The sequence below is a fragment of the Bos grunniens genome, chromosome 25 (assembly GCF_055505025.1).
Source record: "Bos grunniens cultivar Pamir isolate PY7600 chromosome 25, Bosgru_T2T1.0, whole genome shotgun sequence".
In the NCBI taxonomy this organism is placed as follows: Eukaryota; Metazoa; Chordata; class Mammalia; order Artiodactyla; family Bovidae; genus Bos; species Bos grunniens.
In genome coordinates, this window is record NC_141189.1 from 22815001 (window position 1) to 22920560 (window position 105560).

At 45.6% G+C, this 105560-nt stretch overlaps 2 protein-coding genes, 1 long non-coding RNA gene, 2 other non-coding genes and 1 pseudogene across 21 annotated transcripts in view; 2 read left to right on the forward strand and 4 right to left on the reverse strand.

The window, feature by feature from the left end:
* The window catches only part of POLR3E (RNA polymerase III subunit E), a 33634-nt gene extending 30651 nt beyond the window's left edge, over nt 1–2983 (reverse strand). For 5 of the 9 annotated variants that reach the window (XM_086375344.1, XM_086375342.1, XM_086375338.1 and 2 more), the window contains exon 1: nt 2857–2983. The gene's annotated coding sequence lies outside the window, so the exon portion shown is untranslated. Of the gene's footprint in view, nt 1–1975; nt 2087–2856 lie in introns of all 9 variants that reach the window. The other 4 variants (XM_086375345.1, XM_086375343.1, XM_086375339.1 and 1 more) reach the window with 1 other exon arrangement.
* A 189-nt stretch (nt 2984–3172) lies between these two features.
* TRNAL-AAG (transfer RNA leucine (anticodon AAG)) lies at nt 3173–3254 on the reverse strand. Its single transcript has one exon. It is a non-coding gene; the product is annotated as a tRNA-Leu (tRNA).
* Nucleotides 3255–15346: 12092 nt separating this feature from the next.
* EEF2K (eukaryotic elongation factor 2 kinase) lies at nt 15347–98932 on the reverse strand. Of its 9 annotated transcripts, XM_086375356.1 has the most exons (19): nt 75737–75824; nt 70617–70670; nt 68426–68741; nt 52354–52454; nt 49441–49501; nt 48503–48540; nt 48006–48177; nt 42009–42158; nt 41646–41778; nt 41296–41423; nt 40401–40602; nt 38349–38416; nt 33692–33769; nt 32811–32873; nt 31357–31491; nt 31056–31244; nt 24894–25018; nt 19945–20123; nt 15347–18670 (listed from the first exon to the last, which is right to left on the reverse strand). In XM_086375356.1, the coding sequence occupies exons 3-19, from the start codon at nt 68663–68665 to the stop codon at nt 18561–18563; spliced, it is 2172 nt and encodes a 723-aa protein (XP_086231482.1). In that variant the 5' UTR covers nt 68666–68741; nt 70617–70670; nt 75737–75824; the 3' UTR covers nt 15347–18560. The 9 variants fall into 9 exon arrangements, with proteins under 9 accessions (XP_086231482.1, XP_086231485.1, XP_086231487.1 ...); XM_086375359.1 differs by lacking the exons at nt 70617–70670; nt 75737–75824 and adding an exon at nt 98701–98932; XM_086375361.1 differs by lacking the exons at nt 70617–70670; nt 75737–75824 and adding an exon at nt 86860–87174 and having other exon boundaries at nt 40401–40599.
* A 1319-nt stretch (nt 98933–100251) lies between these two features.
* LOC147345284 (large ribosomal subunit protein eL22 pseudogene) lies at nt 100252–100739 on the reverse strand (annotated as a pseudogene).
* Nucleotides 100740–101050: 311 nt separating this feature from the next.
* Nucleotides 101051–102901, forward strand: LOC147345285 (uncharacterized). Its single transcript, XR_015154643.1, has 2 exons — nt 101051–101215; nt 102083–102901. It is a non-coding gene; the product is annotated as an uncharacterized LOC147345285 (long non-coding RNA).
* TRNAL-UAG (transfer RNA leucine (anticodon UAG)) lies at nt 101354–101435 on the forward strand. The gene has a single exon. It is a non-coding gene; the product is annotated as a tRNA-Leu (tRNA).
* Nucleotides 102902–105560: the final 2659 nt, after the last annotated feature.

The following is a 105560-nucleotide window of genomic DNA, read 5'->3' on the forward strand; positions in this document are numbered from 1 at the left end:
CCAATATCTAGAACAGTGAAGTAAACACTTGATATAGTACAAAGACTGAGTAAATGAGTGCTTGAGATCAGGCAGTGACAGACCCTTTACCCGGCGATCCTAACTCAGCCCCATCCAGAGACTGGTGGCCTCACGGTTTGGGCCTCCTGGACACTTGAGGACAGTGGTGTGGTCTGACCTTCCAGGCCACCACCACAAGGCAGCAGTGACCACCTTGACCTCAAAAGGGTTTCCTGTGACCACAAAGGTCTGTGGCAGTGGCTCTAAGGCACTGGGCACAGAAAACATCCCCACCAGGGGGCTGTTCAACAAATGGAAAGGGGAGAAGGTAAAATCTAAGGGAGGGTCCAGAGCAGAGGAGATGCCTGAAGGCCATAGCTGGGTCACACAGGAATCTAACCTGTAGGCCAATCAGAACTACCACACAATTGCACTCATCTCACACGCTAGAAATGCTTAAAATTCTCCAAGCCAGGATGTGACCTTTGTTGGCAAAATAATGTCTCTGCTTTTAAATATGCTATCTAGGTTGGTCATAACTTTCCTTCCAAGGAGTAAGCCATGGCTGCAGTCACCATCTGCAGTGATTTTGGAGCCCGGAAAAATAAAGTCTGACACTGTTTCCACTGTTTCCCCATCTATTTCCCATGAAGTGATGGGACCAGATGCCATGATCTTCGTTTTCTGAATGTTGAGCTTTAAGCCAACTTTTTCACTCTCCTCTTTCACCTTCATCAAGAGGCTTTTTACTTCCTCCTCACTTTCTGCCATAAGGGTGGTGTCATCTGCTTATCTGAGGTTATTGATATTTCTCGCGGCAATCTTGATTCCAGCCTGTGTTTCTTCCAAGGCTATGGTTTTTCCTGTGGTCATGTATGGATGTGAGAGTTGGACTGTGAGGAAGGCTGAGCGCCAAAAAATTGATGCTTTTGAACTGTGGTGTTGGAGAAGACTCTTGAGAGTCCCTTGGACTGCAAGGAGATCCAACCAGTCCATTCTGAAGGAGATCAGCCCTGGGATTTCTTTGGAAGGAATGATGCTAAAGCTGAAACTCCAGTACTTTGGCCACCTCATGCGAAGAGTTGACTCACTGGAAAAGACTCTGATGCTGGGAGGGATTGGGGGCAGGAGGAGAAGGGGACGACAGAGGATGAGATGGCTGGATGGCATCACTGACTCGATGGACGTGTGAGTCTGAGTGAACTCCGGGAGTTGGTGAGGGACAGGGAGGCCTGGCGTGCTGCGATTCATGGGGTCGCAAAGAGTCGGACGCGACTGAGCGACTGATCTGATCTGAGGCCAATCAGAAAAACAGTCTCCAGCTACTGGAAGGAGAGAGACAACACAAAACTGAATTAAGGGGTAAGGGGCCCAGGGTAAACAGTCTCAAAGTCTGGATTCTTATTGGCTGTGTGTCCCTTCAACAAGGCATCTCCCCTTTTTGAGTCACTTCAGTTTCCACCTCAATGAAAGGAGAGAGGCGGCCTAGAGGCAAAAAGAATTAATTCTTAACTCATAAGCCCCTCCCTTCTCTAAGGACTTAATACATTCATCCTCATGTAATCTGTAGCTGTATAAGTAAGGATGTATTGATACCATTCCCAATTAACAAAAGAGGAGACTCAAGTTCAGAGAGTAACTTACCCAAGGTCACAGTGCCAGAGAAAGGCAGAGCTAAGCCACAAACCTGGGTCTAGCTGATGTCAAATAGCCTTATTCTCATTCTTAACGACTATGCTGCCGGATTCTTTAGTGGAAGGCAAGATGGTGTAGTGGGTAAAAGCCTGGACTCTGGAGTGAAACTGCACAGGTTCAAATCCCAGGTCTGCCGTCTGGTACCCCCTAGCCCGTCTAGCATCGTTTGATCTTCACTATTTTCACCCCAAAAATGGGTATCAACCAAAGTACCGACCTAAGAAAACTGTGAATATTAAGTAAAGTAGAAACATAATCCCTGGGAAGGTTTGTTACTTACTCGGCACAACGTTTTCTTCCAATCTAAAAGGGCAGAAGACACAGCCACGAAACAAGCGCTGCAATCTGGAGCTTCTCCGGTTTTACCCTGAATTCAGCTCTCATCACCACCCTAGGAGGTGGGGGAATCCTCTTATCCCCAATTCACAGATGAAGAAAACTGTGACAACTGCTTTAAGATCTCCTTTTTCTGCCCCCCAAGGATTCTAAAGCTAACACAACAAAACGACCTTTTTTATTTACTGGTTTACTTGACGTGCTTACTGACAACTCGTCTGATCAAACCTTCAGGGCCAGCCCCATCGGCCGCACGTCGCTGGCTCCCAATTAGCACTGAAGGGTGGCTGGAATAAATGAATGGAGAATTCCAGGCCTAGCCGGACGCGATCTGATCCGGTTCGGCGGCGAGGAGGGGGCCCCGGACACCCTCCCCCTGCCCATCGGGGCGGGCCGCCTGCCCCGCGCCACACCGTCCAATGGGTTTCGCCTGCCTCGCGGGTGGTCAGGCCCCCTTCTCACGCCCACCACACAGCCACTGCCACGAGCCGCCACGCCGGCAGGACACCGGCTGCCTTCGGACAGGTGCTCCCGCAGGAGGCCCGCCTGAGCCGGGTGGGGCAAGACGGCGGGACCCTGAGTCACCGCCGGTAGCCTCGGCCTTGGCGTCACCGACTGCCGGGCCAAGGCGAGGTCCGAGCCTGCGGCCGGCCCGGGTCTCCTGGGGCAGGCTGCCCGTCCTTCCCGCCGGAGTCCCAAGAGGCCCCCAGCCCCTCGGCACCGCGCGGCGCGGGCCTCCCGGCCTACCCAGCAGCCCCGCCCAGGCCCACCTCGTGAGTACGGCCCGGCTCCAGCCCGGGTGGGTACTGCCAAGACGGCACTCACCTCTCCGCGGCGCCCGCGCGCGGGCGGCAGCAACGGCCCAGGTACCCGCGGGCTGCAGAGGAGGCAGTGGCCAGACTCTCCTCTCAGGCAGCGGCCATGTTGCCGGTGGAGAAACTCGGGCGGACACGTGGGGGGGAGCGAGAGGGGCGGGCCCTAGCGCTTCCTTTTACCCACAATGCCCCGCCCCGGCGCGCGCGGACCCGCCCCCTCCGCCGCTCCATTCATACGGGCGGCCAGCCCTGGCCTGGCAGCAGGGGGCGCTGATGCAGTAGCAAAACAGCTGGCGAAGAGGTAGCAAGGAGCAAAAAGCTCATTCTGGCAGCGGTGGGATTCGAACCCACGCCCCCGAAGAGACTGGAGCCTTAATCCAGCGCCTTAGACCGCTCGGCCACGCTACCCAGTTGTGATTGGGGTTTTCCAGGAAGCTATTTAAAACATTTACATGCACGTACATGTCTGTTTCTTTGATATATGTTTTACTTCATCCCTATAGAACTATTTTAGAACGTGTCGGCTACTAAAAAGAAAATATTTGCTCCAATAGCTAGACCCACACTTCTTCCGAACAGATCTTAGAACGAAACGCAGTTTAACAATCTGTTTTCTGAGTAGGACGTTTAACACGTTAAGCAGGTTAACCCACACTGGAATAAATGATGGGTTTCAGCAGTAGCCGGCACCAGGGGTTCTGAAAGCCAAACCCGTGGACTGGTGTAGGCAGTTTTCTCTAAAACTATGTGTTTTAATTTTTAGTTACACAGATAATATGTGAATTATTGCAAAATATGAAAACGTTGTAGATAAAGTACTAATGTTTTTTTACCTTTGGTATCTAAGTCCCTTCCGCAGAGGTAACCATTATACAGCTTAGTATACTGTACATCCTTCTGGATCTTCTATTGTGAATTTATGTGAATATATATGGATATATTCATATGACCATATATATGCTAGATATATCCATAGAAATAGGTGTTTTGTTTTTATTGTTATGGATTTTACATAAATATAAATATTAATCATACCAGTAGTATTTATTGCAACTTTTTTCACCTATGTTTTTTTAGTATCCATATTGATATATATGTAGATATTTTAAAATATAGAAAAAATACAAAAAAATCATCCATATTCCCACTACATAATATCGTGGCATTTTACTTCCAATTCTTTTCTTATGTATATGCTTTTCATTAAAAGTGTGAATGTGATCCTTTTAAAAATCCAGTAAAAATATATAGTGTGATCTTGCTTTTTATTTACATAATCCTTACTACATTGTACCAATATTATTCTGCAACTTGCTTTTCTACTCCAATATTACACTTTTTATTTATTGTGATACATATGGATCTAATTTATTCCATGCTATGAAGATGGACATTTAAGTGGTTTATATTAAGTTGTTATATTCAAGTTTCTGGTTAATATCCAGTTGGCACACACCCTGATATTTGGGCATTCCATATTCCTCTGTCTCTTCAATTCCTCCTTAATGCATATTTTTTTCTCCATCTACCTTTAAAATAAGTATTGACGTACAAAGATTTTCATTGTACTGGGAGAGTTCGTTACTTTTAAAGCAAGCTTTAATACATACAGAAGCAGCCATCTATCTTGGCCATCTATCTTGTGAGAGGATCAAAATCAAGTGAGGAATAGTCCTTGCAATCAATAGAAACCTTGACCTGCTCATGGTGTTTTAGTACCAGGAGGAACTGTATTTGTTTGTGAGTTATGTGCTGGATTTTCCAAAAGGAAATAGCCCTATGATGAAGAATAATTGCTGGAATCTCTGCCTAATTCTACTTTTCTAGTAATTGCCTGACCAGCCCAGAGAGTGGGTCTCTGGCGGTCACCTTCCCCCACACCGTGGCCAGTGGGCTCTATGGTAAACACAGGACAGAGGTCAGACCAATCATGAGACGTGGTGAGTTCCTGATTTGTTATTTTGACTGTACTAAGTGTTGGGGTCAGTCTCTGAGACCGACTGACTGAACTGGGATTTGGGGTGGCCAGATTCTGTGAGATGGACTGGAGAAGAAGAGAAAGCCAGTGAATGGAAAAATAATGATAAAATGAAAGGAAGAGTAGAGAGTCACAGAGAAATTCTGATGGTTTTGTGACTCCCAGCTTAAGACTTTTCCAGGGCCCAGTGGCATTCACTTTCTTGCAGACATCCCTTTATCATTGTAATAAATTCCTCTTTTCTGCTAAAGCTAGGGGTATCTGTTAACTTTAATAAATGAGCCCCGCCCTGCCTAGTGTGGAAAGTGCTCAAATAGAGGTAAAGATATTTCTGCCAGAACATTCTGCAGCAATTCACGTCTGTCCCTGCCAGTATTGACTAAACAAGATGCCTAACAGGAATGCCAGCTGATCCAGGAAGGCAGAGCCCAGGGTCTCCTTTGGGCGTTTCTTGCAGACCTGCGGTGCCATCACACAGCTGTCTTGTGACTGTCAGATGTGAAACTAATAAGCAGGAGAAGCAGAATGCTGCACCGGAACTAGGACCCACTGGGTGCCAGCAACTTTATGTAAGGGGAGAGAGGAAAGGGCTAAACCCCCACTGTCCTATGGCATGTCTGCTCTGTCCCTTGGCTAATGGGGCGGATGGCCGGGACAAAGGGCAAGCACCACAGATGAAACATTGCTTCTGGCCCCCACCCCCAGTCTAGAAACTGTCAAGTAAAGGGTGTCTGTCTCTAGATCATAGCCCCTTCGGCTGGGGACAGCGGGATTGGACAAGGTGGCTTAGTCCTGGATCCCCTGCAGTCTTCACTCCCTTGCCCCTGCAAAAGGAAATTCATCCCAAACCCGGTCTGAGACCAAACCGTACAGCCTGAACCTCCTTCTGGGAGTTAACATTCCCAGTAAAATATTTAACCATTTTTCTTATGAAATTTACTAGCATTAAAATTTGTACTGGGAAACTAGTTTTCTACCCATCCACCAGTTGTTTGCCAGTCAAGAGAGTAGTGAACTTTAATGAAACATCCCTGCCCCGTCTTCCCGAATCTGACAATGATTGTGTAACCATTCTCTTGTCCTATAAAATGTCTTTACCAGAATAAAAGTCAGAAGAATGGTCACCCTTGTGTGAGTTGGGGTGGGATGTAATGCCAGAGGTGGGGGGGTGGGGCATGTCTCTGAGGGACCTTTCTAGAGTGCTGCAAATGTTCTAAAATTCATCAAGCTCTACACTTAAGATTGTACACTTTACTCTATGTAGGCGGTACTGTAATAAAAGGTAATTTTTTTTTTAATGTCCCTACCAAATATGGATCTTTGAACTAGCCTCCCTGAAGATTTACACTTCCAGGAAGACTGTAATAAAATTTTAGCGTAGGCTTGCAACAAAACCATCGGAAAAGTTTTTTTTGACATTTTCCTCTACTCTTCAGGGCCCTTTTCTTCTTCCTCCCCAAAGGGAATACTCTCTCTGGGTGGGAATGTGTTGTTTGTGCCTTCCCAGAATCCTTCCCCCCACTCTTCTGTTTCCAATACTGATTTTCCTTTGAGGAAACACTCCTCCCTGTGGTCTTTTTTTCCAATTAATTTTTATTGGAGTATAGTTGATTTACAATGTTGTGCTACTTTCTGCTGTACAGCCAAGTGAATCAGTGATACATATATTCACTCCTTTTTAGATATTTTCCCCTTATAGGTCATTACAGAGTAGTGAGTAGAGTGCCCTGTGCCATACAGTAGGTTCTTATTAGTTACCTATTTAAATATGGTAGTGTGTATATGTCAAGCCTGAGCTCCCAATGTATCCCTCCCCAGCTCCTCCCTGTGGTCTTGAAGGAACTGTCAATCAAAGCACCAGGATCCAAATTAGGCCAATCAGATGCTTCATCCTGGAAATCTGAATCTGGATACTAGAGCCAATTTAGCTCACTAGTGGCCCAGGGAAGGAAACTTTTCGACTGTTACCTTCTGCTAGATCCCCACGCTTGCCCTAGGACCTCCTTTCTGAGGCCTGATTAATTCCCTTTTACCTTCCAAAGTGTAAGTTACCGCCTTCTCAAAAAAAAAAAAAGCTTTGCTAATATTGCTACTGCTAAGTCGCTTCAGTCGTGTCCGACTCTGTGAGACCCCATAGACGGCAGCCCATCAGGCTTCTCCGTCCCTGGGATCCTCCAGGCAAGAACTCTGGAGTGGGGTGCCAGTTCCTTCTCCAATGCATGAAAGTGAAACGTGAAAGTGAAGTCGCTCAGTCGTGTCCAACTGTAGCGACCCCATGGACTGCAGCCCACCAGGCTCCTCGGTCCATGGGATTTTCCAGGCAAGAGTACTGGAGTGGGGTGCCATTGCCTTCTCCGTTGCTAATGTTGGTTGGTGTTAATTTCTATCACCTGCAACTAAGGATCCCCCAATCACCTAGGCCTCCCCAAGAGGAACCCTGTTTTTGCAGAGGAGACCCTTTAGTTGCATGCAGGGTGATCAGAGCATTTCTGTCTAGAACAAATGCTTAATTAGAAGGAAAACTGGGACACAGGCATGAACTAGGACTCTCCTTGGCAGACTGGGACAGGCAGTCATCTTACACCTTGACCACTTAAAGGTCCACCCAAACTGAGAGACCTGGGAGAGGTTTCCTGTATTGAGTCAAGTTAAGCTGAAGACGCCACTATTCCTGGCACCCTCCCTCCAATACCTTTAAGTTTCAGCTTTACAAACGCACTCCTGTGTCCCGTGCTGGAGGTCATAGGAATAAGGCGGCGGCAGCAGCTGCAGGTGACATCATTTCTGCTGCAACTATGATGATATTTGAGCTTCAAACCTCCAACTTTCCTTCCTGATGGATGGAAATATTCTTATCAAATGTTTTTGCTGTGTCATACCTTTAAGCCTCATTTTTCTCATCTGTAAAACGTTCACAGTAATACTGAAGTTGGTTGCAGGGTTAGAGGTGACTGTGTTATGTCCAGCCTAATGCCTGACAGGCCATGTATCATTATTTCTAAGACACGTTTTTTTTTTTCCCCCCACATTTTAATATCTCTAAAATTGGCCTGCGTCTTATGATCCATGGCATACAGTTTATTTTCAGTGTTATTTTTTTCTCATTAATACAGAAAATAATGATGGGTCTTAAGATCAATGGTGTCTTAAGATTCAACAAAACATAGTAGTGGATATTCAATACATAAATTATCATGATGAATTTTTAACTTAGCAAATTTAATTTAGCATTTTTAGCTTAGTTAGTAAACATTTTAAATTGTTACTTTGAACTCTGCATGCCATCAGTCTCCAGAGAGGAAACAGGGCTAATGCCTCCTGCAAATTTCTCTTGTGGTTTCTCTTCACTAGACATGGTGGGAAGGGAATTTTGGAAAATGCAGTTTAGTTTAGCCCAGTTGACATCTAGTAACCACCATAGGCCATTAATGAAAGCCTACTGAATGCAGGCTCTGTGTGTCTGTGTGTTAATTGCTTAGTCGTGTCTGACTCTTTGCAACCCCATAGACTGTAGCCCACCAGGCCCCTCTGTCCATGGGATTCTCCAGCCAAGAACACTGGAGTGGGTTGCCATTTCCTTCTCCAAAAGGAACTTCAGAAAGAAAGAAAGTGAAGTCGCTCAGCTGTGTTGGACTCTTTGCGACCCCATGGACTGTAGCCTACCAGGCTCCTCCATCCATGGAATTTTCCAGGCAAGAGTACTGGAGTGGGTTGCCATTTCCTTCTCTATGGGGGCTCTAGCCTATGTGATCAGGCATTAGAGATGGAAGTCAACATAACTGATAGATTGTATCAATTTTCTAACAGCCTAAGAAGAAGAACAGACATAAAATGCAACAGGAAGCTGTGTTACTCCAAAAATATCACAGCATCAGAACACCTGAAAACCTTCATGGAACTTTAGACTATGACACCATTCACATCTGGACAAGAACAATGAAGCAAACATCAAATTTACTAAAGGGAAGATAGCTTGCTTGATGCTCTGTAAGACTCAAGGTAGTATAAAACATGGCCTTTCTCATGACTGATCTTACCATTTCATTGAGGAGCTAAGACACATGCTAGTGAAAAATTAAATGCTGGAAAATTAAATTTAAAGAAATTTTAAATTCTTCAGTTCAGTTCAGTCACTCAGTCGTGTCCGACTCTTTGTGACCCCATGAACCGCAGCACGCCAGGCCTCCCTGTCCATCACCAACTCCTGGAGTTCACCCAGACTCAGGTCCATTGAGTCAGTGATGCGATCCAGCCATCTCATCCTCTGTCGTCCCCTTCTCCTCCTGCCCTCAATCTTTCCCAGCATCAGGGTCTTTTCAAATGAGTCAGTTCTTTGCATCAGGTGGCCAAAGTATTAGAGTTTCAGCTTCAACATCAGTCCTTCCAATGAACACTCAGGACTGATATTCCTTAGGAAGGACTGGTTGGATCTCCTTGCAGTGCAAGGGACTCTCAAGAGTCCCTTGAGACTCTCCAACTGGTTGGATCCAACTGGTTGGATCTGCTTGCAGTGCAAGGGACTCTCAAGAGTTCCAACACCACAGTTCAAAAGCATCAATTCTTCGGCGCTCAGCTTTCTTTATAGTCCAACTCTCACATCCATACATGACCACTGGAAAAACCATAGCCTTGACTAGATGGACCTTTGTTGGCAAAGTGATATCTCTGCTTTTTAATATTCTGTCTAGGTTGGTCATAACTTTCCTTCCAAGGAGCAAGCGTCTTTTAATTTCATGGCATAAATTCTTACTTTGATAATTTTACCAAAGTTGTATATGGTATTAATTCTATAAGGCATGTTATCAAAATGAATAGTATGCCTACCCCTTCCACTCCAGGCAACCACTCTCAACTTTTAGCTGATTCTTGTGTTTATCTCCATATGTCTAAACAACGTACTTGTATCGCTGCTTTTTTTTTGTTGTTTTAGGCATTTCCTATTGACGACTGAACTGACTGACTGACTGATTGACTTCCTACTAAGGAAGATAAGAATTTAACTTTAATCACCCGACTTCTGCCATCACAAACACCTCAACCCTCCTGAAAGAATCATACTACAATTTCATTTGAACAATGATCAGTACATGCTACTCATTTAAGCTTAAGCTTAACTATGTTCTCAACTATGATTATTTTTCCTCTTCTGGAAAATATTGTTTATCTTATTCTTTATTTAATAACTGCCTTTAAAAAAATTTACCTTTCTATGAATTCATCCATAACTCAACTTCAAACTGTCCATCCTTGTCACACAGAATCAAGAGGTGCTCTATTGCTTCAAATTTTTGAAGACATTTCTCCCACAGCCTCCTGAGAGATGCCGTAAACTCTGGCTCTTCACTCTCATGTAGGGACTGACTTTGCCTCATTCTTGGTCTGGAACCCATGCCTTTCTTATTTCCCCCACAGTGGCTCTCTTTTGATAGAACAACTCTTCCAGTGTCTTCTGGAGAAAGAGTACTCAAGAGATTACTTTTTTGTGAATTTACACATCTGAAATATCTTTATTTGACCTTTATGCTTGCTTAATAGTCTGGGCATATGATTCTCCATTAAAGAATATTTTCCCCACAATTTAAAAAGCATCAACTTCCAACTTCCAGTGTTACTATTGAGTTATCTGATATTATTCTGATTCTCAGTCATTTGTATGAAACTTTCTCTTTCCCTCCTGAAATTTCCAGTATCTTTTCCTTGCCCTCAATGTTCTGAAATTTCAGGAAGACAAATCTTGGCATAGGTCTAATTTTATCCATTGTGCTAGATACTTAACGGGGCCTCTTGCTCTGGAGACACATCCTTCTGTCCCAAGGAATGTTCTCAACAGTTAAAAAAGATTCTCTCAGGCATTTAATTCCCTGTCAGTCCTGTGGTTAAGACTCTGCACTTCCACTGCAGGGGCAAGGGTTTGCTCTCCGGTCAGGGAACTAAGATCCCGCAAGCTGTGTGGCTGAAATTTGGTGTCGGATAAGACTCTTGAGAGTCTTTTGGACTGCAAGGAGATCAAACCAGTAAATCCTAAATGAAATCAGTCCTAAATATTCTTTGGAAGGACTGATGCTGAAGCTGAAGTCCAATACTTTGGCCACCTGATGTGAAGAACTGACTCATTAGAAAAGACCTTGATGCTGGGAAAGACTGAAGGCAGGAGGAGAAGGAGACGACAGAGGATGAAATGGTTGGATGGCATCACCAACTCAATGGATCTGAGTTTGAGCAAGCTCCAGGAGTTGGTGATGGACAGGGAGGCCTGGCGTGCTGCAGTGCAGAGGTCAGACACGACTGAGCCAGTGAATTGAACTGAACTGATGCTGCATGGTGTAGCCCCAAAAGATTCTGTCCTCTCTACTGTCTCTGCTCTAACTTGGGCTCCTAAAATATCTTTTTTTTTTTTTCTTTTTCTTTTTTTTTAAGCCAGGCCATGTGGGAGCTTAATTCCCTGACCAGGGATCAAACCTGTGTCCCCTGCATTAGAAGCTCAGGGTCTTAAACACTGGATTGCCAGGGAAATCCTATATTTTGTTTTATTTTAATTAAGACTACATTTATTTTTTCCAATAGATACTACTAGTATTACTTTTTGGAATTAATTTCATTTATAATTGAGAAAACTAAAATTGTGCATGAAGTCAGAAAGAAAGATATGTATGTAGGGAGAAAAACAGATAGATTCCTCAGATGACTCATAAAAGGAGAGGGGGAAACACACCCAGTCATAACCAGACTTTTGAGTTTCTTTCAGTGATACTTTCTTTTTTTGGTGATCTTAAATACTAGTAAGCATGTCCGTTACTGAGTCCAAGCTCACCAATGAGTTGGAGATGAGGTGCTGAGGCAAGGAACCCAACTTTATTCAGGAAGCCAGCAGACTGAGAAGATGGCAAACTATTGTCTCAAAATAACCATCTTGTTGCGGTCTGGATGCCAGGTTATTTTATAGAACAGAGAAGGGGGGGAGGTGAGGAAGAAAAGTAAAAGGCCATTAATCTTGCAAATATCTCCTGGAATGGCTAGCCTTGGGGAGGAAATGTGTTCATTTCTTCCTTCCGGTAGCCACCCACAGATGGGCCTTGTCCTGAACAAGAGGCACTCTGGTTCAGTATTCAGGCAGAGGAGCAGGGGTCCCAGAGGCAGGCCATTTCATATAAACAGTGTTGTTTTAGTGAACAAAAGCAATGGGAAGCAAAGGTTAAAGGAAAAGAAACAGATCCAACGTGGAGTCAGTTCTTTCCAGTAACGTGTCAAGATAGAAGAGAAACCAAATCTTTTTGGAAACTTCATGGTATTACAGAGAAAGCAATTTCTCACTTCTAAATGATTTGCATATTGGTAGGACCGAGTTAAACTTCTTTGCATTTTAATCTACATGCTGAACATAATTCAGTAAAAATGATATTTATATCTACATGTATGCTTAATTTCTATTAAAAGCCTATATGAAATTTTTAGCTATGAAACTAGGATCCTAGAATCCTGTCCCCAAATTTTAAAAAGCCAAGGAAAGATCCTCAAAAGGTTACACATACATAATCTGAGGCTGTTCTTAGCTGATTTATCCACAAAGCAAAAATGGTTAACAATTATAACTGTTTCACTGAGGAATAGTTTTGCAGCCCAGAATGCCTGTTCCTTTGGCTTCTAGAATTTCCTCTCCTATTCTTCAGCATTTTTATTCTTTTGTTTCACTCTCTGGGAAATTTCCTCTACTTCATTTTCCAGACCTTCTATTAAGTTACTCATTTCTCTAAGTTATATTCAGTTTACAAGAGCCCTTTTACTATGTGAATTCTTAGAATCATATCTTGTTCTTTTTGCATGGATACAATATTTTATCTAAGGATATTGATAGTTTTTTATTAAAGTTTTCTTCTCTAGCCATATTGTTTCCTCAAAGATGCTGTTTTCTGTTGGTTCTGTTTGTTGTATGAAATACCTTCCGTATGTATGGATCTTTGGGTGGCTGTTCAAGTTTAAGAATGGGGCTCTAATATGTTGTCTGGGAATTTGTCTGTGTGGTTGTGGGTGGGACTTGATGGGTGAGACTTTTTTTGTGAGGTGCTCTGGCCAGCCTGTTTTGTTAGGGGGAAGTACTTTAAATCTTTTATCTTAGGCTGCTAAGATTTACAAGAAATTTTTCCAGTTGTCTGCCCTCCACGAGGAGGGACAAAGTCAGCTGCCAGCGTACCTGGGAGCACAGGAGCAAAGAAGGCTGGTGGACACTCTACAACAATACAGAAACTTTCACAACCCTCCTTTCAGGACAGTAGCCTTGATAGGGCCAGAGTAAATGGACAAAGTAGGTAATTAAATAGTTAATCCCACTAGAGAATTGTAAGTAAAGAAAAAGTATGGGGAGACCCCTGTAAGTTAATGATCACTAAGAAAGTACTGGAGAAGGCGATGGCACCCCACTCCGGTACTCTTGCCTGGAAAATCCCATGGACGGAGGGGCCTGGTGGGCTGCAGTCCATGGGTCGCTAAGAGTTGGACACGACTGAGCGACTTCACTTTCACTTTTCACTTTCATGCATTGGAGAAGGAAATGGCAACCCACTCCAGTGTTCTTGCCTGGAGAATCCCAGGGACGGGGGAGCCTGGTGGGCTGCCGTCTATGGGGTCACACAGAGTCGGACACGACTGAAGCGACTTAGCAGCAGCAAGAAAGTAGGCGTGCTTACCCACAAAACTAAGCAGGCTTGCTTAGCAACAAAATCATGCAGGAGAAGTATGAGACATGCCCCAAAACAATGAAACAACAGGTGCATGAGACCAACATCCTGCCCGCTGGAGCTCAGTAAGTTAATGAACCCTAGGACATGCTCTCTACACACATAAAAAATGTTTGGGCCTTCCCTGGTGGTCTAGTGGTTGAGAGTGCCTGCCAGTGCAGGGGACACAGGTTTGACCCTGGTCAGGGAAGATACCACATGCCGTGGAGCAACTAAGCCCAAACACCGCAACTACTGGGCCAACAGTCTAGAGCCCATGAGCCACAACCACTGAGCCCACATGCCCCAACTACTGAAGCCTGCGTACCTATGCTCTGCAACAGAAGAAGTCAGGACAATGAGAAGCTGGTATACCACAAAGAAGAGTAGCCCCTGCTCATCACAACTAGAGAACGCCTGTGTGCAGCAACAAAAACCCAGCATAGTTAAAAATAAGTAAATCTTAAAAATAAAAAAGCCAATGATTTATGGAAATGTGACATTTCAAAGTAAAGACCCTCATTGTGCTGAGACCTGAAATAATTTTTCCATAATACTATGCTAGTCCCAGCTTGACCACGTAGGGATAAGAAAACTCCTCTGCCCAACCTGGAGGAGGGGCTGATGATGGAAGAATGAGGAAGAAGGTGGTCTTTTTCCCCTGCCCGCTTTTCCCTTTATGAAACTGTAGCCCACTAAGTTCTCAGGGTGGCGCTCTCTTGCCTGCCTGCTTAGCCTCACCAGGCATCCTATTTGAATGTCACTTTCTATCACTTTGCCTCTCACTGAATTCTTTCGGTGCTGAGACACAAAGGCCTGGAGCTCCTCGGAGCCCCCGCAAAGTGCCACCTACAGTTCAGCCTCACTCTCTACTCTGCCTGGTGTCCTAGGCTTCTGCAGTGTGATGAAGGAGCAGCTGACTGGCTACATGGGGGAGATGAATGGGTCTAGAGGTCTGATGCTTTGTCTTTCAACTGAACCTACATTTTTAGCACCATTTCACTCCCACCTTCCAGAGGCTCCTGGTACCTATGGCTTATCCTTTTGGGGGTGTCTTCAATGATGAAAACATGGTTCTCAGATTTCTCTGCAGCTGACCTAGGATCCAGCTTTCTTGGGGCTGCTCATTCAGTCCATCTCCTTTCCAGCATCCAGGATTTTGTTGTTGATGTCTACTCTTCATCCTCATGGGCTTATGCCATTAAGAAAATTTCTTTCCTGTCATTTTAGTTGGGACTTAAGAGCAAATGGACCAAAGAAATGTGTGCTCAATATACCATGTAGAGTTATGCCAATGTTCAAATTTCTTAATATTCTTAAAATTTTTAAAGAAATTCTCATTGAATTTCTTAAAAAGCAATTAGCTTGAAACCAAATGATCATGCAAATAAGCAACATTTTTTCAAGTTTTAGATCACAAAACATCTATTACATGCATTTTCTTTGAAACTGATGACAACTCTATTGGTAAAAATTATTCTTTGTTTTCTAGGTCAGAAAAACCAAAAAAAAAAAAAAAGAGAGAGGGGTACATCCTTTATATAAAGCAAATGGAAAACATTATGTGCCAAATTTGGAAGGTTTTTGTAAGAATTTATTAGAAATATTAAAAATTGAGAAAACTTGCATTAACAAATCAAATTTTCAGCAGTTTGAAAAACTAGAAAAGGGGGCAACATTGAGCCCACACTCCCCATGGGGACAACCATCTGGAGCTGAATCTGAGCTGCTTTTCAGGTGGGACTAAGGCCTCCAATCCACTCTGTCTCCACTCACCTCCTTCACTCATCTGTAACCAGAAGACACTTGAATTTGAGACCAGAAAGAAAGAAATCACTTTATTTGGAAAGGCAAAAGTGAACAATATATATGCAAAAATAAATCTATAATACAAGCCACTGTATTCTCTGGGTCCCACCCAGTGTCCACCTTGTCTAGGTTAAATGGTTACCTCAGAGATTAGAAAAAATGAGTAACAGGCACAATTGCAGAGAATATGCATATTTTGTCTCCTTCGCCCTGCCCTCCCCCCCCAAGCTGCACATACTTGTGTAAACATTTTGTTGATTTGTGACACATGTCTAGTACTGCAGACAAATGTGCTGGGATGAAAGGAAAGGAAGTCATTAAAATAGCAACAACAGTAGTTACCTGGCTTGACTCATCAATGTTGCATTTGATGATAAATTCCCACAGGGCCTCAGGTGAGCAGGGAATAAGGACATCCAGCTGCACTGGGGGCTAGGGATTTTTTTTTCCTACTTCCATCCATAAAGCCTGCTTTTTTTTTTTTTTTTCTTTTTAAACCTATAGCAAAACTGAGAGACATTACACTCCAGTTCACTGCAGTTTAATTTTAAATTTTATTCCCAGAATCCTCTAAGAGTAGCTGGCAGATTCTGGCTTCAGCTTAGCCTCTAACCAGCAGGATATTTGGAAAGAGTCTACCTTTCAGAACCTTGGATTTCCCATCTGTGACTGAAGATACTGATTATATCCTTGACTCCACTAATCTCCTGGACCTTCACCTGCTTCTTGTACTTGAAGATAGTCTCTGATGTCTTCCCAGTTGGGCTGGAATGTCCTGAGGTTTTTTGCTTTTTGGATGCTCAGCATTTGTGGAAAAAGAAGATGCCCTAGCCAATTTTAGAAGGCACAGAACTATCTTTTGAAGGTGGAGTAAGTTCTGTTAGCTCAGAAGGATTTGTGTCTTGCAGATCACTTTGCTCTCACTGATCCTTAAAGAAGCATTTGATTAGCTGTAGTATATCCAGGCCATTCCAGTCTCCTACAGGAGAAGGGGACCACCTGGTGACATTAAAGCCATATGGATGGGTGGAATTGCACAGATGACCAAGCCATTCCAGACAGGCTGGAGGAACTAGAGCCACAAACACTCCATTTTTTATGAATTTACTGAGTGCTTACTCAGTGCCAAGGCCCTGTGTTTTTAAGCACTAGAGATTGAAGAAAAATTGAGTTAACACGCAGCTTCAGGGTTTAATATAGTAACTCTTAGTCAGGATTAGAGCAGGGGCTGGCAAACTATAGCCCAGGCAGGCTGTTTTTGTCAATAAAGTTTTATTGGAACACCAGCTGCACTCATTCATTTAGGTATCATTCACCAGTGTTTCTGTACTATAATGGCAAGGCTGAGTAGTTGCAAGAGACCATAAGGCCCACAAAGCCTAAAATATTTACTATCTGGCCCTTTAGAAAAAGTTGCCAATCCCTGTGTTACAGAAAAGCACTGACATGTAACTAGGAAATGAGACAGGTGGTCAGGGAATATAAATGATTTGCATAATAAAATCTCAGAGAGCAAGGAGACTGGTTGAACTAACAACAGCAACAACAAAAGCATCAGTTAATGAGGTTTGAGAATTTTGAAAAGTCAAAATAAAGTTGCTTCTAGCTTACATTTAACAAATGCAAATTAACTATATGCACTGGTTTAAAACACACAAACAACTTAAGGCAAGCCAACTACTTGATTTGTGCAAACAGCAAAAGGGTAATTAGTTCCAGCTTTTGGAGGAAACTGGTTATGGTGAGTCCAAATACAAAAACAGGGGTACCCGTCATTTATAGGTGATCCAAAGCACTTTTCAAAGGTAATTTTACTCTGTTTGATTTTTCCTTTAGGGTACACTCTTAACTTTGGAACCGAATACATGCACAGGGTCATGACTCCACAGTACTTAACACTAACATGGCCGAAGGACCTGTCTTAATGAACTGGTTTGTATGTTACGCTCTGTTTTTTTTTAATGTTTTGATTTTTAAACAGAGATGTTGCTTTAGCACTTGGGGTTGATCAAAGCAGTCTGTTTTCTTTGCTATTTGAAACATCAGTTGAAATCACACTGATGTTAAATCTGAAATCCTTCGAAAAAGAACACTTATTAAATACAGATAGCCATAGCTTGGCCCTGGGGAAATCACTGGAATTAATGAGTGTTTATAGTTCTTGCCCTCTCATTCTCCAACGGCTTAAACAAATCTCAAGGGACTGCTGCTGAAAGCATCCTACTGCAAATGACAAGAAAATCAGCCAAGCTTCAAGCAGAAAATGCCGCGGATGGGGGTTGGGAGCAGATTCTTCGTAAGAACGTCAGATGCTAAGAAAATACAGAGGAATACTGTACAAGGGGTACTTCAGTCATATTGTGGATGCTGCTACTGAGATGCAGAGTACATGTCTGCTTGGAGGAAAGGCTTCAACCTTCCAAGCCACAGCCCTTACAAGTAAAAGCTTTGAGGTGCACCCACCTCCACACGAGCTGAGGCAGGAATTAGAGGTAGTAAAAGTGTGCATATAGAAATCAAACCTGTTTTGTAAAGCCCACTGTGGAAAACACACTTCAGAATGTAATTTGGCTGATTCCACAAAATCAGTTGCATTTCAGGAAGGAAATTAAAAGATAAGAAAAGTGTGTGGGCCCTCCCCCATGGCAGAAGGGGTCCTGGGAGATGTACAGTCTTACACACACCAAAAAATGCCACACACATTCTTCCAAATGCTCTGAGAAAGACGGCTTTGCTCTAAGACAGATGTGACAATACACACCTCATGGAAAGTTAACATGCAGCTCTGCTCTTTCCTACCTCATCCTGACTCAGGAAACACAGGCTCTGTGGGCCTGAGATTTCAGCCCAGCCTGAAAAGGCTTGATGAGCAAAGCTTTAATATTTTCCATCCAGGGCAGAAAAGATACATTTTCTTACATCTCATGACAAACAACAACAACAATAACCACAACAAAACACAGAAAAAGAACCTCAGAAAGATACATTGGTTCATTAGGCTGCTTTTTCAATCCCCAGAGCCCTAGGGGACAGCTGCAGTGTCTCCACTGGTAGCAAAGACATTTTCAAGAGTTAAAAAATAGCATACAAAAGTTGATTTACTAAAAACATCTGCCCGCTCCAGCCCCCAAACAACCCTCAATAAGAAGTCTTTTTCTTCCCCCTTCTCCTAGCCCTGTAACTTGGGGCTGGCTGGCAGTGGTTTTTTCCAGCAAGTTATTCCTCCATCTGGGCCCAGGCCTCCTCTGCTTTCTCGTAGTACTGGTTGGCCAGCCGGCCCTTCATGGCTTCCATCGCTGCCTCGGCTGCCTGGGTGTACAAATCGCCTGAAAGAAAGCAAAGCAAGGCACAGAGAGGTGAAGAGCCTGTTGTTTTTGCTGCCTGGTATCCCTGACCCCTCTCCAAGAAGATCACACTGAGATTACTCCTTCTGGCCTATCCCTGCACATAACCTGGGTGGGGCTCTGAGTGTGCACGTGATCCAAGCCGGGTCAATCAAAGCACCTTCCCTGTTCTTCACCAGGCCACAGGGATTAGTCGGGACTTAAGCGCAGCCACCCAGAGTGAGCTATCCCAGTAAGCACAGTGATTGGTTTAGGGGCTGTGGGTGAGTCACTGAGAATCAGGCTGAGGACTTCTATCGGACAAATTGGGGCTATATGAAAGTGGAAGGGATAAAGTGTCTAGATGGGTTTGGCCACCAAATGAATTTGTGGAGAACATATAAAAACACTTGGTTTTCAGTGCTTTTGGATTTAGAAGTTTCAAATAAAAGATTATAGAATTACAGTATTAGTTGCTTGATTTCGTTATACTACCTTAAAAAAAACTTTTAAACTTAGCCTCATCCTATACCTGTGAAACCAGGAGTTCAGTATGTTTATCATGTTATTTAATATATACAATGTGCATTAACTGATGAGTGAATAAACAAAATGTAGTATCTATAAAATGGAATATTATTCAGCAATAACATGGAATGAAGTACTGACACATGCTACAACATGAATGAACCCTGAAAGAAGGAAGACACAAAAGGTCACATACTGTGATCCCAGTTATATGAAAAGACCAGAACAGGTAAATCTATAAAGACAGAATGTAAGTTAGTGGTTGCCAGGAACAGCAGGAAGGGGAAATAGGGAGCCACTGCTAATAGGTACCAGGTTTCTTTCTGGCATGATGAAAATGTTCTGGAATTAGGTAGTGGTGATGATGGCATAACACCGTGGACATACTAAAAACCACAGAACTATACACTTTATTTTTATTTATTTATTTTTTGAACTATACACTTTAAAATGGTAAATTTTATGAAAATGTCAGCTCAATTTTTGAATTGCAAACAAACCTCCCAAATTTCTAACATGTGACTATTAAAAAGGTTCATTTGCATACCAACTTCATAAAGCCCCTTTCTAAGCATCATATGGGTATCCAGCCTTGCAAAATACAGGGCCAGTATGAATCTTTCTCCCAACCAGAATGGAAAGAAGAGACTCAGTCTTGCAACTTGTTGTGAGTCCCAGTGAGACAGGAATTATGTCTCTTTCACTATCCAGCCCTGTCCCACCCCAGGGGCAGGTCTGCCAGGCCCTACCTGATCTCTGTGGGTCCTTCTCCAGCCCGCAGCCGCCTGTGAACAGCATCTCCGCCTCCCTGGCCAGCAGCATGTACCGGGGTTCGTCTTGCATCCCATCATACTCCCCACCCTCATCACAGTCAGTTGTCTCCAGGGCAGTGTTGTACCAGTGGAGAGCCTCTGGCCAGCTCTGGGACCTTGCCAGGAGATACAGAGGAAAAGAGAAGTTACCATGGCAACAGGGAAGGAAGGAGGAGGCCCATCAGCAGGAGAGGCAAGTCAGGGATCGCAGTGCGGCCACTACCTATGCTTCGGGACCCAAAGTATCCAATGCCACCACATCTAAGGGCTGTCATTCACATTGTGCTGCTGCTGCTGCTGCTGCTGCTAAGTCGCTTCAGTCGTGTCTGACTCCGTGCGACCCCATAGACGGCAGCCCACCAGGCTCCCCCGTCCCTGGGATTCTCCAGGCAAGAACACTGGAGTGGGTTGCCATTGCCTTCTCCATTGTGTGAAAGTGAAAAGTGAAAGTGAAGTCGCTCAGTCGCGTCCGACTTGTAGTGACCCCATGGACTGCAGCCTACCAGGCTCCTCCATCCACGGGATTTTCTAGGCAAGAGTAGTGGAGTGGCTTGCCATTGCCTTCTCCGCATTCACATTGTAGATCTATATATTCATTACAATAGCGATCAAGTAGTTTTCCCTAACAAAACTGGTATAGCACAATAATTTTCCAACAGATGGAAGTCGAGCATCTTGAGGAAGGGGAGCATTTTTCTAGTATCCATAAAATCACCCTACAGGAATTCCCTGGCAGTCCCAGTTAGGACTTGGTGCTTTCACTGCCATGGCCTGGGTTCAATCCCTGGTTGGGGAACTAAGATCCCACAAGCTGCACAGGGTGGCCAAAAAAAAAACAAACAAAAAAACTCCCCAAACCAAAAAACCTACCCTATGGGTTTGCATTAGCAGTGGGTGGTATCCCAACCAATTTGCCCTGTAACTCATGCAGGAGAAGAGGTGGGTGGAGTACCCTTCACCAAAGCCCCCAGAACCTTCTGACAGCAATCATTCAGCCCTTTCTTTCTCTGCCTCTGCTGGCCAGCTCTGGCTTTCCTCCAGAAAATGGAGGGCTTACTCCAGAACAGCTGACTTCTCCCTTCTGACTCTGCCCTTCACTCTCAACTCTTTCTCCTACGGCCGCACAGTGGCCAAACCCGCAAGGGCAGACACAAATGCCAACCCAATCTGTGCAAAACAAAATAAAGAGTAAACAGGACAGGGGGCTCTTTTCCTTGGGGTGTAGTAATGCATATTACCAAACACGTGAGTAACTATAGGACATCAGGAAAGAGCAAAGAGAGACACAGATAAGAAGGTCTACGTGCCTCATGAAATGTTCCTGGAGCTGCAGCTGTATATATATAAACACATACACATGGACCCGGCTTCACCCTCCAGTCTTAGCTCGTCAGCCGCGCCAGACTCGCTGGGTCACTTTCTCTTCCTCGAACGTGCCAGCTCCTGTCCGCCCTTTGGCTTTTGCACCTGCTGCTCCCTTTGCTTAGAACATCCTTCCTTTAACTCTTCCCATACCTGGCTCCTCATCTCTCCAACCTCAGCTGAGCTTCTTCAGAGACACTGGCCCCCAATACTCTATTTCTTACCATTACCTCAAACTGTAATTCTCCTGTTTACTTATTCACTTGTTTATTGTTTTTCCTGGCTAGAATGTAAGCTCTAGGAAGGCAGGGACCATGTCTGTTTTATTCACTGCTGCATTCCCAGGGCCTGGCAGACAGCACAGACTCTATAAATGTCTGCTGAAGTGGCTGGCTGGGATGGTGTCAGGAGATAATCTTGACTCCATTTTATAAAGAATGGAAGTTATTTGAAAATTATTTGTGGCACATCCAGAAGACTGGGGTTTGAACAGTGGATTGGAAACCACTAAGCTAGTTGATCTCAATTCTTTCAGCTTTGGCCCTCTCTGGTCTTGAAAGGCAAGGCAGAACTGCTCTCAACACATTAAATGTAAAAGAAGGGAAAGGGCCTACTCTCTCCCCACCCACCCCACCCAACTCCACACCCAGTGGTTAGTTTGTCCACCCTGCCTTGAAATTTCCAACGACTTTTCCTTCTCCTATGAGATGGTAACTTCTGGGGGAGGGGGGGTCAAAACCCCCTAAATGAAAATAGCTGACTCTCATTAATGCTCCCTGAATGGAAGAGTCTGGGGCTGCTTGGAACGAAGAAGGAGAGTAAGAGAAAGACTTTGGAAGATGTTACAGAAGAAAATCTTGATTGATTTAACTACACAGATACTAAAAACCAGCAAGTCCCCAGACCCAGTAGTCAATGGGCACTGTGTGGCACCTGTTCTCCCTGCTGCCCCAAATCTATGGTAGCCATCTCTGAAAAAAGGTTTTAAGTCAACTCATATACCAAAGAGCTAATAGCCTTAAGAAAATAAAAATTTTTACAGGGAATTCCCTGAAGGTTCAATGGGTAGGACTCTATGCTTCCACTGCAAAGGGCATGAGTTTGATCCCTGATTGGGGGACTAAGATCCCACATTCCACAAGGCCAAAATATATATGTGTGCTGTGCTTAGTCCTCAGTTGTGTCCGACTCTTTGAGACCCCATGGACTGCAGCCCTTCAGGCTCCTCTTTTGTGGGGATTCTCCAGGCAAGAATACTAGAGTGGGTTTCCATGCCCTCCTCCAGGGGTTCTTCCCAATCCAGGTATCAAACCCACATCTCCTGCATTGCCAGGCAGATTCTTTACTGTGTGAGCCACCAGGGAAGCCCATGAATACTGGGAGTGGGTAGCCCATCCCTTCTCCAGGGGATCATCCCAACCCAGGAATTAAACAGGGGGCTCCTGCATTGCAGGCAGATTCTTTACCAGCTAAGATACAAGGGAAGCCCATATATAGATATATGGGCTTCCCTTGTATACATATATATACATACACATATCTCATTATTAACAAATCAACAAGAAACCAATCATCTCAAATGAAAAAGAGAAAGTACACAGAGAACATAAAGAGAACACAGATAGTAAAGATTTTTTAAGAGCCTCAGATACAGATATTCAATGCCGAGTACCAGCTCCTCACGCCCACGTGGTCGTTCCCCACTGCACTCAATGGGCATTGTGTGTGCGTGTTAGTCGCTCAGTTGTGTCTGACTCTTTGCAACCCCAAGGACTATAGCCTGCCAGGCTTCTCTGTCCATGGGATTCTCCAGGCAAGATTACTGGAGTGGGTTGCCCTTCCCTTCTCCAGAGGATATTCCAGACCTAGGGATTGAACCCTGGTCTTTTGCATTGCAGGCAGATTCCTTACCATTTGAGCTACAGGGAAGTCTCAATGGGCATCATAGATGTTGGCATTTGATTTTGGACAGTCATTTCATGTTTGTTTTGTTTACCTCCCCTCCATGCCAGTGATTCTGAGCCCCGCAAGAAGCAGGCTAATGTACAGTCCACTGGAGAACAGATGAGAAGACCTAAGTTTTGGCCCTGCTATTTACTGGCTACTTAACTGCAGACAAGCCCCTTCACTTCTTAGAACCACATATCCATAAAATAAGCCCCTAAATGCTGCTCGGTCTGTGTCAAAGAGATGTGTTGATTCTTTCATCCAAGCAACTACTGAGCCAGGCCCTGTGCTAAGCACTGGCACTGAAGAGATGCAGGAAACCCAATTCTAGTTCTCAGTGAAATAAAATCACAGCTATAAAAGCGAACCCAAATACAAGGAGCATTACAGTCACACAGCAGGTAGCTGACAAACATTTGCATGATATGTAACTCAGACATTTTAGACCCTGAGAGGTTGACATGACAGAGCCGCAGTCTTGATTTAGCTTCTAAACTCAGTGAGAGGGAGATGAAAACACGACCCACATAGGAGGGAAGTGCCACACTGCCCCAATCCTGGCGGTTTGGACACTGTCCCTTCCAGAAAGCCACAGGTGCCTGAGAACAAACGGGGAAGCTGAGATCCACTGGGAGCCAGTGAGCAATAGGTCCCACTAAGAGTTGAATCCCCTCAACCGTTCTCTGCTCCTGGACTTCTGGGAGCTCCCACCAGCCAAGCCAAAGACCCAAGATGAAGCTGCCATTCTCCTCTTGCCACCAGAGAATCCAATCCTGGCATCTCTGCCAGAGGCATAAGGGAAAAGCTGTTAACGCCTGTAGGGTTGTAGCTGTCAGAGATTTCAAAAAGGTGAAAAAAAAAAAGGGGGGTGAAAGTGTTGCCCAGTCTTGTCTGACTCTTTGCGACCCCATGGACTGCAGTCCGCCAGGCTTGTCTGTCCATGGAATTCTCCAGGCAAGGATACTGGAGTGGGTAGCCATTCCCTTCTCCAGGGGATTTTCCTGACCCAGGGACTGAACCTGGGTTTCCTGCATTGCAGGCAGATTCTTTACCATCTGAGCCACCAGGGAAGCCCAAATCACTCTGGAAAACTCACACCAGCACTGAATTCCCCTGGAGCTCATTTCCGTCCCTCCACTCCCTCTTAGAAGTGAAAACAGTAAAAACAAAAATAGGAAGAGTCAGTTAAAATCACCCCTAATCCCATCATCTAGAGACAACTGGCTCTGGACCTGATGCTACATATCCCTTCAGACTCTTTCTTGGACAAATCTTTACAGAAAATGGCTAAGATGCCATTTCTCTCTCTCTTTATGTACCAGTGAAATTACAGGCATCACCTCATTTAACCCTCACACAACCACACACTACCGCCCTAGCATGCAGGTTCTATGGGTATTCTGATTTGAGACGATGAAGAAACTGAGGTCAGGGAGGTAAACCTTCTTGCCCACGGTCACGGGGCTGGTACTCGGGGGAGGCACACCTGGAACCCAGGTCTGTTCTGATTCCAGAGGGGAGGCTCCCACCTGCACCCCAGGTTCCCACCAGCTCCACCTGAGCCACAGCCACAGTACCTGTCAGGGCTGAGGTTCTGGCCAGTGTCAAAGGCTCGTGCCACCAGAATCATGCACTGTCTGTCCCCAGCTTCGGCTGCCTTCAGTAAGTAATCAAATCCTTTGGTTTTGCTCTCTTCTGTCTCCTGTTAATACAAACCAAAGAGGGGGAGAGAAAAAAATGAGCTGTGAGGGGCTGCCAGAATCTCATACGTCAATCTTTTCCCTGTTTCTTGAATTGAGAGCTTCAGGTTAGGGCTGCTGTAGAACTGTACATTGTGAGAAAGAGAACAGAGCTTACCCTGCTGCAAAGAGATCCCTGGGTTCCCATCAGGCAGGGAGAAAAGGAAGCTTAGTCCACTCCCACCTCTATCTGATGTGATTCTGCCAGAGACCACATCATCTATCCACTTCCAACAGGGGCTCCCGGCTTCCAATTCTTTTAAATTTTTTAGCAACTTTATCGAGATATAATTCATATAACTCATTCACTTAAAGTGTACAACTCAGTAGTGTTTAGTATATTTACAGATTGTGCAACCATCACCATAATCAATTTCAGAATATTTTCATTAAGTCAAAAAGAAATCAAAACACCATACTCCCCCCCAAAAAAAAAAACAAAAAAAAACACCATACCCTTTAACTATTACCTCCCAATTGCTCCCCATCCACCCCCACCCAGCCAGCCCTGGACAACCACTAATCTACATTCTGTTTCTAGAGATTTCCCTATTCTGCACATTTTATATAAATGCAATCATATAAGTAGTCTTTTGTGCCTGGCTTTTTCCACTTGGCATAAGGTTTTCAAAGTTCATTTCATACAGCTTCTATCAGTGTTTCATTCTTACTTATGGCAAAAAACATTCCATTGTATGAAGATACCACAATTTATCTGTTCATAAGTCATCAGGTGATGGACATTTGGGTTGCTTTCATTTTATAGCTATTCTCTATGAATACCTGTGTACAAACTTTTGTGTGGGTGTATGCATCTATTCTGGGGGGTTATATACCCAGGAGTGGGCTTCCTGGTGGCTCAGTTGATAAAGAATCTGCCTGCAATGTGGGATATCTGGGTTCAATCCCTGGGTTGGGAAGATCCCCTGGAGGAGGGTACGGCAACCCATTCCAGTATTCTTGCCTGGAGAATCTCCGTGGACAGAGGAGTCTGGCAGGGTACAGTCCATGGGGTCGCAAAGAGTCGACATGACTGAGGGACTAAGCACACATACCAAGGAGTGGGGAAGCCCAGGTGGCACAGAAGTAAAGAATCTGCCTGCCAATGTAGGAGGCACAAGAGATGCAGGTTTGATTCCTAGATCGGGAAGATCCCCCAGGATAGGAAATGGCATCTGACTCCAGTATTCTTGCCTTGAAAATTCCATGAACAGAGAAGCCTGGCAGGCTCCAGACCAGAGGGTTGCAAAGAGTTGGACACAACTGAGCAAGTGAGCATGCACACACAAACCTAGAACTTCTGGGTCACATCCAACTCTATGTCTAGCCTTTTGAGGAGCTGACTGTTTCCCACAGTGGCTACACCAGTGTATATTCCCATCTGCTTTTATTATGCTTCTCCAAGATCTATCCAGAGAGAGATTTTAAGCTCAAGTCGGTCATATTACTCTATCAAAGCTGCTCTAGGACTTCTTATCTCACTTGGAGACAAATACAAAGCTCTCATATCAGTCTATGAGGCCCTTCTCAACCTTCAGGCTTCAAGAAGCATGCCAGGGACTACAGTTGTCCCCCATATCCATTCAGTTCAGTTCAGTTCAGTTCAGTTCAGTTGCTCAGTCGTGTCCGACTCTTTGCGACCCCATGAATCGCAGCACGCCAGGCCTCCCTGTCCATCACCATCTCCCGGAGTTCACTCAAACACACGTCCATCGAGTCCGTGATGCCATCCAGCCATCTCATCCTCTGTCGTCCCCTTTTCCTCCTGCCCCCAATCCATATCCATTATCCCCTGCCATATTTTTGCTGGCACATGGCTGACCAGCTAAAAACTACATTTCCCAGCCTCCCTTGCGCCTGGAATCAGTCTCTTAATAACAAGAGGCCTACCCATAGGGACTTCCCTGGCAGTCTGGTGGTTAAGACTCTGTGCTTTCACTGCAGGGGGGACAGGTTCAGTCAGAGAGTCAGTCAGTTCAGTTGCTCAATCGTGTCCCCACAGACTTCAGCATGTCAGGCTTTCCTGTCCATCACCAGCTCCTGGAGCTTGCTCAAACTCATGTCCATAGAGTCAGTGATGCCAGGATGTTCAGTTAGGGAACTAACATCCAAGAAAGGACGCCTATCCAGTTACTCATTCCCTGTCATATTATCCCATCTCTCACTTAAGAACAATGCTTGGCACAGGAAGTACTCAATAAAGGTCAGTTATTTTTACTTCTGTTGGAAATATTTTCATTTGTTAATTATTACCTGTATTTACATTCTTTTCCATCTGAAAGGTTTGCTGTTGTCAATAGTAACCTAGGACACTGCCCAGAGTGTAGGAGCACTCAAAAATATCTGCTGGATGGGTGGGCTGTGGGGAAAGTGGGAAATGGGCGAGCAGCTTTTCAGGGCACTTGCCCATGTTTTTTTGGCTGCCAGAGCTGGTCCTAGAGAGAAAGGCCTTTGAGATGCCTTCAGATAAGAAAACTAAAATAGCTTCTACATCCCTTTACAAAGGGGCTTGGGTGTGACTGGTGTAAATAGCCTGAGATCATAAGAAGAGTTACCAGGGAGTCTCAGAGAGAAGGTCTCCCCAGTCCTGGCCCCTCACCACTCATTCTGGGCCTCGGCATCCCTTTATTTAGGCCTCAGACACTTCTACGTGTCCTCTCTGCGCCAGATGCTGGGAGAACAGGCCGAATGTGGCAGGAATACTGGAGCTGGCTCTACAAGCTCGTGAAAAATGATGTGAAAGCAAACCAGTCATAAAACACAGCTGCTGCTGCTGCTGCTAAGTCACTTCAGTCGTGTCCGACTCTGTGCGACCCCAAAGATGGCAGCCCACCAGGCTCCACCGCCCCTGGGATTCTCCAGGCAAGAACACTGGAGTGGGTTGCCATTTTCTTCTCCAATGCATGAAACTGAAAAGTGAAAGTGAAGTCGCTCAGTCATGCCCAACTCTTAGCGACCCCATGGACTGCAGCTTACCAGGCTCCTCCCTCCATGGGATTTTCCAGGCAAGAGTACTGGAGTGGGTTCATAAAACATAGACTTTATTAAAAATTAAATTATGTTAACTTACAGTTAAATGAAAAGTAACAAACACCCAAAGCTCATCACTTCCTAATTATTTTACTCTGCTTTACTGTTATCTATGCTCTTGAGGTTATTAATATCCACTGCAGGGCTTCTCAAACTCAGCACTAATGACATTTTAGACAGGATAATTCCGTTGTGTGGGGACTGGCCTGTGTGCTATCGATATTTGGCAGCATCCCTGGTCTCTGTCCACTAGAAGCCAGCTGAACTCCCAGAGCTGTGACAACCAAAGGTATCTCCTGACACTGCTAAGCATTCCATGGAAAAGCAGGAAGCAAAGATGCCTGCTTGAGAGCCACTGGCCTATGGAATCTGCTTAGTGGAAATGCTATATAATGGGAATGCCATGCATTCCTTCCAACTCCGTGCTCAGTGATGTCATGTTACTACCTGGACATTGGCCACAGTGGGAGCATTTACACCAAGAGATGGCAAAAATATTAAGAGTGCAGATTCATTTAAAAGTATGCCGTGTCTGTAGCCATTACATTGTGATAAGCGCAAGAAACTGGAGTCTCTTCGGTATTTAAAACTATCATCTGATTCAGCAAAGGAGTCTTGCTCATGTCAGCAGCAAATAAATGAAGCTCCAACTCTGACAAAGAGCTTGCTTGTTGCACTTCCATTTTACTCACTAAAGTAAGTGAAATTATCAACCAGTATCCAGGTTACAACTTTACTCCTTCATCAACCACAACCCGAGGGAGGCTACAGATATAAGCACCACAAAAATTAGCGAAAGAATTCTATGAGGATAAATTGACCATATGGAATTCACAACAGAATATTTTTATTATTGTTTGTAAACTGTATGCTCCACTTTCTTTTATCACTAAACGTCTAATAAGCTTACATACATATATGAACAAACATTCCCTCCCTACCTGCAAGAACCAGTCATTAAGCATTTGCCAGCATACCACTGGCTAAATGAGATATATTCAATCCAGCCCTCAGGGAGCATGGAGACTAGAGAATGAGGGACAATTCATCTACCTGTCAAAACCCGCTCCCCCCAACCAAACTTGCTCTTTCACCATCTAAAACAGGAAATAAAAATGGGTGTAGGGGCTTCCTTGGTGATCCAGTAGTTAAGAATCTGCCTTGCAATGCAAGCGACACTCGTTCGATCTCTGGTCAAGGAAGACTCCATATGCTGCAGAGCAACTAAGGCTGAAGCCCACAACTACTGAGCCCACGTGCCGTAAGTATTGCAGCCCGCACGCCCTAGAGCCTGTGCTCCACAACGAGAGAAGCCACCACAACGAGAAGCCTGCACGCCCCAAAGAAGAGTAGCCCCCGCTCACCGCAGGTAGAGAAAGCCCGCGTGCAGCAATGAAGACCCCCCAGAGCCAAAAAATAAAACAAAGAAATAAATAAATGTATCTTTTAAAAAGGCTTTGGGTTATCCCTGTGCACGCATGCTCAGTTGCTCAGTCGTGGCCAACTCTTTGCAACTCTCTGGACTGTAGCATGCAGGGTCTTACCAAATAGACAGATTTAATTAGTTAAGATGACGTCATACTGGAGTAGGGTGGGCCCTAAACTCCACAGGACTATCATCTTCATAAGAGACACAGAGACAGACACACAGACAGAAGGCCATGTGAAGATGGAAACAGACTGGAGTGATGCGCCCACAGGCCAAGGAACACCCCAGATTGCCTCTACTCACCAGAAGCTAGAAACTCATGGGTGTGTCGACACCTGATTTTGGACTTTGGCATCTAGAACCGTGAGAGAATGAATTTCTGTTGTTTTAGGCCACCCAGTCGGTGGTAATCCCTCATGGCAGTTCTAGAAAATGAATACTCTCTTGGAATTACATGTGAGGATAAGAAGATGGAGGAAAAGGTAGGAGGGGCTTTTTTACTGCAAACTTTTCTATATTAAAAAAAAAAGCTTTTTAGCCACAGGGCTGTCGGGTGTCTTCCCATACCCTCTTCCAGTCTGAGACCCACAGAGAGGGCCTGGTACCCTGTGCCCATGACACGTCCAGCCTCATCCAGCCACAAGCCTGGCCTACATGACAGAGAGGATGGGGACAGACAGCTCGGAGCACACGTGCACCAAGGGCCTCTCACCTTCTCCAAGGACAGATCACACTCCCTAGGCCTGGTCAGTCCTGTCCACGGTGCCCACAGAGCAGGGGGGCGAAGAGGGAGAAGACACCCTCACGGATTCCTATCACACCTGTCCTGTCTGGGCCCCCTCTCCGGCCTCGTCTTCTCACCTCCTCCTCACACCCCATGCTCCAGCTACACTGATGGCCTCCTGTCCTTCAAACCCCACCTGGCTGTCTCCCCAGGCCCTAGACCCACGCTGTTCCCTCTGCGCACACTGCTCCTCCCACTCTGTGCCTGGCTGACTCCACCGGGTCTTCAGGTCTACCTTCGGGATCACTTCTTTCATTCGCTCCACAAATGAATGCTGAATATGGAGTCTGTGCCAGGTCTGTTCTAGCCACCAGGGAATGACAATCAGGAAACCCCAGCTAAGGCCCTTCCCTCATTTGTTTGCAGCAGCATCTTCTGCTTCTCCCATCGCTCCCTGTTGTAATTGCCTGGGAACATGACTGTCATCTTTACTCAGTCCCCAAGGCCAGAGACCAATTCTATTGGTGTCAGCTAACTTGGAAGTGCCCGGCCCCAAAGTGATGCTCAGGAAATTTCCTGGGCATAAACCCAGGGAGGGAAGGGTGATGGGTTGACTGAGCTCCTCTGTCCATGGGATTCTCCAGGGAAGAATACTGGAGTGGGTTGCCATTTCCTTCTCCAGTGGATCTTCCTGACCCGGGCATGGAACCTGGATCTCCTGCACTGCAGGCAGATTCTTTACCATCTGAGCCACTAGGGAAGCTCACAAACCCAGAGAAGGAAGGGTGATGGGTTGACTGAGCCCCCATCCACTCACCTTCAGAGAGACATCCGCCAGGATGTGGTGGGGCAGCTGCGAGTACATGAGTCCCAGGCCCACGATGGCCTCCAGCTCGCCCAGGTCAGCTGCGTGCTCCAGGTGGAAGACCGCCGACTCCTGGTCCCACTCCTCGTCCTTCTCGCAGAAGCGGCCAGCCTCGTGGTAGCGCACCATGGCCAGATGGACCTGCCACACAGATGGCGGGTGGGCCTGGCTGCCTGCAGGTCGCAGCCACAGCCCAGGGCCCCCCTGCCAGCTGGGGAAGCTCCGGGTTAGTGCAAAGAAGGCATCACCATACCTTCCCCAAAATGGACTTCCCGATTTTCTTCTCGAGGTCCAGAGCGTTGAGCCTCTGCACTTCCAGGGCCACGGCCGAAGGTCTCGGCAGGTGGAGGCGGGAGGAGTTGAAGAGATTCCACTTCTCCACACAGACCTGGGGAGGACCGGGCACTTACAGGCCAGAGAAGCGAGGGGCTGGGGATGGATGCACCCTCCCAGCTATGAAAGCTGGCCTGGCAAGTTAGGGGGCATGGACCCGTGTGGTGTCAAGTTTTCTTGGACAAACGAGGCCTACTTCCACTCTCCCGAATGATGCCGGTTTGTGGGCACTGAGGCAAAGCTGAAGCAATAGGACGCAGAGGCTAGCACCACACACTGAGCAGTTTGGAGAAGGGTCCCCTCACTTAACCATCTGAGTCGGTCGTGTAGGTTCGACCCTGCTCCCCACACAAGGTTCCAGAAGAGCCTGACTACAGAGCCGGCAGCAAATCCACTGTGGTTTCTCTGCACAAGCCCAGGATGCTCCTGCTGTTGGGCTGAGAAAACATGCCATGTCTCCCAGCTAAAGACACCCTTGTCCCAAGTTCTCACAGGACAGAGCCAGGCTGCCTGCTGTGTGCATACATGAGTGTGTGTGCATGCATGTGCTAAATATTATACAGTGCCCAGGGCAGCCCCCACAACAAACAATGACCTAGCCCAGAGTATCAGTGGTGCTGTGGCTGAACAACCACTGACTCCACACCATGCTGTGGCCTTGACCTGATTGACAGACACCTCGTGGTATTGCATGGTAAGTAAATGCCACGTGATAAATAATCTGTGTTCTGGAAGCAGCAAGAGTCAAGCCTGCCCTGGTTATCAGGGAAGGCCCCTGGGGGAGGTGCCATGGGGGTCCAGCTTGGGAGAGCAGACAGGCTTTGAGGAGATATAACCATGGAGGAGGAAGGACCTTGCAGCCTTAGTAAAGGCTGGAGGGCCAGAGGTTCAAAGTGTGGCTCAGAGTCAGCTAGAGAAGAGGGTTCCCAAAGCTGGTCTTTCCCACATTTGCCTGATGATAATCACCTGAGCTGCTGCTTAGAACTATTAGCCAGGTAACCTGGGGAGAGTTGCTTAAGACCCTCATTTTCTCATATGTCAAAAGGGGATGAATAGGGTTAGCCTGTCTCACTGGGTGGCTGCAAGAAATGTTCATAAATTAATGAACACTGGAAGGAGCTGAGGGGCGTGGCCTCCAGGACGGGCCATCCTAATCTCCTTTAATCCTCCCTGCTGATCCCTCAGCACCCCACCCAGGGCAGGAGCTTGAAAAGTATTTGCCGAAGGGATTGGCTCCTTTGCAAAATTTTCTTTTAGGAGATGTATGAATTGCCCGGGCAGGCAGAAATGATGTGACATGAAGGGGGAGAAACAGAAAGAGAGCCTGGAAAAGATAAGCAGCAGCCATGACGAGGATTCCTGGGTGTGCATTACCCGTCCGGAGCTGCCCAGGCTGTCTTCATCCGACTCGTACCTCCGGTTACCGTTTGAGTGGCCCTGATGGAGGCAGAGATTAGAGTGATCCAAAGAGCGGCCCTTCCTTCCCACAGCCGCCTCCTGGGGAACTGGCCCAGCCTTCCCAGGGGCCCTCCTCAAGGAACTGGCTCGGCTCCCCCTCAAGGAAGCTGGCACATTTGCCAAGCAGAGAGGATGCTGGGAGACAGGCGGGACTAATGTGCTGGTCTCACATGTGCACAGATAGAATGGATTCAAAGGCATAGGATCCTGGTAGGTAGGCACTGAGAAAACTGAGCCAAGTGCTTCTTCCCTTAGCCAAAGCTCCCATCACTGGTCTATATTCACAGCATCAAAGCTGAGACCAGAGGCTCCCAGAAGGCTGCCTTGAAGGCATGCTCCATTCTGGCACTGGGGAAAACTTAAGCAGCTGATACCACCTAAAATTGCCCTCACCTGAATGCTGCTGGGAAGACAACTTAGGGCATTCTCCAGCCTCCAGAGCCCTCCCGAGGGACTGCGGGAATCCTGTGCCTTTGAGCTGGGCCCGCCCACCTATACCAGCACCATTCTGGCCCACTGCCCAGCATCCTCTCTGCTTAGCAACCAGAGGTCCCAGCTTCACTGTGCGATGTGTCCGCCATTTTCAACCTTGTGTCTAATCCCCGATGCTTGTCCCCTTACTAAACTTACTAGTCCCCATTACCTGTTTTATCTTCCACCCTGCATTTATCTGAAATGATTTATATATTAATTTACCTTATGCTCTTAAGATGCACTCACATTCCCCACTAGTTCTCTATCCTTCTGGACAACTAGGCAACAGGGGACTCTGTTCTCATTTCCTGGGGGTTCCTTACATGTTCTCTGGGCTCTGGGTCATCCAGGTCACCCCGCTTCTCACTGGGGTATCCACTGTCCCCACCGTTCTCAGAGTCCTGTGGAGAGAAGACGGTCCTATGGTCTCAGAGGTCCTCTGAATATCTGGTGTTGATACCTGGAATCTCATCCATTTGCTCTCTCTCCTTTGCCCCATCTCCTCACTTAACACTCTCTTCCTCCTACTCGTGTTGGCTGGGTAAAAGGGAGCAGTAAGAAATAGTGGTGAAGAACGTGGGCTTTAGACGCAGACTGCCTAGGCTCAAATCCAGGCTTTGTAACCTGCCAGTTGTGACCCTGGACAGTTGTTCAGCCTCTCTTGAGCTTGGTTTCCTGAGCTGTGGGGATTCATTATAGCACCTATATCAAGGGGCTCTGAGGATGAAATGAGGTGTCACACTCAGAGTGTGGATCACAGTAAGTGCTATTATTAAGTGACTCACCCATTTCACAGGCAGAAAAACAAAGGCTGGTTTAAAGGATAAGATCCAAGGATAAATCCAAAGAATGCTCAAACTACCGCACCACTGTTCTCATCTCACACGCTAATAAAGTAATGCTTAAAATTCTCCAAGACAGGCTTCAGCAATATGTGAACCGTGAACTTCCAGATGTTCAAGCTGGTTTTAGAAAAGGCAGAGGAACCAGAGATCAAATTGCCAACATCCGCTGGATCATGGAAAAAGCAAGAGAGTTCCAGAAAAACATCTATTTCTGCTTTATTGACTATGCCAAAGCCTTTGACTGTGTGGATCACAATAAACTGTGGAAAATTCTGAAAGAAATGGGAATACCAGACCACCTGACCTCTTGAGAAACCTGTATGCAGGTCAGGAAGCAACAGTTAGAACTGGACATGGAACAACAGACTGGATCCAAATAGGAAAAGGAGTACGTCAAGGCTGTATACTGTCACCCTGCTTATTTAACTTATATGCAGAGTACATCATGAGAAACGCTGGGCTTGAGGAAGCACAAGCTGAAATCAAAATTGCTGGGAGAAATATCAATAACCTCAGATATGCAGATGACACCACCCTTATGGCAGAAAGTAAAGAAGAACTAAAGAGCTTCTTGATAAAAGTGAAAGAGCAGAGTGAAAAAGTTGGCTAAAAGCTCAACATTCAGAAAATGAAGATCATGGCATCTGGTTCCATCACTTCATGGCAAATAGATGGGGAAACAGTGGCTGACTTTATTTTGGGGGGCTCCAAAATCACTACAGATGGTGATTGCAGCCATGAACTTAAAAGACGCTTACTCCTTGGAAGGAAAGTTATGACCAACCTAGATAGCATATTCAAAAGCAGAGACATTACTTTGCCAACAAAGGTCCGTCTAGTCAAGGCTATGTTTTTCCCAGTGGTCATGTATGGATGTGAGAGTTGGGCTATAAAGAAAGCTGAGCGCCGAAGAATTGATGCTTTTGAACTGTGGTGTTGGAGAAGACTCTTGAGAGTCCCTTAGACTGCAAGGAGATCCAACCAGTCCATCCTAAAGGAGATCAGTCCTGGGTGTTCATTGGAAGGACTGACGTTGAAGCTGAAACTCCAATACTTTCGCCACCTGATGCGAAGAGCTGACTCATCTGAAAAGACCCTGATGCTGGGAAAGATTGAGGGCAGGAGAAGTGGGTGACAGAGGATGAGATGGTTGGATGGCATCACTGACTCAATGGACATGGGTTTGGGTGGATTCCGGGAGTTGGTAATGGACAGGGAGGCCTGGCGTGCTGGGGTTCATGGGGTCACAAGAGTCGGACTTAGCGACTGAACTGAGCTGAACTGAAAGCCCTCTGCCAAAACTGCACAGGTCAGTTCGGCATATTTTTTATTCTTCTAGATCTGAATTCTGCTGTAAAAAGGAATCTGGTATAATTTAGAATTTCTAAAACTTCAGTCATCTGTCTATCACTATTGAGTTGTGGTCATATCTGCATGTCACCTGCATCACTGTTGAGCTAAAACGTTTATTTTTTTCCTTATAAATTCCACTTAGAGACATTTCAAATGTACCAATAAGAATAGACAATTCTAAAATGAACTCTTGTGCCCCTGTTGCTAAGTTCCAACAGCTCTTAACACTAAGCCTTAGTTACTTTAGATCTTTTATTTCTAAAAGGAATTGAAACATTTCTGTTAAAATGAAGACTTCTTATGAGTCTCCTCCTGACTCCATTCTCTTCTTTCTTGAAATAAAACTCCTCTCACGAGTTCATACTTCTCTTTTATCATTTTTCCATAAATAAACCATTTTATTTTACTTAATATATTTTTAAAAGCAGCTTGGTATCACTACCATGAATGTAAAACTTGGATCAGTCTCCTAGACAGATGGGAGCCATGGGACACACACAATGGAATCCTTGGCCTCTGGTCTGGCCAGGAATCTACTCCACCCCAAGGAGCTGTGTTACCCTAAAAAGGCCTCTGCCCTGGTTTCTAGACGCACCCCAGGCTTCCCACTGCCCTCCCCCAGGCCTTGCTTTCTGTGAGTCAAATAGCTATTCTATGTTTTTAAACTATTTTAATTTTTAAAATTGAGATGTAACTTATAGACAGCTAAAGGGAAGTGTTCAGTGTGCTGAATGAAAGGCTATTTTTGAAATCAGATCACAGGCTATACTCAAAAGCTCCAGGCAGCTCCCTCCTTGCACCTACTCTCTGCAAGACCTTGGCTACGCGTCCCATCCTTGGTAACCACCCCCAAGCCAGGCAACAGAGTGCCTCACTCAAACCCCAGCTCTGCACTTGCCAGCTCTGGGACCCTGGGCAAGGCAGCCAACCTCTCCGAAACACAGTGTTCTCATCTGAGAAATGGTGGAGAATAACATGAGAGACAGCAGTATGCAGAGGGTTCAAGGCCAGATGGCCTGGGTTTGAATGCTGGCTCCATCACTGATTGACCAGGAGCAAGGAGCTTACCTTTCTATGCCCCGGTTTCCCCATCACTAAATCAGGGATAATGAGAGCACTGCCCAAGCAGAGCTGGGGACAAGCAAGTCGCTGAGGCAACAGGTGGGAGGGAGACTTTTCACCTTGCTAATCTTCTGAACCTTTTCCTTTTCGACCTACTCTGAATTTCTAAAATTCATCCTGATTCTAGAAAGAAAAGTGAAAGTCGCTCAGTCGTGTCTGACTCTTTGTGACCCCATAGACTATACAGTCCCTGGAATTCTCTAGGCCAGAATACTGGAGTGGGTAGCTGTTCCCTTCTCCAGGGGATCTTCCCAACCCAGGGATCACATCCAGGTCCCCCATATTGCAGGTGGATTCTTTACCATCTGATCCACAAGGGAAGCCCTAATCCTAATTCTAGAGTAAAAAAACATAAAAGCTATTCTGAAAGGAGTAGAAACTATTATCTACCTCGCAAGTTATGTGAGAATTAAATAAGAATTATCTACCAGACTCTTAAAACTGTCTGCCCATAGTGACAATTCCATATGTGCAGCTCTTCCTACTTTTTTCTGTCATTCAGGAACTCTGCAAAGCAGTCAGGAGTGAAGCTGAACCTTCGGAGCTGAGAGGGCAGCTTAAGGTGCTATTGGCCTGTGCAAGTGTGACACTTCTGCAAAGTCTGTTTAAAAAATTCTGATGAACTTTTTTCACATAACTTTTTTTTTTCTTATGTCACATAACAACAGGCATATGTGAATCTACTCTTTCAACTGTAAATTCTATGACCTCCAAATGCAGAATAAGTATTTCTGATGAAAATAAAGGGTTTAGATTGAGATATGCTACTGCTGCTAAGTCGCTTCAGTCGTGTCCGACTCTGTGAGACCCCATAGACGGCAGCCCATCAGGCTCCCCCGTCCCTGGGACTCTCCAGGCAAGAACACTGGAGTGGGTTGCCACTTCCTTCTCCAATGTAGGAAAGTGAAAGTGAAGTCGCTCAGTCGTGTCCGACTCTTAGTGACCCCATGGACTGCAGCCTACCAGGCTCCTCCATCCATGGGATTTTCCAGGCAAGAGTACTGGAGTGGGTTGCCACTGCCTTCTCTGTGAGATATGCTAGTAAGTGTAAATTATTCACTGGATTTCAAAGCCTTAAAAAAAACACACACACTTTTATTTTGGCCCCACCATACAGCACATGGGGTCTTAGGTTCTCAACCAGGGATGGAACCCGTGTCCCCTACGGTAGGGGTGTGGAGTCTTAACCACTGGACTGCCAGGGAAGCCCCTCTAATGAATTTTTAATTTGACGCTATAACATATGTTCCTCTGAATGCAAATATGTCATCTGCAGTGTCTTACAGCTGAATCACGAAGAGGCTGTAGGAAACCTGCTCTGCTCATCCGACCCGGGAGCATCACAGCTGCGTGTGCTGCGCGTTACACACTGGACACCCTTCTGCCCCTTCTGCCCCAAGACACACACACACGGCAAATCAAACCCAGGCCCGAGCCCAGCACGCACCAGAAGGTCACACTGTGGCTGATTTGGATTCTCTGCTCTAACCACCTCCGGAAACTGAAATGGACCCTGCTCTTCCCAGAAGCTTCTGCCTGTGCCCTCCTGCCAGTGCCCCGAGCAGACCTGGGTTGCCACCTCTGAATCTGCCGACTCACCCTCAGTTCCCAGAGGAGGGCGTCCACTCCTACCCACCCCCACTCTACCCCCTCCACTCACCCGGTGGTTGTCCAGAGGATCCTGGTCTCGAGGTGCCATGTTATCAAGGTCGCTGAACACAGGCCAATCTGGGCAGGGAGAAAACAGAGCAAGGCAGCAGTTCCACGGCTGCAACAGGTCACAAGGTCCATCTAAGCTGCCATCAAACCTCTCTTATTTTAAATTTATATTTATTTTTAGGGCCACACCACATGGCTTGCAAGATCTTAGTTCCCCGACCAGAGATGAAACCCAGGCCCTTGGCAGTGAAAGCGCAGAATCCTGCAGAAAGCACCACTGAAGGCACCACTGGGCCACTAGGGAGTTTCCAAACCTTTTTTATTTGACATTTATAAAGTACAAAAACGGGAGAAGAATGTTGTTGGCACCTGAGAGGCCACAGTTCTTCTCTGAGAATTTACCCAAACTCTCTACTTGCCAGCTGCCTGTACTTGTCCTGATGAGCAACTAGCTTAGCTGCTGCGCTGCCTTGGGGTTTCCATAAGGTAAATAGTGACACGATTGTGTAACGTACTGGTCAGCATCATGTGCTTGACCTAAGGTCAGCCGTCAATGAGGTGCAGTTGTGAATGAAAAAAGAGGCATTTGTCCATTTGGGGTACAAATGGGAGGTAGCTACAAATGGGAGAAGTCTTAGATGGTTTAAAACCCAACAATTTCCTGGCAGATTCCACTCTTTATCTCCTGTCCCAAACGCCCACTAACCAAATCTGGCTTGTCTGCTGTTTTTATGCCTTTTTTAAATAATCTTTTTTTTTTTTTTAATATGTATTTATTTGTGTTTGGCTGTGCTGGGTCTGTGGCCGTGTGCGGGCTCTTTCTCTAGTTGCTACAAGCGGGGGCTACTCTCTGGTTGTAGAGGGAGGGCTTCTCCCTGCAGTGGTTTCTCTTGCTATGGAGCATGACCTGTAGGGCAATCAGGCTTCAGTAGTTGTGGTGTGGGGCTCAGCAGTGGCGGCTAGCAGGCCCCCAGCGCGCAGGCTCAGTACTTGTGGTGCACAGGCTCAGCTGCCCCGGGGCATGTGGGATCTTCCTGGACAGGGATCAAACCGGCTTCCCCTGCATTGCAAGGTGGGCTCTCAACCACGGGACCACCAGGGAAGCCCTCTTAGATAGTTTTTCAGAAAGTTTTTCATATTTTTAAATGGTTGAAAAAAAATCAAACCTACTTTGTAACATGTGAAAATTACATGAAATTTAAAATTCAGCAACCATACAGTTTTTTTGGAACACAGCCCCACTGATCTGTTTTAAATATTGTCAATGGTCGTGTTTATGTTGCCCACAAAGAATAAAATATTTACTCTCTGGCCTTTTAAGAAGAAGTTTGTCAACTCCTGCTCCAGACTATTCCCAAGGCCTTTTGGTGGTGATCTACAGGCTTCTTTAAAAGATCGTCCTCTCCTGCTCCCCTGGGGCTTCTTTCAGCTGAATAACTGACCACAGAGTCCTGCCAGTTCTTCAGCTCAGAACCATGGAGTCAGTCTTGCCTCTCCTTTTTCCTGCAGTTCCCACATTCATATGATAAGTCTGTCCATAACATGAGTAAACTCTGTCACTTCAGCTTCAGAAATAATGATTGCTGTTTTTCTTGTGACCTAATCACATGATACTAATTGGTTTCTGAATTCTGAACAACCTTCAGATTCCTGCAAAAGCCCTCTTTGGCTGTGACAGACTTTCTTTTAAGATACTAGTCTTTATTTGCTAATACCTTATTTAGAATTTTTGCCTTGTATATTTATAAGTGAGGTTGGGATAAAAGTTTTCTTTTTTGGTGTTTTGTCAAATTTTGGTGTAAAACGTTTTGCAAATGTCAATCACTCTGAAAAATGTTACCTTGTTTTCTACAATACAGGTGGTTTTTACGGCATTTGGATGACTGGATCTTGAAAGTTTATTAAAAGAACTTATCTATAAAGCCATCTGGGCCATCAGTCTCTTTGGTTGGCATGTCCGATTTTCTAACAGAAGTGAAAGCCAGTTTAGCCCTCTTCTACCTGGTGCTTGCCCCCTCCAATCACAATAACCAGGGGCCAAACCATCACTCACGGAGGTGCTCCAGCTTCTGGCTATGTGGTGTGGCTGAAGACGGAGAGGAAGGGAGAGAGTCAAAGGTCACGTCGCTCATGTTGTCATCTCCGGAGTTCTCTGAGAGGCGAAGCAGCAGTGGGGGCCTGCTCCCTGAGAGGGTCCTCACCCGGGGGCTCCCGCACTTTTCCTCTGTCCCCCTTAAGATGGTCTTGGCTGACTGCTGGAGAATTAACAGTGACATGCACATCACACAGGCACCTTTTGGGAACAAGGGATTCTTCCTGGTGCCTGTTGGTCCCTCAAAACCTGAGGCCCTTTCAGCCACAGAGGCCTTAGGGACTGGCAGAAAATCTAAAAATAATCAGTGGGGGATTAACCCAAAGGCCTCTAAGAAGGGGCATCTGGAACAGGAGCTCAGAGTGCCAGCACTCCCAAAGCGATGGCTACCATTCATGGCCCTGAGCTGGGGGATGGCCTGTAGAATCCCAAGCTGGTCTTTGCCAACACGGTCTTATAGGTGGTCCACGTACTGGGGGTGGTAATGGGGGTACAACAGGGACACAGAGAGGTGCTCAGTGAGCCAAGTTCAAGCCTCATTTGTCAACACATCAGACAAACCACATACCACACACCCCACTCACTTATCTGTACACGCCTGGTCCCCTCACTGTGGGCAAAAATGGGCCCAAGTCAAGCAGACCCCAATTCCTCTATTAGTGGGGATACTCAGGAGGGCTGTGTACACTGGTTCAAAAGGGGTAAGGGACACAGATGGGACTAAGATTCTTCCAGCCACAATACTCTTCAATTAAGCATCGCAGGGCCTGGGCCACCAGCACACAGGAAGCACAGTTTTCTGGTCCTGCAGCAGAAGGGCCCTGCCAGTCCGCACGTGCTCATACTGGGTACCTACCAGCAGCTTGGTGTTCTGATTCACTGCATCCCTCTCTCTCGGGGACAGGTCAAAGGGAGTGAGGCCCATGCTCTTGCAAATCCGGTTGCAGGCATGTGAGTGGAAGAAGAGAGCCATCCCGCGGACACCTGAAGAGAGTTGGGGGTCTGGAGCATTGCTCTGCTTTGGGATGGGGGCACGGCAGCGCTGAGCACCCTAAAGATGGCATGGGCCAGACATCCCAGGCTCCCATCTCCACAGTCTAGGGCAGGCCCATATCCACCTTGGGCTGCTTGCCTGGGTGAACAAAAAGCCTGGAGATTTTGCAGGGAAGCGTGGTCTCCGGGGCCATGCTGGCTTTCCCAGCCTACCTAGGTTTCCATCTCCAAAGTCAGTGCCCCTCTCAGTGTGGATCTGTGGGTCGGTGTAGAGGTCACCCACGCCCTGGATGTCCACCACAATCAGCTGGTGGCCGGAACGCTCAAACGTGAAGTGGCTGAAGGCCTATGGGGCAAGAAGAAGGAAAAGGTGACCACAGAGACCAGGCTGTGGGCTGCGTGGACACCAGCAGGCACTGCTCTGACGGGCTGCAGTACTCCAGCTCTGCTCACATTGGGGGTCTTTCTCTGCAGGGAGAAGCGTACAGAGGCAAGGACAGAAAAAGAAGCCCTATTTTAATTTGGAGTGGCCCAAGGTCTGCTGAGATGGGACACGGAGCTCTGCAGGGGCCTCACCTGTGGCGTCAGGCGCACGTTGTCATCACGGACGAAGCCTGAGTTGGAGTTGTACTTGATGTACTTGCCCTCGATGTAGTGTTCCAGGTGGAACAGCGGCCGGCCCGGTCTCTCCTTCAGCTCTATGACGCACATCTGCATGATGTCCACCTGGCGGGAGGGCGGGAGGAGTCAGGGGAAGGGCAGGGCCCAGGCAGCACCCTCCTGGGCTGGAGCAGAAAGGCTGAAACTGCTGATTGTCCCCAGAATCCATCCCCCTTTTTCTTTAGACTGAAAACCCCTGCTATGGCCTGAATGGATCCCTCCAAATTTCATCTCAAGGCTTGAAATCTCAAGGCTCACAGGTGATGGTATTAAGGAGGTGGGGCCTTTGGGAGGTGATAAGGTCAGGAGAGAAAGCTCTTGTGAATGGGATTAGTGCCCTGAAAAAAAGAGAACTCAGAGAGCTCCCTCACTCCATACACACTCTGAGGACACAGCAAGAAGGTGCCAGCATGAACCTATAAACCCATTCTCCTGTATTTTGTTACAGCAGCCCAAATGGACTAAGATAACCTGAGTTGTAACATGATGCACAGCCATCCAGCAGCGATGACATGGCTTGGCTTCCCTTGCAGCTAGATGTGGCCATGTGACTAAGCCCAGCCAATAGGAAGCAAGCAGCAGGGATGATGCAACTCCAGCCTGCCCTCTCCTTCTCTGGCCTTCCTGAGGCTGTAAGGTAGACATCTGCCAGTGAGCCAGAACTGATCATGCAGTCCAGGGCAACTCCTGGCAGATGGCAAACAACAAGACAGAAGGAACCAGGCCTCTGGATGACAAGGAGGTGAAGCAGCAGCCCACCCTGAGCCCCATCTAAGAGAGGTTATTCGATGAGATGGAAGGAAACCATTTTGAGTTAGCACACAGCTGTGAGTCTGCCTGCTAAGCAACTTAGCCTGCGCCTTGTGCTAATACAGAGAACTTGGGCAAGTTATTTCCCCAGTTTGTGCCTCAGTTTCCTCACCCATGGAATGGGTATAAGGGTGAAATCTGTTGGTGCAGGAAGCAAGTCTGCCAGCGTCTGCTGATGTCATTATTATCAGCAGACACAATTCTCGAGTGATACACGCCAAACCGTAACAGTGGTTCTTTCCCTACAAAGGGGAATCACAGGGAATTCAGACATTCCCTGCTAAATTTTGCACCAAGCGTATGTTTAATTTTGTACTCAGAAGAAACTGTGTAAGTACTGTGTATGTTTGTAACATAGGATAGGGAAGACCTGGGACTCTAACTTTGACCTGTTACACAAGGTCACACCCATGGTACCCTGGCCCCATCGAAGCCACCCACAACAGGGGCCAGGTCTGGGTTTCCCAAGGAAATGACCACCCAGGAAACTTTGGCTGAGTTAAGGAAGACAACAGCTGCAGAGGCCAAAGGGGTCCAGAGCCGGGAGCTGAGAACCTCCCCAAATGTGGCTTCAGTTCTGAGAACCAGCCAGAGGGGAAGGAGCAGCTGGTTCCCAGTGGATTCCTGTCCCCAAAACTGGCTCTATCCCTACAAGGAAGCATGCGGCAGGGCCACTGGCTTGGCCAGGAGGCAACTGGGAGAGGGTCAGTGGCAGACACATCCTCAAGGCGACGGCCAGTTCCTCCTCAAACAGCCACATTCCTCTCTCTTCATCAATTCAACCACCTTATTATTCACTGAGCACCTAGGCACTGGGATAGAGCAAACAAGACAGATAAAATCCTTGTCCTCGGGGGAGAGAGGCAACTGAAGTATACATGAATAAATACATGAATAAGACTCTTTCAGATACTGCCAACTGCTCTGAAAAAAAGAAACCAAAACAAACAAAAGGACATGTCAGAGGCTGCAGCAGTGGAAGGGTTACTTCATCTTCATTTAGGATGGTCTAGCACAGCCTCATAGCTCAGTTAATGAAGAATCTGCCTGCAATGCAGGAGACCTGGGTTCAAATCGTAAGTCGGGAAGATACCCTGTAGAAGGAAACGGCAATCCACTCCAGTATTCTTATGTGGAAAATTCCATGGACAGAGGAGCCTGGCAGGCTACGGTTCATGGGGTTGCAAGAGTCGGACATGACTTAGCAACTAAACCACCACCACCAGCACAGCCTAGCTGAGGAGGTGACATGAGCTGAAACCTGAAATCTAAGGACTGAGGGGATCCAATGATGCAGCCTTGGGGCACAGCCAGTTCAAAGGTCCTGAGGCAGAAACAAGCTTAGAGAAGAAGGGAAAAGTGGCCAGGCCTGAGTACATGGAGTCACAGCCCCTGAGCATGGGAATGTGGCTTCCTGTGTTCACACCAAGTATGCTTAATCAAGAGCTCTGCAAACACTAGGCACTCAATAAATTCTGCTGTTTGCCTGAAAATGCGGCTCTCCTGAGGCACTCAGACGATGGTACCTTATAGCTAGCAGGTACACCAACAGTAGGAGAGCTGAGCTGTGAATTCAGGCAGCGCAAAGGCCTAGCTCTATTTTCTAGCTATTTCCTCAAATGCATGCAGGCAACAGGAAATTCTGCTTGGCCTCAGGTCACCAATACCCTGGGGGCTCAAGTGAAGAAGCCAAGAGCAGGGGCTTGGAAAGTCTGAGCTTTCCAGGAATAAGTCCTGGCTCCATCCCTGCCTGTTTGAGCAAGAAACTTTACCCCTTTATGCCCTAGGTTCCCCAGGGACAGATAAGGAATCTTATTCCCCATGCCCTCTCCTGCTTTTCCTTGGGAGACACCAATCTCAGTCCACCTAGTCTAAGAGGAAGGACCCATAACCCTGGCTCTAAGGGTGGATACAAGGCTCAGGCCTTCCCAATCTGCATATTCCCACCTCCTGGCCATCATGATTGGCTCAGTGATAGGCACCTAACCTAATCAAGCCAATGAAATCCAGTTCTGAGACTTTGATAGAAACTTATGGGAAAACATGTCATTCCATCAAGGTTGCTAAGAAATTAAAAGTGAGCCTGCAGCTACTGGGGTCAACATGTCACTGCAAGTTGAAAAGCTGCCTAAGTGATGCCAACACAGAAGAACATAGAGCTGGAGGAAGACTTCCAACAACCTCAATTTGGTTCTGGATCCAGCTGTGTCTGTGTGTATGCATGCTAACTCACTTCAGTTCAGTTCATTTGCTCAGTTGTGTCCGACTCTTTGCGACCCCATGAACCACAGCACACCAGGCCTTCCTGTCCATCACTAACTCCCAGAGTACACCCAAACCCATGTCCATCAAGTCAGTGATGCCATCCAACCATTTCATCCTCTGTTGTCCCCTTCTCCTCCTGCCCTCAATCTTTCCCAGCATTAGGGTCTTTTCAGATGAGTCAGCTCTTCGCATCAGGTGGGCCAAATACTGGAGTTTCAGCTTCAACATCAGTCCTTCCAATGAACACCCAGGACTGATCTCCTTTCGAATGGACTGGTTGGATCTCCTTGCAGTTTAAGGGCCTCTCAAGAGTCTTCTCCAACACCACAGTTCAAAAGCATCAATTCTTCGGCACTCAGCTTTCTTTATAGTCCAACTCTCACATCCATACATGACTACTGGAAAAACCATAGCCTTGACTAGACGGACCTTTGTTGGCGAAGTAATGTCTCTGCTTAATATACTGTCTAGGTTGGTCATAACTTTCCTTCCAAGGAGTAAGTCACTTCAGTCATGTCCAATTCTTTGTGACCCTATGGACTATAGCCCACCAGGCTCCTCTGTCCATAGGATTCTCCAGGCAAGAATACTGGAGTGGGATGCCATGTCCTCCTCCAGGGGATCTTCCCAACCCAGGGATTGAAGCTGGGTCTCTTATGTCTCCTGAATTGGTAGGTAGGTTCTTTACAACTAGTGTCACCTGGGAAGCCTCAGCTGTGCCTGCTGCTGCTGCTGCTGCTAAGTCACTTCAGTTGTGTCTGACTCTGAGCAACCCCATAGACGGCAGCCCACCAGGCTCCTCTGTCCCTGGGATTCTTCACTGGAGTGGGTTACCATTTCCTTCTCCAATGCATGAAAGTGAAAAGTGAAAGTGAAGTCGCTCAGTCGTGCCCGACTCTTAGTGACCCCATGGACTGCAGCCCATCAGGCACCTTAGTCCACGGGATTTTCCAGGCAAGAGTACTGGAGTGGGGTGCCATTGCCTTCTCCGCAGCTGTGCCTGCAGTCAGCCCTATTTCTCAATTATAGGAAGCAATCCATTCCCCTTTTGGTTTAAGCCTGTTTGAATGGATTTCTGTCACTTGCAAACAAAAATCCTGATGAATAGACCCCATGTGTAAATGAAATAAAAACATTCCAACTTCCACCAACCTCAGAGCTCTGTTTTTTTTAGTTTTCTTTTTCTCCTATTTTTTGGCCAAAGTGTGCAAGCACCCAGGATCTTAGTTCCCCAACCAGGGTTTGAACTCATGACCACTGCAGTGGAAGCATGGTGTTTTAACCACTGGGCCACCAGGGAAGTTCCAGAGTTCTGTTTTTAAGAATAAATAACTTTTGGTATACAGAGCACTTTTCATACTGTTCAAAGAATGCTCAAACTACCGCACAATTGCACCCATCTCACATGCTAGTAAAGTAATGCTTAAAATTCTCCAAGCCAGGCTTCAGCAATATGTGAACCGTGAACTTCCTGATGTTCAAGCTGGTTTTAGAAAAGGCAGAGGAACCAGAGACCAAATTGCCAACATCCACTGGATCATCGAAAAAGCAAGAGAGTTCCAGAAAAACATCTATTTCTGCTTTATTGACTATGCCAAAACCTTTGACTGTGTGGATCACAATAAACTGTGGAAAATTCTGAAAGAGATGGGAATACCAGACCACGTGATCTGCCTCTTGAGAAATTTGTATGCAGGTAAGGAAGCAACAGTTAGAACTGGACATGGAACAACAGACTGGTTCCAAATAGGAAAAGGAGTACGTTAAGGCTGTATATTGTCACCCTGTTTATTTAACTTATATGCAGAGTACATCATGAGAAACGCTGGACTAGAAGAAGCACAAGCTGGAATCAAGACCGCCAGGAGAAGTATCAATAACCTCAGATATGCAGATGACACCACCCTTATGGCAGAAAGTGAAGAGAACTCAAAAGCCTCTTGATGAAAGTGAAAGTGGAGAGTGAAAAAGTTGGCTTAAAGCTTCAACATTCAGAAAACAAAGATCATGGCATCCGGTCCCATCACTTCATGGGAAATAGATGGGGAAACAGTGGAAACAGTGTCAGACTTTATTTTGGGGGGCTCCAAAATCACTGCAGATGGTGACTGCAGCCATGAAATTAAAAGACGCTTACTCCTTGGAAGGAAAGTTATGACCAACCTAGACAGCATATTAAAAAGCAGAGACATTACTTTGCCAACAAAGGTTCGTCTAGTCAAGGCTATGGTTTTTCCTGTGGTCATGTATGGATGTGAGAGTTGGACTGTGAAGAAGGCTGAGAGCCATAGAATTGATGCTTTTGAACTGTGGTGTTGGAGAAGACTCTTTGAGAGTCCCTTGGACTGCAAGGAGATCCAACCAGTCCATTCTGAAGGAGATCAGCCCTGGGATTTCTTTGGAAGGAATGATGCTAAAGCTGAAACTCCAGTACTTTGGCCACCTCATGCGAAGAGTTGACTCATTGGAAAAGACTCTGATGCTGGGAGGGATTGGGGGCAAGAGGAGAAGGGGACAGCAAAGGATGAGATGGCTGGATGGCATCACTGACTCGATGGACGTGAGTCTGAGTGAACTCCGGGAGTTGGTGATGGACAGGGAGGCCTGGCGTACTGCGATTCATGGGGTTCCAAAGAGTCGGACACGACTGAGAGACTAATCTGATACAGAGCACTTGACCTGTCAGGCTCCATAAACGATGGGTTTTATTAGCTGCTGCTAAGACAGCAAAGAAGGGGACCTGTGACCAGCACTGCCATCGCCCTCAGCTCCAGATCTGGGCTACGCTGCCCTGGGCTGCGCTGGTGTGGGAATGTGGAAGGCAGGGGTGCCACACACCTGCTTGGGGGGCTTGTGCCGATTATACTCCTCTCCCCAGAGCTTGGCCTCCATCTGTAGACGCACGTCCTCGAAGTACACGTCCCTGTCCACGGACTCGATGTAGCGCTTTGCCACGTAGTTGGAGGCCCCCTTCCACTGCTGGGTGTGCAGGAAGTTGGAGAGCTTCTTCCTGAGGGGAGAGGCATCAGGGAGCCTGCCCGATGCTCTGGGGCTCACTGGGACCCCAGCCCTAGTTCTCAGGATGGGGAGACCCTGCGTGATCTGACTGACAGAGTCAGGAATAAAATGCAGGAGGTGGGAGGGGCTTCCCTACCCTGCAGCATCCTTCAGAGATCTGGGAAGGGGGGTCAAGGGACAGACTCCCTGTTCTGCCCACTCCCATCCCTACAGCCCGGCCCAATGTGCGGTCCAAGAAGAGAATGTCACAGAGCCCCTGCTCTCAGGAGCCTGAGGGCATCGGGGCAGGATCCCCAGAGGCAGGCTGAGTCACTTACGTTCTGAAGCACTCCCTCATTGCTCCCCGGCCGAAGGGCTGAAAGACACGACACAGATATGTACAAACCTCATGGACAAAACGGTGAGCTATGCATGCACTGCATGTGTATGGAGCTCCATTTATACGGAGTACAAAAATAGGGAAACCAATCTCAGGTGATAGAATTCAGGGCAGTGCCTACCCTTGGGAATAAAGGAGTAGTAACTGGGGCTGAGAAGGTCTTCTGGGGGGGTGCCGGTGATTTTCAGCGTCTTGATCTGGGTACTGGTTACACATGTGTTTACTTGGTGAAACTCACCAAGCCATACACTTTTCTGAGCGTGCAACACACTATAAAATGCTTCACAAGTCGACCCTGCTGCTTCCTATGCAGGAACTGCTCTATTTTCTAGTTGATTCTTTTTTTTTTTTTGCAACCCACTGAGTTCATCTTGTTAGATGAACAGTATTAAGTGGTGACTTGCAATTTTTGAAAACCGATAAACAGGTTCACACTTCACTGATTTTCAACAAGAGTGTCAAGAAGAATCTTTTAATACATGTGATCAATATATGAAATGTCCAGAATAGGTAAATAAACAGAGACAGAAGTTAAATTAGTGGTTGCCCAGGGCTGGGGAAGAGGAGGGAATTGGAGCCTGACTGCTAATGGGTATGTATGAGGTTTCTTCTAGAGATGGTGAACATGTTCCGGGACTGATCGGGGTGATGGTTGCACAACTCTTGACTGTACTAAAAACCACTGAGCTGTACACTTTAAATAGGTATGTGGTATGGTGTGTGAATTATATTCAATAAGGCTGTTATAAAAGATAAAATAAATACACATCAGAGAATTCCCTAAAGCTTAAAAAAAAAGAAAGAGGACGTGGAGGAGAGGGAGCGGGCACTGCAGCTGGTCGGCCAGGACTGCACTGGGCTCGAGGCTCTGCTCACCTGGGATGCCATCTTGATTAGGACTTCATCCTCCACCCACTCGCCGGTAACAGCGTTGTACCTGCAGAGACCAGAACCCACCCCAGGGCGCAGTGTCCATCACCTGATCCTGTCACTCACTGGCTAAATGCAGAAGACTTTTCTGGGCTTCCTGCTGCTCTCAGGATCAAGTCCACTCTCTACCTACAGGCCCAGCTGACCTCCTGGGTTCGGTCTGTGGACACGCTCCCTCCTTCCCAGGCTCCCACCACACTGGCCTTCCCTTTCTTCAAAGGCAGCTGTTCCTTCACCATGTCCCCCACCCACCCCCATGCCACTGCTGTGCTGTGGGTAGGCTATGGTTCCCCACTGGACTGTAACTCCACAAAGACAAGCCATGTCTGTGCTGTGTACTGTAGGGCCTCGTACTGGGGTTGCTTAATAAATGCATGCTGGATGAACAACTGAATAAATAAATTTCTTTATTATAACTGGTCTAGATAATGTGTCCCAGGAAGGAAGGCAGCAGCACCCTCTGTCTTGCCAGTATGAGGCCCAGCCCAGGTTGCTAGGCCAGTCTCCTGAAGCCTGTCCCAGTACAGACAGCAGTGGTGGAGGGTCCTACCTCTGAGTCCAGCCAGGAAAGGGGCTGCTGGCTACACACCCAAGACAGAGAGGCATGGAGAGGGTTCCAGAACATTTCCATCTCTCTCTTTCCCAGGGATCCTCTTTCCCAGAGCAAATCTGCCCCTAGGCCTGGCTGGGCCTTAACAGGTTTGTCTGGTGGAAAGCTCTTCAGCTCAGTAAATCCCGAAAATCTAAAACCTTCCCCAGGGCTGAAGTGTTCTCAGTTTTAGCAGATGCCTCCCTGGTCCACCCTCGGTGGGGACAGACTCCAAAACCTCCCAGCGCCTGAGAACAGCCTCTTCAGAGCCTGAAGCCTCTACCAGGAGAAACAAGCAGAGGCTTGGCAGGTAAGCTGCCCCAGGCCTGGTGGGGTGGGTTGGGGGAGGAAGGCTTGTCAGAGCCGAACACCTGCTGGCAACAAGCTCATGGCAAGTATTGTCATCAAAAAATAATGGCCATCGTTATTATTAATTTTATTACCATGTAGGTGCCAAGGTAAACGAAACAGTCTTCCCTCACTTCCAAGTAGACTGAAAGCTGAGAGGCACCCAGAAGGTGGGGGAGGGTGGAGACATGCAACACGGGAAGGATCTTAGCTGTCCTTCACAACCACTGACCTAATAGAGGACAGAGGCGCTCTAAGTTCACTGAGCATTCACTGTATGCTGAGTGCTTACACGGAATTCCTCAAGAACCACCACTCAGCCCAGTGAGATCCATACAAATACTGTGTCCACTGTCCAGATGGAAGAACTGAGGTTCAGAAAGGTGAAATAACCTTCCTGAGAGCCAAGATTCAAACCCAGATCAATGTGACCTTTGCGCTTAACCAGTCTGGGGACAACTCACGTGAATAGGAAATCTGTCTCAATAAAGGGCCAGCTTGCAGCAGAGCTCTCTAAAGACCAGGAGTGGAGGAGGAAGCCTCCAATCTAGAAATCTCTGGTCATTCTGGGCATCAATGTCTGACCTCCCTCTGCTGGTAGTCAGAGCAGTTGAAATCAGCAAGTTTAGTTAGGAAATCAACAGTTTGGTGTGGCCCCTGGTCCCTGTTCCTCAGGAGCTCTGGGATTCACAGAACTAGCCCAGCATGTGAGTCCTGCTTCCCAAGGGCCTCCCTGTTGGCCTGGTGTCCTCAGCCTGGAAGCCACATGTCACCAACCAGCCACCACACTGCCCTTATAGGCAGGAAGAAACAGAGTTCCCATCCTGGCCTTCTGGGGCACCCACAATACTCAGCTGCTGGAACAGACCCCAGAGCCTGCTAGGTCACCCTCCAAAATGGGGAAGGGGTGCACGCCAGGCTCTAAGCCATCGCCTCACAAGGTGTGAGCAGGACTATGTTGCAGAAAGGTGGAGAAGGCTCCACTGTTTCTGCCTGCCCAGCATCCACTCTTCTTTCTTCTGGTAACAGCACCCCAATTTTCCTTTGGGGAACCACCATCCACCATTCTCAGAACATATGGACTGGGTGGAACTGATCCCCCAGCACTTTCTGGTGTGTGGTATATGATCAAGACTTGGCTAATCAAAGCAAAGCTCTGGGCACGATGACTGGTTTAGTGGTGGGCCTATAGCCAAAGCCAGGCCAATGAGATTCAAATGTTAAAAACTGAGTAAGATTCATTTCCATTTGGTGAGATGAATCATGGGGCTCCCAGGGGCCATCAGTACCATTAATGCAAGAGAGTCTATCTGGTGTCAAAGCCAAAAGCATCCTTGGAGCACCTGGAATAAGCTATACCTGAAGTCCACATAGATAAGTCAACCATTCCTCTTTGCTTAAGCCACTGTGAATTGGCTTCTGTCACTTGCATTTGGGCTATTTGTTACTGCAGCGTAGCTTACCCTAGCCTGTTGAATACTGTCTTATAGAACACTGTGAGGATTAAATGAGATAATGCACAGTGCTTGTCTCTGTATGTGTGTTAGTTGCTCAGTTATGTCCCGACTCTGCAACCCCACGGACTATAGGCCACCAGGCTCCTCTGTCCACGGTATTCTCCAGGCAAGAATACTAGAGTGGGTTGCCATTTCCTCCTCCAGAGGATCTTCCCAATCCAGGGATTGAACTCAGGTCTGCTGCATTGCAGGGGGGTTCTTTACCATCTGAGCCTCCAGGGAAGCCCCACATGGTGCCTAAACTTGCGTAAATACTCAAATATTGACCGATATTATTATTATATTCCCTTTTCCTTGATCTCCAGGGGTACTTAAGCCTCACTGATTACAAGCAGAAAAAGGACCCAACCCCCAAGGACCCCTAGAGAACTGGGGTCATACAACACTTGCAGACAAGGACCTGACCTGTGGCGTGTGGCACATTCTGTGGCAACGTCTTCCAGGTGGAACTCAGCCCAGGGGTCAGGCATGTGCTTGGCTTTCTCGATTGCATGCTTCCAAGCTTCCTGCAGAAGCAAAGGGGAGAGTTAGGCTTCTGGGACAGTGCAGGCCAATTCCTCCCGCCATGCGATTTCCCAAGTGTGTCCAGCCTCTTGGGAGGCAGACAGCATTATTCAGTCAGAATTATAATCACCTATTATCCTTGTAGGAACACAGTTCCCAAAAGACCTCACAGGGACATAGCCTTCCCACGGCCAGAAGTGACCTGCCTCAACTATAAAACTGAAGAAAACATAAGACGCATAGAAAACACATACTGCTTTGCTTGTTACCAAAGAGTTGAGAATGAAAATATTATTCCCCACCCCTTTGTTCAGATTGGAAGACGTTTTAACAGCTGGAAACCAGGAGTCTGACCAGGATGTGGGAAAATGAGTTCTCAGATACCGTCAGTGGGTATAAACCTTTTCTAAAGGTGGCCTGGCAATGTACTAAAATGGGAAAAAAATGTACTCCTTTATTTTTTTAATTAATTAATTTTTACTTTTGGCTGTGCTGGGTCTCTGTTGCTGCAAGCAGGGGCTACTCTCTAGTCGTGGTGTGTGGGCTTCTCATTGCAGTGAGTTTTCTTGTTGTAGAGCACATGCTTAGTACTTACGGTGCTCAGGCTTAGTTGCCCTGCAGCATGTGGGCTCTTCCCAGACCAGGGATCGAACCCCTGTCCCTTGCACTGGCACACAGATGCTTCACCACTGGGCCACCAGGAGAAGTCCCGATATTCCTTTATTTTGATCCAGCAATCCTATATCTAGGAATGTACCATACAGGAAAACAAACATAGGGACTTCTCTGGTGGCCCAGTGGTTAAGAACAAATCTGCCTTCCAACACGAGGGACCGGTTGGGGAACTAAGATTCTACGTGCCAGAGGGCAACCAAGCCTGCGTGTCACAACTAGAGAAAGCCTACGCACCACAAGGAAGAGTGCATATGCTGCAACAAGGCCCAGATAATACAAAAAGAGAGAAAGAAATACAAACATAAGTGTGCACACTTGTGTACGAGGGGTATTGTGATTGTACCAAACTGAATTCAACCCAAATGTCTGTCTGTGGAGATTGGTTAATACACTTTGACTATATTCATTTAAAATGTGAAATAGCCCTGTGGTGAGAACTCTGGACTCTTACCGGGTCCAATGTCACTTTTTTATAAATATTCTATAAATCATAAATACACCCCATTTTACTGCCCCCAAGGAAATTTATAGACCATATAAGCTTCTCAATCTCAAGAGTATATCAAACTATGCAAAATATACATTGCCTTTTACATTAACAAAAGGCTAAATTCTCAGTTAATTACGAACAGATTCCCAGAAGACGTTCCAAGGTCCTGGGGTTCAGGACCACTTCTTGTGCAGACCTGCTCTTCCGTTCCAGGGCTTAGCATCCCTGCCCTCCACCCATCCAGTGCCTCAGTGCCCGCCACTGTTGTGCTGCCCCAAAACACGTGCCCCCAAATATTCAAACCCTGTTGAGAACTGGGCCTCTTGAGCACTAACTGGGAAAGATGACCAAGGCACGTGATGGAGAGAACTCACTGAGTATCAAAAGCATCACCGTATGGCCCCCCTTTTTGTTTTAAAAAGCTCATTTTACTGCTTTTATAATCCCAAGGTGGAATCCTTACCTTTCCCCTCCAAACAAACACTCTGACACTCAAACTGATAGTTATCCCCTCTCCATCTTTTCCTAGAGCTTGAACTTCTGCCTGACAGCCTCTACAGAATCCATGAGACCAAAACTCCCTTCCAGGCCACAGGTCTGAGCCACAGGAAGGGGCTGGATACTGTCTGGGCCAGGCAGATTCTAGACCTCCTCTTCCCACAACAGCCTCCCTCAGCCTCCCCGGCCAGCTCTTAGGAGCTCTTCCACGGACTTGGGTTCAAACAGGACAACTCCCCAGCCATGGCCCCACCTAAGCTCCACCCCTGGGAGCTGCTCAGAGGACAGGAGGTAGAGGGGCTGAGCTCATCAAGAAACTCACACAGAGGACTTTTCTGGGGGTCCAGTGGCTAAGAATCCGCCTTGCAATGCAGGGGACATGGTTTGATCCCTGATAGGGGAACTAAGATCCAACATGCCTCAGAGCAACGAAGCACATGATCCCACGTTAAGATCCAACACAGCCAAATAAATAAACATTAAAAAAAAAAAAAAGAAACTCACACATACAAGTACACACACACGCATAGCCCAGGGCCCCCTTACTGTGGCTTTCTAATCTCTGCAAAGTCTAAAACTTGGAAGCTTAATAATTCACACTTAATGAAAACTCTTGGGAAATGCAGAAGACAAGCAAAATTCAAATTTGCCACAGGCCATCCATTCAGAGCAACTGTTAACATCATCAATGCTTTGGAAATTAGTTCTTTTCCAGATCCCTTACGTGCATTTTTAAATAAAATTGGAATCACACTGCAGCTATAATTTACAGCCTTTCAGGAGAGTGTTCTGCATCTTCCTGTGCAAAGTGTTCTCCACTTTGCACAGGATCTTGGATCCAGTCTTTCCATGTCATACGTGCAGACAGGCTGGGCTGACCTCATTTTCCTTCCTTGGTTGTAGGATATAATATAATTGTATAAACGTACCTTAAGGTAGGGCTTCCCTTGTGGCTCAGCTGGTAAAGAATTCGCCTGCAATGCAGGACACCTTAAGGTACTCCTCAGATCTCAGTTGACGGCTATTCAGATTCTCTCTAATGATCTCTAGTATAAACAGTGCTGAAGAGAACATTCCCTTATCTATATCTCCGTGTGCTTGTGCAAGAGCTCAGTAGGACATATTTCATTGGAATGTAATTGCGAGACCACATTTAAAAATTAGAAGTTTGGAGTTCTCGTCCGAAAAGATTCTCCTAGGTTACACTCCAAGAAGCAGAGAACAAACCACTCAAATTTTTTGACACAAACATTACATCATGAATTTACAAGTTAGCTGTAACAGCTGCATAGTAATCCACTGCATGGGTTTATCATTATTGACTTAACTGTTCATTCACCTGTGGTTCTCCGCAGTGAGACTTTGAGCTTGTCACTGATTTTTCCCTATTATACATAACCCTGCAGCAGACATGTTTACAAGGAAAGCAGTTTCTGGATTTCTGTAATTTAAAAATGTGCCACAGTCCCCTCTTGTATTCCAGCCGCTGTGAATGGCAGTAACAGCCTTCTGATCCCCGCAGCTGCCAAGAAGCCCGCAGAGTTCTGTGTAGTCTGCAGGCCACCCTTCTGGGCACGTCAGGTGCCCTGTCCTCTTCCTGAGACACACGACTTTCCAAATGTACTTCTCTCAACAGGTGACTAAGACATGCCCTAAGCCACCTAACCGAGAAGGCAGTGGCACCCCACTCCAGTACTCTTGCCTGGAAAATCCCATGGATGGAGGAGCCTGGTAGGCTGCAGTCCATGGGGTCACTAAGAGTTGGACACGACTGAGCGACTTCACTTTCACTTTTTCACTTTCGTGCATTGGAGAAGGAAATGGCAACGCTCTCCAGTGTTCTTGCCTGGAGAATCCCAGGGGCAGGAGAGCCTGGTGGGCTGACGTCTATGGGGTCACACAGAGTCGGACATGACTGAAGTGACTTAGCAGCAGCAGCAGCAAGCCACCTAAGACAGGGCCCCTCAATCAATGAGGATTATCAACAGAAATTATCAACAGGCTGGGTACTGTGACACGAATCAAAAAAAGTCAAAGAAAAAAGTATTTAAGAATTGGAGGGCATGATATGTCACAAGGTCAAAATTATCCTTTAAAAAAAAAAAATCCAAAAAAGAATCAAGCCACACCTTACTGGCAACAGGTATGTTTAATGTAACTGACTTTTTTTTTAAGCACAATATAAAAAGTCCTGTACTAAGACTCAGTTCCCTGAGTTCTGGTTCCGGCCCACTGCTGACCCACTGGGGGAACTTCCATTTCCTCATTTACAAAAGACAGGGAAGAATGTTTTGACTACTAGTGGTCAATATCTTTCCTGTCCCCACCCCGGGGACAGACATGTTCCCACTAGAAATAGTGTCTCACTGAGCCCGGAGTGATCTTTAGAGGTGAACAAACTCAGCTGAGCTGAAATCACTAATCCTGTTTAATCCCATCATGCTAGGAAAAACAGGTGGTAACTGTGGCCTGCGGAGTGAGTGTTCTCAGACACTGTGAATGGAAGCAGGCATCACCACCTTTGAGGGCCATCTGCTTATGCTAGATGGTTGGCCAACAATAATGAACCCTCTTCACTGACTTCTGGCCCACCCATTCTGATCACCTACCAGGTGTGCCCAGCTGAGCCCCCCAAAGATGGCTGGTGGTCGTAACGCTATGTAACAGGCAAACACTGCAAACACCCTGCTCATCCACAGTGGGATGATCACACACACTTGGCAAAATCCTACGCAGCGTTAAAAAGATGATGGCACTGATAGGGGCAATCTCTAAAAGCTATTGTTTGGGTGGAAAAAAACAAAGTGCCGAGTAAAGCAAGCAGTATGACACCATTTACTGGTGGAGGAAATCACTAATCACTAGCTTTCTTAGACTCACAGACAGAGATCAGACTTGTGGGTGCCTAGAGGGAGGAGGCGGAGAAGGCAATGGCACCCCACTCCAGTACTCTTGCCTGGAAAATCCCATGGACGGAGGAGCCTGGTAGGCTACAGTCCATGGGGTCACTAAGAGTTGGACACGACTGAGCGACTTCCCTTTCACTTTTCACTTTCATGCATTGGAGAAGGAAATAGCAACCCACTCCAGTGTTCTTGCCTGGAGAATCCCAGGGACAGGGGAGCCTATGGGTGTCTATGGGGTCGGCACAGAGTCGGACACAACTGATGCGACTTAGCAGCAGCAGTAGAGGGAGGAGGGGAGGAGAAGGATGGAATGGGACTTTGGGGTTGGCAGATGCAAACTAATACATTTAGAATGGATGAACGACAAGGTCCTACTGTATAGCACAGGGAATTATAGCCAATCTACTGGGATAAACCATAACAGAGAAGAATATATATATAAAAAAATGTATAGTCACTTTCCTGTACAGAACTGGTTAGCACAACATTGTAAATCAACTATACTTCAATAAAATATATACGTGTGTGTGTATGTGTGTGTGTGTGTGTGTGTGTGTGTATATAAAAATAAATAAATATAAGGGCTTCCTTCATAGCTTAGTTGGTAAAGAATCTGCCTGCAATGCAGGAGACCTGGGTTCAATTCCTGGGTCAGGAAGATGCTGTGGAGAAGAAAATGGCAACCCACTGCAGTATTCTTGCCTGGAGAATCCCATGGACAGAGGAGCCTGGCAGGCTACAGTCCATGGGGTAGCAAGAGTTGGACACGATAAACCACCACCACTGTGTGTGTGTATATATATACAATATATATATATAAAATACTATCAGATTTCTAAGGATGTGTGTGTCTGTAGATATATATAAAAACGTACATTTATATATAAATGTATTTTAAAAGGTCTGAAAATCGTACAGCACAGGGAATATGGCCAATATTTATAATGACTTTAAGTGGAGTATAATCTACAAAAATACTGACTCACATGTTGTACATCTGAAATACAATATTGTAAATGAACAATACTTTAATAAAATGTTTAAAATAAAATACATTTGAAAGGTCTGAAAAATTATTTACACTGAGCTGAACAATGGTTGTCTCTGGAAACAGAACAGGAATAAGAAGTTGAACGAGGTGAATTCAGCTTCATCTACGTTGTCTGCGTTTTTTTACCATGAGAACGTCTTCAGGCATCACAGGTGTAAGTCAACGTTAATAAACCAAGATCACTGGATTAGATGATCTCAAGGTCCGGACAGCTCTAACATTCTCTAGTTGCAAAGATCCTAAAACTCAGTTGAGTGGACTAATTACTCTTCTATAAAACAGAGGCCTAGGGGTTTTCATAAAGAGGGAAACATAATCCTGGAAAGAGAACAAAATGACTTTGGTTCCTCAAAGCCTACGAGTACAAAGTAAAAATAAATAAATACAAATATAACGATAATAAAAAAACTTCCTGCTGTGTGGGTAATGTGTTTGTACAAGCAATGTTATCAGCTACTGCTGCTAGGCTTTTTGTTTTTGTTTTTTTTTAGTATTTACTGACTGAGCCAGATCTTAGTTGTGGCACTCCGAATCTTTAAGTTGTGGCATTCTAACTCTTAGATGGGAAGGTGGGATCTAGTTCCCCGCCCAGGGATCTAACCCAGGCCCCCTGCATTGGGAGCACAGAGTCTTAGCCACTGGACCACTAGGGAAGTCCCTATTGCTGCTGGGTTGCTTTTTAAAAAAGATTTATTTAAGTTTTTGGGCTGCGCTGGGTCTTCGCCGTTGTGCTCAGGTTTTTCTCTACTTGTGGTGACCGGGGCTATTCTCAAGCTGTGGATGTGCAGACTTTTCACGGCGGTGGCTTCTCTTGTTACGGCACCCAGGCTCGGGAGTTGTGGCTGAGGCGCCCTATGTGTGGGCTGGGCAGTTGCGGTTCACATGCTTAGTTGCTCCTCCACAGGTGGGATCCTCCCAGACCTGGGATTGAACTCATGTCCCTTGCATTAGTGGGCAGATTCTTAATCACTGGAACACCAGGGAAGGCCTTTTTTTAAAAAAATTAATGAAAATGTTATTCTTACCCTATTTTACTCCCAGATATTACCAAAGAAAAAGGAAAACCTTTGTTCACTCAAACTTATATGTTGGAATGGCCAAAAACTGTTCAGGTTAAAACCCAAACTTTTTGGCCAATCAAATATGATTTGTTTTCTTATCATTGAGTTTTGAGAGTTTTCCTATATATTCTGAATATAAGTTCCTTTATCAGATATATGACCAGTAAATATTTTCTCTCCATCTATGGCTTGTATTCTCATTCTCTTAATAGTGTTTTTTTTCAAAGAGCAGAAGTTTAAAATTTTGAAGTCCAACTTACATCAATTTGTTCCTCTATGGACCTTGCTTTTTGTGTCATCCAAGAAATCTTTGCCTTACCTGTATTCACATAGGTTTTTCTCTATCTTTATTTTTAAATTTTATTTTACTGAAGTATAAATGAAATTGTAGATAAGCTGACTTACAATTTGTGTTAATTTCTGCTGTACAGTTAAGGATTCAGTTATACACACATACATTCTTTTTCACATTCTTTTCCATTGTGACTTAGAACAGGATATTGAATAGAGTTCCCCGTGTGAAGCTTTGTTCTTAAAACAACTGCTACATTCACTAAGTGTTAGTCTATCAGCCATGTCCGACTATATGCGGCCCCATGGGCTGTAGCCCACCAGGCTCCTCTGTCCATGGGATTCTCCAGGCAAGAATACTGGAGTGGGTAGGCATTTCCTTCTCCAGTGGATCTTCCTGACCTGGGGTTGAACCCAGGTCTCCTACACTGTAAGGCAGATTCTTTACCTTCTGAGTCATTAGAGTGAGCATTAAAAGAATGTTATAAAATGTTTTTTTGCCCATCATCACTTCTGTAGCCTTATTTGCCTCTCCTGACTAATAGTAAAAAAAACTTAAACCACAGCCAAGGGCAAATAAAAGAAGCGGGAAAAAGTGGGGATGCACAGTCACGCTTCGTGATGGGAAGAGGCCTCTGTGCTGTGTGGCTGCCCCACTCTGGGCCACATGCATTTAGAGGTTTCGTGCAATTTCCATGGAACCCAGCATTGACTATAACAGCAAAGACTTGGAGACTTCCTCAGGGTCCTACAAAATAAAATGCTTAAAGAAACAATGGGCTGCCATGGGGCCACTAAAAAAATAATGGACTAGATCCACATCTACTGATGTGGAAAAATATGCATCATTTCTTGTTTGCTGAGGAAAAACTATTATTAGAAAGCATACATGGCATAATCCTGTTACTGTAAGAAAACGTCCCTGTTTATTTAGTTGTGTCTGTATATTGAAATACACACTAAGATCTTAATAGCAACTGTATCTGCACTTCCATTTTTTTCTGTAAGGAACATACATTACTTTTATAAGTAACCAAACAAATAAGTATAAAAGAAACAAAGTTAAAAATCCTCAAGGAATCTTTGTTGAAAACAGTAGCTTCATCTCCCCTGACCAGTGGGATTCAGAGAGGACAGGATGAGAAGGGTGGGAACAATAACCAGCAAAGTCATAACACTCCCTACGATTACGAAATGCCCTCTTCTCCTGGAAATCCTTCCTCAGACAGCATCCTGGCTGGCACCTCATGACAACCTTGCCAAGGAAGGACAGGCGGGTAAGTTAGTTTTCTGATCCACTGATGAGGTACCCGAGGCTCAGGGAGGATGGAAGTAACTCATCCACGGACCTGCAGCAACCGTGAAATGGCAAACCCAGGACTCAAATCCAAGCCTGTCAGGCCCCAGTTGCAAGAAGGTGGACCAAACAGAGTTATCACATGCCAGCCACTCCATTCCCAAGTACCTACTTGACAGAAATGAAAACATGCCCACACAAAGATTTGTGTAGCATTATTCGTAACAGCCAAAAGGGAGAAACAACCAAAACGTCCATCAGCTGACAAATGGATAAACAAAACTGGTCTATCTATCATCAATAAAAAGGAATGCGGTACTGACACACACTTCAACACTGATGAGCCTTGAAAACACTATGCTGGAGCTTCCCTGGTGGCCCAGTGGTGAAGACCCCACGCTTCCAAAGCAGAGGGTGTGAGTTCAATCCCTGGTCTGGGAACTAAGATTCCACGTGCCATGCAGTACAGCCAATAAATTAATTAATTAACAGATTAAAAAAAACACAACAATAAGTTTGTGAAAGAAGCCAGACACAAAAGGTCACATATCACATAATTCTATTTACATGAACTGTCCGAAGAGGCAAATCTATGGAGACTGAAAATACGCTAGTGGATACTGGGGTTTGTGTGGAATAAGGATATGGGGGGCAGGTGGTGGCTAAGGAGTATGGGGTTTCTTTTAGGGTAATGAAAATGAGCTAAAATTAGTTGTGATGTGGATGCATAACTTTATAAACACACTAAAAGCTACTGAATTGAACATTTTATTTATTTATTTTTTGAACTGAACATTTTAAATTGGTAAATTGCATGGTATGTGAACTATATTTCAGTAAAGCTTCTAAAAAACTACAAAATAAAGTTAAAGAAGGGGGACCCCCACTAATGAATATCTAGCATATTTCTATAAAAGGTCATGTGCTTCAAAAAGATGAGTCCCTCCAGCCAGGCTTGACTCTCCTCAGCCTCTTCCCGTTTTCCAGACGCCAGGTCACCGATTGCCAGAAGCAATCTCTTTTTGCTTCCACCACCCAGCAGGCCCTTGTTTTGCTGGAAGTCCAAATCTTTGTGGACCCAGGACACAGCTAAGATTCCCCTTCCAATTCTGCATTCCCAGAGCAGTGGGCGGAGCACCAAAATGGTCACCAGCTCTTTGTACGCACAGAGCTTCCTGCGGTCAGTGGCCAAAACCTGCCAGGCGAGGGCCTTCCAGGGTTCAGGTGAGCACGGACACCTCTCTTCCCAGTGAGTCATCAGACGTTCATCTACCTCCTTCTGGGGTGATCAGTGTACTTTGACCAAGCTGCCAGAGCCACCCTGGGTGGGTTCAAAGTATCAGTTTAATCAGAAGGGCGTGGGAAGCAGGCGTGCCCATGTATCATGGGAGCACCAATGCCAGTGCAACCTCTTTGAAGGGCAATGGCCAATGCTCAGCCAAGTTGAAACCCACGAACGTTTTCTCCAGCCATTCCACCTCTGGGGATTTAGCCTGCAGGTGAACCCTGTGTAGGCACCAGGGCACACACACACATAAGAGACACAAATAAGAGATGCTTATGGAAGCACTGTTTGTGGTGGCAAACGCTTAGAAATGACCTTCACACCGACCCATGAGGGACTGGCTAAATATATGACAGTGCTTGCAGATAATGTCAAGATATTCAGCCATCAGAAAACTAAAACAAAATAAACAAGACCCAGAAGGATGGTATGGGGAGGGAGGAGGGAGGAGGGTTCGGGATGGGGCACACATGTATACCTGTGGCAGATTCATTTTGATATATGGCAAAACCAATACAATATTGTAAAGTTAAAAAATAAAATAAAAATTTAAAAAAATAAATAAAATAAACAAGACTGCATAAGCATACTGCACTCATGAAGGGCGCCAAGCAATTATGATCTCAGAACCTCGGGTTTACTATATGTCAAAACATCAATAAGAGGACTGCTGCACAGATTCAATGAGTTGATATGAGTAACTGCATAAGCAGGCCTGCCCGACCCACAGAACCAGTTATGTAAGTTCTAGTTGATGTCAGCTCGTATGTGCTAATATGGGAAGACGGCACAGGAGTGCAAAACAGGTGAAATAACATTTCTGCGAAAAAGACAAGGAAGAGATTCACATATATACATAGGCTTATATTCACAAGAACATTTCTGGAAGGACATTCTCCAGGGAGACAGGGTGAGAGGTGGGAGGATTGCTTTTCACTGTTTATCATTTGTCCAAGTTGAATTCTTTCTACAGAGTAGGTATATTATTTACATATTATAAAATATATATATTTCAAAGTTTGCTCAGATATACATATAGGAGATTTATTATAACACTGTAATAGAAAAAAAGGGGAACAACCCAAGTGTCCCTCAAGAGGAAGGGCTTCCCTGGTGGCCCAGACTGCAATGCAGAAGACCTGAGTTTGATCCCTGGGTTGGGAAGATCCCTTGGAAGAGGGAACAGCTACCCATTCAAGTGTTTAGGCTTGGAGAATTCCATGGACAGAGGAGTCTGGCAGGCTACAGTCCATGAGGTTGCAAAGAGTCGGACATGACTGAGTGATGGACTGGCTAAATAAACCCCTGTATATCAAGTGATGGAATCCAACTTAATTCACTAAAAAAAAAAAAAAAAAGGTGATCTCTATGTTTTGATAGGAATAATCTCCAAGATATTCTCAGACCAGGAAAACAATTCTTTTAAATACAAATTTCCACTTCATTAAAAAACTGAAAACATACTATATGCTACATATGTTAATGCTAGAAAATGCAGACATTGTGAAACAGAAGCAGAAAAGGATTAATCCCATCCAAAAATAATTTCTGTTGGCATCTTGATGTACTTTTTTTTTTCCTCTTCTACAAACTTTATTACAGTAATTAAAGGGAAGTTAGAAAAAAGCCCAAGTCTCTTCCAAACAAAATGTCACATATAAATGATTTTGAATTATTGGTAAAATATCGGGAATATATTTTAGAGCAAATGTTTTATATTATATGAGTAAATCCGATTAGTAAAAGAGGGTCATTCAGAGTTAGGAAAAAAAATTGAATGAGAACTATGAATAACAAACAAAAACATTCAACAAAACAAGATTACAAAAACATATATTACCATATGCATACATACATAAACATACATCTATGCATGTGAAAAACAACATATATATACATACTGTGAGCAAAAATTGGAAGAAAAAATATGTCCATGTAAAAGCACTTATATAATATTGTACACAGAGACTTGATGTACTTTCTTTTAGGGTTTTGCTCTGTGTGTGTGTGTGTGTGTGTGTGTATTTACAGAGCTAAATCATGCTCTATACCCTGTTCTTTAAAATCAACTCCAGAATGGAAGCACTTTCCCATGTTATGATACATCCTCTATAAACATCCTTTTGTTGGCTGTCGGATATTCTACCCAAGGCAGGGCCCCCTGAGCGAGTCTGCTACTACCCTCCGGGGGATTCAGGCCACATTCCCTGGCCTTGACAGCGACAGACTCAACAGTTCACAATACACGCCTGGTACCTGCCAGGGTGGCGCCACCTTGGAGGAACGCCAGGTGGTCATTTTGATTCAACAACCCAAGTTGCCATGTCAACAGTAAATGAAAAACCATGTTCGGTTTGTTGAGTGCCAGGGACAGTGAGGTTTGGAAAACTGAGCTGCTGCCTCCCTCTGAAGTCACCACTGGCAACAAGAACCCCATAGAGCCTGCCTTCTATCACCTAGGAGAGTGGGCAGCCAAGAGCTACATCTTGTCCTTAAATGGCCCTTCCGCTGAGTACAGGGATGGGAAGTGCGACAGGACACAGGCCCTCACCTTGCGGTCAGGGGCTGACTCATAAACAGAACGACATTCAAGAATGACAGATGTACAGAAAGGTCTGCTATGAGCCTCAGAGAATGTGGAGGAGATAGCCAGGGTAGGATGTCAAGGGAGCCGGACCAGGAGCCCGGTCATTTTAACAGACCCACATGTCAGCTGAAAGAGGTTTCAGGCAGAGGTGAGAACAGCAGTGCTTGTTGCAGGAGCAGGGAAAGGTGCAGGGTCCCTGGAGGTCATGAGCTCCCACCCTCAGTGAGGATTTTGACTTGCAGAATCTCTGAGTTTTGTGCTCACTCAGTTGTGTCCAACTCTTTGTGACCCTGTGGACAGTAGCCCGCCAGGCTCCTTTGTCCATGGGATTTTTCAGGCAAGAATACTGGAGTGGGTTGCCATTTACTCCTCCAGAGGATTTTCCTGACCCAGCCAGGGATCAAACCTGAGTCTCCTGCATCGCGGGCACATTTTTTTACTGCTGAACCATCGGGGAAGCCCATGAGTTTTAAGGACAGCCAATTACTGATGTTTCTTTGGGGGAGGAGTGGTTACCTGGCTGTGATGCTCTCTTTATTTTTCTTCTTCTAAAACATCCTTTTGGGTACACAAGTGATACATACATGTAGTTTTATAAGTTTCAAATGTTTTAAAATGTATACAATGTAGGGACTTCTCCAGTGGTCCAGTGGTTAAGAGACAGGTTTGATTCTTGGTCGGGAAAGATGCTACATGCCGTGGAGCAGCCAAGTCCATGCACCGTAACTACTGAGCCTGTGCTCTAGAGCCCAGCAGCCGCAACTACTGAAGCCCACATGCCCTAGAGCCTGTGCTGTGCAACGAGAGAAGCCACCGCAAGAAGCCCGAGCTCCACAACTACAGCGTAGCTCCTGCTGATCGTAACTAGAGAAAGCCCGTGTGTAGCAATGAAGACCCAGTGCAGCTAAAGATAAATAAAAAAAATTTTAAGTAGCATCTGTTTAAAAGATATATATACAAAATATTTATATGCAATGTATTATGATAATCACAGTCCCCCCTCAAGATCACTCTCTCCCCCAGAGAGAATCACCACTGATTCTCTGTTGGATACAAATTCCCTCTTCTCATTAGTAATTTTTAAATTTGTTTATAACGTAAGTGTTTGCTAAGAAAATACTGATATATGTGTATCTATGTTTTCTGATACAATAGGAATCATATCATATATTTCAACTTGTTTTTTTACTTCTCAGCACATAAAAATAAAAATAGCTAACATTTTGTTCTTATTATGGACCATCAATATCCCAAGAGCTTTTCATGGATTTTGGTTTCACCCCACAAAAAATATATCTTTGCATATCTTGGCACTGTTTCAAGTCAATTCACATAGAAACATCTTTGCTTTAATGTAAATAAAGCATTCTGCCAGGACCATAGTCTATAATTAAACAGGCCCCTTCTCAATGGAGTATTTCAGCAGTTTCCATTCTTTCTTTATTACAAACAATATTGCAAAACACATCTTTGAATATGTAAACCTCAACACTTGCACAAATGTTTCGTTGCTTGTTCTCAACTGAGGGTGGTATCCTCTCATGTGGCCTTAGCAAATGTACGTTGGGGAACATTCTGGGTCATCATAATAAATAGGGAGGAATATAACATAACGAATAGGCGGGAATCTGACATTTAGTGAGCTGGGATGAGACATGCTGAAAGTCCTACAATATAAGGGACAGTCCCACCAAATAAACAATTGTCCCCACCTGAAACTAACAGTCTCTGTTTACTATAACTCTGACATATAAATACCTTCTACTTTAATAATGATTGTCAAATGGCCCACAGAGGTTTCTGTTTTATGTAAACACCATCTATCTGTCCTCTGATGAGACAGCACCCACAGTAAAGTGAGTTTAGCACTCATCCATCTCTTCACTGATTCCAAATAAAGCACCTACTATGTGCACGGCACTAGGGATGAGTGATGAGCAGGCCACAGGATCCTGCCCTCGTGAAGCTCCGTTCCTAAGCCAGACCTATAGACAAATAGGTCTGGATTTGCTGGATCACTCACCTGTATTTCCTTTAAAGTATTCACCAGACTGCGCTTTGGGGTCACACTATCTAAGACCCTCCAGCTCTTGGGCCCACGGGCAGCTGCTGTGGGTACAGCCCTTCTGAGGGGTCTGCCCCACTAGGAGGCCACCAGGATCCCACTTCTTTGGAAGCAGCCCCCTGTTCTGCGATCCCCACCCCCACCCCATGCCCTGGGCCAGAGGTGACTGGACCAGAGACAGCGGACGCCTGACTCAGGCCGGACCGAACAGGTTTTCTCCTCCCGCAGCTGAAATGGAAGAAGGTCAAATCCATCTTTGCATGTGGCTCTGTCTGAAATAAAGGGACCCTTGGGGATCCATTTTCCCACCATGTAGACTGAGGGGCAGAGAAGAATCAAAAATAGACAAGGAGATGGAGGAAGGAGCCAGAGAGGCAGTCCTGTGGCCTTCCAGGCTCCTGGATCTGTCCTCAGAGACCAGATATCGCTTCTGCCCCTCGGTCTCAAGAAATACTTCTTGACTGTTAGAACAGATTTCCTCTTTTTCCCCCTTGAGCTGGTTTCTGCTTCACAAGCCCCTCTGGCACCTGGATTCCCTTGCACATGATTCAGGAGCTGCAGGGATCAGGGTTTCCGTGCGCCTCCCTGACTCACGCAAACAGACCAGGGGCCAGGCTGCTCTCCTGTCTTCCCACGCAGCCCTCTGTGGGTGGAGTGTGTGTTTCAGAAGCTGCCTTAGGACAGGAAGGCAGGGCAAGCCGCAACCTGACCCTTCAGGGGGCCCCCAACCTCAGAGGGGACCGACAGGCCTATTTCTGGAGCTGCCTGCCCCTGAGAGACTTAAGCTAGAACTCTGGCCTGAAAGGAAAGAGTATCCAACTGTCTGAGAACTAAGATTATTAATTTTCTAAAAACAGATTAATTCTGCAATTAGAGAAGAACGACTCCAATTTCAAATCCCAAAGTGGTAATCGGCCTTCTGCTCACAGTATGAACTGATACTTATTGTTTGTGAGGATTAAAAAAGGATAACAGTATTGCATTTTTAACTTTTTCACCACCACAATTGTATAACAATTGTATTGTTATACAATAATGTTTGTATAACATTATTATACAAAAGTCCAATAATGTTTGCCTTCCTCCTTTATCTCTATAACCAGCTTTGCCAGGGTATGAACACAAATTCCTAATAAAATAAGCACCCTATTCCTCAATCCAACCTATGGATCGAATCCATCCTCTGCTTAGGATGTCCAACCCTAAGCAGAGACTCTTTTGACCACAACCAACATAAAAAACATTTCACCCCCTATCTCTGGACCCACATACACACACACAGGGAGGAAATAAAAATACTTAACAACCCTTATGTCATGAGAACCTGGTTAACAACCAATTTGGTCACTGCGCATGTGTGTGTAAAGGCATGTGTACGTGTCCCTAAAATATTATCACGACTGTCAGAGCTGATATTTTTTTCCCTCTCTCTTCCCTCTCCCAATATTTTCTACTCTGTTCTATTCTGGGTCTTAAAAAACTGGCCAAGGTTCCCACAACCCACACTAATGGGCCCAGCGCAGATACTGGTAAAACACTGCTGGAAAGGAATGAAACTTGTATTGAAACAATGATTCAACGATTGAAACAAACAAAAAACTTGTATTGAAATCTTCCCACTTAACAGACACTGCCTCAGATCTAGAATTTAGAGCACTGGCAAGAGTCTGGAAACGACCTCAGCCAGTGACCCCAACTCTCCAATCCTTACGGCAGGTGAGCTGGGGCTCACCTGGGGTGGAGAGGGTGGCACCAGGGACCACTCACCTTGAAATGGAAGGAGCCAGCCGGGGACCCGCTGGAGCCGTAGCGCTCGCTTTTTGCTAGGTTGCTGTGGCAGTTATTAACCTTGAAGTTGACATTCTGGTGTGCCCCGGGGTCATCGGTGATGGAGCAGATGAAGTAACCCTCCTCATCATCGTCGCTGTCTGTGTCTGAATCACCAGCCCGGGAGGCTGGGCCGCCATCCACGCCTTCCAGGCGGAAGATGAGGTCTTCCTCGGCCATGGTCCTGGGGCGCCCGTCTTACCCGAGGGCCGGGCGGCACAGCCAGAGTTACAGGGCAGATGCAGAGCTGAGGGTCCTGCGAGAGAGGCCAGAGAAAGGGGGGTGCTGGGGCCCAGGGGCTGAGAGGTCGCTGGGCACCTCATCCCAAATACCACTGGCACAGAAGGAGCCGTCACCCTCAGACAGAAAACGACAGCTAGCAGGGGAGACACTTGGCAGGCAGCAGCGAGGAGCATTTTAAAGGTACACACACCCCTCCACCCAGTAATTCCACTTTGAAGCGCTCAAAGCTTCAAACAGAAAATAAATGCTTCTTAAGTCACAAGGCTGAGCTTTTCAGAACATAAATTACATCAAACCATTTTTCTGCCTAACACCCTGCAGCAGCTTCTTTTCACATTCTTAACAAAACCCAAATGCCTTTTAAGGCTACAAGGCCTGTGTTGGGCTGGCCCCTGTCCACTTCCCCTCCGGCCTTGGTGGCTCTCCCAGCCTGTGGGCTTTTTCTTTGTGTTCTGTGAGTACTGGGCACCCATTCCCATCTCAGGGCCTGGGTACTTGCTGTCCCCTGTGCCTGGAAAACCTTCCCAATCTCCCCATGTGGGTCTTTCTCATCATTTGGATCCCAGTTCAAAAGTCACCTTTCCAGAGACATCTTTTCTGATTCAACTCAAAGAAGCCCTCTCAAACGCACATCCAGTACTCTCAACTACATCACCCCATTCTATTTTCTTCACAGAGATTTCCCCAAGCTGAAATCCTCTTATTTACTTCTTTATCATCTGTAGCCCTGGTGCCTTAAATAGTGCCTGGCACAGAGCAGGCCCTCGGCACACGTCCCTGGAACGGATGAGTGGTCTGAAGAAGTGTTCTCCACAGCATAATTAGTAACAGCAAAAAAAGGGAAGAGCCCACAGTGACCATCAATGGAGGCCTGTTACATAAACTAGTTTTTCTACACCATGGAATACTATGTAACTGTTACCAAGAAAAAGGAATACAGATATACAAAGACGTCCAAAGACTGTCATGAAAGAGTTCAGCCACACTGTAGGATACAAAAACCAACAGTATTTCTATGCACTAGCAATGAAAACTCAAAAATGAAATCAAGAAAACAATTTCATCTATTATAGCATCAAAAAGAATAAAAAACTTGGCTAGGGAATTCCTTGGCAGTCCAGTGGTTAGGACCCCATGCTTCCATGGCAGGAGGCATGGTTTGTTTTGATCCCTGGTCAAGGAACTAAGATTCCAGAAGGCACTCAGCCAAAAAATTAAACAAAAAAATCTGACAAACAAAATAAGTACAGGACTTGAACAGTGAAAAACAAAACACGTCAGAGAAATGAAAAGACTGAAGTAAGTGTAAAGACACCCTGTGTTCATAGATCAGAAAATTTAACATAGCTAAGTTTGAAATACTCCCCAAATTGATCTACGAATTCAACCCAATCACTATCAAAATTCCAGTGCCTTTATTGAATAACAGACTGGTCTTAAAGTTCATATGGAAATTCATCGGGCCCAGAACAACCAAAAGAATCTTGTAAAAGTTGCAAGAATCATACTTTCTGAATTCAAAGCTAAAGCTAAAGCTAAAGTAATTAAGACAGTAATGGCAAGAGGACAGACACAGAGATCAACGGAAGAGAATTTAGAGTCCAAAAATGAACATTTACAGCCAACTGATTTTTGAAAGGGGTGCTAAGATAATTCAATGGGGGAAGAATTATCTATCCATTAGGACTTTTTTCATTTTTGCTACACCATGTGGCACGTGGGATCTAAGTTTCCCAATCAGCAGTAGAACCCACATCCCATACGTTGTAAGCAGAGAGTCTTGACGACCGGACCATCAGGGACATCCCAAGAATAATCTTTTCAGCAAATGGTGACAGACCAAGTGAATATACACATGCAAAAGGACGAAGCTGAACTCCTTCCTTACCTTATACAGATTAACTCAAAATGGATCAAAGGCTTAAATATAAGAGCCGAAACTCTGGGAAGAAAACACAGGAGAAAATCTTTGCAAAGCTGAGTTAGGCAAAGCCTTAGGATACTAGAATTACAAGCAACAAAAGAATAGATATGTTGGACATCATCAAAATTAAAAACGTTTGTGCTTCAGTGGACAGCACCAAGAGAGCGGAGGGACAGCTCACATATTGGGAAAAAAATTTTGGAAATCGTATGTCTGATATGGGACTATGACTCATACTATTGTTGTTGAGTCGCTAAGTTGTGTCCAACTCCTTTGCAACTCCACAGACTGTAGCCTGCCAGGCTCCTCTGCCCATGGAATTTTCCAGACAAGAATACTGGAGAAGGTTGCCATTTCCTTCTCTAGGGGATCTTCCCGACTCAGGTATTAAACCCCGTGTCTCCCGCAATGCAGACGGATTCTTTACCACTGAGCCACCTGGGAAGCACCAGGACTCACACTACTTAACGATAAAAAGAAAAATAACCCAAATAAAAATGGGCAAAAGAGTTGAATACACATTTCTCTAAAGAAAATACACATGGCCAATAAACACATGAAAAGATGCTCAACATCATTAGCCATTAGGGAAATACAAATAAAAGTCACACGCAGTAGGACAGTCCAGTGGTTAGGCCTCCACACTTCCACTGGAGGGGGCAAGGGTTCAGTTGTTGGTCAAGGAATGAGATCTCACAAACTGTAGGGTGCAGTCAAAAAAAAATTTTTTTTAATGGAAATTGACAAGTTTTGATGAGGATGTGGAGAAACTGGAAACCCTCACACACTGTTAATGGGAATGTAAAATATTGCAGTCACTTTAGAAAACAGTCTGGCAATTTCTCAAAAAGTTAAAACACAGAATTACCACGTGCTCCAGCAATTATGTCGGCGTGCTAAGTTGCTCATGCACGACTCTTTGCACCTTACGGATTACAGCCGGCCAGGCTCCTCTGTCCATGGGATTTTCCAGGCAAGAATACTGGAATGGGTTGCCATCCCCTGCTCCAGGGGATCTTCCTGACCCAGGGATCAAACTCATGTCTCCTGCATCGGCAGGAAGGTTCTTTACCACTAGCACCACGTGGGAAGCCCTCCAGCAACCATACTCCAAGGTATAATATACACAAGAGAAATGAAAACAGGTCCACAACAAACACTTGTGACATCTGTTTCACAGCAGTATTATACAAAATAGCCAAAACGGAAAACTACCCAAATACCCATTAACTGATGAACAGATAAATAAAATGTGGTCTGTCTATACAACAGAACCCTATTCAGCCAGGAAAAGGAATGAAGCACTGATGATACTAAGTGAAAGAAGACACTTCAAAAAAAGACGATAAATTGAATGATTCCATTTACAGAAAAATTCCAGAGAAGGCAAATCTATAAGAAAGTGGTCGCCCAAGGATGGGAGAGGGGAGAGTTGGGAGGAAATGGGGAACAATCTCAAAAGGGTTTCTTTTGCATTGATGAAAATGTTCTAAAATTGATTGTGTTGGTTGCATCACTCTAAATAGATTTAAAACCACTGAACTGTATACTGTAAATAGGTGGGCGGGAAGGTTTGTGAATTATATTTCAATAAAACTAAAAGTTAAAAAAAGAAAAAAAAATAAGATAGACAAAAAAAACCATTAAATTTAAAAATCAAGTTGCAGAAGAGCAGTTACATTATGGTGAGCCTATCCGTGCTAAAAGAAAAGGTACATTTGTAGCTCTGTTAAAACTTCCCTGAAGGGCCCATAAGAGCATTACCAGCACTGGGATGGGCAGTGGGACCAGGAGCTGGGGGTGGAGGAAAGTTTTTAACATTTTGTACACTTCTATACTGAAAGATGATGCTGTGAAAGTGCTGCACTCAATATGCCAGCAAATTTGGAAAACTCAGCAGTGGCCACAGACTGGAAAAGGTCAGTTTTCATTCCAATCCCAAAGAAAGGCAATGCCAAAGAATGCTCAAACTGCCGTACAATTGCACTCATCTCACACACTAGTAAAGTAACGCTTAAAATTCTCCAAGCCAGGCTTCAGCAATACGTGAACCGTGAACTTCCTGATGTTCAAGCTGGTTTTAGAAAAGGCAGAGGAACCAGAGATCAAATTGCCAACATCCGCTGGATCATGGAAAAAGCAAGAGAGTTCCAGAAAAATATCTGCTTCTGCTTTATTGACTATGCCAAAGCCTTTGACTGTGTGGATCACAATAAACTGTGGAAAATTCTGAAAGAGATGGGAATACCAGACCACGTGATCTGCCTCTTGAGAAATTTGTATGCAGGTCAGGAAGCAACAGTTAGAACTGGACATGGAACAACAGACTGGTTCCAAATAGGAAAAGGAGTTCGTCAAGGCTGTATATTGTCACCCTGTTTATTTAACTTATATGCAGAGTACATCATGAGAAACGCTGGACTGGAAGAAACACAAACTGGAATCAAGGTTGCCGGAAGAAATATCAATAACCTCAGATATGCAGATAACACCACCCTTATGGCAGAAAGTGAGGAGGAACTCAAAAGCCTCTTGATGAAAGTGAAAGAGGAGAGTGAAAAAGTTGGCTTAAAGCTCAACATTCAGAAAACGAAGATCATGGCATCCAGTCCCATCACTTCATGGGAAATAGATGGGGAAACAGTGGAAACAGTGTCAGACTTTATTTTGGGGGGCTCCAAAATCACTGCAGATGGTGACTGCAGCCATGAAATTAAAAGACGCTTACTCCTTGGAAGAAAAGTTATGACCAACCTAGATAGCATATTCAAAAGCAGAGACATTACTTTGCCAACAAAGGTTCGTCTAGTCAAGGCTATGGTTTTTCCAGTGGTCATGTATGGATGTGAGAGTTGGACTGTGAAGAAGGCTGAGCGCTGAAGAATTGATGCTTTTGAACTGTGGTGTTGGAGAAGACTCTTGAGAGTCCCTTGGACTGCAAGGAGATCCAACCAGTCCATTCTGAAGGAGATCAGCCCTGGGATTTCTTTGGAAGAAATGATGCTAAAGTTGAAACTCCAGTACTTTGGCCACCTCATGCGAAGAGTTGACTCATTGGAAAAGACTCTGATGCTGGGAGGGATTGCGGGCAAGAGGAGAAGGGGATGACAGAGGATGAGATGGCTGGATGGCATCACTGACTCAATGGACGTGAGTCTGAGTGAACTCCGGGAGTTGGTGATGGACAAGGAGGCCTGTTATGCTGCGGTTCATGGGGTCGCAAAGAGTCGGACACGCTGAGCGACTGATCTGATCTGATCTGATACTGTTTTAACTTTTTATAAAGCTGGGTTGCTTTCAATATAAAATAATAAATAAGTGAAAGACAAAAAAATTTTTTTAGATCAAGTCAGTAATTCCAATTCTTCTTAACAGCCCTTTCCATTAGCAGGCAGGCTTATTGACCTCAGGCTTCAGCACTTTTTCTTTCTTTTTTTTAAAAAAGAGGCTTACTTAAATTTATTTTTATTCATTTATTTTTTGGCTGCACCGCACTGCACCTGTGATCTCAGTTCCCTAAGGAGGGATCAGACCTGTGCCCCCTGCCATGGAAGCACAGATTTTTTAACCACTGGATTGCCAGGGAAGTTCCCTTCAGCACTTTCTTGACAGTCATCACAGAAAGAAATATATTTATATTCTAACCCAGTGCATACCTATAAAATGTAAGTTAAAATGTCAGGAAACTGTACTTAGCCTTACTCTGTACAATGCACTCTGCTATTTTCTATTCTTCTTGTTTTGCTCTTTTCTTTCTTTTTTACTCTTTATCCTTAACGCACCACCCACACAGATTTCTCAACTCAGTTTGAAAATTGCTGCTCTGGGTGTCAACTGCCGAGTCTGTCTCTGACCCTCTGGGCAAGACAGTCACCGCCTGGATCCGATGCCAGAGCCACCTGATCCTGCTTGTTACCAAAATCGTCCCCAGGCCCTGTGCCCGCTTCTCTCCACCCTCGGCCGCTCCCAGCCCCAAGGCCTACTCTGCCCTGGTCAGCCCTTGGCCACGGTCCCTGCTGACCAAGACAGATGGTTGCCTGGGGCTGCACCCAGCCAGGCCACTGGCCTCTGGGGCCACACCCGTGCCAGGGGAGGAGCCGGAACCACAGCTTCAGCTTCAGACCGCCGGGCAGTGTAGCCCAGCGGTTAAGAGCCTGGGCTCAGAAGCCAGGCTGCCAAGGGTGCAAATTCCAGCTGTGCCGCTGGCGACCTGGACTACGTTAGCTCATCTCACTAACTCCCCCATCCATGAGGGCAGCTGAGTGGGAAAATGGCCAGACCGAGGTTCCACGGTAGCTCACAGGGGAATTCGGACCAGCACCCCAGCCCTCGGCCACGTTCCACCGCCGATCTGACCTTTTCCCCAGTCCTGGGAAACAAAATGAGCTGCAGACAAGCAGCTGTGACCCTGGCAGGCACTTGATAACGGATTCCAGAACTGAGCGAGGGGGGTCTGTTTTAAGGCTGTTCGGTGATCATAAATTTGCTCTTAAGGCAGCTGTGGCAATGCCTGCTAACTGCCCCCCAACAGCTCTTCTCTCCTTCTTAATATCAGAACCATGGCTTTTCAGCCAAGCATGTAGCCGCTCAAAGTCTACATTTCCCAGATTCCTTTGTAATTAGGGGTGACCATGTCACCAAGTCCTGGCCAAGGGGATATGAGCAGAAGGGCTGTATGCAACTTTAGGGAAGGGTTTTTAAATTTTATTTTATTCAAGTACGGTTGATTTACAATGTTCTGTTAATTTCTGCTGCACAGCAAAGTGATTCAGTTATACATAAAAATTCTTTTTCATATTCTTGTCACAGGATATTGAATATAGTTCCCTGTGCTACATAGAAAGACTTGCCTGGTGGTCCAGGGGGGTTAAGACTCTGCATTCCCAAGGCAGAGGGCCTAGATCAGGGAACAAGATCCATACGCCATAACTAAGACCCAGCACAGCCAGATAAATAAATACATAAATATTTTTTTAAAAAAATTAAGAGAAACTATCACAACATTGTTAATCGGCTATATCCCAACACAAAATAAAAAGTTAAAAATAAATAAACAAATACAAATTTTAAGAGAGGAAGTATACCTTTCTGCTCTCTCTCCTTCCTGCTGGCTGGAATGCAGGTATGATAGCTGGAGCCCAAGCAGCTAAATTTATCCATGAGAAGGAAGCCATGTGCTGAGGATGACAGAGTCATGAAATACAGAGAGCCTGGAACAGCATAATCTTATATCATGGGGAGCATAATTATCCTGGACTCACAATCTTCAGAGTTTGCTATCTAAACTTATGTATCATATTATAGTTTTCTTTTTTTTCTACAAGTGGCTAATTCTATCTGGTCCAGGAGCCCCTTCTCTTCCCTGTCATAAAAAGTCATATCATATCTCTTATGACAAACTGATGCCTGGGGAGGTCAGCCTGGGAAAACTGTGGTCTCAGTCCAGAGTCCTAACGTGGTAGCTGCTTCCACATCTGCCCATAAAGACTGAGCCCCTGGAGGACGTTGGATTCCCGTAAACAAGCAAGGAGCCCTCACTGGCCCATAACTCAGCCCCACGATGCCTGTTTCAACACTTACCCTCCTAGGAATCTCCATCAAACCTGGGCTTTGTTTGGCCCACAAAGGGCTTCTGTGTGAGCAGAGAGACAGACCAGGAGCAGAACCTCGGTTCCCAAGATATCAGGATTCTCAAGAAGCTCTCCTCTGCCCTCACTCAGACATCCACATCTTTCCTTCCTAGTCAGTGACATATCCTGGGAAAATACTTCTATGGAGAGGCAGCTGAGCAGAGCTCTGAGTCAGGCCTGAGTTCAAGTCCCAACTCTGCCACTTCTTAGCTGTGTGACCTTACCTCTTGGCCTCAGGGTTCTCACTGTAACCTGGGGTGCAGAGTTGCACTCACCCCTCTGACTTGACCGTGCTAGCACAGAGCAAGCATTAGGGCTATAATTACCATCATCATTTTTATTACCATCACTAAACAGAGCCGAGTCCTGGGTCCCAGCCACACTGGTGGCCTGGATGCCTGGTTAGCAGCCAGGCCAAGCTTCTTCAGGGGGCCTCAGGGAGCAGGCTATCTAAGGCTCTGACCGCCGAACCACTGCTCACTGTGTCCTGCCATAAAGGGCTTCTCTGGCAGCCACAGGGGAGGAAATGATGACTGCAATGCCTAGGTCAAGTCCTGTAGGCCAGGCCACAGTGACACCGGCCCTCCCTGGGGCTCCCCTCACCCCCTGGAGCTGACTTCCTGCTGTAGAAATGAGCTGGAATCTCCCACCTACCACTCCTGGGAGCCAGCACCCCAGAGCCAACATGGGCCATGCTGAGCTGCCAGGATACCCACTAGTATATGCCCAACACAGCAGAACTCACCAGTCCTTAACTGAACCACAGTGGACTGGGTGACTTGTGGGTCACCTCATGTCATACACCTGTTTCTGTTTGGGGATCTGCTTGTCCCCAGCTCTCAGGTCATGTGGTTGGGGTTGGAGATTCAGCCCCAGGTAACGGGGTATGTCACATGACCCTGCTAAGCCCATCGCAGCGTGCAAGTACTGCTCAAAGTGACTGATTCAGGGATGGGCATGTGACTCAAGTCAAACCACTATGGCCCAATCCCAGGTAAGCCTGGGGCTTTCGCTTGAGCAACTAGAAGAGAAGATCAGTCATTTCCTGCAGCATATTAATCCGAGACAAGGGCTGAGGTCATCAGAGAGCATCTGGTTGACATTTGGTGAAGCTGACATTTGGTGAAGAGCAGAACAAGAGATGTAGAGAAAAATGAATAGTGATGATACCATTTGAGATCCTGAATCCAAACATGCTTGAAGCCAAACTCCCTGCCTGGACTTCTGAACGATATGACACAATAAACCCTTGCCCTCTGGGGCATGTGGGGGCCAATCTGGCTGAGTACACATAGGTCTTGTGTCATCTGCAACATGAAAAATCCAAAACCTAACCAGGACTTAGGGTCACAGTATGTTATGTACACATAATTTTAAAAAATCTTTCATTAAAGCACTGGAGAAGGAAATGGCAATCCACTCCAGTATTCTTGCCTGGAAAATTTCATGGAAAGAGGAACCTGAAGGGCTACAGTCCATGGGGTTGCGAAGAGTTGGACATAACCGAGCACACACGCAGCTTAAAGCGCAGGGTTAAAAACAACACCCCTTTCCTATGAGGGCCACTGTGTATGAGCACACAGGTTAGGTATGCTCAACTCTAGTGAACAACCTGTGCAGCAGTACATGGGCAGCTCTCCTTCCCACCTCCGGGGCAGCCACTTCCAATTTTCTAGACGTGACTCTTGGTAGATAACACTATATCTCTAAGTAATATGCTTTCTCTGTTATTTCTTTTCTTAATTTTAATCATTTATTTTTGGCTTCACTGGGTCTTCGTTGCTGTGCATGGGCTTTCTCCAGCTGCAGCATGTGGGTTTCTCATTGCGGTGGCTTCTCTGGGTGCAGAGCACAGGTTCTATGGCACATGGGCTTCAGTGGTTGTGGGGCACAGGATTAATTACCCTGTGGCATCTTCCCCGTCCAGGGATCAAACCTGTGTGCCCTGCCTGAACAGGCAGATTCTTAACCACTGGATCACTAGGGAAGTCCTCTCTGTTATTTGTTATCTATCGATTTTCTGATATGACAAATGAAACTGTAGTTCCACTTCCCCTCATTACTTCTCTCCTCCATTCCGCCACTCCCAGACTGGTAGGTCTTCTGCTACTTCCTTTAGATACCATGCCAAGAACTCTCTTTTTTAAAATTATTATGAGTATAGTTGATTTACAATATTGTGTTAGTTGCAGGTACATAGCCAAGTGATTCAGTTGTACATATATATTCTTTTTCAGATTCCTTTCCATTATAGGTTATCACAAGATACTGAATGTAGTTTCCTGTGCTACACACTAAATCCCTGTTGTTTAGCTAGTTTATATATAGTAGGGTATATCTGTTAATCCTAAAACCCTAATTTATCCCTTCCTTCCCTTTCCTCTTTGCTAAGTGTGTTTTCTATGTGAGCTTATTTCTGTTTTGTAAATAAGTTCATTATTATCTTTATTTTAGATTCAACCTATAAGTGATCTCATATCATATTTGTCTTGCTCTGTCTGACTTACTTCACTTAGTATGATGATCTCTAGTTCTATCCAGGAACTCTCTGTCTTATCCCACCAACCAGAAGGAACGATGGGTTTCTCATGAGTTCATCTTACCCGAGACAGATGTGGTTTTTATGCTGCAAATGAGTGACAAGAAAGCAGAAGAGGCCTTTGCTCCCATTGGCCACAAAAATGCACAATGTTTACTGAACTAAGACAGACAAGTAACACATGTGGACAGCTTGCTGTGTCCAAGGCACCATGCTAAGCTCTCAATGTGGACTCTCCCTTCTGGCAATGACAGGTGACACCGGGCAGAGAAATGACTGCCCATCTCCGACAGGGCCACTCCAGGGAGGGAAACTGAGCAGACCCAGGCTGCCCTGGACTGCTCCTGGCTTGTTCCAAGGATGTCCTGGGCTCTAGATTGAGTTCTCAGTTTCCTTCAAACAAGAAACAGAAACTTATCTTGGTGCATTCCTGTGTTCACTGCAGCGTTATTCACAATAGCCAAGGTATGGAAACATACCTAGGTGTCTGACACATGAATGGATAAAGAAAATGTGGTATATCTATTTGTTGTTGTTGTTCAGTCATTAAGTCATACCTGGCTCTTTGCAACCCCACGGACTACAGCATGTCAGGCCTCCCTGTCCCTCACTAGCTCCTGGAGTTTGCCTAAGTTCATGTATTATGTACACAATGGGATATTACTCAGTCTTAAAAAAGAAGGAAATCCTGTCATTTGCAATAACATGGATAACCAGGAGGACATTATGTTAAGTGAAACAAGCCAGACACACAAAAATATTGTATGATCTCACTTACACGTGGAGTCTGTAAAAAGCCAAACTCAGAGAAGCGGAGAGTAGAGTGGTGGTTGCCAGGGGCTGGGGGTGGGGTGGAGGAAATGGAGAGAGAATGCCAAGGAGTACAAAGTTTCAGTTATACGATGAATTGAGGCCTGGAGATCTAGTGTACAGCCTGGTGACTATAGGTAATAATACTGAACTGTGTACTTGAAATTTGCTTAAGAGAGTAAATCTTAACTGTTCTCTCATACACACACACACACACAAAACCAAAATAAAACGAATGGTAACTATATGAGATTATGGATGCATTAATTAGGTTGATTGTGGTAACCATTTCACAAATACATGTATATCAATTCATCACATTGTATACCTTAAATATGTACAATTTTTATTTGTTAATTATACCTCATAAAGCTGGTGAAAAGGCACATAGGGTGCTCAACATCACTAATTGTTGGAGTGTGTGTGTTTAGTCACTCAGTCGTGTCCAACCCTTTGCAACCCTATGGACTGTAGCCCACCAGGCTCCTCTGCCCATGGGATTCTCCAGGCAAGAATACTGGAGTGGGTTGCCATGCCGTCTTTCAGGGGATCTTCCCAGCCCAGGGATGAACTCGCATCTGCCAGGTCTCCTACACTGCAGGCGGATTCTTTACCCACTGAGCTACCTGAGAAGCCCAATCGCTGGAGAAACGCAAATAAAAACAACGAGGGACTTTTCCAGTGGTCCAGTGGATAAGAATCCACCTCCAATGCGGGGAACGTGGGTTTGATCCCCGGTCAGAGAACCAAGATCCCACGTGCCACAGGGCAACACAGCTCACCAGCCACAACTAAGACCCAACACAGACAAATACATAAATAAATACATTTTTTAAAACCCATGATGAGATACCACCTCACACCTGTCAGGAGGGCTATCATCAAAAAGCCTACAGATAAAAATGTTGGCAAGGATGTGGAGAAAAGGTCCACTTTTGTGTGGGAATTTAATTGGTGAAGCCACCAATTACAAATTTGTAAGTATGTAACACAGTATAGGCTGTATAAATATGGAATATAGTATAAAAGCTAAAAATGGAACTGTAATAGGATCTAGCAATTCCACTCCTGGGTATATATCCAAAAAAAAAAAGAAAACAATTCAAAAAGATACAAGGATCCAATGTTCAACATTCATAGCAGCACTGTTTACAACAGCCTAGATACGGAAGCAACCTGTGTCCATCAACAGATGAACTGATAAATAAGATGGTGTGTGTGTGTGTGTGTGTGTGTGTGTGTGTGGTGGTGCTGGTTTAGTTTCTAAGTCAAGTCCAATTCTTGTGATTCCATGGATTGTAGCCCACCAGGCTCCTCTGTCCAGAGGATTTTCCAGGCAAGCATACTGGAGTGGGTTGCCACTTCCTTCTCCTGGGAATCTTTTCCACCCAGGGATCAAACCCAGGTCTCCTGCATGGCAGGTGGATTCTTTACTACTGAGCTATCAGGGAAGCCTATATAAATATATAAAAACATACACATATATACATACATATATACAATGGAATATTACCCAGCCACCAAAAAGTAAGGAAATTCTGCCATTTGCAATAATGTGGATGGACCTAGATATCATTATGCTTAGTGAACAAGTCAGAGAATACTGTATGTTAGCACTTATTTGTGGAATCTAAAAATATAACAAATGAATGTTTATAGCAAAACAGAAACAGACTCACAGACACAGAAAACATAGCGGGGAGAGGGTTAAAATGGAGAGGCACGTTAAAAGATCCAGACTACTATGTATAAACTAGAGAAACAACAAGGATATATTTACAGCACAGGGAATTATAGCCATTATCCTATAATAACTTTCAATAGAGTATAGTCTATAAAAAACATTCAATTACTAGGCTGTACACTTTAAACTAATATAATACTGTAAATCAACTATACTTCAATTTTAAAATAGTTGGGGAAAAAACAAAGCTCAGTGTTGTGCCCAAGACCCTGCATTCTGCAGTCACAGGACCCAGCTTGAATGCTGGCTCCCCAGCTAGGAGCCCGAAGTGCTCATCAAATGCCTTTCCAGGCTGCATTTCATTTATTTGCTGGGGGTGGGGATGATAACAAAAGTGTCGTATCAGGAGTTACTAAGTCAAGCCTCCAGCTAAAAATTCAGGTCAGTGTCTACCGTATCCCCGGCATACGGGTGGTATTCATAAATAAACATTTATTAAAACCATCTCAAGAAAGAATACAGTTCATGTCAGAATGCCAGAGTAAAAGGACTGATTTACAGATGTCTCCACCCAAGAACCACTCACTATTCATGACCAAGTCCTCATGTCCCTGCCCCTGCACCTGAAGGACCCTCTTTCTGGAATGCCTCTCCCAACTGCTGCCAAATCCTTCTGTTCCCTTCAAAATCCAGCTCAAATTTTTACCCCCTTGAGAAAGACTTCTCTGGGTTTCCATTATATCCAGAAACCCAAAAGTCTATGTGGTGGGCAGACTAATGCCCGCCTCCAACAAAGATATCCACACCCTAATTTCCAAAGCCTGCAAATATACTCCCTTATGTGGCAAAATCAACTTTGCAGGTAGGACTAAATGAAGGGTCTTGAGATGAAAGATTATCTGGGATCATCAAGTGAGTCTTTATAAAAAGGAGGCAGGAGTCAGAGCAAGAGACATGACAATGAAAAAGGAGTCATAGAGAAAGATTTGAAGATGCTACGCAGCTGGCCTGGAAGACAGGCGAAGGGACGAGAGGGGAAGTTATGCCATGCGGGAGGCCTGTAGAAGCTGAAAAAGGCAGAGAAACAGATTTTCCCTGCAGCCTCCAGACAGAACATAGCCCTGCTTTTGAACTTGACTACCCTGGCTTTTGAATTTCTCACCTCCAGAACCATAAGGAAAGAAATCTGTTGTTTTAAGGCACTAAATCTGTGGCAATTTGTTACAATAGCAACAGGAAACAAATACAGTCTAGACAGTAGGGCAATTTTGCCCTCACAGGGGATACTTGGCAATGACTGGAGACACCTCTGGCTGTCACAAGATAGCTCCCACAACAAAGAGCTATCCAGCCAAACTGTCAATAGTCCTGAGGCTGAGAAACCCCACTCTAGAATGACTCTGGTGGCATTCCAAGGAGATGTCCCCATCCACCTTCCCTCCTCTTCTCTTTTAAAAACACATCTCCATGCATACCAGAAAGAGACAGAGAAATCAGCTTACTCACTGACAAGAGCAGCAACCCACAGCTGAACCCAGGAAGACAAGTCAACATTCACTCTGCTAAGGCTCATAAAAACATCACTGCAGTTCACTGTGCTTCGTTCATATGAAGCCATTATGATTCAAAGGTTATTGTTTTAAAAACCAAAAATATGCCTTTTAGAATACAAAGCACAATATTGTAGGTATAGCTTCAATGAACAGAATGCACAAGAGGGCCTGAATTTTAATTTTTAATTATTTGCACCCTTCTCATGTTCCCAGGACACTCTGTACTCTTGGTGGCTCAGACCAGAGAGACAGCGTGTCTCACTTCTCAGGGCAACTCTGTGTTTACATAGCCTCTCGGTGCCCAGACCATGTGAGTGTCTGGAACAAAAGGGGCCGTGTCTTAGTCCTTCTAGTTCCTAGCCCAGAGTACAATGTCTGGCACACACGAGGTTCCCTAGAAATGCAGAGTGCATGAACGAATGAGTAACTGGAGAAAAGTGGGCCATTTTTGCAGATATAATGGGCATTGTAGGCATGGAGGAACAGAGAGACTATCAGGTTACAATTACAAGGCATCTAGGGGTTACTTAGCCAGGAGACACAGCTGAGTATGTGGGAAAACCTGAGTGGGAAAGCCTGGATCACGGGGAGGCCCTCAAAAAGCAGCCAAGACCAGGACTGGGCCCAACAAGCTTTGGAGATGAATGGATCTGGGTTCAAGTCTGGGCTATGCCACTACTAGCCGAGTGCAGTTGGGCAAATTACCTAACCTCTCTGAAACTCAGCTTTCTCATCTGCATAATTCACTCATCTATCAAGGTGGGGCAGTGTGAGCAAGGTGGAGAAGAGGTGAGAGAGCTGGTCTGTGGCACAGAAGCCAGCTGTCCACTGTGTTTTGCGCTCCCCTGCCCAAATCCTTTTGCATCTAGGTGAGGCCAGGGGGCTACGTGTGAGCCGGTGGAATGCGGACAGAAGTAACTTGCGCTGCAATCAGGCCCATCCCATCCCCGAGGCCCGTTTTCGGCACCCCGGTCAGCCTCCCCTGCACTGCATTCCTGTCCTGAGACACGTAGCCCAGAACAGAGTCACAGCTTTCCAGCACCACGCACAAAGCTCCTGCTCCATCACTCCTCTCAGCCCCCTGGAGAGCAAGGGTTCCCCGCTCCCTGGGCTCACCCACACGGTGCCATCTGTTTGGCACACGGCCTAGCCTGCTCTCCCTACCCATCCCCGAGCCAATTCTGCTCATCCCTCAGGTCTCAGGTTAGATAGATGTCACCTCCTCCAGGAAGCCTCGCTGGAGCTCCAGGAGTTTGGCACCATTAGCTTCATCCTACAGATGAGGAAACTGAGGAACAGAGAGGTGAACTGACTTGCCCCAAATCATGTGGCTAGAAGGCAGGGGAGGGGGGTTTGCAGCCAGTGCAGATCCATCCAGGGTTTCGCTCAGCCCTGACTTGCTAAACCACTTTTAAACTGTGATTCCTGGGACAACTAGCAGGTCCCACTTTGTGCTTGTCACACGTGCAAATTCTGGGGCCCCCTCCCAGTCCTACTCAAGTAAACTCTGGGGGTGGGCCCGGCAAGCCGTGTTTAAACAATTCCTCCAGGTGATGTGGATATGCACCGAAATTCAAGAACCACTGACCCAGAGACATGTTCTCAGTTGAGCCTCCTGCATTTTGGCCACTCCCTGTGGAATCCTTGTGAGGTCTAGAAAGTGTCCCAGCTGGAGAACTGAACATTGTCTGCCCTCTGATTTTCTAGCCATCTGAAATGCTCCTCTGGGTGTTCCACAACCCTGGGTCTTTGGGGAACAAGAGACTGTCTTCTCCTTTATCATCAAGCCTGTTAGTGACTCACTTCTTTCTTTGTTTGAAGCCTGCTTCTTGTGCCCATGAGCCTTGGTGGCAGGAGTATAATTCAGCAACACTTGAAGGGCCAAGCCACTTTTATCCTACAGTGAGCACTACAGCCACTTTCTTCTAGAACATTCTCAGTTCACTGGGGTTACATCTGCAGCTTCTTGATCAGCAGAACTGATCTCCCCAGCACAAAAATGTTTATTTTTAAATCAGTCCAGCAAGCCACTATTACATTGAATGCGGTCCTGGTCATCAATACTTCCTGTATCAGCTTTAAGAATCAGACCAGAAAGAGTAAATCTTAAGAGAATGAGCCTGAACAAATCCAAGTTTCTGCTGTGACCCTCAGCTTTCTTCCACATTGCTCTGTGTCCTGGCACCTGGATGTCAACCCTACCAAAGACTGGACCAGATTTCTTTGGGGAATCTGATCAGTGTGAGAAAAAGGGCCTAAAGACACTCTCCCCTGTGGAACACCAGATCACCTGGAGGGAAAAGCCGCAACCAAGAAGCCCCTCTGATACCCACAGACTTTTCATAGGGCTTCCTGGAGCCCCAGTTTCTTCAGCAGATAGTCACAGACCACCAGAGAGGTGAAAGGAGAGCTCCCGTCAATCAGAGGCCCAGCCTCCTTCCAGGCTGTGGCTCTGCCCTCCACCAGGCCCTCACAGTCCTCTCAACTCTGCGGGTAAATGGGAGAATGGGGGAGGTTTTTAGGGTCCAGCCTTTGGGGAGACACACACTATTTCTGCTCACATTCCAACAAGCCAAAACTTAGTCATGTGGCCCAACAAATTGTAAGGGAGCCCACGAAATGCAACCAGGATGATATCCTAGGAAGAAGAGGACATGGTGACCAACAGCCATCTCTGCCACATAAAACATTAAAAATGTTTAAAGATCACATCAGTGATACATCCTTAGTCAGCCAGAAAGTACTGTCCTGTCACCCAAAGCACGCACACACACATGCACACACACACACACAATACCCTGCTGCAAATCACAGAATGTACACAAGTGATCATATGTAAACAGATCATTTCAAGGGATCCTCAGACCCTGACTTCCTCTCTCCCCACCCCCTACAAAAGATAATTTGGGACAGCAGCCCACATCCCTTCTTGAAGAAGAATAGGAGAGGAGCTGGGATGGCAATCCCAACCATCATGTTACCCCTGAAATCCCAGTAGCTTTATTGTATTTGTTGAATAAATGCCTGGAGTGAAAAATGAAAGGTGCTGTGGAGGCCAGGGAGAAGGACAGCTAGGAAACTCTAAATCTCACTTCCTCCCACAGGCATCCTTTCCATCACCACCTCCAGGAAGCCTTCCCCAATGACCCACCAAAAGACCTCCCCACTCCCCACGCCACACACACGGCATTATCAGCTCCCACCTGCTTGCTCTGTATTCCTTCACTTAGCCCACCTTGCTCATTAGTACCTGCTGTTAAGATTATCCTGGGCCTCAATTTCCTTCTCTGTAAAATCAGAGGGGTAGACAATTTCCTGGTTGAGCGGCCCCCAGGCAGCAGCTTCCAGGGCAGAGGACCCAGAAGTCAGGCTCCCACAGAACTTCCCCTCCGGCAGACTAGCCACCCTCCTCCCAGCAGCCCATGTGTCTCACCCGGGGCGCAGCTGGGCGGGTTCCCCGCAACCCCCGAGGCCGGCGCAGCGGATCTAGGCCGGGACTCACCCGGGGAGGCCCCCGCCCCGCCACTCCGCATACTGATGCCCGGCCCCTTGGCGCACTTGTCCACTGGGCCTGCCAACACCCGAAACTCTCGCAGTCAACAGTGCAGCAAGGGTGCGTCGACACTGTCCTTGAGGTTCCTGGAACTGGGGCCTCTTGTTTGGGGGCCCAGGTGGGGGATGAGGCTTCGGGCCCCGCGGGAAAGGAAGGCAGCCCTCCCCCACCTCTGCGGGCACCGAGGCGCCCCAGACGGAGGCCCCCAAGCTGCCTCCCCTACACCATCGAGTGCCAAGTATTTTCCCAATGGGCTCTGCCGTTAATCGGCACGACGCTCCCATTTTACAGAAGCAAACAGTGAAAGCCGAAGAGCTGAACCCTCACATTCTCCTTCCGCCTCGAGCCCCGCTTTTAAGCACCGGACCCTTGAGCGCTCCGGGCGCCGACGGCACCGGGGCGCGGAGGTTTGCAGCGCCGGATCCCGGCCCCACCTACCTGCCTCGGGCGGACCGGCGCGGCAGCCGCTGCCCACGGCCGCGAGGATCCAGAGGAGCTGGCAGAGGCTCGTGGCCCGGTGCTCCAGGGTGCAGGGCGGGCGGGCCCCCCGAAAATGCCGGGGAGCGGCGAGCCGGGCGCGCGGGCCGGCGCTCCGGGGAGGCGGCGGTGGCCGCAGGAACGATCCCGGGGCGCGAGGGGTGCGCGGAGCCGCTGGAATGACCCCGGGGCGCTAGGGGAGCGTTCCGAGGGCGACCATCAGCGGAGCTGGGGCAGCTGCAGCGGCAGCGCGGCTTGCGGGAGGCGGATCCCCACACTGGCAGAGCTGGGGCTGGGGCCGGAGGCGGCGGGCCGGGGCGGGGCCGCGGCGCTCACGTGGCCGCCCCCAGTGGCCGCCCGGACTCCTTCTGCCGCCGCGTGGACCTCCCGGCGCTGCGTCTGCGGCTCACTAGCCCGCTGAATACAGAGCTTCCGGATCTAACGCCTGGGGCGGGCCTGGCCACCTACTGGCAAAGGGGCCCCCCTCCCAGCGGGTAATTTGAGAGGGGGCAGCTAACCCCTTGCTCTCGTACCGCACCCTCCGGTTCTCCATCCGCTGCCTGTCTAGTTCCTGTATTCGAATCCTTTCCAAAATCAGTAATGATCTGATCTCATTGTACGTCTCTTAAAATATTTTTTTAATCAGAAATCGCTTTTTTTTTTCCCCTGATCTCTGCTTTGCAAAAACTTAGGCATGTATGACTATGGCAATTATTTGTGTAATGATTTGTATAGTACGTTGCTGTAGTCCTCTTAGCAAGAGGCATCTGCGTGCGTGCTAAGTTGCTTCAGTTATGTCCGACTCTGTGTGACCCTGTGGACTGTAGCCCGCCAGGCTCCTATGTCCATGGGATTCTCCAGGCAAGAATACAGGCGTGGGTTGTCATGCTCTCCACCAGGGGATCCTTCCCGGCCTGGCATCTAGCAAGTGCTTAATAAATACCTGGGAAATGAACGAATAAATATGGAAAAGTATAACGAAAAAAAAGGAAATAAAACTAATGATAACCACTGTGAACAAGTTCATATTATATTCTTCCTATTTTTCTAGTGAAATTTTAGAATTTTATAACTCTTAAATTTAGAAATAAAAGACTTCGCTGGTTGTCCAGTGGTTCAGACTCTGGGCTTCCACTGCAGGGAGCACAGAAAAAAAGATAAAACAGTGATATGTATCAAGCGTTTTTTCTCGTACTATCTTCATGTCAACCTTTGTAGCTGTACTGTACAGATCATAAAACTGAGGCTTATAGAGATACACTTGCCCAGAAGATTTCCAAGGTAGGGACCCCAGGCAAACACAGAGAAACAAGTGCATGCAGGCAGGCCAGAAACAGAGAGACAGGGTTATCTAGGTATGATTGTGGGAGTGTTTACATTTTTCCTAACAAGAGTGGACTCTTACCTGTTTCTCCTATCCATTCAACACTAGGTTGTAAACATGTTCCTGTGGTCAAGGGCTACCTGTCATTTGCAATGCCTTTTTGATGAGCCTTTTTGGAGTTGTGATCAGCTCAGATGAGATCAGATCAGTCGCTCAGTCGTGTCCGACTCTTTGCGACCCCGTGAATAGCAGCACGCCAGGCCTCCCTGTCCATCACCAACTCCCGGAGTTCACTCAGACTCACGTCCATCGAGTCAGCGATGCCATCCAGCCATCTCATCCTCTGTCGTCCCCTTCTCCTCCTGCCCCCAGTCCCTCCCAGCATCAGAGCCTTTTCCAATGAGTCAACTCTTCGCATGAGGTGGCCAAAGTACTGGAGTTTCAGCTTTAGCATCATTCCTTCCAAAGAAATCCCAGGGCTGATCTCCTTCAGAATGGACTGGTTGGATCTCCTTGCAGTCCAAGGGACTCTCAAGAGTCTTCTCCAACACCACAGTTCAAAAGCATCAATTCTTCGGCACTCAACCTTCTTCACAGTCCAACTGTCACACCCATACATGACCACAGGAAAAACCATAGCCTTGACTAGACGGACCTTTGTTGGCAAAGTAATGTCTCTGCTTTTGAATATACTATCTAGGTTGGTCATAACTTTCCTTCGAAGGAGTAAGCGTCTTTTAATTTCACGGCTGCAGTCAGCATCTGTAGTGATTTTGGAGCCCAGAAAAATAAAGTCTGACACTGTTTTCACTGTTTCCCCATCTATTTCCCATGAAGTGATGGGACCAGATGCCATGATCTTCATTTTCTGAATGTTGAGCTTTAAGCCAACTTTTTCACTCTCTACTTTCACTTTCATCAAGAGGCTTTTGAGTTCCTCCTCACTTTCTGCCATAAGGGTAGTGTCATCTGCATATCTGAGGTTATTGATATTTCTCCCGGCAATCTTGATTCCAGTTTGTGTTTCTTCCAGTCCAGCATTTCTCATGATGTATTCTGCATATAAGTTAAATAAGCCCGGTGACAATATACAGCCTTAATGTACTCCTTTTCCTATTTGGATCCAGTCTGTTGTTCCATGTCCAGTTCTAACTGTTGCTTCCTGACCTGCATACAAATTTCTCAAGAGGCAGATCACGTGGTCTGGTATTCCCATCTCTTTCAGAATTTTCCACAGTTTATTGTGATCCACACAGTCAAAGGCTTTGGCATAGTCAATAAAGCAGAAATAGATGTTTTTCTGGAACTCTCTTGCTTTTTCCATGATCCAGAGGATGTTGGCAATTTGATCTCTGGTTCCTCTGCCTTTTCTAAAACCAGCTTGAACATCAGGAAGTTCACGGTTCACATATTGCTGAAGCCTGGCTTGGAGAATTTTGAGCATTACTTTACTAGCGTCTGAGATGAGAGCAATTGTGCGGTAGTTTGAGCATTCTTTGGCATTGCCTTTCTTTGGGATTGGAATGAAAACTGACCTTTTCCAGTCCTGTGGCCACTGCTGAGTTTTCCAAATTTGCTGCTTTATAGACATTATCTTTTTAGATTCTGGTCATAATCCTCTTATTGTCCCCACTTCATACACAGGGAGACTAAGGCAGGTTAAGTGACTCTCCCAAATTTACATAGGAAGTTGCACATTTTGACCCAGGTCTCGGTATATATTGACCAACCCCTAGAGTGTCCTGTCCATAAGTCTTGACTCTTTAGTTTTGTGTGTGTGCTCAGTTGCTTGACATGTCCAACTCTTTGCAACCCTATGGACTGTAGCCTGCCAGGCTCCTCTTTCCATGGGATTTCCCAGGCAAGAATACTGGAGTGGGTTGCCATTTCCTATTTTAGGGGATCTTCCCAACCCAGGGATCAAACCCCTGTCTCTTGTGTCTCCTGCATTGGCATGAGGATTCTTTATCATTGTACCACCCGGGAAGGCCACTTCAGTTTTTGTGGCCCCTGAAAATTCAGATTCTGTTGGGAAAGTGAAGTCCTTCAACTTACCAGCTGCAGTGGTCTCTGTAGGGAGTAGTACAAGTTTATGAGGCTTGGGGAGAGGGTGACATTCAGGCAGTACCTCATAAGGTGGTGAAGGGAATGAAAAAAAAAGAAATGGTCCTGAAACCATTGGTCATCGAGTGTTTTACCCTTTGGCCTAAATACTACAAGTTTCAGAAAATGCAAGATCTAGAAGATATATATCATTTTTGTTTGAAATATTGGTTCCAGTAGTCACCCAAAACACTTTGGCTTTCAGCATAAAAAAATTATACCTGGAAATTTTAACCACGAGAAAGCTGAACAAGAACAGAGTCTGAGCTAGTCTGTTCAAGCCCAAAGAAAGGCCAAAAAAAAAAAAAAAAAAAGACTGCTCTACTTATAGCTCTGTGGCTCTGGACAAAATTTGGCTTCTTTTTTCCTCTCTTTGGTGTATGAGCATCTTTTGTCTTTAAGGAATCAGTACACCCTATTCTCAGTTCATGAGAACAGCCCTCTCCACTCTCCTGGCTCTAAGATTGGACACATGACTAGACCTGGTCAGTCAGTATATTCCATCCCTTTTGCCCCGTTCATTGGTTCTGGGAAGAGAATGTGACCCAAGTCAAGCCAATGAGATACTAATTTGGGTTTTTTATAGCAGCCATTTTAAAAGAGAATCTCTTTGAAGTAATCTAAGTGTCCATCAGCAGATGAATGGATAAAGAAGATGTGGTGTGTGTATACGTACACACACATATGGGCTTTCCTGGTGGCTCAGATGGTAAAGAATCCTCCTGCAATGCCAGAGACCCGGGTTCCATCCCCGGGTCTTGTCTGGAAGATCCTCTGAAGGAGGGAATGGCTACCTACTCCAGTGTACTTGTCTGGAGAATTGCATGGACAGAGAAGCCTGGTGGGCTACAGTCCATGGGGTCACAAAGAGTTGAACAAGACTGAGTGAGTAACACTTTCACTTTTCATATATATACATATGTAATGGATTATTACTCAGCCATAATAAAGAATGAAATAATGCCATTTGAAGCAATATGGATGGATCTGGAGATTATCATACTAAGTGAAGTAAGTCAGAGAAAGACAAACATATGATATCACTTACATGTTGAACCTAAAAAAAAAAAAATTGTACAAACGAACTTATTTACAAAACAGAAATAGACACACAAACATAGAAAACATATCTAAGGTTCAGTTCAGTTCAGTCGCTCAGTCGTGTCCGACTCTTTGTGACCCAATGAACCGCAGCACGCCAGGCCTCCCTGTCCATCACCAACTCCCGGAGTTTACCCAAACTCATGTCCATTGAGTCAGTGATGCCATCCATCCATCTCATCCTCTGTCGTCCCCTTCTCCTCCTGCCCCCAGTCCCTCCCAGCATCAGGGTCTTTTCCAAAGAGTCAGCTTTTCGCATGAAGTGGCCAAAGTATTGCAGTTTCAGCTTCAGCATCAGTCCTTCCAATGAACACCCAGGACTGATCTCCTTTAGCATGGACTGGTTGGATCTCCTTGCAGTCCAAGGGACTCTCAAGAGTCTTCTCCAACACCACAGTTCAAAAGCATCAATTCTTCAGCGCTCAGCCTTCTTCACAGTCCAATTCTCACATCCATACATGACCACTGGAAAAACCATAGCCTTGACTAAACAGACCTTTGTTGGCAAAGTAGTCTCTGCTTTTGAATATGCTATCTAGGTTGGTCATAACTTTCCTTCCAAGGAGTAAGCGTCTTTTAATTTCATGGCTGCAGTCACCATCTGCAGTGATTTTGGAGCCCCCCAAAATGAAGTCTGACACTGTTTTCACTGTTTCCCCATCTATTTGCTATGAAGTGATGGGACCAGATGCCATGATCTTTGTTTTCTGAATGTTGAGCTTTAAGCCAACTTTTTCACTCTCCACTTTCACTTTCATCAAGAGGCTTTTTAGTTCCTCTTCACTTTCTGCCATAAGGGTAGTGTCATCTGCATATCTGAGGTTATTGATATTTCTCCTGGCAATCTTGATTCCAGCTTGTGCTTCTTCTAGCACAGCGTTTCTCATGATGTACTCTGCATATAAGTTAAATAAGCAGGGTGACAATATACAGCCTTAACGTACTCCTTTTCCTATTTGGATCCAGTCTGTTGTTCCATGTCCAGTTCTAACTGTTGCTTCCTGACTTGCATATAGGTTTCTCAAGAGGCAGATCACGTGGTCTGGTATTCCCATCTCTTGAAGAATTTTCCACAGTTTATTGTGATCCACACAGTCAAAGGCTTTGGCATAGTCAATAAAGCAGAAATAGATGTTTTTCTGGAACTCTCTTGCTTTTTCGATGATCCAGCGGATGTTGGCAATTTGATCTCTGGTTCCTCTGCCTTTTCTAAAATCAGGTTGAATATCTGGAAGTTCATGGTTCATGTATTGCTGAAGCCTGGCTTGGAGAATTTTAAGCATTACTTTACTAGCACGTGAGATGAGTGCAATTGTGCGGTAGTTTGAGCATTCTTTGGCATTGCCTTTCTTTGGGATTGGAATGAAAACTGACCTTTTCCAGTCCTGTGGCCACTGCTGAGTTTTCCAAATTTGCTAGCATATTGAGTGCAGCACTTTCAAAGCATCATCTTTCAGGATTTGAAAGAGCTCAACTGGAATTCCATCACCTCCACTAGCTTTGTTCGTAGTGATGCTTTCTAAGGCCCACTTGACTTCACATTCCAGCATGTCTGGCTCCAGGTGAGTGATCACACCATCATGATTATCTGGGTCATGAAGCTCTTTTTTGTACAGTTCTTCTGTGTATTCTTGCCACCTCTTCTTAATATCTTCTGCTTCTGTTAGGTCCATACCATTTCTGTCCTTTATCGAGCCCATCTTTGCATGAAATGTTCCCTTGGTATCTCTAATTTTCTTGAAGAGATCTCTAGTCTTTCCCATGCTGTTGTTTTCCTCTATTTCTTTGCATAGATCGCTGAAGAAGTCTTTCTTATCTCTTCTTGCTATTCTTTGGAACTCTGCATTCAGATGTTTATATCTTTCCTTTTCTCCTTTGCTTTTTGCTTCTCTTCTTTTCACAGCTATTTGTAAGGCCTCCTCAGACAGCCATTTTGCTTTTTTGCATTTCTTTTCCATGGGGATGGTCTTGATCCCTGTCTCCTGTACAATGTCACGAACCTCCGTCCAGAGTTCATCAGGCACTCTGTCTATCAGATCTAGTCCCTTAAATCTATTTCTCACTTCCACTGTATAATCATAAGGGATTTGATTTATAATATGATTTAAAACCACTGAATGGTCTAGTGGTTTTCCCTACTTTCTTCAATTTCAGTCTGAATTTGGCAGTAAGGAGTTCGTGATCTGAGCCACAGTCAGCTCCCGGTCTTGTTTTTGCTGACTGTATAAAGCTTCTCCATCTTTGGCTGCAAAGGTTATAATCAATCTGATTTCAGTGTTGACCATCTGGTGATGTCCATGTGTAGAGTCTTCTTTTGTGTTGTTGGAAGAGGGTGTTTGCTATGACCAGTGCGTTCTCTTGGCAAAACTCTATTAGCCTTTGCCCTGCTTCATTCCGTATTCCAAGGCCAAATTTGCCTGTTATTCCAGGTGTTTCTTGACTTCCTACTTTTGCATTCCAGTCCCCTATAATGAAAAGGACATCTTTTTTGGGTGTTAGTTCTAAAAGGTCTTGTAGGTCTTCATAGAGCTGTTCAACTTCAGGGTTACTGGTTGGGGCATAGGCTTGGATTACTGTGATATTGAATGGTTTGCCTTGGAAATGAACAAAGATCATTCTGTCATTTTTGAGATTGCATCCAAGTACTGCATTTCGGATTCTTTTGTTGACCACGATGGCTACTCCATTTCTTCTGAGGGATTCCTGCCCACAGTAGTAGATATAATGGTCATCTGAGTTAAATTCACTCATTCCAGTCCATTTTAGTTCACTGATTCCTAGAATGTCGATGTTCACTCTTGCTATCTCTTGTTTGACCACTTCCAGTTTGCCTTGATTCATGGACCTGACATTCTAGGTTCCTATGCAATATTGCTCTTTACAGCAATAAAAAGGAGTGAAGTACTGATAAATGCTAAAACATGGATAAAACTTAAAAACAACATGCTAAGTGAAAGAAGCCAGACACAAAAGGCAACAGATATATGATTTCATTTATACGGAATGGCCAAAATAAGGAAATCCTTTGAGATGGAAGGCAGATTAGTGGTTTCCTGGGGGGCTGGACCTTGCTTCTATCACCAGTCACATCCACAACTGGGTATTGTTTTTGCTTTTGCTCCATCCCTTCATTCTTTCTGGAGTTATTTCTCCACTGATCTCCAGTAGCATACTGGGCACTTACCTACCTGGGGAGTTCCTCTTTCAGTATCCTATCATTTTGCCTTTTCATAAAGGTTACCAAAGAGGAAAGGGATAAATTAGGAATTTACAGATATACACTACTATATATAAAATAGAGAAACAATCTGAAAAATAATATATATATGTGTGTGTAACTGAATCACTTTGTGTAACAATTGTGTTAGTTTCAAGTGTACAGCAAAGTGATATATATATATATATATATATATTCTTTTTCACACTTTTCTATTATCAGTTATTATAAAATATTGAATATAGTTCTTGTGCTATCCTTGTTATTTATCTGTGGGTATTTGTTCTTAAAGCAATTAAGCAGTCATGATTCCCAATACAAACTGCAGGGTGTGCTATGAGAGAGAATTATAAGGGGCAATAAGAGATTATAAAGGCAAATGCAGTCAGAAAGGATTCTCTGATGAGATGACATTTGAGTTGCACTCTGAAGGCTTCCCAGGTGGCTCCAGCAGTGGAAAATCCAACTTTCAATGCAGAAATGCGGGTTTGATCCCCTGGAGTAGGAAGATCCCCTAGAGTAGGAAATGGCAACCCACTCCAGTATTCTTGCTTGGAGAATCCCATGGACAGAGGACCCTGGCGGGCTATAGTCCACGGGGTCGCAAAGAGTCGGCACTGAAGGTATCATTTCCATGAGCTTCAGGTGCCCGGGACCCAGAAGCAAGGTGATGAGAACCAGATCATTCTTGGTTTTAACTTGATCCTTAATCACCCCAGTTAACCACCACATAAAGCTGTTCGGACTTTACTGAAGAGTGTGGAATAACAGAATTAAACACAGGAGGATAAAAATGAAACTGTACCCTCATTTTGATAGTATCCAAGAGGAAAAATAAACCGCTCACAGTGTTTCTTGGCGCACTCTAGTTCCAAGCCTTACTCCATGTACTGAAGCCTGCCCTTTCTTCTCTCATGTGGACAAACATCTCCTCTCCAAGCACTGAAGGACAAAATCCCCACTTGTATTAGAAAAGCCCCTCTCCCTGCCCCCAGGATTTTTTTCCCCCTCTCTTTCCCTCCAGCAGAGTAATCACGGGACTCACTAACCCACAGGATGCAAAAAATATCATTAAGAAAGTAAAAAAACAATTCAGAGAATGGGAGAAAATATTCATAAATCATATATCTGATGAGGGATTTATAGCTAGAATATATAAAGAACTCATAACTCAAATAATAAAAAGATAACTCAATTTCAAAATGGGTTAAAGATTGGAACAGACAGTTCTACAAAGAAGATATACAAATGGCTAATAAGCACATGAGAACATCCTCAACATCATTAGTCATTGGAAAAATGCAACTCAAAACCTAATCTGCTAGGATGGCTATAATCAAAAGTCAGATAACAAGTGCCAGCAAGGATGTGAAGAAACTGGGAAACTCATTCACTGCAAGCAGGAAAATGGAAAACCGCTTGACAGTTTCTCAAAAAAATTAAGCATGGGGTGACCATATAACGTAGGAATTCCACTCCCCAGTATATATCCAGGAGAAATGAAAATATATGTCTGCACAAAAACACCTGTAAAAATGTTCACAGCAGCATTATTCATAATAGGAGAAAGGTGAAGACAACCAAATGTCCATCAACCAATGAATGGATAATTAAAATGGGGCACATTATTCAGCAATAAAAAGGAGTGAAGTACTGATAAATGCTAAAACATGAATAAAACTTAAAAACAACATGCTAAGTGAAAGGAGCCAGACACAAAAGGCAACAGATATACGATTTCATTTATATGAAATGGCCAGAATAAGGAAATCCTTTGAGATGGAAGGCAGATTAGTGGTTGCCTGAGGGGCTGGGAAGGGAGTTTGTGGGGAATGGAGAGTGACTACTAACAGGTGTTCCTTTTTAGATGAAAATATCTTAAAATTGATTGTGGGGATGGTTGCATAATTATGTGAGTATACTTAACAATGAGCTATACACTTTAAAGAGGGGTCTTGTATGATATGTGAATTATATCATGATGAAACTGTTCGCCTCAAAAAAGGGCTCACGGTATCTTCAGGGTGCTTCAGGGTGTGACTCAGAAGAGAGCTCACCAGGAAGAGGGCTCTAGCCCAGTCTAGGTACCTGGCTGCTCCCCACTTCAAAGGATGTGAGTAATCCGCCCACAGGCTCAGGGAGGGTTGGAGAACCGCTCCAGCCACAAATGCCATGGAAACAAAATGCTTCTAAGTACAGGCTGCTCTGATTCCCTGTCCACAGGAGGCCGTGGGAGTTATAGAGCAGTTTTAGGTTCACAGTGGAACTGAATGGAAGGTACAGGAGATTTCCTGTATCCGTCCTGCCCCCACACAAGACAAGAATAGCCTCCCCCATTATCAACATCCCCCACCATGTGTTACAATTAATGAACCTACACTGACACATCACAGTCAGGTAGAGTCCACAGTTTATATTAGAATTCACTCTTGGCTGTATACCTTCTATGTGCACGAGTGCTCAGTCATGTCTGACTCTTTGCAAGTTGCAACCCCATGGACTGTAGCCTGCTGGGGCTAGCCCATCAGGCTCCTCTGTCCATGGGATTTTCCAGGCAAGAATAGTGGAGTGGGTTGCCATTTCCTACTCCAGGGGATCTTCCCAACGCATGGATGGAATCACATCTCTTGCATCTCCTGCATTGGCAGGTGGATTCTTTATCACTGTGCCACTTGGGAAGTCCCGTACATTCTATGAGTTTGGTCTAATTTACAGTGACATTCATCAAGTGTTATGTTTAGTATCATACAGAGCAGCTTCACTGTCTTAAAAACCCTTCATCTATTCATCCCCTACATCCCCCTCACCCCACCCCCCGGAACCACAATGGGATGCTTTTAAGCAGAAACTTAAAAAAAAAATCCTTGGAAGTCCTCCCTGGCTCAGGAGTTGTAGGGCCTACTGTGTACAAAGCCATCACAGGGCCATTCAATGACCTACCTGTAGCTACAGAAAGACTAGCAGAAGCTATGAAATGACTACTCTTCTATCTTTTGGACAGTGTCTTTCTTTCTCTTGCACAAGGCAAACTCCAAGACTAGGTGGGGCATGTGTGGACCTTTAGATACGTTTGCCCCGGTACTGTTACAGGCTTTCCTCGTGGTTCAGGCTGTAAAGAGTCTGCATGCAATGCAGGAGACCCAGGTTCAATCCCTGGGTTGGTCCCCTGGAGAAGTGAATGGTTACTCACTCCAGTGTTCTTGCCTGGAGAATTCCACGGACAGAGAATCCTGCTGCTACTGCTAAGTCACGTCAGTCGTGTCTGACTCTGTGTGACCCCACAGACGGCCACCCACCAGGCTCCTCCATCCCTGGGACTTTCCAGGCAAGAACACTGGAGTGGGTTGCCATTTCATTCTCCAATGCATGAGAGTGAAAAGTGAAAGTGAAGTCGCTCAGTCATGCCCGACTCTTAGTGACCCCATGGACTGCAGCCCACCAGGCTCCTCTGTCCATGGGACTTTCCAGGCTAGAGTCCTGGAGTGGGTTGCCAGTGCCTTCTCCGCAGAGAATCCTGGTGGGCTATATAGTCCATGGAGTCACAGAAGATGGACATGACTAACACTTTTACTTTTTTCACTGCATAGGAAAAGATCTAGCAGGATACAGCTAAACTGTTACTCATTACAATGAGTTGTGGGATTTGGTTTCGAAGGAGGGACGTGGTGAGGAAGAGAACTTCCCTTTAACTTTATACAGATTTGACATTTGAAAAAAATTTACAATGAGCATGCATTACATTATATTTCACATTTAAAAAGACAAAAAAGCACCTTTCTTTACTGAAGTGTTGGCAGAGTTTAACTATGTGGAGAAATTAAAGATGATTTTATTCTTTTATTTGCGCTTTTCTTTTTTAGCCTCGAGTTTCTATAAGAAACACGTATTTATTGCTTTAGCAAAAGTTATTTTTAACTGTCACTTAAAAAAAAAAAAAAGCAAAAGATAAACAGAGTCCAGTTGCCCTGGTTTCCAAGGCCTCCCCACCCTTGCCTGCCTGGGCCTGGGTTTTGCGTAGGAACTGTCCTCCCAGACTCACCCTTAAGGCAGAACTCACCAGGGAAGCTGAGTCAGCACTTCTGCGGAGGCCTGCAGGGAGTCAGGCCTGCTCACTGGAGCAGATAAGTCATGGCCTTGCTCCCACTGGATTTTTGTTCTGTTGAAGCAACTGGCATGAGGGTTCTGAGGCAGCTCTGGAAACAGCTTTTCTTCCAGAAGGCCTGATTTTTGCCTTATCTGGTCTAGGAGGTGCTGGATAAATGCTCACTTGAATTATGAGAGAGAGAGAGAGAGAGTGGGAAGGGCTAGGGGTGTGTCATGGAGTCCAAGTTCATACTGCTCACACACACAACAGGCCAATAAATCGAGAGAGGAGGTTCTGGGCCAAGGAACAGCAACTTTATTTGGAAAGCCCGCAGGCAGAGAAGACTGAAGAAGGCAATGGCACCCCACTCCAGTACTCTTGCCTGGAAAATCCCATGGATGGAGGAGCCTGGTAGGCTGCAGTCCATGGGGTCGCTGAGGGTTGGACACGACTGAGGGACTTCACTTTCACTTTTCACTTTCATGCACTGGAGAAGGAAATGGCAACCCACTCCAGTGTTCTTGCCTGGAGAATCCCAGGGACGGGGGAGCCTGGTGGGTTGCCGTCTATGGGGTCGCACAGAGTCGGCCACGACTGAAGTGACTTAGCAGTAGCAGCAGAGAAGACAGTGGACGAGTGTTCCAAAGAACCACCTTATTCGAGTTAGAATTCAGGTTTCTTTTATCCTAAAAGAGGAGGCGGGGGATGGCTGGTTGTTGCAAATTTCTTGGCACCAGAATCCTTTGTTCTTACAATTGTTCATGTGGGTCAAGTCAAAAAGTTCCCATAAACCTCCAACAGGACAAATGTTATTCTCTGTTCTGCAACTTTCTCTTGCCTTATGAATGGAAGCATGTTATACCTTTAAAGATCAGAGCCTTGAGAAGGGGATATCCTGTATATTTTGGGTTGTAGGCAGCAACCTTTTACAAAGATGCAGAGCCATTGTGACTGAGTACAAGAGACAGAACACAAAGGTTAGAGCTAAAGGAATAGATTCAATATGGAGTCAGGTTTGTTCTTCACTGCTACAGTTCCTGCTAGCAAATGGTCCAACTACTGGAGAAGACTTTGAGTCATTTGTTGGGGGATTACTCAAAGAGGGGCTTCTCTGGTGGCTCAGATGGTAAAGACTCTGCCTGCAAGGCAGGTAGACCTAGGTTGGGTCCCTAGGTCAGGATGATCCCCTGGAGAAAGGAATGGCTACCCACTCTTAATATTCTTGCCTGGAGAATTCCACGCATGGACAGAGGAGCCTGGTGGGCTACAGTCTATGGGGTCCCAAAGAGTGGGACACAACTGAGCAGCTAACACGGTCACTCACTTTACCCAAAGAGATCTCTGCTTCCTCCTTGTGGCCACACTGGGTGATCTTTCAGAAGAGTTGAACAAAATGAATTCTGGGTGGCAGGAACTGGAAGTTGATGTGTGATGTATTTGCTCTGAATTTACTGCATTTTATTTTTATAAGGAAAACCACCATTTTGGTTCCCAATATGTATTCAAGATCTTACACAAAATATTTCAGATAATTGAGTTTTGGTCCTCATCTTTCTCCTCTTCATTTTTGATTAATCTGTAAGTAGCAATTTGTAACTTCGCTTTTAGCAACTAGACATAACCAAGCACGTAGATTATTCTTCAAATATTTTTGGTGAGATATTTCAAATACCTTTTGGAAAAAGGCAGAATTACAATAATTTTGCTTTGCTTCTTCTATTGTTACAACCCCTCCACCAGGATTCCCAGCTTTCCCATTCACTTAGATTCTTTCCTGAAAAAAAACTACTCAAAATTGGCAGCATCCTTGATTCCATCTTCTCCAGGGTTGGTACAGTTCAAGGTAAATTTAGGACAGGATCTGCTACCTTTTTTTGTTGACGCGCTTCCCCACAGGCTTTTTCACCGGCTCCATGGCGGCAGTGGAGGCAGAAAAGGCTACAGTGTTTTTAATATCTCACTGAAAATAGTCTTCTACGTGGAGAACACTGGATCTTGGAAGCGTCAGGAATGCTGGCTCTACCTGGGGCAGCTAACACAAATTTTTTAGCCTCTCTGAGCCTCAGTTCCCCGTTCTGTAAAACAAAGTGGATACTCGTGATGACCGAGGGAGCCTACACAAGTCAATGATCTGTAAAAGCGTTCAGTGATATTCCTTCCTGGAATCACAGTGGCAAGTGCCAGGCCATGGGGCCGCCCAAGCCTGCAGAAGGACTAGAGAGTCCGCAGGATGGGGACCCTTAGTTCCCCGAAAACTGGGTGCCGCGCGGATCTGCAGCTCGGCCCTGAGCAAGCGCCAGTGCAACACTGCCCCCACGTGGTCGTAGGCAATATGCCGCCTCACGGAAACCCAAACGCAAACAGATGACGATTGACTATTAACATTTTGGAACTCCTTTTTTTCCTTTTTCATGCTGCGTCTCGACTGTATTTACTACTGCGGATAACGAGAGCACTCCGATTCCGAAGCCCAGAAGGAAGCCACGAGGTGAGTACGTGGAAACTGGCGCCAGAGACGCCAGGCTGATATCTGGCAAACGTAGAACAATGGAGGCAGGGTTTGTAGAGAGCGAGGCGCCGCGTCATGAGACTAATATAGTACGTGTGGAACACCCTGTGAGCGGGAGGTAGCGTGGCCGAGTGGTCTAAGGCGCTGGATTTAGGCTCCAGTCATTTCGATGGCGTGGGTTCGAATCCCACCGCTGCCACACCTTGTGGGTTTCACTTTTTCAATTTCTGAATCATCCTCTCCCAGTTACTCTTAGCATTTTTTTGGTGTGTGTTTGTTTTTTAACCTTCTGACGCTCTTTTTTCTTTTTTAAAAATGGAATGAGGAAGGGAGGGGGAAAGGAGAAAACTGCAGCTCGGGGCACCTCACTCCGTTAGCCTAATACACAAACCCACGAATCCTGCTACCTAAAAGTACGAAAATGTCTCCCTATTTTCATAATAAAGCATCTGAGATACTTTAAGAAGCTCTCATCAGACTGCACCTTTGGTTTAAGGCTTCAAAGCCTGAGGCCCAGGGAGTGGGCATCTTTACCTTTCAGCGACAGAGATTAGGTGGGGGGGGATTTTAATCAAGACTTCACTTAGGAAGGGTCCCTTTCTGGCCTCTCTGGTCTGCAGAGAGCTCAGGCTGACTCCATAAATCCCTGTTGGTAGAAACTGTGTCAGGGGACCTTACGGAGGGTCTGGGGGCTCGAGAGCCCGCCCCAGCCGGGCTTATCAGCCTAGAGGTCCCAGCTTCACTGATCCACCTCCTGCCTAGTTTTTGTGCTTGTTTATTTACTCATTCAACAACAATTTATGAAGGGCCTACTATTAATATTTAGTCCTGGATTGGGCTTTCTAGGTGGCTCAGTGGTAAAGAATCTGCCTGCCAATGCCGGAGATGAAAGAGACACGGGTTCAATCCCTGGGTCGGGAAGATCCCATGGAGAAGGAAATGGCAACCTGCTCCAGTATTCGTGCCTGGGACACTCCATGGACAGAGGAGCCTGGCTGGGCTACAGTTCATGGGGTTGCAAAGAGTCGGACACGAAAACAGGAAGATCAACCTGAGGCTAAAGAGGAACGGGGCAGGTCTTGACACGCACGAAGTTCACAGCCACTGAACTTTCTTCTATTATACCTGATAATTAAGCAGCATGAGGAAGCTGATCCCTCAGAGATTACATTTAGTCATTATATCTCCTTTGACTTCTGTTGGCTGTGACAGCTTCTTAAACTTTCCTTGTTTTTGATGACCCCCGAGTTCTGAGTAAGACATTTTGTAGAAAGTTTCTCAATTACTTTGATTTCTTTTCATAATTAGTATTTGGGGACTTAGAATCTTAAGGGATTTTGAAAGGAAGACCGCAGAGGTAAAGCGCCATTCTCTTCCACATCAAGAGTACAGTCTATCAGGACTTCTCTGGAGGTCCAGTGGTTAGGACTCTGCCCTTCCAGTGCAGGGGGTGGCAGGCTCTATCCTTGGTGGGGAACTAATATCCCCCAAGTATGGCTAAAAAAAAAAGTACACATTATCCACATGACTTGTTCCTGTTGATGTTAACCTTGATCACCTGGCTGAGGTCTTATTTGCGGGTTTCTCCACTGGAAAGTCACCCCCCCCCCCCAGTACTGTATGCTTTGGAATGAAGTCACTGTATACACTTAAAAAAAATTTTTTTTTATTGGAGTCTAGTTGATTTACAACGTTGTGTCACTGTTTGCTATAGGGCAAGGTGAATCAATTATACGTACACATATATCCACTCTTTTTCAGATTCTATTCCCACGTAGGTCATTGCAGAGTACTGAGTAGAGTTCCCTGTGCTATTGCAGTAGGTTCTTATTAGTTACCTATTTTATATATAGTAATGTGGAGTTGTGATATTAAGGGTGAAATGTTTACATCAGTTAATTGAAATACTATACAAAGAAATTGGTCTCTTCCCTCATTTACTAAATTTATTTATACCATTATGGACTCCTGGATATTCATTTTGGGACATAATCCAGTAATAATTTGTTCAAAGTGTTGTATCTTTAGCCACTGGGAGCTCTTACAGCTGGCTCAGGTGTCCTTTGAAATACCTCCATCATTGCGTGGTGGTTGTTTTTAAACACTTCTCACTTTGTGGCACCAAAAGATGCTCCAGGTTCATCTCACATGTTTCCTGTTCCAGAGTTTGCCGTTTATCTTAGGCGTCATGGGCCCTTTTTTGGAGAATGGTATAAGGAAACAAGATCTGGGTACAAGATGTAGTCTAGATACCAAGGTATTATTGCTTCTGCTGCTGCTGTTGCTGCTGCTAAGTCGCTTCAGTCGTGTCCGACTCTGTGCGACCCCATAGACCGCAGCCCACCAGGCTCCTCCGTCCCTCAATTGATAAAATAATGAAATTTCCCAGGTGGCTCACGGGTAAAGAACCTACCTGCAATGTAGGAGACGTGGGTTCAATCCCTGGGTCGGGAAGATCCCCCGGAGATGGAAATGGCAACTTACTCCAGTATGCTTGCCTGGGAAATTCCATGGACAGAGGAGCCTGGAGGCCTACAGTCTACGGGGTCTCAAAAAGAGCTGGTCACAATTTAGCCACTAAATAACGACAACAAATGCTTAAAAAATAAAAGGAATAGAGTCACAGATGTAGAAAACAAACTTATGGTTATTAGAGGCGAAGAGGGGAGAGATAAATTGGGAGACTGAGATTGACATACTACATATAAAATAGATAATAAGGACCTACAGTATAGCACAGGAAACTCAATACTCTAACAACTTATACAGGAAAAGAATCTTAAAAAGGTGGATATATGTATATGGATAACTAATTCACTTTGCTGTACACCTGAAACTAACACAACATTGTAAAACAACTATTCCCCAATAAAAATTTAAAATGAAATAAAATATGAAAAGTATTAAAAAAAAAAAAGAAACTCATGAAGGGTGGGTTATCTGGGAAGCCTCTAAAACCCTCATGGGGGCTTGGTTTCTCTGCTGGGTGGAGGTGCCACCTCCTTTCCCATTGGTTAAAGACACTTGAGAGGAAGGAAGCTTTCTGATATAGTGACCTATACTGCCACCATCCGAGGGTTTAGACATTTTACTACCAGGGAAAGAGATGATTTAGAGAAACTCAGAAAACAAAGAAATTGATTTTGCTTTTGAGTTTCACAAGCTAAGGTTTGTCAGTAGAGAAAAGATTTACATTATGTCAACAGTAAAAGCCTATTTTCCTTCTGCTAAGAACAGATTTCTCAGAGAAAGTCAGAGAGGAAGGTGAATTTAAATGCAAGCATGTTACTGAGAAGAAAGAAATCCCAAGGGCTGCCAGTCCCAACTGGTCCAAGGTTTGTGGATCTGAGACTGAGATATGTCTCAGAGCTCAACCCAAGCCTTGGTCAAGGAGCAGAAAAGCAGAAATAACCTATGGGTCATGTTTAGGCCAGTGGGCCTGGGGCATCTCATCCACTTGCAGAGCAGTAACCCCCACCTTCCTCCACTCTTTCAAGTTAGACAACCCCAGTTTCTTCATTTAAAAATGAGAATAATAATAAGCCCTGTGTAAGAGTGGTCCTGAGAATTAAGTATTAGAGCATACAGATGAAAGCTCTTTCAAACTGTCAAGCATTAAGTATAAAGGATGAATCGTAAACAAAACATAAAGAATTATTGTTTTAAAAAATTATATGCACACATGCAATTCAACATAGTAAATAGGAGCACACATTTTTGAACTGCTTCACAAATTTTCTTAATTGTTCAGCAGAGAACACCCCACTAATACTCATACTGGGGCCATGTTGGCCCTAACTAACATATTTACTCCTCCCCATAACAGGTTTCTTTAGGTTTGTGATGGTTTCCTTCTCTGCTAGGATCCATAGTTTTATCAGCCAGTTCCACCTGTGTATATTATGATATATACACAGGTGTATATTATGATATATACACAGGTGTATTTACACACTAATATTTTGGTAACCACAATTGAAACCAAGATAATAGGGAGGCACTGCGTCTGTGGAGAGCAGGGCTGGATTAAGAAATATTGTGGTTTAAACATTAAAGACTATGGTGATCACTACTGGCCCCCTCAGGAACAAATAGAAGCAATACTAAATAAAAAAAGTATGACCAATTAATTTCTAAAAATGCCCATTATAATTTACTGCTATTTTCCCCAGAGATTCGATTCGTTTTTTAATTTTTTTAATTTATTTTTAATTGGAGAATAATTGCTTTACAATATTGCCTTGGTTTCTGCCATACAACAGATTCAGTTCTTTAAAAAGGGTGTGGTTTTTTTTTTTTTTGAGATTTAATTGATATGTAACAT

Coding starts and splice junctions, on each gene's coding strand:
- EEF2K (XM_086375359.1), bottom strand. CDS start 68,665: ATGGCCGAGGAAGACCTCATCTTCCGCCTGGAAGGCGTGGATGGCGGC. Junction 48,541..49,440: donor TAATCAAGATGGCATCCCAG/GTGAGCAGAGCC, acceptor CGTGTCTTTCAG/CCCTTCGGCCGGGGAGCAAT. Junction 31,245..31,356: donor GGAAGTCCATTTTGGGGAAG/GTATGGTGATGC, acceptor TCTGTGTGGCAG/GTCCATCTGGCCATGGTGCG.